This window comes from Jaculus jaculus, chromosome 6, assembly GCF_020740685.1.
Source record: "Jaculus jaculus isolate mJacJac1 chromosome 6, mJacJac1.mat.Y.cur, whole genome shotgun sequence".
NCBI lineage: Eukaryota > Metazoa > Chordata > Mammalia > Rodentia > Dipodidae > Jaculus > Jaculus jaculus.
Window position 1 is genome coordinate 16,302,649 of NC_059107.1, and position 123,439 is coordinate 16,426,087.

Genomic DNA, 123,439 nt, shown 5'->3' on the forward strand with positions numbered 1-123,439 from the left:
TACTGAAAACCTAATCAAAAGCCTATGGCAGGGGAGGTCATGTGCCTTAGGGGTATAAAGCCTGCTCTTGTCTGGCTAAATACATATATTACTCTCACCAAAATGCCCTGAAAGCACTACACTTAATGTTTCTATTCATATATTAATGCTACTCTCACTTGTGGTTAGAGAAGCTTCTCTTTTCAGATGGCAGTGACCACTGGGATGACCCAAAAGGCACCATGGTGCTGAGAAGAAGTGACAGAGGAGTGCTCAACACTGAAACATCTCTATCACACCCGCCAAGGCTCAGGGTCCATTGCGGAAGAGGTGGCGAAAAGAATTTAAGTGCCAAAGGGAGGGCACCACTTCTTACAATGCAACTGCTCAGACAGAAATTAGCCTCGATATCCATGACCTTGCAGTGCCTAGCAATACCTTCACAAGACCCTCATAATAGGAGAAAAAGACGATGACATCAAAATAAAAGAGACACTGAAGGAGGGAGGGGATATAATGGAGAGCAGAGTTGTGAAGGGGAAATGGGGGGGAGAAAGATATCATGGTTTATTGTCTGTAAGTATAGAAGTCAAAAAACTATATATATATATATCTCCTTCATGTCATAATTTAGTAACATGGGGATATTGAAGCATAATTTTTTTTACATTTTTATTTATTTTCATATTTTATTTTATGATTTCTGATGTTTGGTACCATAGTTAAAAATAATTTCCTGGGCTGGAGAGATGGCTTAGCAGTTAAGCGCTTGCCCGTGAAGCCTAAGGACTCCGGTTCGAGGCTCCATTCCCCAGGACCCACGTTAGCCAGATGCACAAGGGGGCGCACGCGTCTGGAACTCGTTTGCAGTGGCTGGAAGCCCTGGCGCGCCCATTCTCTCTCTCTGCCTCTTTCTCTGTCTGTTGCTTTCAAATAAATAAATAAAAATAAACCAAAAAAAAAAAATTTCCTGAGTACTAAAATATGTACCTATACTTGGCTATTTTCATATGTTTACATCTACAATTTCCAACTTATCTTGTGTGTGTGTGTAGGCACATTCTTGCGCGCGCGCACACACACACACACACACACACACACACACACACACACGTACTGGAATTGAGGACAAGGCCCCATGCCTGCTAAGCAAGCACTCTTCCACTGAGCTCTTCCGACAGCTCTGGTCTTTGTGCTTTATGTAAAGTGGGAAGGAGGCCTTTGACATTATCTTTCCCAAATGTCCAAAATCAACAACATTTATGAAAAATGATGTCCCCTTTATCAGCACATTAAATCCCAAACAATGCTAGATCTCATTTAGATGGTCTACTCTATTCTGGTAATTAGGTAGACTAACATTCTGCCAGCACCGTTCTGTTCTATCTCCAGCCATATTGTCAAGCATTCTAATCACTAGGGCAAGTCCCTCCACCTAGCCAATCTTTTCTTTTTGTGGGCTATCCTTAAGCATTTGGGGCTTTCAGAAGTGCTCTGGAGTCAATTTGTTAAGTTTCTTCCAAAGCCCATTGATATTTTCTATAGAACTGAACTAAACGGACAAGTGGAATTGCAGGACATTGCCAGCGCTTTGTTATCTGTCTTCCCATCTGTTCAAGTTCTCTTTTATGTGCCTCAGTAAAGTTTGATCAGACAGGTACTTTATGCTTCTTATTAAAACCATTCCTGCGTATTCTACACGCGGTTGCCGGGAGGCTGGGAGAAGGTCAAATGAAGCCCTTGCCATGAAAGTGTGAAGACCTGTGTTTGGATCTACCAGCTAACACATGTCCCTTCCTTCATAAACTGTGTCTGGTTAGATGCTCATCCCAGCAACAAGGAGTCAACTACAGTGCTTATTACCTCTCTTTTCTTTTTTGCATGTTGGTGTGTATCTTCATGGGTATGTTTGTGGTACGCAGGTATGTGTGGATACATGTTCAGATGTATGTAGGCTCACATGTATGTGCTGCACATGTATGTGGGGGTTGGGGGGCGACCTCAGCTGTCATTCTCAGAACGCTGCTCACCTCCTGTACGACACAGTCTCTCATTGGTTTGCAGTTCAGGAGTTAGGGTAGACTGGCTGTCCGGCAAACTTCAGCTACTTCGGCATGGTGATTCTCTACAGTCCCAGCACTTGGGGGATGAATCACCGTGTCCTTGGCACAAGCTGGCTAGCTAGAGTAGCCAAAATTGGCAAGCTCTGGGTTTAGTGAATGATCTTATGTCAATAGATAAGGTGGAGGGCTGGAGAGATGGCTTAGTGGTTAAGGTGTTTACCTGCAAAGCCAAAGGACCTATGTTCAATTCCCCAAGACCCATGTAAGCCAGATGTACAAGGTAGTGCATGTGTCTGGAGTTCGTCTGCAATGGCTGGAGGCTCTGGTGCACACATTCTCCCTCTCTCTCTATTTGCCTCTTTCTCTTGCTCCCTCTCAAATGAATAAATTGATTAAATTGAAATATCTATTAAAAATAGCCAGGCATGGTGGCACACACCTTTAATCCCAGCACTCGGGAGGCAAAGGTAGGAGGATTGCAGTGAGTTCGAGGCCACCCTGAGACTATATAGTGAATTCCAGGTCAGCCTAGGCTAGAGTGAGACCCTACCTCGAAAAACCAAAATAAATAAATAAATAAATAAATAAATAAAGTGGTGGAGAGTGATCAAGGAAGACACTCTACATCAACCTCTGGCCTCCATATTCACACACACACACACACACACACACACACATACCACCTACAAATGCAAAAAGAAATAGGAAGAGGCGTGAATATATTCAAACACAATTCCCTGTTATGCCCACTCTCAGGGCCTGCATTCATGCATGACAGTCCCTGTTGCCATATCTCATGCTCCTCCCTCTGAGTCCACAGAACTGTTGAGGGTTCGGTCTGTTTTGCTCATGTTTGTGTCCGCCGCAATCTAACTCAGCTCCTGGCACAAAGCCACGGCTCCATCAGTGTGCCTGAAGTCCGAGAAGGAGCTTGTGGAATGGGGCCTCCCTCCGTGTTCCCATCCGTAAACGAGACCTGAGCACCTGCCTTATGAACGGTCTGTGTGCAGGGGAGACTTCCTGGTCTCCTCGCCCACGGGAGGTGAGGATGTGGGGGATCTCCTTCCTCCCGTGCCTCCAGCTTCTGTCTGCTTCCATTCTGATGAGTCACTCTGGACCAGACACCGTCGCTCTTGGACAGAGCAGGTCAGGTAGCTGCTGGGAGCTGCAGGCCCATAAATCTTTGCTGTGTCCCCCATGGTTACCTAGGGAACACCAGGTCACAGCCAGGCGGGGCGGTGGGGAGGGGGGACTCTGCAGACAGGGCTCTGACCAGTGTCTTGACCCGCCCTCGGGACAGCCCAGCAGGAGTTTCCCCCTCCACTGTCCTGTACCCTTAGAAGCAAAAGAGAGGCCTCAATGCTCAAGGAGGCCAATGCAATCAGCAAAACAGAAGTCTCCAGGAATCAAGGCAGCTGGGATCTGGTTCTGCGGGTCACTCTATCGCCTTGACACAGACGATCTCTCCTCCCCACCCCTACCCTGCCCTGGGTGTGAAAATTAAATGGAACCTTTGTCAAACTGCTTGGCATTAGTCCTGACATAGAGTAAGCATTTAATAGATGTCGCTCTGAGCTTAATTATTTCAGTTACTTGTAATCACAGTCCTCGGGAATAACTACATATTAACCTTTTTGCAATTGTTTAAAATAAGAGTGATTCCATTTTACAGATGAGGAGCCTGGGCTCACCAAGGTTAAATGACTTGTTCATCTACAGATAGGATGTGCTGGTCAGAGCCAGCTAATGGTTTATAGGATGGCGAGCAGTCTGGAAACTCCTCTGGGAATGGGTGGGAAGGATGGCCCATAAGTCCTAGCTGCCTTCAGCTCTGCTCGCCCAAATGGGCGTGTCACTGTGGTCACATGAAGACTGGAACATCTCCAGACTTTGTTCAAAATACATCTTCTTATCTCCAAATCCCAAGCCAAAAGGGTCCTGGGCACTTGTGGGTTCTCACACGGCCATGTGTCCAATGCTGGGGGAGCCAGGAGGGTCTGAGTGGGCAAAGACTCTGAGGACAGCTTTAGTTTCAAAAAGAGGCTGAACCAAAACCCTACTAAAATGCTGTGTGTGTGTGTGTGTGCGTGTGTGTGTGTAAAACCTAGAAAATAGGAGCTATGGAACTGGCTCAATGGATAAAAACACTTGCTGTGCAAGCCTGCAGGCCCCTAGAACTCACATAAAACAGACACAGGCAGTCTACAAGCTGTAATTCCAAAGCAAGTATAACAATGGAGAGCCGGCTCGGGTGAATTCCAAAGCTTGTGGGCCGGCTAGTCCGGCATTCGCAGCGTCAGACATGAGAGAAGTTGTCTCACACAACAAGGAAGACCAGCTAACCATCTCCAGCCAGAAAAATCTCTCCCTCTCCTTACAGGGAAGAATTAGCCTTTTGGAGCCCACAATGCATCTGGTCCAATACAAAGTGAGTGGTGCACACACTCTAATCTGAATTCATAGCTCTTCTTGCCATCATTTGTTTGACTTGAAACAAGTCACAGAAGTTTCTAGAAGTGCTCAGTTAAGGATCCATGAGCCATCAGAACCCTTCTGTCATCAGTGATTCTTAAACTCCTTAGAGTCAAGGGTTGGACCAGCTCATTGGTACACACAACCTAAGGAACAGGGTCGTGGGCTGGGGAGATAGCTAAGCATAAGGACGTCTCAGTCCCGACACAAAAATGCAGAGCCTTTTGGGATGGGCCTGGGGAGACAGACACAGGCAGATCCCTGGTGCCTGCTGGCCAGCAAATCTAGCCTAATTGGTGGGATCCAGGCCAATGAGAGACCCTGTCTCACACAAAGTGGTTGTTCTCTGGCCTTTACATACGGACACACACTCATGTGCATGAACATACTCACATACATACATTTCAAAGGGATGAACATGGGCTGGAGAGATGACTTAGTGGATAAGGTACTTGTCTTCAAAGTTAAGGACCCAGATTCAATTCCCCAAGACCCACATAAACCAGATGCCCAAGGTGGTACATGCATCTGGAGTTCATTTGCAGTGGCTAGAGGCCCTGGTACACCCATTCTCTCCAACTCTCTCTCTCTCTCTCTCTCTCTCTCTCTCTCTCTCTCTCTCTCTCTCATAAATAAATTAGATATTTTTTTTAAAAAATGATGAACTTAGTACAAATTAAAAAGGGAGGAAGATAAGCAATAGATGAAACTGTTGTCCGTCTTTTGCAAGTATCCATTCCTATCAAGTGCCCTGACCCTCAGCAAGCACAGAGAAAATAGGACATTGGGTTAAAATACTAGGAATAAACTTGAAGAGGCCACAATTCAAGGATTGTTGGAGGCTGCATGGGACAATTGGGGTCATTGGGATATTGCAGATGAATGGAAGGGAAGGTTGCAGAAAAGAGAATGGACTCCCAACACAAAGCGCACTACAAAAATAGAAAGCTTATAAAGATAGTCAAGGACCTGGAAAGAGGGCTTAGTGTTTAAGGAGCTTGCCTGCAAAGCCTAATGACTCAGGTTCGATTCCCCAGGACCCGTGTTAAGCAGGATGCACAAAGTGGCACATGCATCTGGAGTTCGTTTGTAGTAGTTGGAGACCCTGGAACACCCATTCTCTCTGTCTGTCTCTCTACTCTCTCTCTCTCTCTCTCTCCCTCTCTCTTTGCTTTCAAATAAATAAATGAATAAAAAATATTTAAAGATAGTCAAGCAAAAGCGTGGTTGCGCATGCCTTTAATCCCCGCACTTGGGAGACTGAGGTAGGAGGATCACTGTGAGTTCAAGGCCACCCTGAGACTACATAATGAATTCCAGGTCAGCCTGAGCTAGAACAAGACCCTACCTCAGGAAAAAAAAAAAAAAAAGAAACAAACAAACAAACAAAATATAGTCAAGAAAAGCAAAAAACAAATCTCGTCCTGCCCAGTTTTGCCTGTCTTAAGCCCTGGCTTCAGGAATGGGATGGGAAGGTGAAATGAAAAAGGCTGGACCAGAAATAAGAATAACAACTTAAAAATATCTACACAGTTGGCTATGGTGACTCACACCTGTAATTCCAGGCTTCGGGAAACTGAGACAGGAGGATTGATGTGAGTTTGAGGCCAATCTGGATTACACAATGAGTTCAAGACCAGCCTGAACTACAGCCACAAGGTGAGACCCTGTTTCAATGGAATTCCAAAAAAATGGACTGGGCATGTAGCTAGGTTGGGTACCTGCATGAATGGTTTCAATCCCCAGCTCTGCAGGAACTGGGTGTGGTGTGAGAACCTATAATCCCAGCGCTTAGTGAGTACAAACAACCCAACAATCAGGAGGACCAGAAGCTCAAAGTCACCCTCAGGTACACAGTGAGTTCAAGACCAGGCTGGGATACATGAGACCCTGTCTCAAAAAATATGTAATTAAATCCAAAAAGTAAAAATTAGATGAAAATATCTACAATGGGAATACCATTAGAAGACAACAATTTTCACATACATTTTGCTTTAGGCTCTCAGTTAAGGCTGATATCAGCCTGCTCTTAATCATTATTCACTCATGTATTGAACTAGTAATACTTGTAGAGCAGTTATTATCCATCAAGCACTCCACTAGCCCTTGGAGGAGCACATATATACACTCCCTTCTCATACAGAGCCTGAGATGAGAGGAGGGGGAAAGACAGATATCAAGTGAATGCATGGTGAAGTGTGTAAACACATAACAAGGTCAGCACCATGATGGAAAAGGATGTGGTTTTCTGAGAGCAGAGAACAAAGTAACCTTACCTAGCCTGGGCTGGGGCGGGAAAGATAGTCATCAAAATATCATACGTATTCTCTCATAGATTTACTCCAGATATAGATGGTAGCTAGGGAGACAGAAGGACAGAAGGATGGATGGATGGATGAATAGAAAGATGATAGATAGATAGATAGATAGATAGATACATACATACATACATACATACATACATACATACATACATACATACATATATGATAGATATGATAGATAGATGATAGATAAATAATAGATAGATATAGACATGCATATATAATAGATATGATAGATGACAGATAGATACATACATACATATATGACAGATAGATAGATAGATAGATAGATAGATAGATAGATAATAGATAAATAAGTAGGTAGATAGATGATAGATTGATAGGTAATAGATAGATGATAGGTAGATAGATAATAGACAGATGGATGATGGATAGATAGATAGATGATAGATAGAACATAAAAGCAGGCTAGGGACTACCGAGAGGAGGGGCAAAGCACAATGATATACATATATGAAAATGACATAATAAAAACTGAGTTTTGTATTCTAACTAAAAAGTTAGTTGAGATTAAAAAAAATTAAGTAGACTGGATGGGCTGGAGAGATGGCTTCTCTTTTAAGGCACTTGCTTGCAAAATCAAAGAACCAAGGTCCAAGTCCCCAGGACCCACATAAGCCAGATGCACAAGGTGGCACATGTGTCTGAAGATTGATTGCAGCAGCTGGAGGCCCTGATGAGCCCATTCTCTCTGCCTCTTCCTCTCTCTCTCCCTCTCTCTATCTCTCTCTCTCTCATATAAATAAACTTAAAAATATTTTAAATGGTAGACTGAAGAGATTCAGTGTTGATAAAAATTTGGGGGCTGGAGAGATGGCTTAGTGGTTAAGTGCTTGCCTGTGAAGCCTAAGGACCCCGGTTTGAGGCTCGATTCCCCAGGACCCAAGTTAGCCAGATGCACAAGGAGGCACAGGCATCTGGAGTTCGTTTGCAGTGGCTGGAAGCCCTGACGTGCCCATTCTCCCCCTCTCTCTCTCTCTCTCTCTCTCTCTCTCTCTCTCTCTCTCTCTCTCTCTCCAAGACCTCTGCCAAGTCATTTGTTTTTTTTCTGGGCTTTCATTTGAGCATTTGTAAAATGGGCATGTTGTTTCTCAATACACGGTCTGCTCATGATCCACTCATGATACCTGTGCAAAATACAAATAAATCCCTTGACCTCACCTCAGCCAGTGAATCAGAACTCGCTGCAGGAGGAAGGTTAATCAAAACTTAACTTATAAACAAGCATATGGAAACCTGCTTCTTCACTAGCTAACAAGATATATGTTAAAAAAAAAAAAAAAAAACAACACAGAGTGAGTTTGGGTAGAAGTGCCCTGTAGGGGAAGACAATGCTGTGCTCAGAAGCCATAGATAGACATGAGAAAAATTTCAGTGCCAGGGATAGGATGCCTTCCAGCAAGTTGTTGGCCAGGGAGACCTCTGATGCCCCAAAACCTTTACAGGCCAAGGCTCTTGATTTCCTACCAGAACTAGATAGTAATACCCTATTGATGAAGACCCCATATGTTTGGGCTGCAAATCACTGAGAAATCAAACTGGGCTGAGCTGGAGACCTCCTCCCTGTGGACTAGCTGTCAGAGTGCTAGAAAGAGCCATGCAGCCTATGGAGGGAGAGAAGTCACCAGTGGCCTGAACCAACAGCACACCCTGCAAGCTTGACAGCTGGCCAGCAAGGCCAAAGGTGGCAACTGGTCCAATGGTGGCATTTGTGTTATGGAAGAAACCAACTCCTCTGTGATTGGATTTGAGTCAGGATCCACAGGAGAGAATTCCTGCCTGATACTGAAAACCTAGTCAAAAGCCACCTATGGCTGGGAAGGTCATAAGCCCTAGAGTAGAAACCACTACTGTTGTCTGACTAAATGGATATATTGAGCCCACCAAACTGCCCTCTAAATACTTATGCTTATGCCCATATACATTAATGCTACTCTCACTTTTGGTTAAAGAAGCTTCTCTTTTCAGATGGTGGTAGCTACTGGGGTGACTCAAAACTTACCATAGTGCCGAGAAGAAGTGACAGTGGAGAGTTCAGCACCGAGTAAGATCATCTTTATCTCACCCTACAAGGCTCAGGGACCATTGTAGAAAAGGTGGCAGAAAGAATGTAAGAGCCAAAGGAAGGGGACAACTGCTTATAATCCTGTCTTTCACACACAAAGTGGCCTTGACATTCATGACCTCACAGTAGTTAACACTACCCACACAAAACCTAACAGAAGGGAAAAAAACAAATGACATCAAAATAGAAGAAAGACTAATTGGAAAGAAGAAGGAAAGAGGTCAGTGGAGAGGGGATTTAGGAGGGGAAAGTGGGGGTCATGGAAGGGTATTATGATCATGGTATATATTATCTATCATGGTATATATTATCTATACTTACAAAGTTTTTAATAAAAAGTTCAAAAAGAGCCAGGCATGGAGGTGCATGCCTTTAATCCCAGCATTTGGGAGGCAGAGGTAGGAGGATTGCTATGAGTTTGAGGCCACCCTGAGACTACATAGTGAAATCCAGGTCAGCCTGGGCTAGAGAGAAACCCTACCTCAGAAAATAAAAATTTAAAAAAAAAAAAAAAAAAAACTCACTCCAAGTAACTGATGGCCTGTGACCTTTGGGTACTTCTGGCTGCACAGGCAAACATCTACATGTTCATTGGCTTTATCTGTATTTCTTCCTCTGTAAATGCCTAGATTCCCCGGAAGAGCAGCACCCAGAACTGAACAGAGGAGTGATCTAGCATCTTCAAGTGACAACAGGGTAAATCTTTCAACCTGGTGATGACCCAACAGCTTTGATTAAGTTGCCCCACCTAGACTAGAAAGCCCCCTTCACCCCTGGAATGTAACTGAAAATGCCAGTTCATTTGCCATTCCTCCCTGGTTGGTTTTGGGGTGGGGGGTTGTTTTGTTTTGTCCCCATTTCATGAGGATACACATGGACCCTACTTCCTTTCCTGCCCTTCTGAGTGGAGGGTTATGCTCTGTGAATCTCTCTGGCCTAATAGACCAGAAAAATTCCTATTGACAAAATTGAACCAGTGGCCAAGCATTACCGGCCCAGGGCCTGCCGCCCAGCCTGTGTGATGGAGCTGGGCTTCTCTTCCTCTCTGCACAGCACGCAGGCTGGGCCAACTGCCCACCACACTCTGTTTGGTAAGATCGCCAACAGCCACACTCACACTGGCTTTGCCTTCAAACCAAGAGTTATTTCTGCGTGTAGAATTATTTCCAGCAAGCCCTGGGCTCTCTGAATATGATCAGGTCAGAAGTAAAGGCAGATGAATTGTTTTTGTCTACAGGTAGAATTCTGGTGTTGAAATGAGAGATGCCTCTAAAGCACATAGCACACATTGGATACAATAAATTTTCAACAAACATCAACCGGATTCTTGTTTTGCCGGCCTTTGTCTGTTCTGGGCAATTTATAGCAGGGAAAAAAAAAAAAAACTTGTATCAATTGTCAATAAAGGGGAGGAAGGACTGCTGAGTAACCAACTGGGGAATGTGTGCTTAAGTATTTCCGGACTAAGAAATCTGTTGTGTATTTCTTTTTTATTTTTGGTTTCTCGAGGTAGGGTCTCACTCTGGCCCAGGCTGACCTGGAATTCACTATGGAGTGTCAGGGTGGCCTCGAACTCACGGCGATCCTCCTACCTCTGCCTCCTGAGCGCTGGGATTAAAGGCATGTGCCACCACGCCCGGCTTGCTGTGTATTTTTAAGATCATACCAAAAAAAAAAAAAATACCAACACCTAATGTTTGTTGAAAGCTTTCTAGGTTCCAGACACAGTTCCATTTAATCCTCTCAACAATCTGATGTGGTAAATACTATTAAAACCCCCATTTTACAGACAAACAGGAGCTTAAATAGAAGAAGCAACTCGCCCAAGGTCACAAAGCTAACTGCTAACAGGAGCTGGAATGCAGTCTGTCTCCGGCTTAACCAGCTACTTCCTTAGGGCTAAATACCATCACTCATGCTGTCATCAGTCTCTCTCTCTCTCTCTCTCTCTCTCTCTCTTTCTCTCTCTATCTATCTCCCTCCTCTCCGACAACACCTGGCTAACATCATGGAGCCATCAAACTTCATAACCTTAAGACCACGTCTACCATCCTTCTTCCTGGAGCAGTTGAGACACACGCCTGATATAAGCTCACTTTAAATTCCAAAGGTTAAGAGATTATTTTTTCCGCATAGATACATAATAGTCATCCGTGTCTGTGGGCACACTGAGGTAAGTGAATGAATCGGACAGTATGTAGTGGTCAAACCGTGATGACTGGCATTTCTACTCCCTGCATTAGTCATCTCTCCTCTTCGAGTTTTAGAACCTATCATAAATTGTGTCAGCTGCAGAAACCACTGTGCTGTGGGGACACAAGTCTCAGCTCCTGAGACCCACCTCCCTCCATGCCCCGCCCCTGCCCGTCCTAGTCTTTCCTGGTCACTACGCCGCAGTCTTCCTCTGTGAGATCAGCTTGTTCGGCTTCCATAAATGAATGAGATTGTTGGTTTTTGTCTTGCCTGGCTTATTTTGCTTAACATGAAGCCCTTCAGTTCCATCTGGTTTATCTAACTGATAAGAATTTAATCTTTTTTGTTTGATTGATTGATTTGCTGGTTGGTATTGTTTTGTTGAGACAGAGTCTCATTTACTCCAGGCTGGCCTTGAACTTGCAGCGTAGCCAAGGCTGGTCTTGAAGCCCTCATCTTCCTGCCTCTCCCTCCTGAGTAGAGGAATCACAGACATACACCACGATGCCCAGCTCAGAATTTTGGGTTTTTTAAATTTATTTATTTATCCGTTTTGAGAGAGAGAGGCAGGGAGAGAGAGAGAATGGGTGTGCCAGGACATCAAGCCACTGCAATGAACTCCAGACACACGCACCCCCTTGCGCATCTGGCTTATGTGGGTTCTGGAGAATCGAACCTGGGTACTTTGGCTTCACAAGCAAGCACCTTAACCACTAAGCCATCCCTCCAGCCCCAGAATTTCAATTTTTTAAGTATTTTTATTAATTTATTTATTTTCAAGGAGAAAGAGAGAGAGGAAAGGAGAGGCAGAAAATGAATGAGAATGGGCACACCAGGGCCTCTAGTCACTGCAAACAAAGTCCAGATGAATGTGCCACTTGGTGGATCTGGCTTTACATGGATGAGTACTGGGGAATCAAACCCAGGTCCTCCAACTTTGCAGACAAGCGCCTTAACCACTGAGCCATCTCTCCAGCCCAAGATTTCAATTTTCATAGCTGAGACTATTCTATTGTGTGCATACAGCATATTTTCATTATAGGAGGAGATAGCTAGTTAGCTCTCTAGACCAGTCTCCAGAAAGAGCAACATTTGTACTGTACAGCATCTCAGGCCCTGTGCATCTGTGTTTCTGCCTTCGGAGACTTCCAAGAAGAGACGGTTTTGTGAATTTAATTTATTTACTTGAGAGAGAGAGAAATAGGCAGAGAGAGAGAATGAATGACTGAATATGGGCATGCTAGGGTCTCCTGCCACTGCAAACAAATACCAGACAATGCATCATTGTACATGGGCTTTATGTGGGTACTGGGGAATCAAACCAAGTCATCAGGCTTTGCAAGCAAGCGTCTTTTTAATCACTAAGCCATCTCTTCCTCACAGGATGACTTTTTTGTTGTTGTTTATGTTTGTTTATTTGTCTTGTTTTGTCTTGTGTTCCTGGCAGTGAAGCCAGGTTCTAAGCAAATCTGGGTACCCCTGAGAGCCGAAAAGTGTAAGCTTTTCCATCAAATGACCTCTGCTCTAATCCTCTCATGTCTGTGTCATGCTGGGTAAGTTACCGACTCCCTCTTTTCCCTGGTTCCCTCATTTGGGAAATGGAGCCAACAAAACCCACCACAGCGGTGCTGCTGCAGGCCTGGGAGACGCTGCGCGTGGCCGAGCTTGGCACAGTGCCCCAGGACACCAAGCAAGTCAGCGGTCATGCAAGGGAAGCAGGCCTGCCACGAAGCGTGAAGTACTCCAAAGGCCAGGGGGATAGATGGGACCTCCCAGGAGCTTGCAGCTCACATCATGTCATTACTACCTGCCATGATCCCAGGTTGTTCCTGTCTAGGAGTTCCCAGAAATTTTTCCATTCACCAGTGCAGTCCCGTAGGAGGCAGAGAAACAAGGATACCTCCTTCTCCTCCCCTCAGCTTTTCAAAGGCTCCCAAGGCAAACTTCCAAGTCATTTAATTTGGTGTCCAGTAAACAGCTGAGACGCTCTGGGCACTTCCTGTCACAGCATTCCCCACACTCCATTGATAGGGACAGAGGAAACTGGCTCTCTCTTTCCCTTCTGCCTCTTTGCCATGGCCCCGATGCCCACTGTAATGCCCCACCCCATTCCCAAGCATACCAATACTCATCCCTGGGTCCCACACAGCCGCTTCTGCCTGAAACTGGAGATGAGAAGATAGAACACTCTCTATGACTTCACTTCCTTGCCTCGCTCCCCTGGGATCCGGTCTGTCCCCTCCAAATCTGGGCCCTAACACTTTGTCCAGGCATAGATTTTTAGGTGCCCCCAAGGAAAAGATTCCCACCACTTCCTTTAGAACTCTTTGAATTTGGTGGCCACCACAAGTGAAAATCCCCCAAAGGGTTTGTATGGTTTGGTTCAGAAAGTACAAAAGAGAAAGGAAAGGAAGGATGAGGAAAATTGACCCCTGCGCCATGCGTTCGTTTCTGTCTGTATTTAACTCACATCTCGGTCAGACACGGTTCTCCACGCACCCTCAGTAGTCCGTCCCCGCTCCTCATCTCAGACCACAAACTCTGAGAGGACGAGGAAGGCCAGCATTGACTCATTTTAATCTGTTCCCGTAAGGCTCTATGATGAATGGTAAAACACTGGACGCATGAAAGAGAGAGAGAATATGAGAGGTAAAGCAGACAAAAATACGAAGCAATAGGCTAGAAATCAACTGGTCAAGGGACCCTGCCAGGAACTTGGCTCTGGTGAAGAATTTAGGAAAAGTATACGGTAAAACAACATGTACGCAGGTGGACAGATAAATGGTTTGAATGTCAGACGACCCACGCAGTTTCAAGTCTTTATAACAAGGCTTCCTACTTAGTCCTCAGCGGGTGGAGCATTTGGGGGGGTGGGCCTTGCTGGAGGAGATGTCACTAGGAGTGGGTCTTGGGGTTCTGTAGTCCATCGCGGCTTGCCAGTGCTAGCCCGCTCTCCCGCTTCTCTCTTCCTCCCTGCCTAACTGTGGAGATGTGATGTCTGGCTGCCGGCCACTGCCACGCTTCCCCACCATGATGGAACATCGTCCCCCTTGAAAGAGGAAGCTGCGATAAACCTGTCCTGTCCTTCTGTAAGCCGCTTCAGGTCAGGTGTTTCGGGTCAGCCGCAAGAAAGTGACCTGCATAGATGGATGAATGGATGGATAGACGGACAGACAGATGATAGATAAATGACAGACTGGAAAGATAGGAAATGACAGAAGATAATGATATTAGTGGTAGGTTTTCACTGGGGTTTCAGCCTGAGCATGACAGACTATAGTTTATTTGATTTTCACAACCACCTAACACACACATTATCTCAAGAAATAGAAAATGTTATCCCCAGGACACAGATGAGAGATAGAGACTGAAATGGCTTATGGCTTATCCAAGGTCACCTAACAGGACAACTAAAGCAGGGATTCAAACTCAGACCCCGAGGCATGATGCAGAATATGGCAGCAATGTGCCCATGGAGTCAGATCTCTTGGTTACTGACACTGCCTTGGGACAACGCCCTCCCCTTCCTGACCCTTTCTGTGTCTATGCAAAAAATAAGAAAGCCGGACTAGATGAAGGCCAGGACACTTTTTCTACCTACTCAGAGAGTAAATACTTTAAGTTGTGCAGAACAGATCACCCCTGTGGCAACTACTCAACTGCCATGGTCTTCACAAACAAATGACCTGGCTGTGTTACAATAAAACTTTATTTACAAAAAAACAAATAAAAATGGACAGGGCTGTGCACTAGTAAACTTGATTTACAAAAACAGGCACAAGGCTGGATTTGATCCACGATCTGTAGTTTGCAGGCTCTACACTAGGTGGATGGTCTTCAGGGAGGCTGGTTTTGACATTGCAGAAGTTCACAATCCTGACTTGGGGCAGTGGAACTCAGAGGGGCCAGGGCATTGAAGGGGCAGCTGTGAGAAGCATGTCGTCATAATTTTTAATGATTGTGACCCATGTGGTTAGAATGACTCTTGGCAGTGCTCTGTGTTAGGGTAGCCAGGAGGGCATGAGGGAGAAGGTGTCTTGTTCTCCACATCCAGAGACAGTAGGCCTTTCAGAGTCTATGCACCAGCACCCCTACGCCCTCGCACCCAGGGCTCCCAGACTCCCCCCAAACATGTCGTGTGACTTCCCATGGATGACTTGGCAACGAATCTTCAGCAGCCTGCTGCAGAGGGCCGCCTTGGAACTCGCCCCGCTCACTTGGGAATGCTGTGACCGGATGTTCTGGTTTGGGGGAATCCAAGCTCACCAACAAGTGACGAGCTATCATCGCCACAGATAAAAAGCAATCTTGCACAGAAGGAGCCGAAGACTCCTTGCTCCTGGGGACCTCTGGCATGCTGATTTTGGAGGTAGTAGAAACTCCTCTGGGGTAGCCAGTGTCCCCACCCCTGAAGAAAGGACACGTCCTGCCCCTCCTACCTACAGGGACCCTAGTGCCTCATGGAGCCTATGCCTTGCACCACCCATTCCTTGTTGTTCTGCCTTCATTTATAGGGTGCTGCGTTCCAGTTGTGCCACCTGCAAATCCTGTGACCTCAGTAAGCCACTGAACCTCTCCACACCTCGGTGTCCTCGTCCATAAAAGGGCCACAATAATGGCATCCACCTAGCAGAACTGTTAGATTACGATGAGATAATGGAGGCTGGAGAGATTGCTCAGTGGTTAAGGTGCTTGCCCACAAAGCCTAATGACCAGGGTTTGATTCCCCAGGACCCACACATAAAGCCAGTTGCGCAAAGCGGTGCACGCATCTGAAGTTCATTTGCAGTGGCTGGAGGCCCTGGCATGCCCATTCTCTCTGTATCTCTTCTCTCTACTTCTCTCTCTCTCTCTCTCTTTGCAAATAAAGTTTTTGGTTTTTTGGTTTGGTTTGGTTTTTTGAGGTAGGGTTTCACTAGCTCCAGCTGACCTCAAACTCACAGCGATCCTCCTACCTCTGCCTCCCCAGCGCTGGGATTCAAGGTGTGCGCCACCACGCCCAGTTTAAAGTTATTTTTTTTAAGTAAGTGTTTGTTTTTTTAATGAGATCATGAACTCAAAGCACTTTGGCCCAAGGCCAAGCACTCAGTAAGTACCTCCTCGCTCCTGTTCCACCGGTGTGACCGTTGGCTGGCACTTGGCACCTCACACATGTTACTGCATCCAGTCCTAACCGCAGAGCCAGTGATAATCCTCACCCCACGGGTCAGGAACCTTAGAGCCCAGAGCAGTTATGTGACCAACCCAAGGACACGCAGATCACAAATTATGGAAACAGGACATAGACCCAGGTGGATTGGATGCCAGAGTTCCGGCTTGTAATCACTTTGCTCCCCCAATCCAAGGTCACACTCGCTGTTTTTAAAGGATGGAGCGGGATTATAATGTATCCAAGTCAGCTCTCAACTCCTTGGCAGGCTGAGAACTGCGGGGTGAGGAGGCTGCGCCGAGGAGCGCCAGGGCAGAACCTCCTCCCAGCCACAGCTCCGCTTCCCCTCCCCTCCCTTCCCCCCCCCCCCACCTCTGCTCACTCAGGACCCTGGTCACATTCTGTTTGCTTCTGTAATTTCCTTCTGGCTAACAAGGAGCCTTCTGCTGTACTTTCCTTTTTCTTCTTTCTTTCTTTCTTTTTTAATCTCAGTCTGGTGCAAAGAAAGGGATGCAAGCATCAGAGCCAGACAATAATGCCTTGAATACCTATGACACTTATTCAAACCCTCTCTGAACCTCAGTCTCTTCTGTGTAAAATGGGGCTAGCCCTCACCCACACTGCTGTGAGGACTGAAATAAGTGTACATCGATGTCCCCTGCACAGTGCCTGGCACACAGTAAGCTTTTTCTGAAAAGTGTTCTGTCATCCGTGTTTAGCCAGTGGTGGGTGCGAGGCTGTCGTTTGCCTAGTGAATTCATCGTTGATCCACCCGTGGTGCCCAGCGTGGCATCCTGCACAAGACAGACGCTCGTGTGGTTATCTGGTCAGCTGGCCGAAAGCTGAAGAGCGTTAGGTAGGGAAAACAGTGTGATCCTGACTGAGAGCTCTCCTCCCAGAGATCCTTGAAACTGCCAGCCTCAGTTCCCCCTCTGGTCAGATCCAGTGACAAATTCTCCTAGAGGGCTCACAGCAATGGGAGTTTGCAACATCAGAGGTTCCTGATGGAATAAGATGGACGAGGAAATGAGCCCTCTTCCACGAGCCTCCAGTGACTCAGAGCTCCGGGCTTGGCTTTGCCCCAGGGAGTACCGAGAAAATGAAATATCATCTGGACCCTCGTGACACCTAAACAAACGGTCAAATGCATGGGTCAGAAAATCAGCCACAAGGGTGAAAAGGCATTTCCAGTGAGGGGAGGGGGAGAAAGCAAGAAAATGCCCAGCAGCAAGGCTTCTAGCGGCTCCTACCTCAAGTCTGCTATCAGAGCCAATACTTGCCCGCTGTGCGGAGGGACGTTTCTCATAAACGACAGCGTGCGTGAAGTCTGTAAGGATGCCCGACGTCTCTGTCTGGCTCAGCAACCTCTCCTGCATTCTGACATCTGAATAAAGATGCAAGTTCTCACCTGAGCAACAGGCTATTCTCTTTTGTAATAAAGATAAATCAATGCTGAATCTCAGATTTGCTGCTGCTTCTTCTTTTTTTTTTTTTTCTTTTTTCTTCCTGGCTTTTTGCCACCATTGCCTGAGTTTTCACGTGGCAGCTGCTTGGCTCTGGCTACATAGCCTCTGCAGACCCCGTGGTATACTGCTTGATGCTCAGTAGCTAATGACATGCATGCCCGGGGAAGGGGGAAAATGTGGACTTGGAACTTGTCTTCGCTCTCTCCGCCCCCTCCCCGCCCCCTTCCCCCACCACCTCATGCAAATCACTGGCTGCCTTTAGCTCACCAGTATTCCTCCACCCACATCCCCCAGGAGTTAACAGTTCAGGACTCTGCCATTCTAGCTCTGAAGAAACACCATGTGATGGTTTGAATGTGAATGTATGTGCCCCATGGCCTCAGGTGTTTATTTTTATTTTTATTTATTTGGGAGCAACAGAGAGAAAAAGAGTCAGAGAGAGAGAAAATGGGCACACCAGGGCCTCCAGCCACTGCAAACGAACTCCAGATGCATTTGCCACTTTGTGCATCTGACTTACGTGGATCCTGGGGAATTGAGCCTCGAACCAGTGTCCTTAGGCTTCACAAGCAAGCGCTTAGCTGCTGAGCCATATGTCCAGCCTGCCTCAAGTATTTTTGATTAAGGGTAAGCTTCCTGTTTAAGTCTCCAGCAGCCTGGCTGGAGGAAGTGTCACTGGGGTTAGATACTGGAGTCCAGCCCTAAGGTGTGTTTGGGGGCGGATCTGATTCCAGCCCCACAGGTGTGGAGGGCAGTTTGAGCTCTGGCAGGTCTGCATCTTGCTGGTGTTGGTGCATGTTTGCTGCAGCTGTTTCTCCTTGGATCTGTGGATGCCAGAAGCCACTGATTGCATTTCCCCTGGATTTGTCAGCTGAAATAAACCCCTTCCTCCCATAAACTACATCTGGTTGGATGCTTATCCCAGCAATGTGATGCTAACTACAACACATGAAAATGATGGACGACACCCCACCACTGCCCCCACAGTGGAGGCTGAGGAAGTTGCCTTAGGGACCAGCCTCTGCAGCAAGACCATTAGGACTTCTCAAAAGACCAACTCTGTCTCCAAGTCATGAGTGGCTGTGTGGATGGCTCTCTGTGTCAGGAGAAGCCCCATTCTTTGGGCCAGGGAAAGAAGGTTTAATGGCTACCAATGGCCCTGACCAGCTGTGGCAGCTGGCTGGACCATGCCCTTTGCTGCTACGCCACCATGATGGCACAATGGGTGAGTTAGGGGCCTGAGAGCTCTTGAAGACCCATGCCACCATAAGCTTGGGCATGCCTTGTCTTAAAATCTCTAGGAAGGGATCAGCTGGAGTGGGAGGGGGCCAAAAGAGGGTAATGGGGGTGAATATGATCAAAATATGGTTTATGTGTATGAAAATGTAGAAAAAAATTTAAAAGTTAATCTCTAATCACAATTTAGGTTTAAACACAGTAACTGATTAGTTGAAAAAGGAAAAAGAAAGTTTGTTCAGAGCTGTCTCTGCTCCAGACTTTTTTTAAAAAATTATTTATTTATTTATTTATTTGAGAGCGACAGACACAGAGAGAAAGATAGATAGAGGGAGAGAGAGAGAATGGGCGCGCCAGGGCTTTCAGCCTCTGCAAACGAACTCCAGACGCGTGCGCCCCCTTGTGCATCTGGCTAACGTGGGACCTGGGGAACCGAGCCTCGAACTGGGGTCCTTAGGCTTCACAGGCAAGCGCTTAACCGCTAAGCCATCTCTCCAGCCCTGCTCCAGACTTTTTTGTTTGCTTGTTTGTTTTGTTTTGCGAGGTAGGGTCTCACTCTAGCCCAGGCTAGAAGTGACTATGTAATCTCAGGGTGGCCTCGAACTCATGGTGATTCTCCTACCACTACTTACCGAGTGCTGGGATTGAAGGCGTGCGCCACCATGCCCAGTTTACAGAGGTGTTGTCTTTCAGCTCATCTTGTGAGGGCTGTTGATAGCTACCCACAAGACAGAAAAACAATGAGCAAAAATGACATATTTCTGTTAAGGCCCCTTCCAGGAAAGCCTTTCTTAGATTTGCTTGCTGTCTATTCTACCTTTAAAAATTGTTTCTAATGAATAGAAAAATAAATGTTAAAACCCTTGTCCTCATCTAATATCATTGCTGATACCCTTTTTATTTTAATATTTCTACATATGGAAATGAGTTCTATGTCCTTATGTTTTCAGTTCTCAACATGTATAGAATCTTGTACTTAACATCTCTGCAAAAGGAAGAATGTTAACTCATGTAACCATAAAAATCTGGAGAGAGAGAGAGAGAGAGAGAGAGAGTGAGAGAGAGAGAGATAGACACATGATTTTTATAACCTCAGAGAAATTCCTTGAAATTATGTATTTTGTGCCACTGAGGAGCCTGTGTGTTTAGTGGGAGGAGACTGAGGTGTCAACAGGCTTGGTGGTACATGTCTGTGCCCACAGCATATGGAAGGGTGAGCATCGTGAGTGTGAGAGCTGCCTTGACTACAGGGTGAGTTCTAGGCCAACCTGGGCTACAAGGGAGACCTCTTCTCAAACAAACAAAACTTGGGGTTTGTTTTTGGAGGGATGTTCTTGGTTGTTTTTTGTTTTTTGTTTGTTTTTTTTTTTTTTTTTTTTGAGGTAGGGTCTCACTCTAGTCCAGGATGACTTGGAATTCACTGTGTAGTCTTAGGGTGGCCTTGAACTCATGGTGATCCTCCTACCTCCTGAGTGCTGGGATTAAAGGTATGCACCACCAGGCCTGACAAATAAAACGTTTAATGTGAGATGATAACCTGGCCTCCTCTCTTAAAAGTAAAAGTAGAAAAGAATTAAGAAGCCGCCTTTAGTTTGAGGAACTTACATGCAACTCAGCTTGAGTGACTCCTGCTTTCCTGACCCCTGTGGAAATGTAGTGATTCTCAAGGGCAGGGGTGAGACGCTGGGACACTTGGGGACTAGAAGAAAGGGGTCAGCCTTCACGTTTCAGTCCAGCTGCCACTGCCATTGCTTCGCCACATGTCACTAGCCTATGACTCACTCTCTAGACTACTGTTTTCTCTTGTGTCCATGGAGAGTGGTTATGCCTCTCTCAGAGAACTGTTATGAAGAATGAAAGAAAATAAGTGAGCCAGCCATGGTGCCTCATGTCTATAACCCCAGCCCTTTGGAGGCTGAGCTGGAGCTTGCAGAGTTTGAAGCCAGCCTGAAGAGCACAGACCTCGTTTCAATATATATATATGACAGACAGAAAGGAAAGGAAGAGGGAAGAAGGAGGGATGGAGGGAGGAAGGGATAAAGAAAGGAAGGGAGGGAGGGAGGAAGGAAGAGAGGGGAGGGAAGGGAAGGGAAGCAAAGGGAAGGGAAAGGAAGGGAAGAGGGGAAAGGAAAGGGAAGAGAGAAGCCGTCAGCAGGAGCTTAACAAATGTGAGTTCCTTCCCACAACTGGCAGCTCTGGCCCCAGAATTAACCACTTTGAAAACAGATTCTTGTGTAACATACACTCGGCGCCCTATTTTGCCCTGGAAGAATGGTGTGACCTCGTACATAGTGCTCAGGCTTGAAATAGACCTCACAGTGGGGTTCAACTTGTCGCTCCTCTCCTTGATGACTGTGGTCATGGGCAAGGGTGTTCAGCCTCCCTGTGACTTGGTTTTCCACCCATGAAATAGAAACAAGCATGAGACTAGTTGCTCTCTCAAAGGGTCATGAGAAGGTGTGAAAAAAATGAGTACACTGTCTAGGGCCTAAGTATTAAGTGACTGTTATCATCAGGAGGAGAGGCAAGAGGATTAAGAGTTCAAGGCTAGCCTAGACTACATTGCAAGACCCTGTAAATGAGCTGGCATGAAGCTTTTTTCTTAAATTTAAAAAAAAAAAAATCTGGCCGGGCGTGGTGGCGCACGCCTTTAATCCCAGCACTCGGGAGGCAGAGGTAGGAGGATCGCCGAGAGTTCGAGGCCACCCTGAGACTACATAGTGAATTCCAGGTCAGCCTGAGCCAAAGTGAGACCCTAACTCGAAAAACAAAAAAAAAAAAAAAAAAAAAATCTGTCTTGTACTTAAGAACCTACCACTCACCTACCTCTGGGAGCAGGCTCTATAACTGTGTGTTTATACACAAATATAAGATAGAAAGAAGGGTAGAGAGATGGCTCAGCAGTTAAAGGCATTTGTTGCAAAGTCTGACTGCCTGGGCCAGATTCCACACAAAGCCATGTGGCACATGTGTCTGGAGTTCCTTTGCAAGAGGCTCTGGCGCACTCATATTTGCATTCGTTCTCTCTCTCCATCTCTCTCGCCCTTCTGTCTCTCTCTCTCTCTCTCTCTCCTTTGCAAATAATAAACAAAAGTTTTTTTTAAAAAAAGATAAAACCCAGCAATAAGGGAGATGCCCTAAGTCTCTCCAAATGTTTAACAGTCCATTTCCCCTCACTCTCCCTACCAAATAACTGCCCCCTCCCTCCTTCCCTTCCCTTCCTGACTCAATCAGCACTTCAGAGACATCCCCAGCTCCATCTCAATTTCCAAATGCCCCCACACTCCCACTGTATTTCCCTCTGTTGGCTTAATTTTCTTCCCTAGCATCTGTCGTCAGATGATAGGACTCGATTTTGGCTTATTTCTTGGTTCTGGCCTCTCTGAAACTGGCATGGTACAGCACCTAGGAAGGAACAGGAGTTGATCACTAAAACTGCGCCGAACGAACGGGTGCAGGAATGAATGAAGGACAGAACGAACAAAAAACGAACAAATGAACTGCAGCCAGAGAGGACAGAGAGGTTGCCAAGGAGAAGTAAAAGTCCAGGGGCTGGTCTCAGATGTGACTACAGTTTTCCCTACCCCCCTACCTGACTCTGGGGGATTCTCCTTTTCCTAGGGGGCTGTAGGGGCACACAAGTTGCTCCTCGTCCCATTAAATCCGGGGCCTGATTCCAGGACCCCCCCCCCCCACCCAACACACACACACCCTTCAAGGCAAGCCTCCCTCCTCCACTTTAGAAACTGAAGCGTGAACAGGAGGGACACCGATCCCAGCAGGCCACCTTGGCGATGGATGGGCCGGCATGCCCACGCCCTGGTCCGCCCCCCCCCCCCGCCCCACGCGTGCCCTCCCCGCCCTGGCACAGGTCTGGCCCTGGCAAGGCTGAGCCCGCGGGCGGGCGGCGTCGGGGCTGCGCGCGCCTTGGCTGGACCCGCATTGCCCCCTAGTGCCGCGCGGAGTCAGGGCGCCGGGCTCCCCCGCCTGATGTCACCGGCGAGCAGTCAGCCCAGAGGCGGCTCATTGAAAGCAGACCCTCCTCGGCGCTGGCTGGCCGATCGCGGCCGGCGCTGCGCTCTGCAGACCCGCCGCCGCGGGGCCGGGCACGGCCGGGCGGACGCCCCCCGGGGTCCCCAGATCCCGCGCCCGCGCCCTCCTGCGAGCCCGGGCCCCGGCGCGCCTGCCGTGCACCATTAAACTTGGAGCTGCCGCCTCGTCCCCTGTCTTCTCCTCCACCTCCTCTTCCTCCTCCTCCTCCTCCTCCTCCTCCTCCTCCTCCTCCTCCTCCGGCAGGCGAGCGAGCGGCTCGGTGCAGCCGGGAGACGTGCAGCTGGAGCTGGGCTGCCCGCCCTCCGACCCCCCGGGGGGCTGGTGGAGATGACTTCTGGCCGGGAGAAGACGACCGCCGAGGAGGCAAAGTTTCGGGGCAGCTGAACGGCCTCTGGCCACACACAGCCCTTCCGAGCCCGGTCACCTCCCTCGGCTATGGAGGGCGGACTCTAAAATGAATTCCGATCTGGACATCGGCCACAACACATCAGCACCTGCCCACTGGGGAGACTTGAAAGATGCCAACTTCACTGGCCCCAACCAGACCTCGAGCAACTCCACACTGCCCCAGCTGGACGTCACCAGGGCCATCTCTGTGGGCCTGGTGCTGGGCGCCTTCATCCTCTTTGCCATCGTGGGCAACATCCTCGTCATCTTGTCTGTGGCCTGCAACCGGCACCTGCGGACGCCCACCAACTACTTCATCGTCAACCTGGCCATAGCGGATCTGCTGTTGAGCTTCACCGTCCTGCCCTTCTCCGCCACCCTGGAGGTGCTGGGCTACTGGGTGCTGGGGCGCATCTTCTGTGACATCTGGGCAGCCGTGGACGTCTTGTGCTGCACGGCCTCCATCCTGAGCCTCTGCGCCATCTCCATAGATCGCTACATCGGGGTACGCTACTCTCTGCAGTACCCCACGCTGGTCACCCGGAGGAAGGCCATCTTGGCCCTACTCAGTGTCTGGGTCTTGTCCACCGTCATCTCCATCGGTCCGCTCCTGGGATGGAAGGAGCCAGCGCCCAACGATGACAAGGAATGTGGGGTCACTGAGGAACCCTTCTATGCCCTCTTCTCCTCCCTGGGCTCCTTCTACATCCCTCTGGCCGTCATCCTGGTCATGTACTGCCGTGTCTACATCGTGGCCAAGAGGACAACCAAGAACCTGGAGGCAGGAGTCATGAAGGAGATGTCCAACTCCAAGGAGCTGACCCTGAGAATCCACTCCAAGAACTTTCACGAGGACGCCCTCAGCAGCACCAAGGCCAAGGGCCACAACCCTCGGAGTTCCATAGCGGTCAAACTTTTTAAATTCTCCAGGGAAAAGAAAGCCGCCAAGACCCTGGGCATCGTGGTCGGCATGTTCATCCTGTGTTGGCTTCCCTTCTTCATTGCTCTCCCACTCGGTAAGTTGGGGGACGGGCACAGGGGGAACTATACATCTTTGCCTATCGTGGGCTTCCTGAGAAGCTCACTGCGAAGTTGGTCTGCATGTTTGGTTCTGGATGCAGTCTGCGTTGTGTTTGGAGACCGGCTAATATCATTTGTGCTGAGAGCATTTTGCAGGTCGGGGAACTGGTTAAGAACCAACTGAGGTGTTTGTGAGATGAGCTAAGGTACTAGGTGCTTGAAATAGAAATAAATAAATGGGAGGAGAATCTGGGATGTGGAATGACTCACTCGCCAGCCTCGACTGAATAATTAAAAAGGACACCTGGCTTGGACATCGCGCCCGCGTTATTTCTGTAGTGATGATGTGCCGTCGCAGGCAGCGTCATGCATGCTGCACAGCCAGTAGTGTGTAGTTACTGCAGACGCGCACCGGGGAAGCCGAGAGGCTGCCCATACTCGGAAGGCAGCGTTCATTCAGCATTTCCAGGGCACTTGCAGGGGAACCACGCTTCTCAGGGCTTTGCAGGGACCGCAGTCTCCTCCTCCCTCGCTGCTGGCTGGCTATCCCCCAGCGCACTGCCTTCATTACCAGTTAATAAGGGCATTTTACAGCCACAGAGCCCCGAAGGGCCTTTGAGTTATCTAAAGCTTGAGGTTTCAAAGAGAAGATGACAGAGAGAGTCACGCATTCTCAGTTTGTGTTCCCCCCAACACCCCCCACAATGCTCTCAACTCTGATGACTTATGGAATGCTCAGAATTTAATTAGAGCTGACCCTCACCTTTAGCTGCAAGATACCACCCCATCCAGGCAAGATGGAATTCACTGCCTCCCTCCCCAGCCTCGCAAATATGCCTCTTATTTGGTTGAGGGCTCCCAGTGACTGAATTGTTTCAAAAGGCTACCTGATTTCTTCTAAGAGGGAAGCCCAGGTCTGGGTAGGAAGTGCACCTAGAGGAAGGTGCTGTGGCATCTGTGACGTGCTGTTCACGTGGCTGGGAAGTCCTTGTCCCTTCTCTAGGGCACTGGTCTGCTTTGTGTCTTCTCCACTCCCTGGGGAGAACTGCAGAAGATGAATGGAGGAGGTGATCAGGACACAGTCGGGGCACCACGGTGCTGGAAGAGGTGGCAGCTACCGCATGCCACAGACCTCGTGCCTGTGGTCATGCCACCAGGGTCTCAGGGATCACAACTAAAACTCAGAAATCACACTGCTTCCAAGAGGAATGGGTGAATGGAAAGGAAGCAAACTGGTATCAAGATGTACATTTAAAAAAAGAAAAAGAAAATAGGAACGAAACGAGACTGTTGAACTCACTCCCCGTGTGCTTCCTCCAGAGGCAGGCTTGCAGGCGTTGCCTGTCAGAGGTATTTCTCACTGGTGTTGAGTAGACACGGCTTGAAGTCCTAGCGTAAGCATGACCCCATCCCACTGCAGAGCATCTCACGTCTCTCTCCCAAGGTGTCGGGGGTTCCCGTGCAGGCTTGTTTGGCTAATGATGGGTGCTGGTTCGCACCACCTGGGCCATTGCAGAGATCATAATGGCTCCATGGAAGTGTGACTTGGGCTCCTTTACTAGCCACATGACCTTGGGCTAACTATTGCTCCTGTATGGGCCTCAGTTTCTTCACCTACAAAATAGGACCGATTAGGATTTGCCCTTAGGACTTTGCACTAATACACAAGACTTAATGCAGAATCTGCTATACGGCAATGCTCATTGAAAGTCAGCTGTCAGTGCTCCAAACTCATCCCCAACCTCCCCCTTGGCTGTGACAGAGTGCTTCCTGTAGTATACACTTGGCAATGCTACATCTGTCGCCAAACACTCTGAAGAGAGATGGGTCTTTCTCTTTCTTTCTTCCTGGCTCTTCCTCCAGCCTATGGGGGCTGTGACCAGAACATTCTTAAGAAGAAAAGGGCCCCAGCAGGGTAGAGAAAAGACCAGAGGTGCAGCCTTGGCTCTAGGGCTCGGGGAAATAGCCCATTGAAAATGAAAAGACTATTGCTCAGGTGGTCCGGAGCTCCAAAGGTCTCCTTTGGACCTGACCATCAGCTAGCTCTGTGACCCTATATTTGTTGCTTCCGGTTTCCTGGGCTTCAGGTGTCATGTTGGGGGAACAAAAGGATAGGACGAGATCAAGAGGTTCTGGTTCACACTGGCCAACTGGCAGAGGACCTGAGGTGCTAACTTAAACGGATCCCAGGAATCTCTATGTTTACTCAGTCCCCAGGGGATCCTGAAGAGATGGCCCACATGCCCGGCTTTGGGAGTCACTGGCCAGGGCATCCCTCAGCCCCGCTTTAAAACCCGACATCCTTAAATGCTGCAAAGCTTAGACCTTCCTCAGCCACCCATGGCGTGGGACCATGTAGCTTCTCTCAGGCCCATCAGGCTGCAGCCGTTAGTGTCTTCTCACACTGTAAGCACTGCTCCTCTCCTTCCTGCTCATGTCTGCTGAGAAACCCTGCCACCCCACCTTGCAGGCGCTCACCTTCCATATAGTAAGAAGCGAGAGGTCCTCACCTCCAATGTTCTTTTTAAACATATATTTGAGAGAAGAAAGAAGGAGAGAGAGAGAGAGAGAGAGAGGAACAGACACAGAGAGAATGCCATACCAGGGCCTCCAGCCACTGCAAATGAACTCCAGACACATGTGCCATTTTGCGCATCTAGCTTATGTGGGTACTGGGGAATTGAACTTGCATCCTTAGGCTTCACAGGCAAGCGTCTTAACTGCTAATCCATCCCTCCAGCCCACCTCTGATGTTCTTGAAACTTTCTTCTCATCCCCTGACCGTGAAGACTCTCTGATTACCCTTACCATAAGTTCTAGAGGCCCTCAGATGTATGTCCCTGAGCTAGACCTGGCCACATCCTTTTTCCTTGGAAACTTAACAGGTGAGATGAGCAATGTAGACTCCTGACCCTGCAGTTGGGATGGACTCCAACAGATCACCAAGAATGCTTTCTTGTTTGTTCATTATTTTTTTATTTATTTGAGAGCGACAGACAGAGATAGAAAGGCACAGAGAGAGAGAGAGAGAGTGGTGAGAGAATGGGTGCATCAGGGCCTCTAGCCACTGCAAAATGAACTCCAGATGCATGCACCCCCTTGTGCATCTGGCTAATGCAGGTCCTGAGGAATCAAGCCTTGAACCAGTGTCCTTAGGCTTCACAGGCAAGAGCTTAACCATTAAGCCATTTCTCCAGCCTAAGAATGCTTTCTTAATAATTAAGGAGTCGGTCGTGGTGGCACACGCCTTTAATCCCAGCACGCAGGAGGTAGAGGTAGGAGGATCACTGTTGAGTTCAAGGCCACCCTGAGTCTCCATAATGAATTCCAGGTCAGCCTGGGCTAGAGTGAGACCCTACTTCACAAAAACAAAACAAAACAAAATGGGGGCTGGAGAGATGGCTCAGTGGTTAAGACCTTGCCTGCAAAGACTAACAACCCAAGTTCAATTCTCCAGTACCCATGTAAAGCCAGATGCACAATATGGTGCATGCATCTCGAGCTCATTTTCATTGGCTAGAGGTCCTGGTATTCCCATTCTCCCCACCTCTCCCTCTCTCTCTCTCTCTCTCTCTCTCTCTCTGTCACTCTCTGTCTTCTCTTTCTCTCTGCATGCAAATAAATAATTAAAATATTTTTAAATAATAATAGTAATAATTGGGCTAGAGAGATGGCTTAGAGGTTAAGGTAACTGCCTGCAAAGTCTAAGGACCCATGTTCTATTCTTCAGATCCCACATAAGCCAGACGCACAAGGTGATGCAAGTGTAAAAGGGCACACATGCACACAAAGTGGCACATGCCTCTGGAGTTCAATTACCGTGGCTGGAGGCCCTGGTGTACCAATTCTCTCTCTCTCTCATTAAAAAAAAAGGCCAGTGTGTTGGGCTTGCCTCAAAAATGACAATAATGAACAAGAAAATCCCTAGAAAATGGAGGTGCAGCTTCCTTCATCCTCTGAGTTAAAATAGCATCCAATAGCTGGGGATGTGTTTCAACAGGAATAACACTTGCTACACAGGTCTGAAGACACAAAGTTTAGCTCCCCAGAACCCACATAAAGGCTTGTGCATAGCATCGGTAATCCCAGAGCACCTACAATGAGATGAGAGGCAGACACAGGAGAATCATCCAGAAGCCTGCAGGCCAGCTAGCCTGTATACAAGACAGATCCTGGCACAGGCTGGAAGCAAGGCAAGGATGGATGCTTGAGGTTGTCCCTGGCCTCCACACGCATGCTGTGGTACGCGTGCCTACGTTCACCCCGCGAATGCACACAGTGACACCCAAGTAGAAGCGGCGTGCTGGGCAACACTAGCTCCGTGGGGATCCGAGGACGGTTCCAGATCCTAAGTTTTCCACAAATCGCTCTTCACTCAGAAGGGACAAAAGCAGACCCAGGCAGGACTGTGTTTGGCAGGAAGGGACTTGCAGGTGGGAGGAACTTCTAGTTGAAGCTAGACTTGCAGGTGCCTGGATGGCATGACATTTCCATAGCTGTGTTTATTCTCTCCATAGGAGAGAAGGGTTGGGATTCTTTCTGGGAGGAGGGAAAATAGCCATGGCCCCCTAAAAGATCCTGCTGGGGAGTGGGGGGGGTCACTTGTTTTCCTTCCTCCCTTGTTTTTATTGCAGGAGCAAGGATTGGTTACCTGTGGAGCAGTCTCCTGCTGGGCCCTCCCCACCTGTGCCCTGCTCCCCCTGCTCCGCACCTCGCACCCCCAGCACCCCCGCCTGTGACCTCAGACCAAGTTGGATCAGGGACTGGTGCTCCCTTGCTCAGGAGCGGGAATGGGCTCCGGCAAACAAGGACCTCTTTCTTTGGCCCCTGGCATTGGGCCAGATGAAGACAGGGAATGGTTAGAATTGAACATAGCAGGATCTCTACCCTATGCCGCTCACAGGATGTCCAAGAGAACCTCCAGCTGCCTGACAGGAGCGTTAAGGCCCAGTCCCTCCAGCTAAGGGGCAGCCTGGGCAGGGCTGCAGGAGTGGCCCCGATGGTGGAGGGGTTGCATTTCAGGATTGGGGTGAAGGGTTCATTGAAGGAGGTTGTAGGAAGCCAGCTAGCAGCTGGACTAAGTGAGTTGTTTAGAAAACACTGGAACCTTGCCTTGCTTCAAATCTTTCTTCCTTCTTTTAAAATGCTGAAAGGCACCAGGAAGCCATTATTGAACTAGCCGCTCTCCCCTCCAAACAAATGAAGGTCGATTTCAAAGAAGAGTCCTGCTCTCTGTAGCACTGAAGCAAACAGAAATCCCTCCCTGTGGATGTTGACTCCCATTCAAAGGGGAGGGGCCGCCCCCATACACAAGCTCGTGGGAGAGTGAGGGTCTCAGGATTGGCTCAGGACAGAGCCACCCTCATAACCATGCTCTAGCTAGGTTGCAAGGATGTGAGTTGCCCACAGGGAAAGCAGTTGTTTTAAGTAGATGGTGAGGAAGAAGTGTGTTTACAAACAGGAAAGCCTTCCTGGAAGAGGGAAGTCTTACCGAGGTAAAAATATGTATTTGGCCACTTACTCATTTAATACTTAACAAAGGTTTCCTAACACACCTACTACGTGTTAAATTCTGCGCTACGCACTGCAGTGTTGAACTAAAACTAACCACAGCCCCTGTGTACATAACCAATATATAATTATCAGCTCCATACCATGTGCCAGACAGCCTGCTGGGCCTCCTACAGATGTTGGTCCCCACAGAGCTGACCGAGCTCCTACTTTATAAGTGAATATACAAAAGCTCAGCAAGACTGGAGCCTTTCCCAAAGTCACAGGTCACGCCACAAGTAAGGACTGAATCCAGATCTCAAAGAACAGGCCACACCTATTCCACTGCATGCCAGAGATGGCTGCCTTGTTCTGTTCTCTGACAGCAACCTGCTGCCACAGCCAGTGTTCTCCAGGAAAGTCCAGGCCACCCTGCCAGCCTAGTTAGGGTGCTCCCATCGCAAAGCGCTGAAGAAAAGACCAAACTGAAGCTCGGTCAGAGCAGACCACCCACATTCAAGCTGAGGGCTAAACTCTCTCCAAGACCCCTGGGTTGTGTCTGCTAAGGGACTCTAGGGAGTGGATGCGCCCTGTCAACCCGTCAGCCCGCCAGAGGGAAAAAGTAGTAGAGACCTTGCCTTTCTTCTAGGGGCATGGTCCCCATCTTTAATCACGCAGCCATTCACTGAGTCAGTGTGGATTTGCTGAATGGATGCTGCGTCTAAGCGCTTTACTGGAGAAACAACAGTGAGCAAAATAGTTGAATTTTTCAGGCATGGTGGCGCACGCCTTTAATCCCAGCACTTGGGCGGCAGAGGTAGGAGGATCACCGTGAGTTCGAGGCCACCCTGAGGTTACATAGTGAATTCCAGGTCAGCCTAGGCTAGCCTACCTCAAAAAAAAAAAAAGGTCTTTAAACCAGGCTTGGGTGCTTCACACCTTTAAGTCTAGCACTAGGGAGGCTGAGGTAGGAGAATCACTATAAATTCAAGGTCAGTCTGTGCTATAGAGTTATTTCCTACCTCAAAAGCAAAAAATAAATAAATTGAATTCCCTGGAACTTACCTCTAGTAGGGAACACAGGCATTTTGAAAAACATGCAAACATGAATGTAAAATGTGATTAGTGACTTAAAGAGATGAGATGCTTTTAGGATTTTTATATTGGGATTGCTATAACACAATGTCCTGAGAAAGTACCAATTAGGCAGAATGCTGAACAGTTGAGAGGAGCTAATTCAGTGGTGGTGGTGGTAGAAGAAATCCATGCAGGGAAAAGTTATGCTGAAACGTCCTGAGCCAGGACCTGAGGATGGGGCTCAGCTGGTTGAATGCTTGCTGGGTTTGGTCCCCCACATAACATAAACCGGGCCTAGTGATGCCTGATGCCTGCAATCCCGGCACTCGGGAGGTGCAAGGATGCAGGAGAACCAGAAGTTCAAGGTCATCCAGGGCTACCTACAGAACGTGAGATAAGGCTACATGAGACTCTGTCAGAGGGAGAGATCAAGACAGAGAGAGGAATGAGGAGGAGAGAAAGGAAAAGAGACAGGGAAGAGAGGAGAGTAGAAGAAAGGGAAGGGAGAAGAGGGAAGGGAAAGGGAGGAGAGGAGAGGAGAGGAGAGGAGAGGGGAGGAGAAGAGAGGAGAGGAGAGGAGAGGAGAGGAGAGGAGAGGAGAGGAGGGGAGGGGAGGGGAGGGGAGGGGAGGGGAGGGGAGGGGAGGGGAGGGGAGGGGAGGGGAGGGGAGAGGAGAGGAGAGGAGAGGAGAGGAGAGGAGAGGAGAGGAGAGGAGAGGAGAGGAGAGGAGAGGAGAGGAGAGGAGAGGAGAGGAGAGGAGAGGAGAGGAGAGGAGAGGAGAGGAGTGTCCTGAGGCAGGAGATGAGGGAATTTGCTGAGCTAGGGGATAGAAGGGATTAAGTGGAAACCAAGGCTTCAGACGTGTGCAGAGGACAGGCAGGGGCCGTTCGGCCTACCATGTAGAGCAGACTGGAGACAGGACAGCTAGGAAGCCTCAAAAGTGTAGTGAGGGCTGGAGAGATGGCTTAGTGGTTAAGGCACTTGCGAAGCCTAAGCACCCATGTTCCATCTCTCTGCAGATCCCCCGTCAAGCCAGACTTGCAAAGGCAACACAAGCACAGGGTCACGCATGCCCACTAGGTGGCGCATGTCTGGAGTTTGATTTCAGTGTCTGAGGCCCTGGTGCAATTCTCTCTCTCTCTCTCTCTCTCTCTCTCTCGAAGAAATAAATAAATAAAAATTTGAAAAAAGTTGTAGTGAGAAGTGACAGTGACTTACACCCCACAGGTTATGAGAAGAGGACAGAATCAAGGACTTGGGATAGTTTGGTGATGGTGTAAAGGAAGCTTAAGTGGCAGGAAAATAAAAGTGTGTCCAGAATAATCTCCCCAAACCCTGGGGCTTGGGGAGAGCCATCTGAGCATGGGTTGTTGAGTGGGAAAGACAGGGCAGGGGCTGGTCAAGCCCCCGGTCTTCTGTAGACCATCCTCTAGGGCCCCTAAGGCACCATGGGAAGGATGATGCTGTTACGACTTGAAAAGAAAAAGCTTCCAGCCCAAGGCCAGGAGCCATGGGGAGCAAAAGCAGCCACTCGTGAGATGCACCTGACAAGAGCTATTTTAAAAGCATGGACTCTTGACTCCCACCATAATGGCCTGTACATGGTAGACTCCTGCCACTCAGAAACCAGCCCCAGTATCCCTCTTTTTTTTTTTTTTTTAATATTTTGTTTGTTAGTTTGTTTGCTTGTTTTATTTGAGAGTGACAGACAGAGAGTGAGAAAGAAAGAGGCAGATAGAGAGAGTGAATGGGCGCGCCAGGGCCTCCAGCCACTGCAAACGAACTCCAGACGCGTGCGCCCCCTTGTGCATCTGGCTAACGTGGGTCCTGGGGAATCGAGCTTCGAACCGGGGTCCTTAGGCTTCATAGGCAAGCACCTAACCGCCAAGCCATCTCTCCAGCCCAGTATCCCTCTTTGTACTGACAGAGCTGCTTTAAGGTTTGCCGGAGATCTGCTTCTTTAAGTTTCTACTGACTCACGATGAATTGAGGAGGAAAACATTGTGTTCTTTGAAAGAACCAAACGTAGCGCTCTAAATGACTGCCCTTTCATTGTGAAACCGTGTCCTCTGTCGGACACGGAAATAGCATTTTTGATGGAATGGTGATAATGAATGATAATAGTTGTACGTGTGTTGTAATGTCCTACTTGACAGCATTGGGGGGGGGGGGAACAACAGTAACTGTCTTAGTTACTTTTCTCCTTGCTGTAACAAATGCCTGACAAAAGCTACTTAAGGGAAGGATTATTTCAGTTTACAGTCCAAGGAGAAGCCGTTCATCGCAGCGGCAGGAGCAGGGAAACAGCCGGTAACGTGGCATCCCCGGTCAGGAAGGGGAACGATAAATACGGAAATGCAGCGTTCTCCTTTTTATTCACTTCAAGACTCTAGCCCATAGATTGGAGCTACCCGCAACTAGGGTGGGTTGCTGGGTCAAACCCACCTCAGTGAACCGGATGTAAAAAAAAAAAAAATACTTTAGGGACATGCCTGGAGTCTTGTTACCATGGCGATTCTCAATCCTATCAAGTTGACAACTGGAATAACCTCCATGGGTCCCCTCTAAAAATGGTTTTGCAATTTTGGGGGGAGGGGTTCTTTCAAGGTAGGGTTCCTGTCTAGCCCAGGCTGATCTGGAATTCACTCTGTAGACTCAGGGTGGCCTTGAACTCATGGCAATCCTCCTACCCCTGCCTCCTGAGTGCCAGGATTAAAGACGTGTGCCACCATGCCCAGCTGTTTTGAAATTTTGACTGGAAGCCTCAGATTTCTTGGACTCATGGAAGGAACCATGGTAGATACAATAAAGATTTATAAGGAAAAGTAGGAAGGGAGGAAGGGCCGAAGAAAGACAAAAAAAAAAAGGGAGAAAGAAGCAGAAGGGCTGAAGAAATGAGTCAGCCGTCACCTTACTGAAAGGCCAAGTGGGGGGACCGAGGCACAGAGAGAGGGAGAGAGGGGAGGAGCAAGGGAGGGGGAGAGCAGAAGACCTTGGGCGTGAGTTGGGAGCTAGAAGCTTGAGTGGTCTCCCTGTTCTTTATTAAGATGGCCAGTGAGGAACAATGTGGTCAAGCAGACAGGACAGGGGCGTCTGGTGGGGGCATTCAATCCTGCGAGGTCACAGCAGGCCACAGAAACGGCAGAAGGTCATGTGCAGTTACAGCACGGTCACCAAGGAGCCTATGGAGACGGGGGAAGCCGGAGACGACTTTCCCTGAGCATGTGTGTGGCTGTGAGAATAATGGATGGCCTCCCGACTGCACCTAGAAATTGCTCTCTCCCACCTCCATAGGATGCGCACAACTTCTCAGGACACAGGCAAAACCGCCAGCTTCTCACACAAACTGCCAGTCCAGTCCAAGCAAAGCTCTTTCTCACCCCCATAAGCCAGGTCTCACAGTCCATGGTTCTTACTGCATTCAGGGCTTTCAACTCTGACCAGAAGAGTCCATCAAGCTGTACTTACAGCACTGCAAGGCATCTCTTAGGCCAAGGTTTCAAATTCTTCCTCATTCCTCTTGAAAATCAGCTCCAACAGGCCAAAGCCACACAGTCAGGTGTCCAGCAGCAACCCCACTCCCGGTACCACTTTACTGTTGCAGTCAGGTTCACATTGCTGGTGGAAATCACCCAACCAAGAGCAACTTGTGGGGAAAAGAGGTTTATTTTAGGTTACATAATTGAGGGGGAAGCTCCATGATAGTAGGGAAAACGATAGCATGAGCAGAGGGTGGACATCACCTCCTGGCCAAGATAAGGTGGACCACAGCCACAGGAGAGTGTGCCAAACAATGGCAAGGGGCACTGGCTATAACACCCATAAGCCCACCCCCAACAATACACCCTCTCCAGGAGGCATTAATTCCCAAATCCTTATCAGCTGGGGAGACTAGCATTCAGAACACCTAAGTTTATGGGGGACACCTGAATCAAACCACCACACACCTACACACACACACACTCCCTAAGAATATCCGAATGGGACCCACTTATTAGGTCTCCCCCAGAGGCCAAGTCACTGCACCACATGGTGCTCAGGGGTAAGGGCTTGCCCATAGCCCCAGCCATGCTCCTCTCACGGGTTTGGGAAGTAAGCACTGACATTGTCACCATTGTACAGATAAGGAAGTGAAGCTCAGAGAGACAGGGGGCTTTGCCTCAGGTTAGCAGAATCTAGATTTGAACCCAGACCATCAGATGGGCTCATCACTAAAGAGATACTGAGCAGAGGCTCTGGGAACCTTTTGAGAAATGCAGTAAAGAGCTGGGGAAGCCAAAGATTATCCTTAGAGCAAGGCAAGGAAGGGCAAGTGGCAAGAGAACCCACCAAGAGTATAAAGAACCAAAGCCAGGCATCCCAGTGCTTGGGAGGCAGGGGTAGGATGGCCGTGAATTTGAGGCCACCCTGAGACTACATAGTGAATTCCAGGTCAGCCTGAGCTAGAGTGAGACCCTACCCCCCCCAAAAAAAAGAGTAGGTGAGCACATGTCTGGAGACTGATTTTAGTGACTGGAGGCCCTGGCATGCCAATTCTCTCTCTCCCTTCCTCATAAACAAAAGGATCTAAAAAGAATTGGGTCTTTCCTGGCAAAGTGAGCCAAACTCTTGCTCGCATTGTTGACCCATTATAAGAGTTCTTTTTCAACTTCACAACTTATCATGGTTAATGACTCACACATATTATCAGGTTTTTTAAGCCAAATTTTGGCAAACATATTTAAGCAGAGTTTTTCATGGTGTCATTTTCTGGATGCCTTGGGTTTCAGATTGAGTTTACCTTCACAGGACACTTTCCCATCACAGATCAGCTCTGTTCCTTCCCCTGATGTCCCTGGCCAGGCGAGTTGGCATTGTGGAGGACGGCGTCCCGAAGCTGTGCTTTCCTCTCAATGGCCTAGCTCTGCAGAAAGAAAAGACTGGGAACTACCTATACAGATTCCCCAGAACTCAAAGGAAATGCGGCGTCCCCAAGTGCTGGTGGCCCTGTCCCACCACCTGTGAACGACGAGAGGACAGGCAGGCAGCTGCCACCCTCAGCAAAATGGAATGGTGGGAAGAGACCGCGGTCCATGCTGACTGCAGCTAACAGACCCTCGACTTCTGAAGACCACGCCATGCTCTCGGGCCCCTGAGGTCCTACCTGCGCTTTGGACGGTCCCTTAAGAGAGATGCCCCAAAGCCAAGTAGCCATCCTTGGCCCTCACCCAGCCACCACAGGAATGGCTCTCGCCCTCCCTCTCTCTCTCACTCTCTCTCGCTAAAAAATTCTTGATTACTTCTCATTCTCTTCTTCAAACTTCACCCTCTTCTAGCATATATCAAATGTGACAGCCCTTACTCTAACACAGGTGCTCACACAGGCGAATGAATGAATGAATTAATGAATGAGTAGAGCTGAGTATTCAGGGGAAGAAATAGAGTGTGCTCTAAATAGTGTATTTGCCATTTCTCCAAATTCCTTCCTCTCTCCTTACCCTGTGCATTGGCTCATATTATCACCTCTCTCTCTCCCTCTCTCTCTCCCTCTTTCTCTCTCTCTCTCTCTCTCTCTCTCTCTCTCTCTCTCTCTCTCTCTCTCCAACCCCTGTAAAGATACCAGTCCGGCCTATCTTTGAGCACCCAGTTCTGTGGACACATTTCTCATGAAGTCTCCCTCGTTCCTGGCCCTCTCTGGCTGGAGAACTCCCTCCCTTTATATCTGCCTTACGTGCTCACCACTCTGGGGAGACGGCCTGGCACAGGACTGATAGGCATACATGTAGCAGTGTATGGGGCTGCGAATCCCTATGGAGGACACAGGATCCAGGATCTTCCTCTTTTGTCCTCTAAGCCCAGACATGTGTACATAGTAGACTCTCAGCACAGACAGCAAGGGCAGCTCTGATACATGCGAGGTCTGACAGACTTCATCCACCATGTGACCCTCCCAACAGCCCCCAGAACAGATTCAGGGTCTGCCCATTTGATAATTGAGGCAATGGTCTTAGGAGGTTAGAGGTTGTCCCACTCCCTGAAACTCTCACAGACATGTAAGAAAAAGACAATCATGAACTCTACTGAGGTAAAGAAAAAGACAAAAACAAAAAGATGCCAGTCTGAGCCTGGCCATAGGACAATGAATAAAGATGGCATAGAAGACCTTGGACATGAGCTAGGGGCTGGAAACTTGGATGGTGCCTTCATTCTTTATTTAAAAACTGCCATAGGGGCTGGAGAGCTTGCTTAGTGGTTAAGGTGCTTGCCTGTAAAGCCTAAGGATCCAGGTTCAATTCCCCAGTACCCACATAAGACAGATGCTCAAGATGCCACATGTGTCTGGAGATTTTTTGCAGTGGCTGGAAGCCCTGGTGCACCCATTCTCTCTCTCTTTCTCTCTCTCTCTCTCTCTCTCTCTCTCTCTCTCTCTCTCTCTCTCTCTCTCTCTGTCTCTCTCTCTTCCTCTCTCTCCCTCTCTCATAAATAAATGAAAATATTCTTTAAAAGCTGTTCTAGTTCCATCCATCTCTAGAGAAGGTCTTCCCATTGCCGACTGGCCCCCAGTTTCCCTCTCCTAAGTGGCCTTGTCACCTAGTTACCTCTGGAGTGATGACAGCGTGGGTCATAGCCAGAGGGAAGAATCCATTCTGGTGGCTCTGTAGAAAGTCCATACTAAGGACTTTGGAAGCACCAGGCATGAAGAAAGAAATAACGGTATTGTGAATGAAAGCGTGAAGCTGTGTTTGCTGTCACATGCCTGTCAGCCCCACATCTGAGGCCTGAGGCAAGAGGGAAGCCAGTTCAAGGGCAGCCGGGCGATGTAGCAAAACCCTGTCTCCAGAAACCAAGGGCAGAGAGAGGGCAAGAAAGAGAGGCTCTTACACGTCAAGCTCTGAAGTGGGAGCTTAAAGGGCGCCTGGGCCCCAATAGTACAGTCCTCACCGAAGCCTGGGCACTCGCGCAGAAGCTGAGAAGGGGCGTGGTGGTACCTGCCCGTAACCCCAATGCCACGCACATGAACATGCCTACACGCAAAACACATCACACACATAAAGTTGCTTTCATAGGAAAAATACGAAAGTTGCCTGATTGTGTGTGTATGTGTGTATATGTGTGTGTGTGTATGTGTGGGTATATGTGTTTGTGTGTGTGTGTATGTGTTTGTGTGTGTGTGTGTTTTCACATGCACGTACACTGGGGGCGGAGCCAGGGCTTCAGGCATGCTCAGCAAGCACCAACACAAACTATACTCTAGCATTTGATTTCTTTAGTTTGTTTGTTTGTTCATTTGGTTGTGTTTTTGTTGTCTGTTTGGTTTCACTTTTCTTTTTTTAATTTTTATTTATTAATTTGAAAGAGAGAGAGAGAAAGAGGCAGAACCAGGAGGAAGAGAATGGGTGTGCCAGAGCCTCCAGCCACTGTAAATGAACTCTAGACGCATGTGCCCCTTTGGACATCTGGCTTACGTGGGTCCTGGGGAATCAAACCCGGGTCCTTTGGCTTTGCAGCCAAATGCCTTAACCACTAAGCCATCTCTCCAGGACATTTTTGTTTGTTTGTTGTTTTGTTTTGTTATTTCGAGGTAGGGTTTCACTCTAGTGCAGACTGACCTGGAATTCACTAATCTTAGGATGGCCTCAAACTCACATTGATCCTGCCTCCCAAGGGCTGAGATTAAAGGTATTGCCCACCACAGCTTAATTTCTTTAAAATCAGATTATTTCCCAGCTCTGCTCATGCTCTGAAGACACATGGGCTGCGTATAGACTAGCGAAGGGCTCCTCTTTAACAGGGTGTCCAGCTCACCCCACAGTCCACATTTGAGCCTGGTATAAAAGCATGATCCAGCCAGGCATGAACTCCAGACACATGCGCCATCTTGTGCATCTGGCTTGTGTGGGTACTGGGGAATCAAACCTAGGTCCTTGAGCTTCATAGGCAAGCACCTTAACTGCTAAGCCGTCTCTCCAGCCCTGGTGGGAAATTTTAAGTAAAATATTCTTCACTTAGTTCACTTGGCCCGCTTCCACGAGTGAGTGGCTGAGCTGCGATTGGAATGTATGTCTGGCCGGTCCTAAGTGCTTAGTGAGTAAGTGAACACAGGGAAGGAGAAAACTGATGAGGGCAGTGCACGAAGGATGGACGCTGAGCGACGGGAGGCAGAGGAGGCCTAAAGAAAGGCAGGACGGAATGAGACAGCGCTCCGAGAGGGGAAGGAAGGCGAGCTGTGTGGCGAGGACTTGTAAAGCTGGGGTGGGGGGCGCGGGCACTCCTACCCCGTATGTCATCGCCTGCTGTGAGTCAGCCCAGGATGCCAGAGGAACTGCCCCGCCTGGCAGCCTCGTCCTCCCCTTAGGAGTCTGTCAACACGCTGGGCCATACCCAGCAGCAGCACCTCTGAGCCACCTTTGAACACTCGAGTGTCCCTCTGCGGGGTGTGCACTCACTGTCAAGGTCACAGATCAGGCCAGAAGCAGAATGTTCTAGTGTAGCACACAGAAGGAGACCCCTTCTCACAGAGCCCCGCTGAAGGTTTTCAGAGGTATCTACCCAGAGTGTCTTGCCCTCTCTCCCTCTCCCTCTCTCCCTCCCTCCCTCCCTCCCTCCCTCCCTCCCTCCCTCCCTCCCTCCCTCTCTCTCTCTCTCTCTCTCTCTCTCTCCCCCCCCCCCCCCCCAGCAGCACTGATTTGGGGGCTTGGCTCAGATTGCTCTTTGAAATTCCTCTGTAAGAGAGGGTTTGCTGCCAGGCTAGCGTGCATGGCATAGAGACAAACTGGGCTCACTGTCTTGCACATGCACGAATTGGCCCAGTGATTCACAGTGCCAACCCTAGGGCCAGGCAGAACAGAAAGGTAGACCGGCAAGGAAGTGGAGGATCCTTAAGAAATGGCATCTCTTCATATAGTCAGGCTATCCGTGGTCCCCTGGCATCGAGGGAGAAAAGAAAAGGTGGGTCCCTGACCAAGTTTCCAAATATTTGTGATGTATTGTACACAGCCCTTTAGAACTGAACTTAACATGGGTGTTCATGGACTTTTGTTTCATTTTAGTTACCTGCCAGCAGAGAGGGATAGAGAGAAAAGAGACAGCCGGGCATGGTGGCTCACGACTTTAATCCTAGCACTTGGGAGGCAGAGGTAGGAGGATCGCTGTGAGTTCATGAGTTCGAGGCCACCCTGAGACTACATAGAGAGAATAGAGACAGACAGAGAGGATGGGTGTGCCAAGGCCTCCAACCACTGCAAACAAACTCCAGATGCATGCACCACTTTGTGCATCTGGCTTGATATGGGTACTGGAGAAGTCAAACCCCGGTCATTAGGCTTTGCTGGCAAACATCTTAACTGAGCCATCTCTCCAGCACTAGTGGACTTTTTATTATTGTTCCATTAACTTTGGCAATCTAATAAGGCCCCTTCTCATAGAAAAAAAGACATACCATAAAAGACATAGGATTTCAAAGTGAACCAGTTATGTTGAAATACAGTTGTTATTATTATGTTGAAAAACAAATTTATTATAGAGTTTAAAAAAATGTCCTTTTAGCATATTAAATAAATAAGATCGAGCAGCAATTCAAATAAATAACCACTATAATTCTGAAGTAGTGACAAGTGGAAATATTTCACGATATCTGCAGCAAATGTAATATGAGAGCATAAATCTGATTTCTATTGGTGACAAGCCCCGCTGAGTCTGTTGTGGCTCCTTGCCTGCATTCCTGCTAAGGACATGCACGCTTTCAGCCAAAGGTTAGTTCTGTTGTGTTTTGCTTTGTTTTTGTTTTGTTTAAGTCCTCTTTCCTATCCAAGTTCATAGACACACCCCCAACCCCCAGCCCAGAAGAAGAACCTGGCCTTAGGACATCACAAGGTTGTACTTCAAAGTGTGAGGTTTTCTAGACTCATGTTAACAAACAACCCAATTTTAGGGCCAGATGGGAAGCTTGGACTATGCCATCATACTTTCTGTTTTGCATGATTAGTTACAATTGTTGTAATCAACTAATGTATTTGAAGATGATACATAGACTATTATTTTAAAAACAAAAAGAGGGCTGGAGAGATAGCATAGTGGTTAAGGAGCTTGCCTGAAAAGCCTAAGGACCCAGGTTTGATTCCCCAGAATCCACATAAAGCCAAATGCACATGGTTGCACATGGTTGCGATGTGTCTGGAATCCAATGGCAGTGGTTAGAGTCCCTGGCACATCCTTTCTCCCTCTGTGTCTCTCTCTCTCTCCCTCTGTGTCTCCTTGCAAATAAATAAATAAACAAAAATACTGAAAAGAAAGAAAAACAGCCAGACATGTTGGCACATGCCTTAAATCCCAGCATTCTAGAGGCAGAGGTAGGGGGATCGCACTGAGTTCAAGGCCAGCCTGGGACTACAGAGTGAATTCCAAGTCAGCCTGGGCTAGAATGAGACCCTGTCTGGAGAAAGGAAGGAAGGAAGGAGGGAGGGAGGGAGGAAGGGAGGAAGGGAGAAAAGGAGGAAAGGAGGAAGGGAGGAAGGGAGAAATGGGATTCTTCTGCCCTCTCCAGACTCCAGGCTCTCACTACACTCAGTTATTTTTCCTTGGAAGGAAACAGTTATTAGATTATTGGTGCACGCACCCAGAAAAAAATCTATTTCTAAGTGTATATATGTCTATGTGTATATGTGAACAAATTTAAGTGTTTGTTGAGAAACATGTGTTTTTACTCTACTTCTTTTTACAAAGTGTCAGTTTACAAACATTTTAATGACTGTTACTTTTTTTTTTTTTTTTTTGGTGGTTTTTCAAGGTAGGGTCTCACTCTAGCTCAGGCTGACCTGGAATTCACTATGGAGTCTCAGGGTGGCCTCAAACTCATGGTGATCCTCCTATCTCTGCCTCCCGAGTACTGGGATTTAGGCGTGTGCCACCATGCCCAGCTCAACTTTTACATTTTTTTCACACACCAGCATATTTTAGACTGATAGAAACTATGTTGGATTCTATGCTACAGTTTCCGCTCCTTTTTCATAGCTGTGTAGTAATTCATTTTATGGAACAGCATACATTATTTTTCAATTTCCCAAATTATTGAAATTTAAGGGTTTTTTTGTTTTTGTTTGTGCTGTAAATTTTTATTTATTTTATTAGAGAAAGAGAGAATGGGCATGGCAGGGCCGCTAGCCACTGCAAACGCAGTTCAAATGCATGCCCCATCTCATGCATCTGGCTTTACATGGGTTCTGGGGGAATCGAACCCGGGTTCTTAGGCTTTACAGGCAAGCACCTTCACAGCTGAGCCATCTCTCCCATCCCAAAATTTAAGATTTTATCTTTTGTTATTACAAAAATCTTTTTTTTTTCAAATTGAAGCAAGCTTTATTTATTTATTTAACAGAGAAAGAGGAAGAGAGAGAGAAAGAGAATGAATGGGCATGTCAGGGCCTCCAGCCACTGCAAACTAACTCCAGACGCATGTGCCCCTTATGCATCTGATTAATGTTGGTCCTGAGGAATCGAACCTGGGTTCTTTGGCTTTGCAGGCAATCGCCTTAACTGCTAAGCCATTCCTCCAGCCTGCTATGACAAAAATCTCAATGAATGTTATTTAATAATGTCTATGTCCATATATTCAAACTACACTCATAGAAATAAAATTACTGGGGCTGGAGACATGAGTCAGCAGTTAAGGGTGCTTGTTTGCAAAGCCTCCTGGACCAGATGCAATTCCCCAAGACTATGTAAAGCCAGATGCAAAAATGGCACATGCATGTGGAGTTCCTTTGCAGCAGCAAGAGACCCTGATACACCCCACACACACACACACACACATATGCAAATAAATAAAAAAAATTTAAAAGGAATGAAATTACTGAGGTAAGAAATATTTTGGTGTTTTAGCTTTTTACCCACTTATGCTCAATTTTATGAAGCAATTTAAAATGTGTGAAAATGTAAGCTGCTGTCAAAAACAAATAAAGCCTGAGAAGAATCAACGCTTAAAGCGCATGCAGCACAGGCCTGGTGACCAGAGTTCAGACCCCTAGAGCCACATAAAGGCAAACGCAAGCAGCGCACATCTGTAATCCCAACACACCCACGGCAGAGGCGGCGGAGGCAGGAGAATCCTGAAGCTTGTAAACCAGCTAATCTGACACTGGCAGCGAGAGACCCTATCTCAAATATGGTGGAAGGGCTGGAGAGATGGCGTAGTGGTGAAGGTGCTTGCCTGCAAAGCCAAAGGACACACGTAAGCCAGGTGCACAAGGTGGCGCATGTGTCTAGAGTTCATTTGCAGCAGCTGGAGCCCTGGTGCACCCATTCTCCCTCTCTCTCTCTCTCTGTCTCTCTCTCTTTCTCTCTCTCCCTCTTTCCCTTTTAGTCAAATAAGGTAGAAGTTGAGAATAGACACCTGGTGCACCCATTCTCCCTCTCTCTCTCTCACTCTCTCTGTCTCTCTCTCTTTCTCTCTCTCCCTCTTTCCCTTTCAGTCAAATAAGGTAGAAGTTGAGAACAGACACACCAAGGCTGACCAACTAACATCCACACATGCACCATAGCACACATGTCTACACACACACACACACACACACACACACACATAGGTGAGGTCTATATCTACTATCCTATCCTTGAGGAAGGATTTTCATGATGTCTGTATATGAAAGGCAAGCAACTGAGTAATATGCAATCCAACTTTTTTTTAAAAAATATTTTTTATTTATTTGTTTTCAAGCAGAAGGATACAAACACAAGAGAGAGAGAGAGAAAGGGTGCACCAGGGCCTCTAGTCATGGCAAATAAACTCCAGATACATTTTGTGTTATCTGACTTTACTTGGGTACTGAGGAATTGAACCCGGGTCATTAGGCTTTGCAGACAAGTGCCTTAATATCTCCAAGCCCAACCCCACTTTCAAAAGGTACTGGGGCTACTTTATTCCTCCTATAATACAAGTCTTGTGTAGGTAGCAGTACCCACGGTGAGGTCATGAATGCCAGCCACTTTGTGTCTGGAAGACTGAATTGTAAAGCACTCCTCCCCTTCTTTTGGCTCTCACCTTCTCTCTGCCACCCTTACGCAAGGGACCTGAACCTTGGAGGGTGTGATAGAGATGTCACACTTGGTTCTGAACACTCCACGGTCACTTCTCAGCGCTGCGGTGAGTTTTGATCAGCGGTCACTGCCATCTGAAAAGAGAAATTTCTCTAACTAAAAGTGATAGTAGCATTTATATATGGGTATAAATATATGTAATTAGAGGGCAGTTTTGCAGTTGAAAAATATCCCTTTAGCTAAACAGCCATAAGTATTTACCCTCTAGAGTTTATGACCTCCGTAGTCATAGACTTTTGATTATGGTTTTCAGTACCAGACGTGAATTCCCTCTGTAGAGCAGCCTCAAATACAATCAGAGAGCCCTTGGTTTCCTCCATAACAAACATACAACCATTTCACCAATTGGAACATTTGGCCTGGCTGGCCAGCCATAAAGCTTGTAGAGTCCACTGCTGGTCAAACATGGACTTCTTGCCACATGAATAAGTTAGTCTTGTCTTCTTGTTCTTTCAAGTTTTCTATCTTTACAGTGCTTTCAGTAAAGTTCATCATACATGATATCATAATGTGCTTAACAAAGTCAGCTCTGTGAGCAGTCAGCTTGAATAATTAAGCAAGACTCAAACAAGGGAGCAGAGCATTCACGTGGTACAGGTATGACCTAATTCATCCCACTCACATCTCTGGCTTTGGTCATCCAATCCCTCCCCCTCCCCCTGCCCCTGCCATTGGAGGCAACCAGTGTTGCAGTTTTTTGTGTATCCTTTCAGATATATCCTATGCATATTCAAACGTATTCATATGTCGATGGAGTGGAAATAGCATAGTATAAATGCTACTCTACAATTGCTTTTTTATTATACAGTGTATCTGTAATGCCTCTGCACTTCAGCACAAGTAGAATGAACTCATTCTTTTTTTTTTTTTTAATTTTTTATTTATTTATTTGAGAGCGACAGACACAGAGAGAAAGACAGATAGAGGGAGAGAGAGAGACAATGGGCGCACCAGGGCTTCCAGCCTCTGCAAATGAACTCCAGATGCGTGTGCCCCCTTGTGTATCTGGCTAACGTGGGACCTGGGGAACCGAGCCTTGAACCAGGGTCCTTAGGCTTCATAGGCAAGTGCTTAACCGCTAAGCCATCTCTCCAGCCCTGAACTCATTCTTATTAATAGCTGCATTTTTAAATTTTTGTTTTTTATCTGAGAGCAACAGACAGAGAGAGAAAGAGGCAGAGAGAGAGAGAATGGGCACGCCAAGGCCTCCAGCCACTGCAAACAAACTCCAGATGTATGCACCACCTTGTGCATCTGGCTAACGTGGGTCCTGGGGAATTGAGCCTCAAACCAGGGTCCTTAGGCTTCACAGGCAAGTACTTAACCGCTACGCCATCTCTCCAGCCCTATAGCTGCATTTTTAAAAATAGATCCCTATGGTAGGACATTTAAGTTACTTTAAGGTTTTTGTTCCTACAAAATCACTTTCTAACACATGTCACCATTTTCTGCATTAATTAGTCAGATAAAGTCCTGGAAGTGGGGCTGGGGAGATGGCTCAGTGATTAAAGATGCCCGCTTGCAAGTCTTCCAGCCTGAGTTCCATCCTCCTTAGCACCCACATAAAGCTGGACACAAAGTGGCATGTGTTTCTATACTCCTCACACGTCTACAGAAAGGAGGCAGAGCCAGGAGAATCCAGAAGCTCTCTGGCAGAATGACAAAAATGATCCTGTCTCACAAGAAGGTGGGGGAGAGAGCAGTTGTCCTGTGACCTCCACACATGCACATGATACACATATGCCCATACACACATATCCACACACACACAATCAAATCATTTTTTAAAATTAAAAAAATCCTGGATGTGAAAATGGAGTAATCTTTGTGTTTTTGACAAGGTCTTGTGTAGCCCACGCTGATCTCAGACTCCCTCTGTAACTAACTATGACCTTGAACCACTGACCTGCCTGCCTTCACCTCCCAAGTGCTTATGGGTATGCACCACCATGCTTGGCTGGAAATGGGCTTTTCTAAATAAATGCCTTAATTATTTTTACAAATATTGCCAAGTCCTCCTGAATGGAAGTGTTTACTATTTCATAATTGACATTTGAGGGTGACTACATACATATTCACCTAGAGTATTATCTATCAGAAGTTTTCATCTTTGAGGGTGCCTACATATTCACCAGAAGAGTGTCATCTATCAGAAGTTTTGATCTTTGTCATTATTTTTATTTTCATTTTGACAATTTCATACATGGATGTAACGTGTTTAATTACATTCACCCACATCGCCCTCCTCTATCTCCCTCCCATTCCCACTAGAACCCTTCCCGCTTCTTCATCGTTGTGCGTGTGAGAGAGAGGGGGTTGGGAAATGAGAGAGATACCTACTAAGTTTAATTAGGGCTTTTTGCATAAGCATGGGTAGGAGATTTTTTACTAGAATATGGGCAACTGTGCTGGGTCTACACCACTGAAGAACACGGCCGCTCCCCGCAGTTACCATTAACAGCCAATAGCTCCGCTGGGAAGGATGGAGGGTCTTGTCACGCCGCCCCCATCCATCACGGAATGTTGGCGGCCTCAGCCTTCTGCAGGAAGTCACAGCTGCGGGAAGTCCATGAGTGCAGTGGCCACGTCATATCAAGAACACAGGGTTCCACAATACTCCTCCCCACCCCCCAGCTCTTACATTCTTTCCACCCCCACCCCACAATGTTCTCTGAGCCTTGGGGGCGGGGATACACATGTCCCATTTAGGGTTGAGCACACAGCAGTCTTCACTTGTTCACTTGTTCTCAGCACTTGAGCCAGATGTACATGTCTGCGTTAACCTCTGCCCACCGCAAAGAGAGACTTCTCTGGTAGAGGCTGAGAGCAGCTCTAAGCTGTGGATATAAATGCAAATACTTAAAAGGTGATGTGGGACTGGAGAGATGGTTTAGTGGTTAAAGTGCTTGTCTGCAAAGCCAAAGGACTCAGGATCAGGATCAATTTCCCCAGTACCCATGTAAGCTAGATGCACAAAGTGGCACATGTGTCTGGAGTTTGTTTGCAGTGGCCAGAGGCCCCTGACATGGTTTCTCTTCCTCTCCCTCTCCCTCTCCCCCCCCCTATAAATAAATGAAACACTTTTTTTTTTTTTTTTTTTTTTGGTTTTTCGAGGTAGAGTCTCACTCTAGCTCAGGCTGACCTGGAATTCACTATGTAGTCTCAGGGTAGCCTCGAACTCATGATGATCCACCTACCTCTGCCTCTGGAGTGCTGGGAATAAAGGCATGCACCACCATGCCCTGCTAATGAAACAGTTTTAAAAGGCAGTGTGACAACATGTCCATTTAGCACAACAGTGGTGATCTTCGCTGTTTTGCTAGGTGGAGTTTGTGTGACGGAGGTAAAGCAGCTCTTCAGATCAAAGGTAACCGGTCCCCTCTTAGACACACTTGCTTTCCACTTTTCCCCATGACACATACCCTGAACCTCAAATTCTTCTTACTTATAATCTTGCATACCTCCCGCCCTGTAGGATAGAATGATGTCTAACTTTGAATGGTTAGATGAAAAGAACCACCTCGCATGGGCTGTCTTGTCCCCTCTTGAAGGGGCAGCCATCCACACCCCCCAGGGTTCCTCAGTATCTCTGAATGAGTCGCTCACTGCTGGATGTCCAAGAAGCTTCAGGCATCTGGGTGAGAAGTCAGCTTCCTCTCCCCGGCATGAAGATGGCTTGAAGGCCACAGACCTTCCCAGCTAAATTCAGCCGGCTCCCCAGAGCTCCGGGGCCTGCCAGCCGCCCCCTCGGCATGCAGCACGCGGGCCTCTGGGATCCGAGGAGGCAGAAGCCTCCGGAATGTGCGGGTTCTACCAAGGGTCTGAGAACAGAAAGCCGCCGCCCATGGTGTGTAAACAGATGTGATCTCTCCCCTACAGCCAGGCCCCACCACGGTCCGCCTCGGGGGTTCTGGCCTTCCCACCTGACGTCCCAGTTTAAAACCATAACAAAGTAGAAGAAAATGCTGCTCACGGGCATTCCCAGCATCGTGGCACCAAGGGGCGAAGTCAGTAAGGAAGGAGTCCTCCAGGCATCCCAGCTGGCCCCACCCCACTGTGGAGGTCCAAGCGGATGGGGACAATGTGGACGGTCTATTTTTAAATAAGAGCACAACATGTGTTCCACATTTTAGCAAAATTCACATTATCCCCGGAAGCTCCCAGCCTGACACATTAGAAATTCACCTGAGCCCCACTGAGCCCCGCTGACAGGTTCTTGCCGGCAAAGGAGGCTTTTCTGAGAAAAATTGAGGGCCCCTGGTTGTGCAGGAATGTGATTCAATCTTGACCTTGAACTGCTGATCTGGAAGGAGAGGTCAGGCTATTTTCAGACTGTACTAACGGCAGAGGTGTTGAGACCAGCAGCTGAGAACAGGCAGGAGTGAGGCGAACTTTGACCCCTTCCACGTGGTCCAGGGCGTCAAGCGGCTCACTTGTAAACACACACAGCCGCCAAGGGAACGGTTGAGTACCCATTCACATTCTTGTTATCACCATGAATTCTATACACCCCAATAGTGCTGTCGCCGGCACTCAGGAGTGGAGGCAGGAGGGTCAGAGATCCAGTCATCTTTGGCTACATAGGGAGTTTGAAGTTAGCCTAGGCTACAAGAGACCCTGTCTCAAAAAAGCAGGCTGCTTGCAAAACCTGCAGGACCAAGCTTGCCTCCCCAGTGTCCACATAAAGCCAGATGCACCAAATGCCCCATATGTCTGGAGTTTGTTTGCAGCAGCAAGAGGTCCTAGCATGCCCATAGTATCTCTCTCTCTCTCATTACAAAAAAAAAAAATCGAAAAAAATGGAAAAATATTTTATTTATTTATCTATTTGAAAGAGAGAGAAAGAGGCAGTAAGAAAGAGAGAGATGGGTGTGCCAGGGCCTCCACTGTAAAGAAACTCCAGGTGAATGCACCTCTTTGTGCATCTGGTTTTACGTGGGTACTGGGGAATCGAAGCGGGATTCTTAGGCTTCACAGGCAAGCACCTTAACCACTGGGCCATCTCCCCGTCCCCCCAAAAATGTTTTTTGTAAGAAATATTCTTTACAAAATAAGAAATATATGGGCTGTAGAGATGGCTTAGTGGTTAAGGCACTTGCTTGCAAAATAAAAAATAGAGGGGGAGGGAGGGAGGGAAGGAAGGAAGGAAGGAGCAAGAAAAAGAAAAAGAGAAAAAAAGGAATGGATTCCTTGTCAATAAATGGTTGGGAAGCTGGGTGTCACATCTTCATGCTTGGAATGAATCACAATCCTTCAACATTTCTGGTTATGTTTCTCTCTTTTTGAAATTATTTGGACAAATATTTATGAGATATTTTAGTCACTCCAAAATGTACAAAAAAATAAAGACATGTCATGAATCTTCCACATAGGTTTAATCGTAGTTGGGGTGTTGCTGAGTTAACCACATAGCTTTCTTTCTTAAGAAAACTTGCGGGCTGGAGAGATGGCTTAGCGGTTAAGCACTTGCCTGTGAAGCCTAAGGACTCCGGTTCGAGGCTCGGTTCCCCAGGTCCCACGTTAGCCAGATGCACAAGGGGGCGCACGCGTCTGGAGTTCGTTTGCAGAGGCTGGAAGCCCTGGCACGCCCATTCTCTCTCTCTCCCTCTATCTGTCTTTCTCTCTGTGTCTGTTGCTCTCAAATAAATAAATAAATTTTAAAAAATTAAAAAAAAAAGAAAAGAAAACTTGCTGGGGGGTACTGCCTAAAGCACCCCCAGGTATACAATAAGGGGCTGAGCGCAGGGCCTCACGAACACTAGGCAAGCCTTTGGCCACTGAGTTACAGCCTCAGCCGGGAAAGCCTTTTGCTTTTGTAAAAAGGAAAGCTTGGAAAGATTGAAAAAAATACATTTGCTATCTGAATTTTTACAAATAAAGATGGGAAAGAAAGAGAGAGGGAGGGAGGGAGGGAAGGAGAGGGAGAGAAGGAAGGAAGGAAGGAAGGAAGGAAGGAAGGAAGGAAGGAAGGAAGGAAGGAAGGGAGATAATATACGTGTATCCAAGAGGCCTATCCCCCATCCCATTCAACCACTGTTTTCCCCTCCTTGTTCTCTCAAATGGGACAATATTGTCCTTTCTAGAGTGTCATGAGGATGAAATAACATTATTCAAGTAAAGCAGGGGTTTCCAACCCTGGAAGATTTTGCCATTAAGAGACATTGGTCAGGAACCTTTTGTGTGTATGTTGTGCATGTGTGTATACATGTGTTCACATGTTCATGCATGTTTCTAGTATATTCACACATGTCTGTGTGTGCACACATTCATGTGTGCACACGTGTTCATGCATGTGTACATGTGTTCATGTGTGTGTGGGCCGCGTGTGCAAGGTGTGTGTACATTTGTGTGCGTGTAGAAGCCAGATGTAGACGTTGGGTGTCTTCTCTCCACCTTGTTTTTGAGGCAGAGTCTCTCACTGACCTGGGGCTCCTTCAGCCAACCTCGCTGCTCAGCAAGTCCCTGGGGTCCTCCTGTGTCCACCTTCCCAGCTCTGGGATGACAGGCACCGGCCACTACACCCAGCTTTTATGTGGGTGCTCATGACTTGAACTAAGGTCCTCAGCAAGCACTTGACCCATTGAGCCATGTCCCCAGATTCTGCCTGTCACGTGGAGGACGTTGTGAACACCTACGGAGAGAGGCCTGGGATGCTCAGGAGGCAGAGGCAGGAGGATGGCCATGAGTTCAAGGCCAGCCTGAGACGACATAGTGAATTCCAGGTCAGCCTGGGCTAGAGTGAGACTCTACCTCAGGGAAAAAAAAAAAAAATCTATAATGGTTCTTGGTGGTTAAGGCACTTGCCTACAAAGCCAAAGGACCCAGTTCCCACGTACAGCCAGATGCACAAGGTGGCACATGCAGCTAGAGTTCATTAGAAGTGGCTAGAGGCCTTGGCATGCCCATTCTCTTTCTGTCTCTATCTTCCTCTGTCTTTCTCAAATAAATAAATATTATAAAATTCTATAGCATGCAGGACAACACCACCCCTGCAAAAAATTACCCTACCCAAAATGTCACTATGTCTAATGTGGAAGAAATTTAATATGGAGCATGCTAGCCACAAACCTTTGTTCAAAATATATAAACACGGGCTGAGGAAGCAGCTCCCTTAGCAGAACCATTGACTGGCTGGCACACGGCCCTGGCTTTGTGTCCCAGCACCATTTCCGCCAAGCTTGGTGGTCCACAGTCAGGAAGTGGAGCAGGCAGGAGGATCAGAAGTTCAAGGTCATCTCTCTCTACCAGTGGGCCCACCTGGGATACAAGATCCTATCTAAAAACAAACAAGCAGAAAGAGCCTGGAGAAGTAGCTCAGTTGCAAGCCAAAGCATGAGGGCCTGAGCTGGATACCCAGCAGCAGGGCCTGGTGGTGCAGGCCCGCGATGCTAGCCCTGGGGAGGCAGCGACAGGCAGCACTCTGAGCTCACCAGCCCACTTGGTGAATCCCAGACCGATGAGAGATTCTATCTCAGAAAAAGTGGGTGGGGAAACAGAGAGATGGCTTAGTAGTTAAGACCTTTGCCTACAAAGCCTAAGGATCCAGGTTTGATTCCCCAGTACCCGCTTAAGCCAGGTGCACAAGATGGCACATGTGTCTGGAGTTTGAAGTGGCTGGAGGCCCTGATGTGCCCATTCTCTCACGCTCTCAAATATATGAATAAAATATTTTTTAAAGGTGGAAAAAATATACTTAAAATTGATTTTCAAAAATAAATAAAAATTTTTAAAAAGGTGGGTGGTCCTTGAGGAACAATATCTGAGGTTGTCCTCTGGCCTACACACACACACACATACACACACACACACACACACACACACACACACAGCATCAATTGTTCTAAGCTGCTCTACCTGTAAGACACTGGGTTGGGTATTTCACAGGCCTTACCTCACTGGTACCTGAATGACCTTTCTGGGTTAAAAACAATGATGGAAGCCATCATTCTTCCTCTGCGTACGCGGTCCCTTCCTTTGTTAAATCAATATAAGCTTACTGAAATGTAAACATTTAGGCTCAGAGATTAATTTGGAGCCTCAGACCCTCGCTGCCCTTTGCTGGCCAAGAAAAGCAGATGACCTCAGCACTTTCCGCCACAGAATTGGTTCATTTAACCGCAAATATTCCTTCAACCCAAAGAAGCCCGGGGCCTGCACAGTGACACTAAATAAATAAGGCTCCTTAATGAGGTGGGCAGCTGTGGCTTCTGGTCACCAAGTCGGCTTCCCGGGGCTCGCGGAGCAGCTAGCTAGTGGGACAGGTGAGGAAACAGCCCTCTGCTCGTTGCATCCACCTGCTCAGGGGAATCAAGTGTGTTTTACCCGTGGCTAGCCCAGGAATCCCTGCTGGCCAGATACTTCTGCTCCCAAGTCACCACCTCGGCCAGTCTCCAGACGGCAGTCGTCACCCGGGAACTTGCTTGCTCCTGGTGACAGTTCCCGGGTCCCACCTCAGAACAACTGATTCAGAACCTGGCTGCGGCTGAGGCTGTTCAAATTCGTGGATCCCTAACTGGATAAGGTCAGATCCCACTCTCCCTGTGAGTGGCTCTTCTGTTCCCAGCTGTCCATCATGGGTCAGAGGAGGTGAGGCCACTGCCCATGACACATGGTCTTCATCTTTCACAAGACTCTGAAGGAGATACTCCTATGTGCTTTAGGACATAAGCAAACCAGCTCAGAGCTAGAACAGCTCTCTCAGGGCTACCTACAGAAAGGGGCTGGAGGCAGGGGGTGACTCCAGGCCCGTGTGACACTGCATCGGATCCTGTTAGCACTAACATCACACCATGACAGCGCCCTGCTTAGTAATGGTGCCAAGGGACCACACACAAATCAGCATTGTTTTGGGTCAAACTTCCAGCCCTGCCAAAATTTAATTTAATGCTCCTGGGTCACCAGGTTCCTTATTCTACCAGGTTATCAACCCCAAGCATCCTGTTACTGCCCCCAGAGGTCAAAGATGCCTCACGGTAACATTCTCCTGGCCTTTCCTACTCCTGTGTCACTGCAAAGGTGACAATCTCTCTGTGCTCCTGGTTTTTCATCTGTGAATTATATGTAATTATATATATGTATGTAATTATAATAACACATGCATATAAATCTTGTTATGAGAATTCCGAGGGATGACAAATGTGGACACATCTAGCCCTGTCCCTGATGCACACTGGATACTAATTAACTGTTGGTTTCTTTCCATTCCCCTCTACAATCAACAACCATCAAAACGACTCCATGTAGGATTGAGCCCCTGGAAGTCTTGTTTGTGGACCAATTAGTTCACATGATGAGTTTATCTTCACGGACGTGTTCATTCATAACAGCGCTCTCCTGTGCTTGCCTCCAAAATCACATTCGCATTACAACCAAGGGTCATGGGTCCCCACAACTATGCAGTCATGGTGCGATTAAGGGTGTAAGCGTCAGGGAATGTGTTGGGGGGGCGTCAATGTGGAGAGGCTGCCCCGCCCAGAGAGCCTTTCCAGTCCCTCCCATCGCTGAATACCACGTCACCAGAGTCTGTGGCAGGGATTCCCGAGGAATGGGAAGAGAGACAAGAAAGAGAATATGCCTTTAAGACCGCAACTAGCTTTGAAGAGAAAAAAAAAAATGGACCACAGGCATCTAAATCTCTAGATAGGTGTGAAAGATGCAAGATAAAGGAGAAATCAAAGACTAATGGGTCGTTTGCCAACATTTAATACAACTGCTTGGGATCTGCGTGGTTGAATGTAATAAGGCTTCATTAAAAAGTAGTTAGAACAACTAATAAGACCCTAATTAAATTAGCTTTCACTGGGCAAGCTGCTTTCGGGGCCCTAATTAGGTTACTTGCTGCTATTGGCCAAGTCTGAAAACAAAAGATGGTTCTGTTGTGTCTGCAGTGATTGCAAGGAAGCCGAGCCTCGGGGCTCTGCAAACATTTTAAGAAAGCCAGGGACGGGCTGGGAGTGAAGCTCGCTTTGCAGTGTTGGCCTAGCACACTGGAAGGCCCAGGTTCAATTTCTAGCACCATATAAACCGAGTGTGATACAACTCATGTATAATCCCAGCACCCCGAAGGGGAGACAGGAGAATCAGGAGTTCTAGGGCATACTTAGCTACATAGTGAGTTCAAGGCAAGCCTGGAATACGTGAGACCCTTTCTTAAAAAAAAAAAAAAAAAGGAAATGGCTGGGCATGGTGGTGCACGCCTTTAAGCCCAGCACTCAGGAGGCAGAGGTAGGAGGATTGTCATGAGTTCGAGGCCACCCTGAGGTTCCATAGTGAATTCCAGGTCAGCCTGGGCCACAGTGAGACCCTACCTCGAAAAACCAAAAATAAATTTAAAAAAATAAATAAAAAGGAAATGGGCTAGAGATATAGCTCAGCAGGATTAAATTCTAGCAACCATATAAAAAGCAAAACAGATAGGAGAATCACTGGAACTCCTTTGTCAGTACAACTGGGGGGAGAAAAATAAAAAAAACAGGAAACTCCAGGTTTGGTGAGACTGTCTCAGAGAAATAAGGCAGAAGAGAAGGACCCACCAGGGGAAGTGCTCACTGGGAGCAGAAGACAGGAAGAACTGAAGAGATAGACCACCCCTCATACATCAGCCAGGGCCCAGGTGAAACCACAGAGGAACTGGTGAGATGAGCAAGGGTGCTGCTTCCATGGCCAGCCTGACAACCTGTGCCAGGGTGATGGAGACAGTGAGGACACTCAACACGTACCAAAGCAGAAATGCAGAAGCTGCTGAGAGCTCAGCACTGAAGTGGACTTAAAGCACACCCACCACGGCTCAGGGAATTTTGTGGAAGAGGGGGCAGAAAGAGTGTAAGATCCACAGGGTGGAGGGAACGTCCAGAGGCATTGTCCCTCACTAACCACAGCTGACTGCCGCTCTCACAGCTCAACCCACAGCCCCGTGGTGAATATCAGCAATCCCCCTGAGGAGGGCCTTCAGTGGAGTGGGGGCAGGGAGGAGGGAAATGATGGGACCAACACATGATGTGTCCATACAGAGTTTCTACCCATCTGGCCTCCACATACGCATGCTCACGGGACACACACATCTGCACACCTATGTAAATATATCATACACGCACACAGGGAGAAAGGACACAAACAGACCCTGCATTTAGGGTTACCTAGTCCTCATCTAGTTCTTAGCTACCTCAAAGCCATGGTGCTCAGGCAAGTCCCACTCTGAGATGCTGTTAAAGTCAGGTTCACATTGCTGGCAGAAAACACCTGACCAAGAGCAGCTTGTGAGAGAAACGGGTTTATTTTGGCTCACAGACTCAAGGGCAAGCTCCACGATGGCAGGGGAAAACAATGGCACGAGCAGAGAGTGGACATCACCTCCTGGCCAACATCAGATGGACAATAGCAGCAGGAGAGTGTGCCAAACGCTGGCAAGGGGAAACTGGCTATAGCACCCATAAGCCCGCCTCCAATAATACACCGCCATCAGGAGGCGTGAATTCCCAAATCTCCATCAGCTGGGAACCTCGCATTCAGAACACCTAAGTTTGTGGGGGGACATCTGAATCAAACCATCACAAACACCCAACAATTTTAAAGAAGGGCAGTTGAGGATGGAAGTGTAAGAGTTTCATTTGAAAACTTAGGAAACTGAGGCCATGTGAGAAGCGATTAGTCCAAGGACCCGTAGCAAGGCACTCTCTTCACTTCTGCCCGTTCATCTTCTCCCACCATGATCTGCAATAAACAGAACTTGGGGGTGTTCATGCTAGTGTTCATTTGAAAAGTGAGAAGTCAGATCTTGGAAACAGTGGAGAGTGTATGTGAATGTGGTGTGTATAGTGTGGGAGATGTGAGTGTGGGAGAGCGTGTGTATGCGTGTGAGTGTGCAGTATCTGCAGTGTGAGCGTGTGGCATATTAAAGGCAATCCAGCCAAGACGAGGAGGAGGAGCTTTAAACCCATCCTGTCCTTGCTGCACAGTGTCCTTCCCAGGCTAGCATGATGGTCAGGCTGGTTCCCTGCTTAACTCCCCACATGGGACTGCTGAAGTCTCTTGTCACTTGAGACTAATTTGTCCAATTGCTCAAGACTTTGTACTCAGGACTGGGAAGACGGCTCAGTGAGTGGAACGCTTGCCACACCAGCGTGAAGACCTGAGTTCAGATCGCAGCACCCATGTAACCATTAGGTTTAGCAGCACAAACCTGTAGTCGCAGTGCTAGGGAACTGGAGCCAGGAGGATCTCCAGGACTTGCTGGAAGCTAGTCTAGCTGAATCAGTGTTTGTGATTTACTGAGAAACCTTGTCTCAAAACATAAAAGTCGGGCCGGGTGTGGCGGCACACACCTTTAATCCCAGTACTCAGGAGGCAGAGGTAGAAGGATCACCATGAGTTTGAGGCCACCCTGAGACTACATAGTGAATTCTAGGTCATCCTGGGCTACAGCAACACCCTACCTTGGAAAATAAAAAAATAAAGTGGAGGGCTGAAGAGATGGCTTAGTGGTTAAGGCACCTGCCTGTGAAGTCTAAGGACCTAGGTTCAACTCCCCAGGACCCAAGTAAGCCAAATGCACAAGGTGGCACGTGTATCTGGAGCTTATTTGCAGTGGCTGAAACCCTGGAGCACCCATTCTCTCTCTCATAACTAAATAAGGAAGGCACCTGACAGCAACCTCTGACCTTCACATGTATACACACGCACGCATGCACGTATGCACACGCCCTATGTACATGCACCCACACGCATATAGAACCCTCTACATATACTCTTGCATATGACGTACAGACACAAAGAGACACTCAAGCAGACATAACCCCAGCTCTGGTCTTTACTGTCTTCACAACACTGACCACATGACAACCTCTCCCAGCTTCCATTCGCTTGTCCTGGCACATACTTCTCTCACTGGGAGAATAGGAGAATTAAATGACAGGACAGCAGGAAACCAACATGTGGCCACACTGCCGCCTTTCCAGATACACAGGAGCCATCAGCCTCCCCTAAACACGCTTGCTCATTCAGGCCCCTGGATTTCAGTACAGTGTGGCTCTGGTTTAAGGCTTAGCAGTCTTTGGGTTTCTTCTACATGGTGTCTGTTTGTGTGGGGGGCTATGGTGTGTTTTCTTTTTAATAAGCTTGTTTGGAGTGGCAAAGTACACACAAGAAGGATGATCAGCCCCCTGGCACCTTTATGGTGACCTTTTGGGGAACTCTGAGTTTCCACAGATGGGAAAGAATAAACATTGTTATATAAAACAGGAGCTACTGGCACCTGGTGCCAAATTTAAATAAATAATTTTTTCAAATCTCAGGGCTGGAGAAATAGCTCGCTTGATACAGTGCTTGCCTAGCATACATGAAGCCCTGGGTTCACTCCTGAGCATTTGCACCACATGAACTTGACATGACGTAACTTCCGTAACCCCAGCACTCAGGAGGTAAGGCCTGCAGGTTCAGAAGTTGTTCAAGATCATCCATGGCTACTTCAAGGTCGTCCATGGCTACTTCAAGTTTGAAGCTAAGCTACATGAAACCCTGCTTCCCCGACACACAAACGTCCAATTGCCCCATGACTGTGGTCACAGTGCACGTGTTATCACCACACATCGTTAGTGACTTGCATATTGGGCAGCCCAAGTTCAGAGAGCTTTCATCATCACACAGAGAATGCTGAGCACATGGGTCTTTCTCCACACATGACTAATGAGCTGTAGAAAATAGATATATACACTGCTGACTCTTGACATGTTATTTCTTGTTTAGAAAAATAGCTGGGCGTGGTGGTGCACACCTTTAATCCCAGCTCTCAGGAGGCAGAGGTAGGAGGATCGTCGTGAGTTCGAGGCCACCCTGAGACTCCAGAGTGAATTCCAAGTCAGTCTAGGTGAGAGTGAGACCCTACCTCAACAAAAACAAAAATAAATAAATAAAATAAAATAAACTCATGGCATTGTAAAATGGGGCAGCTACTTTGGGACAGTTCAGGAGTTCTTCCAGAAAGTTAAGCATAAAGTAGCCATATCACCCATCCTGTAACATACACAAGGAAATCAGAAACACCTGCTTTCACAAAAACTCAAACACAGGACTGAAGAGATGGCTCAGTGATGAAGGTGCTTGCCTGCAAAGCCTAATGACCTGAGTTTGATTCTCCACTACTCAAGAAAAGCCAGCTGCACAAGGTGACGCATGCACCTGGAGTTCATTTACAGTGTCTAGAGGCCCTGGGGACCTTATTCTGTCTTTCTGTCTTCTCACTATCTCTCTGCTTGCAAATAAATAAATAACTACTTTTAGCTGGGGCGTGGTGATGCACGCCTTTAATCCCAGCACTCAGGAGGTAAAAGTGGGAGGTTCACCAACAGTTTGAGGCCACCCTGAGACTACATAGTGAATTCCAGGTCAGCTTGAGCTAGAGTGAAACCTTACCTCAAAAACCAAAAATAAATAATTAAGTAAATAAATACTTTAAAAAAAATACCTCAAACATAAAGCTTGTATCAGAATTACTCATAATGCTCTCAAAATGGAAATGACCCAATCATCCATCATCCATCATTTATATAAAAAATAAAAAAGTATGCATGGAATTTCATTTGGCAAAAAAAAAAAAAAAAAAAAAACTAACTAAAGTTCAGTTGCCCCTCAGTATCCATAGGGGATTGGTTTGAGGGTTCTCCTTCTAACACACACAGCACCCAATACACACACACCCCACCACCAACAACAACAACAAAAACAACTGCAAATACCAAATCTGAGAGTGCCTGAGTTTCCAATATAAATAGCACAATATTTGCATTTAAACTAAGCACATCTTCCTGTATACTTTAAATCCTCTCCATATTATTTATTTATGAGAGGAAAAGGGTTTAATTCAGCACACAGTTCCAAAGGGTAGCATCCATTGTGGTAGGAAAAGCCAGGGTAGGAAGCCAGCATCACATCTTCACATCAGCAGGGAAGAAGTAGAGAAAGCTCGATTATTTATAATTAGTGCAATGCAAACATTATGTAAATGGATGTGCTGTTCAGAGAATAATAACAAAGAGGAAAGTGTGTACATGTTCAGTGTAAACAAATTATTTTTACTTCTTTTTTGCTTGTTGGGTTTTTTTAGAGACAGGGTCTTGCAATAGCCCAGGCTAACCTGGAATTCACTATGTAGTCTCAGGCTGGCCTCGAACTCACAGTGATTCTGCTACCTCTGCCTCCCCAGTGCTGGGATTAAATGAGTAATAATTAATGGATGTGATGACTTTCTTCAGGGTGATAAGAATATTCCAGGGCTGGAGAGATGGCTCAGCTATTAAGGCACTTACCTGCCAAGCCTAACAGCACTGGTTCAATTCCCCAGTACCCACATAAAGCCAGATGCACAAAGTGGTGCAATCATCTGGAGTTCATCTGTAGCAGCTAGAGGCCCTGGAGTGCCCATTCTCTTTGTCTGTCTCTCTTCTATCTTTCTCTGCTTGCAAGTAAATTACACATATTTTAATACTTTTATTTTTATCTATTTATTTATTTATTTGACAGAGAAAGAGGGAGGGGGAGAGAGAGAGAATGAGTGGGAGCGCCAGGGCCTCCAGCCTCTGCAAACAAACTCCAGATGCAAGCGCCCCCTTGTGCATCTGGCTAACTGTGGGTCCTGGGAAATTGAACCTGGGTTATTTGGCTTTGCAGGCAAACATCTTAACCGTTAAGCCATCCCTCCAGCCCTACATATATATTTTTAAGTAGTTGTTCTGGGGCTGGAGAGTTGGCTCAGCAATTAAAGGCACTTACTTACAAACCCTGATAGCCCAGGTTTAATTCTCCAGTACCCATGAAAAGCCAGATGCACAAAGTAGTACATGCATCTGCATTTTTTTTCACCCTGGCAGGAGGCCCTGGCATACCCATGCCCACTTACTCAATCTCTCTCTCTCCCCCCATCTCTTTGTCCAAACAACTTTAATCCTAGCACTCTGAAGGCTGTGGTAGGAGGATCGCTGTAACTTTGAGGCCAGCCTGAGACTAAATAGTGAATTCCAGGTCAGCCTGGGCTAGAACAAGATCTTACCTTAAAAAAAAAAAAAAAAAAAAAGAATGTTCAAGGACTAGAGACATGGCTTAGCAGTTAAGGGACTTGCTAGCAAAGTCAAAGGATCCAGGCTCGATTTTCCAGTACCCACGTAAAGTCAGACGCATTAGGTGGTGTATGTTTCTAGAGTTCCTTGGCTAGGGGTCTTGGCATTCCCATTCTTTCTCATATATACCTCTTTCTCTCTTAAATAAAGAAAGAATGTTTGGGAAGGAATTAGAGAGTGGTGATAGTATAAACTCTGTGAATACACTAAAAACCACTGAGTTGTACACTTTTAACAGGTGAGTTTTATGGTATGTGACTTTTATAGCTCAGTAAATCTGTGTTTTTTAGTTTTTACAAAACATCCAGGCATGGTGGTGCAAGCCTCTAATCCCAGCACGCAGGAGGCAGAGGTAGGAGGATCGCCATGAGTTCAAGGCCACCCTGAGACTACATAGTGAATTCCAGGTCAGCCTGGGCTAGAGTGAGACCCTACCTCAAAAAACCAAAAGAAAAAAAAATATTCTAATTGGGAGAAAACTTAAATGCTCATCAACAGGCAAGGGAAGATGTAACAGAAGAGAGAGAACAGACAGAGTCAGATAGAGAGAAAATGGGCACGCCAGGGCCTCCAGTCACTGCAAATAAACTCCAAATGCATATGCTACCTTATGCATCTGGCTTAAGTGTGTACTGGGAATCAAACCTAGGTCCTTAGGCTTTATAGGCAAGCACCTTAACCACTAAGCCGTCTCTCCAGCCCCAACATTATTTTTTATCAGAAATTGGGAGAGAGGAATGAATAGGTTGCATTTTATTTGGTATTTTTATCAGTTTTTTCCATCTTTCCTTACATAATATGGAAAGGAATATTTTTTAAGAACTTATTTTCAAAGGAACATCATGGAACAGTTTTTATCTCGTTATAAAAATGCTTTGATAACTTTTCTTCCAATCAGTCAGGATATTGTTACCAGGGTGTTGTAGTCAGTTTCACATTGCTGGCAGAAATCATCCAACCAAGAGCAGCTTGTGGGGAAAAAGATGTTTATTTTGGCTTATAGGCTCAAGAGGGAAAACTCCACAATGGCAGGGGAAACAACAGCATGAACAAAGGGTGGACATCACCCCCTGGCCAACATAAGGTGGACCATAGCAATAGGAGAGTGTGCCAAACACTGGCATGGGGAAACTGGCTATAAAGCCCATAAGCCTGCCCCCAACAATACACTCCCTCCAGGAGGTGCTAGTTCCCAAATCCCCATCAGCTAGGAACCTAGCATTCAGAACACCTAAGTTTATGAAGGACCCTGAATCAAACCACCACATACCACCCCTGGCCCCCATAAACTGATAACCATACATGATGTAAAATGCAATGCATTCATCCAACTTTAAAAGTCCCCATAGTTTTTATCAGTCCCAATGATGTTCATACATCCCCATAGTCCAAGATCTTTTAACTGAGCCATAATACCAAAAAATCCCTAAAAACACCATAATGGCACAGAATAAACACTCACACTGAAAAAGATGGCATTGAGCATAGCAAAAAAATATTTAACCAATACAAGTTTTAAACAGGGCAAACATCAAACTCTGTAGCTCCAAGTCCAACAACTCTAGCCAGTGACAAGTCTCCAATTCCAATAACTCTAACCAGCAACAAGTCTCTGGAGTTCCAATTCTGCCCCTCCAGCTAGGCTACTCACAGTCCTAGAAAACTTCATCCAGGCCGGCAGCTTTCCTTAGCAGCCAACTCGTGGTCCCGGCATCTCCACTGGGTCTCCACTGCAGTCCACGGTCCATCCTCCCAGCTCTATCAGGTCTCCATGCAGGCATCCAGCAAACCTACTTCACACTGCCCATGGCCATTTCCAAAACACAAGACCGTGTGGTAAACTCAATGACCCTCTTTCCTGCATTTCTTATACTCCACAATACCAGGTAGGGTGCCAATTTGTTAATCCAGGGAGGAATAAAGCAGACTTTGAAGAACAGGACACTCCTTGAGCACTCAGGCCCCTTCAAAAGAGTCTACATTCTTCTTGTTGCCCCAATGCAGATCAGCTGGCCCAATCTCAATGGTTGTAATCTCTCAATTGCAGCTGAACAGGCAGAAGTTTCAGCCTAAACATTTCTTTCTGTGTCATATCCCTCTGCTCACATCAGTCTGTTTCTATGCACTGCAACCCTGCACAAATTCTTAGAACATGGGCATAACAGCCAGCCTCTCACACAAACTGCCTCTAGTCCAGTCTAAGCAAAGCTCTTTCTCACCCTCACAAGCCAAACCTCACAGTTCATAGTTCTTACTGCATTCAGGTCTTTCAACTCTGACCAAAATAGTCCATCAAGCTGTATTTACAGCACTGCAAGGTATCTCTTAGGCCAAAGTTTCAAAAGTCCAAAGCCACAAAGTCAGGTGTCTAGCAGCAACCCCACTCCTGGTACCACTTTACTGTTGCAGTCAGGTTCACATTGCTGGTAGAAATCACCCAACCAAGAGCAGCTTGTGGCAAAAAAAAAAAAAAGAGGTTTATTTTGGCTTACAGGCTTAAAGGGAAATCTCCACGGTGGCAGGGAAAACAACAAAGTGAGCAGAGGGTGGACAATATCCCCTGGCCAACATCAGGTGGACAACAGGAACAGGAGATTTTGACAAAAATTGGTCTGGGGAAACTGGCTATACTACCCATAAACCCACTCCCAGCAATACACTGCCTCCAAGAGGTGTTAATTCCCAAATCCCCATCAACTGGAAACCCAACATTCAGAACACCTAAGTTTATGGTGGACACTTTAATCAAACCACCCCATAGTATAATAAGTAACCATAGCAACTGCCCCTAGTTCATTTTCTCTTTCCTCCTCCCCTCCCCACTCTCTGATTCTTATTCTTTTTTTTAAGGTAGGGTCTTGCTCTAGCCCAGGCTGACCTGGAATTCACTGTGTAGCCTCAGGCTCATCTCAAACTCACGGTGATCCTTCTACCTCTGCCTCCTGAGTGCTGGCATCAAAGATGTGCCCCACCACGCCCAGCTGAGTTTGGTTTTTGAACAGAACCTTTCTAATGATAACAGTTGACTCAGGATGGCCCTGTTGGTTACAGTGAAGAGCTTTGACCCAGCTGGGGTTCTCTCCTGGGCTGAGGTTATGCCCCTGCATTTTCAGTATCACTTGACCACAATGCAGCATCCTGCAGCTGCTCACTCTTCCAGACAAGATTCCACCTGCTCTGTGTTTTGAACAATCATCCTGAGATCACAAGATCTCTTTTCATTATGACATATTACACAGTTCCATAACCTGTCCACCATCTAGCCAAATAAACATCAGAATAACATGGAGAAGCCTGTTCTCTCCACAGGCCATGATAACATGCTGTCAAAGTGCCCTTAATAACAGATGATTGCTCACTCGTGTTAAATGAACCAGAGGCATGTCTGGTTGGAGTAAGTCTGACAAAGGCTCACAGTGAGCAGCGCCCTGGGCGCATGCCTCCGCCGGCACCGTGTGCTCTACCGTGCTAAGGAGCTGCTCTACATTACCTCCTTTAGGCTTTGTAACACCCCTAGAGGTGGTGGGACAGTTCTGTCATCAGCCTCATTTTACAGATGTGGAGGCTGAAGTTCAGAGAGTGAGAGATGTGTGAACATCACCCAGCCAGAGCTCTCAGAAACCATTTAGGCTGCCAGGCATTCTCCAAGGGGCAGAAATGAACAAGACAGGCAAAGCCACCCCCTTGATGGGAAAAAAGTCTTGGACAAACAGATAGTAGGTGTGAGAAAGGAAACTAAATGAGCTGGTGAGGTCGAGGAGCAGGGTGCTGAAGATGAAGGGAACCTGCATGAAGCCCAGGAGGAAAGGGCTCTCGCTTCAAGGACTGACGTGCCAGTGACTGCAAGAAGCCAGCCCTGCCAGGATCTTGAGGGACAGCCTTCCAGGCAGCCAGGAGAGTAGATGCAAAGGCCCTAAGGGGCTGGGATTTGACTTTCACGTGGCTGTCATGGGAAATGGCAGGGAGCAGAATGGAGAGAGGGAAAAGGTGAAGTCAATCACACCATTATAGAAACCCAGAGGCTGCAGAGAACTCGACACGAAAAACAAACTGCTAACACACCCCAAGGCTCAGGGATTGCTGTGGAAGGAAGAGGAGGTAGGAAGATTGTCAGAGCCACAGGGCAGACAGAAATATACTGAGACACAGCCCTCCAGTCACCTAAGACTGACAGAGCCCCTAATCACCCCACAGTGAACACTAAGGGCCCTACTGGGGAGGGCCCTCAGGGAAGTGGGGACTGAGGGAGGGGGGAATACAAGACTATAACCTATATAAAAAATATACATATGTGTATATAAATGGATAAAATAAATTTACAAAGTGATAGATAATGTCAGACAGGAAAGTACCATGGACATCTTGGAAGGCTTACATGTCACAATAGAGAGGGTTGAGTTTTCTCTAAGTGCAGTAGAAAAATCACTGGAGGACTTGAAAAGGGGCATAATGTGATCTGGTTGCCACTATTAAATCCTCGGGGAACCTGGCATGGTGCCCAGCTGTAATTCTTGGGAAGAGGAGGCAGAGGGACTAGAGCTTGATCCTACGGTCTGAGCTATGTGAAATGCTGCATTAGTTCATTTTTAATAATTTTATTTATTTACAAGCTGAGAGAGACATAGAGAGAAGAGAGAGATAAACAGAGAGGATGGACACACCAGGACCTCTAGCTGCTGTAAACAAATTACAGATGCGTTAGTTATTAGTTTTTATTAGTTATTAGTTAGTAGTACTGTAATCAAGTACCTGAAAAGAAGCAACTTCAGGAAGGAATGGCTTCTTTTGGCTCACAGTCTAAGGATACAATAGTCCACCTGGTGGAGAAGGCAGCAGGCATGAAGCAACTATCCCATTGCGTTTGCAGTCAGGAAGCAGACTATGGACAGGAAGTGGGTCCTGGCTAGCAAGCCTCAAGGCCCACCAGTAACCCACTTCCTACAATGAGGCTGTGTCACCTGGAGAGGTTCCACAACTCCCCAAACAGCAGCACCAGCTGGAGATTGAGGGTTCAGACACATGGGCCTATGGAGGGCACTTCACAAACTACAACAGAGCTTGTCTCAAAAGAACAAACTGGGGCTGGAGAGATGGCTTGGTGATGAAGCAGTCTGCCTGCAGAGCCTAAGGACCCAGGTTCGATTCCCCAGTACCCATGTAAAGCCTGATGAGCTAAGTGTCACATGCATCTGGAATTTGTTTGCAGTGGCTGGAGGCCCTGATGTACCCATTCTCTCTCTCCCTCCCTCCCTCCCTCTCTCTCTCTCTGTCTCTCTCTCTCTTTCTCCCTCTCTCTCCTTGCAAATAAATAAAATATTTTAAGAACAAACTGACCTCATTGGATAAGAGGAGAGTGGGTGATAGAGGCTCTAGAAAAGATGTGGAGGAGCCCATGTGAAGCCATGGTGGTGGTCCAGAGCAGAAACAATCACACTTTGGGATGGCCCTGTGTTCTTGCATAGAAAAATCTAGACCGTGTAGGAAAAACTTGATCCAGGATTTATGGAGAATTCCCTACCTTTCTTAGTAAATTAGTCAAACACCTTAAAGCCTTGCCCGTCTTGTACTGAATATGGGCAAAGTGTGTGCTACTATTTCTCCTTGAGTAAACTTTTCGTTGAAGTGAGGCATACTGGTCACAGGGTATGGCATGGTCCTGTCAGTTCTCACCAAGCAAGCACATCTCTGTAAGCAGAGCCCAATATAGGACAGAAAAAGGTCTCGTTACTCCACAGCCCCTTCTAGGTCCTCTGCTTGAGCCTCTGGCATTGCAAGCATGTGTCTTGCCAGAAGGACATTCTGTAGATGTGTTGTTTTGGTCTTGGGTACTGTCACAGTCAGCTCCACTCTGCTGAGGTGAACCTCCAAACCAGACGCAGTGCATGGGTGGGATGAGATTCATTTCAGGCTTACAGATCCAAGGGAGGCTCCACAATTGCAGAAGAAGCTGGCCCCCTGTCACAGATCCATGCAGAGACAAAAACCACCAGCAGTACCACCAAAAGCAAGAGCAAACCCCAGCAGCCAAACAGCGGGGAACCCAGGCAGATCCACCCCCAAACGCACCTTTCCCAGGATCCATCCCCAGTGACACCTCCTCCAGCCAGACTGCTGGAAATCCAAGTTACAAGCTGTGATGATACAACTCCTGAATCTATTTGGGGACATAAATTCAAACTAACACAGGCACCCTATGGTGGTGTGAATGTGAAGTGTCCCCCACAGCCTCACACGTTTGTGAAGTTGCACACTCAGTCCCCAGCTGCTGGGGCCTTTAAGGGACAGAGCCTTGCTGGAGGAGGTGTGCCCCGGGGGCGGACCTTGAAGCTTATTAGCCCCGCTCAGTGGGTGATCCGAGCTAGCTCACTCTTGCTGCTCCTTCCCAGATGCTGTGACAAGATGTGATGCCCAGCCTCTGCTTTGCCATGCCGTGATGAAACTTCCCCTCAAGACTGTAAGCTGAAATGAACCCTTTCCTTCCATAAACTGTTTTGGGCCAGGTGTTTTGCCCTAGCAACAAGAAAGTAACTGCAACATAACCAAACTCCTTTTCCAAAAGTGAAAGCTGTATCCCGTCTGCCACCAGGAACTTTCTTAGACCACCAGCCAAGACGATGGGAATTTATATTCTGAATTTATATGCATTATAAAAACATTAGGATTTTCACGTTAAAAATTCAGTGTAATCTTGAGTATGCATTTCTCAAATTTAGCATAAATTCTCACTCCTGGACTTGTTTTTGCCCTCTCTTAAAATTCAGAACTTTAAGGTTTTTTTGGGGGGGGTTCACTCTAGTCCAGGCTGATCTGGAATTTACTATGTAGTCTCAGGGTGGCCTCAAACTCAAGGTGATCCTCTTACCTCTTCCTCCCAAGAGCTGGGATTAAAGGCATGCACCACCATGCCCACCTCTTATTTTATTTTTTTAAGTATTTTATTTTCATTTATTTATTATGAAAGAGGGAGGGAGAGGAAGCAGGGCAGACAATGGGCATGGCAGGGCCTCTAGCCACTGCAAATGAATTCGAGACACATACACCACCATGTGCGTCTGGCTTACATGGGTTCTGAGAAATCAAACATGAGTCCTTAGGCTTCAAGACAAGCACCTTCAGCATTAAGTCATATCTCCAGCCCAAAATTCAGAACTTTAAAAAAAAATTCAGAACTCAGACGATGGGTGGCCCAAAGAGAGTACAGAAAGTTCATAAAAAGGATAATGAGTTCAAGGTCAACCTGGGATAGCTAGCTCAAAAATAAACAAAAGGTGGGTGCTGGAGAGATTGCTCAATGGTTAAGGTGCTTGCCTGTGAGGCCTAAGAACCCAGGTTTGATTCTCCCATCTGGAGTTCATTAGCAGTGGCTAGAGGCCCTGGCATGCCCATTCTCTCCCTCTCTCTCTCTCTCTAATAAATAAATTAATAAAAATAAAATCTTCAAAAAAATGGTAAAAGGTATATGTTTACAAAGACAGTCAGCCCCAGTCAACTGTCTAGCTACCTACATAAAGCCTGACAGAATTTGTTTGCAGCTGGAAGAAACTTTAGTGTACCCATTCATGGGTACACACATATGTACATAAAAATTGTTTAAAAAGCTGGGCGTGGTGGCACACGCCTTTAATCCAAGCACTCAGGAGGCAGAAGTAGGAGGACCTCCATGAGTTTGAGGCCACCCAGAGACTACAGAGTGAATACCAGGTCAGCCTGGGCTACAGTGAGACCCTACCTCAAAAAACCAAAAAATAAAAATATGTAAAAAATAAAAATAAAAATAAAAAATCAGAACTTGCATAAATATGACACTGAGTCTGGAGAGCCTACAAGTCGCTTTTTGTAAAACAATTTGGAAAGCAAATGGGCAGGCAGAGGGTTTGAGATCCTTGGTGCTGTAATGTAAAGACATGATGACAGGGATCGTTTCATAGGATAAAGTATGAATGGAGAACAAATATTCACAGAGCTCCTGGGCTGGAGGGATGGCTTAGTGGTTAAGCGCTTGCCTGTGAAGCCTGAGGACCCTGGTTCAAGGCTCAATTCCCCAGGACCCACGTTAGCCTGATGCACAAGGGGGCTCACATGTGTGGAGTTCGTTTGCAGTGGCTGGAAGCCCTGGCACGCGCCCTCTCTCGCTCTCTCTCTCTCTCTCTGTCTGCCTCTTTCTCTCTCAGTCTGTTACTCTCAAATAAATTTAAAAAAAAAATAAAAAAAAAATATTCACAGAAGGCTGGAGAGATGGCTTAGCAGTTAAGCGCTTGCCTGTGAAGCCTAAGGACCCCGGGTCAAGGCTTGACTCCCCAGGACCCACGTTAGCCAGATGCACAAGGGGGCACATGCATCTGGAGTTCGTTTGCAGTGGCTGGAGGCCCCAGCGCGCCCATTCTCTCTCCCTTTCTCTATCTGCCTCTTTCTCTCTGTCTGTGGCTCTCAAATAAATAAATAAAAATAACAAAAAAATCTCATTAAAAAACAAGTATTCACGGAGCTCTTATTGTATCCCCATTGCTGAACTATAAGGTAGTTAGTTCAGTGTGTCATCTTATTTAACCCTGTGAGGATGACAGTTTTCTCCAACAAATAAGAAAACCCAAAGCTAAAAGTTATCACCCCAAGTTCTCCAGGGCTCAAGAGGCAGAGCTGAACTCCAACCAGTCCTGTGTGTCCCCCGGATCCCGGGGGGGGGGGGGGTCACTCAACCACGCCTGTCTTCCTCAGAACTGCAGGGAACAGGTGCCAAACGTGGGTTTGAAAGCTTGGCTGCTGTGGCAGGCTCTGTTTCTTCCAACGGCTGCCCCTCTCCTGCTTGTCAAACACACTGGCTTTCGAATGAATGGTAGAGCTATCCATAAATGAAACTGAGGGCCTCGCTATGGCTTTGCCCCGTTTTAGAAAGCAATGAGCGATTCCTTCAGCCTGATGGAGTTTCATGCTTATCGTAAATCTAGGAAAGAAATGAATGAGCACAATTTAAACAGCCCCAGGCAGGAGTCTGATCACGTGAGAGCCGGGAGCTACGTGGCATCGCCCGATTATCTATCATTGAGAAAGGAGCCAGCCATTAGTGAAGCAGTCTGGACTGGCCACCGCACCATCACAGGAGAGGCAGTGGTGTTTTGTGGCTTTCAGGAAGATCGTCCAAGCCCAGGGCTCTATGGCTTTGCTTCCAGAAGAGGGTTGATTTGATCAATTACACCTCCGCGGCCTAATTAGCAAGTACGGCCAGGCTCACACACGGGTTTCACGGAGATTAAACTCGGGATCCTGCCTGCAGGCCAGTTTTCATACCTGAATGTCGCCATGCCTTTCATCCTCAACCCATACCAAGTTCCCCAGAGGTAATCACAACAGACCTTTAGCCAGGCCTGGAGGTGGGTTTTCAAAGTCTGGGTGGCTGGGCCTCGAGTGCCCGCATGCCCATTATGCACATGGTTTTGTGAGAGCCTTTCCCACACAGTGCCACATGCCACCTGCTCAAAGCATTTCCATCCCTCTCACTTGTAATCCCAGCACTCTGGAGGCTGAGGCAGGAGAATGGGGGACTTGAAACCAGCCTGAATAACTTAGCAAGATGCTGCCTCAAGACAAAAAAAAAAAAAAAAAAAAAAAAGAAAGAAAAGAAAAAACAAATAAATAAAACTCACTTGTGCTTTCCAGCATCTCAATGAGGAAATAAGGAGCAATTTCCTGTTTTCTTTTATTTGTTTCATTGGTTTGTGGATTGGATTTGATTTTTATAAGTCCAAACTGACTTCTGACTCAGTATGGAGTCATAGATGACCCTTAGCTCATGGTTCTCCTGCTCCTATTTCCTGAGTGCTGGGATTAAGGGCAAACACCACCCTGCTGGGTGATGCTATGGTTTAATCTCTGATTGTCAACTTGACAGGATTTAGAATCACCATGGAAACAAATCTCTTGGCATGCCGGGGATTTTCTAGGTTAGAGTAATTGGGGTGGATGGGCAGGAGCATTCCATGGCCGGGGCTCTTGAACCATCGACAAAGACCAAAGCCGGCTGAGCAGCTGCATTTACCTCTCAGCGCCCCCCAACCCCTGCCCCCCAGCCCCGGACAGAATGTGAGCAGCTGCCTCAAGCTCCTGCCGCCACGCCCGCTGCACCGTGGTGAGCTGTCACCTGGCGCTATCAGCCGAAATGAGCCCCCCCTCCTTTAAACTGATTTTTGTCGGGTATTTCGTCCCAGCAGTGAGAATTTGACTAATACACCTGAGTACCGCTTGTCATTCAAAATTATAGCATATTTCTTTTTTGAGGGGTTTCGAGGTAGGGTTTCACGCTAGCTCAGGCTGACCTGGAATTCTCTATGTAGTCTCAGGCTGGCCTTGAACTCACAGTCATCCTCCTACCTCCGCCTCCCAAGTGCGGGGATTAAAGGCGTGCGCCACCATGCCTGGCTTAAAATCGTAGCATATTTCTTAACAGAAATTAACCTTTGCTTTTCTTGTTTTTATCAGAAAGCAACTTGATGAGATTAGCTTTATCTCACTGCTTGAAGCTATACATGCTTGTAGAAAAGTAGAAGGTAGAGTGGGAAATAAAACAAGAAGAAAACCATAAAGTCACCCCTCAAACATAGCTGCTGAAGTATGTAAAACATGTGTGCAACCATTTGTCTGTGGAATGCTACCATGCTCATTATTTTGTAATCTATCTCACTGTGTTTTGTTGGTGAATACCTTTTTTAAATATTTTATTTTTATTTGCTTATTAGAGAGATGGGGAGAGGGAAAGGGAGAGAAAAACAGATGCATCAGGGCCTCTATCCACAGAAAATGAAGTCTAGATGCATGCCTCACCATGTGCATCTGGCTTGCATGGGTTCTGGGGAATAGAACCTGGGTCCTCAGGCTTCACAGGCAAGTGCCTTACCCACTAAGTCATCTCTCCAGCCCTGATGGTGAATACTTTTGTAATCATATTCCCTTCTTTATTCTTAACTGATTGAGAGAAGTGTTTATTATTATTATTATTATTATTATTATTATTATTATTATTAAGTCAATCACTGAGGTTGGATATTTGGTGTTGATTCTAATTATTAGTCATGATAAATAATACAGCAATACAACCTTTGTACACAAATAGCAGCTAACATTTACTGAGGTTTCACCGTGCCTCAGATACCGTACTTCTTCATATGTATCATTTCATTTAGCAATCCAACAAACCCTAGAGATAATTAATATTATCCCTGCCTTACAGACAGGGAAACTGAAGCTTAAAGAGAGTTAGTAGCTTGCCCTCGATGGCATGAATAATACTAGAACTTAGCACAAGCCCATCTGATTCCAGAGCTAGCTACTTCGATAAATTCTCAGGATTGTAATTCCAGGAAAACTAAATATATAATGCTTTATACCCTTTGATTCATATCACCCAATTTCCTTTCAGAAGTCATGAACCAGCTTATACCCCACCACCAGGGTGTGATGTCCTCCTCAAGCTGCCCCCTCACAAACACGGGGTGCCATGAAATTTGAATTGCTCGTTAGAGAAAGGAAGCCCCCGGTCTTCTTGCAGCTCTCGGAGAGTGTGGACAGCCGGGGTCCTGACTGAAAGAGTGATTTTCTTTAAATCAATGGCTCTTATCCTTTTTTTAGTGCAGGGCTCTCTGGAAAGTCTGATGGAAGCTCTGAGACAGTTACAAAGAAATTGCACGGATGCACATCAAGTGACCCTTTATTTCTCAGCGGTGCGCAGACACTATTTTTTAAAGGCTTGATGCATCAACAGCATTGAAAGTAAAATGAAAAGCAAGGCTAATAAACCCAGTCTTCAAATGCTGGTTTTACCAGATTGTTCTTTTTATACCAGTCCTGCAGGGTAAAGGACGCAGATCAGAAGAGCCTGGAATGAAGTCCCCAGAACTATAAAGGGAGCATTTGCCACATGGAGGCAAGTGGCCAGGTCGAGACTCTCTCCTGAGGTCATCTGTCCTCCCCGCCGCCTGCATGAGCTCAGGGCGGACGGACAGGCCAGCTCCGGCCTGTCTGCACTCATGCATTTCAGCAACCTAGGAAGAACAAGGCTGGGTTGCTCTTACCCAACATGCTTTTCCACTGGAATTTTGCATTGTTTCCCCCTGTATCCTATATTCCAATGGTTTGCAAAACCTCTTCTCAAGTCAGCCAAGAACCCCAACCAGCCCCTCCATGCCCTCCTGGGACAAGCAGTGGGTTAGGGGATAAGGGAAGGGGATGTTGCCTGCCCTGACTGCTGCTATACCAGACAGTTGTTTCATATATGTATGTAGGTTTGTGTGTGTGTGTGTGTGTGCGTGTATATATATATATATATATATATATATATATATATAATGTTTAAGCCAGGCATGGTGATGCATGTCTTTAATCCCAGCACTCAGGAGACAGAGGTAGGAGGAACACCATGAGTTTGAGGCCACCCTGAGACTACATAGTGAATTCCAGGTCAGCCTGAGTTAGAGTGAAACCCTACCTGAAAAAAAAAAAAAAAAAAAAAAAAATTTTTTTTTTTTTTTTTTTTACTTATTGACTTATTTGAGTCAGAGAGATGGAGAGAGAGAGAAAAAGAGGCAGAGGATGGGTACACCAGGGCCTCTAGCCACTACAAATGAACTCCAGACCCACATGCCACCTTGTGCATCTGGCATACTGAGGAATCAAAATTGGGTCCGTAGGCTTTACAAGGAAGCACCTTCACCTCTCAGCCAACTCTCCAGCCCCAAGACAGATTTTTCTGTGTGCTGTTCTTGACCTGAGCATGTACCTTTTGCATGAGTGAGGTCATTGTTCATAAGATGCCATCAAGGATCAGTGACATTTTTGGAGGGGAGGGGGACATCTGGTTCCAGTCTGCAAGGAAGGAGGCAGACTGTGAAAGTTCCTGTCTCACTGTTGGTGCAGAAAACACAGCCAGGAATAGCTGGTGGTAGGAACGGGTTTGTTTCCAGCTTATAGTTCCGAGGCAAAGTTTCATCCCGCAGGAGCAGACAGCTGGGCCTCACATCTCCACAGTGGCAGAGAGGAAGCAGCGAGTGGGCTAGTCCAGCAAGAAGGGCTGCGCTATAACACCCCGAGCAAGGGCCCCTCCAGGGACACGCCACCCCCAGCAAAGCTCCATCTCCCAAAGAATCCACAAACTGGGAATTAAGTACGAGGCTTAATCACAATCACATGAGGCCCTGGAGGGCACTCCACATTCAAACCAGCACACGGACAGAGGAATTACTGAGCTTGAGAGAGGAGTCCTCTTCGGCCACCCACGGGAGAACTGAACACCATCTGCATGGGCAGGCCAAACCACCCAGAGATGCCCAAAGTGTGAGGCAGCTCTTTGGACTGGAATCTCAGTAGCCTGGCCTGGCCACCTAACTGCGGACACCTTTGGGATCGCATTGCCTACAGACCTCTTCAAACTGGTCAGAAATATGGGAAGGTGGGCTGGAGTGATTGCTCAGCCATTAAGGCACTTGCCTGCAAAGCCTAATGACCCAGATTCAATTCCCCAGTACCCATGTAAAGCCAGATGTACTAAGTGGCACATGCATGCATCTGGAGTTTTTTGCAGTGGCTGGAGGTCTTGACATGGCTATTCTCTCTCTCTCTCTCTCTCTCTCTCTCTCTCTCTCTCTCTCTCTCTCTCCTTGCAAATAAATAAACTATTTAAAAAGAAAAAGAAGTGTAGGGCTGGAGTGATGGCTTAGTGGTTAAGACATTTGCCTGCAAAGTCAAAGGACCCAGGTTCAATTCCCCAGGATCCACATTAGCCAGATGCTCAAGGGGCGCACACATCTGGAGTTCATTTTCAGTGGCTGGAGGCCCTGGTGCATCCATTCTCTCTTTCTCTCTCTCTCTCTCTCTCCCTCCTTCTCTGTCAAATAAATAAATAACTAATATTAGAATGAATTTTTAAAAAGGAAATATGATAAGGTGATGGGAACAAGGGTTACAATGCCCTTTAACATTTGCTTTAATTCTGTCTTTTCTTTTTTTAAAGATTTATTTATTATTTATTAGAGACAGAGAGAGGGAGAAAAAGAGATAAAGAGAGAGGGAGGAAGAGAGTAAAAATGGGTGTGCCAGAGCCTCTAGCCACTGCAAACGAATGCCAGACACATGTACCACCTTGCGCATCTAGCTTATGTGGGACCTGGAACATCGAACCTGGGTCCTTAGGCTTCACAGGCAAGGGCCTTAACCACTAAGCCATCTCTCCAGCCCCAATGCTGTCTTTTCATCTCTGCTTGCTTTCTCCATTGTTGAGATCTACCTTTCGTTCTCATGCGTAGCACTGCCCTTCTACGTAGCACAGAAGGGCCTGTGAATGAAATGTCCCTTCTCCTTCCACCATTTTGGGTGCCTGGGCCTTTATGGTCCACATGTGGGAAAAGAAGACTTTTCAGTTCCAAGTAATTTCTCCTCATTAGCCTGAGAAGATGCATCATGTGAAAAGTAGCACATTTGAGAGGTGTGTGATGTGTGTGTAAATGTGTGTGTGTGTGGTGTGTGAGTGTGGACACACGTGTGACACAGCACACGTGTGGAGGTCAGAGGACAACTTTGGCGTCAGTCCTCACTCTCTACCTTGCGTGACGCCAGGGCTCACAGTTGCATTTGCCAGGCTCGCTGGCTCCTGAGCTTCCTGGTAATTCTCCTCGCTCTGCCTCCCTTCTCACCCTAGGTGCACTGGGATTGTGGGCACTTACTTGTACTACAGTGCCCAGCTTTATGTGGGTGCTGGGGATCTGAATTCAGGAACTCAGGCTTACACCGCAAGAGCTTTATCCACTGAGCCATCTCTCCAACCTCCTAAAAACTATTATATAACGTTCATATCCAAACATCTCTCTCCCTATTCCTGCTGGCCTATGAACACGCTTCTGCTTTTTTGTTCTGTTTTGTTTTGTTTTGTTTGGTTTTTTTTTAATCAACATAGGGTTTTATCTCAGGAGGCAGAGGTGGGAGGATTGCTATGAGTTTTAGGCTATCCTGAGAATACAGAGTGAATTCCAGGTTAGCCTGGGCTAGAGTGAGACCCTACCATAAAAAAAAAACAGGGCTGGAGAGATGGCTTAGTGGTTAAAGCATTTGCCTGCAAAGCCAAAGGATCCCGGTTCAACTCTCCAAGACCCATGTAAACTAGATGTGTAAGGGGGTGAATGTATCTGGAGTTCGTTTGCAGTGGCTGGTGACCTGGTATGCCCATTCTCTCTCTCTCTCTCTCTCTCTCTCTCTCTCTCTGCCTCTTTCTCAAATAAATAAGGGAATTGGGTGATGAAAGAAAGGAAGGAGGGAAGGAAGGAAGGAAGGAAGGGAGGGAGGGAGGGAGGGAGGAAGGAAGGGAGGGAGGAAGGAAGGGAGGGAGGGAGGAAGGAAGACCACAAAACAGGGTTTTATGTAGCTCAGGCAATCCTCAAACCCTTGATCCTCCTGCCTCTGCAGCTGAACTGCTGAGTAGCCAGTGTACCAATATACCTGATCTCCTCTACTTTCTTTTTCGTTTTGTTTCATTTTGTTTATTTGTTGAGACTGGGTCTCACTGGGTACCCCCGCTGACCTGGAACTCACTGTGTAGACCAAGCTGTCCTTGAAGTCAGAGCAGAGCCTCCTGCCGCTGTCTCCTGAGCGCCGGGACTAAAGGCATGTGTCACCACACCCAGTCTGCTCTGCTTCCTTCAGTTTCTTTCTGATACCTGATCTCTTGGTGCCTGTCTCATGAGATTAAAGCAGCAGATGATGGGAGCGCAAGGACTCATGGGTTGTAATGAGGTAGCGCTGTGACTCAGAGCAAATTACTTCTCTACTAAGCCTCAACCTCAACATCTATGAGATGGACCAAGCCTGCTGGCCCAGGAGGCTGAGGCAATAGGGTCACAAGTTTAAGAACTTTGTGGGCTACAAAGTGAATTCAAGGCCAGCCTGGATAATGTAGTGGAACCATCTCAAAATAAAAGAGAGAAACAAAGATGTGGATGTAGCTTAGCACTAGGGCACTTACGTGACATGTGTGAAGCCCTAAATTCAATCTTTGGTACTGCAAAGAAATGCAGATCTGTGAAAGGGGGACAACTTAAGTACCTTCTAGAACTGGTCAGATGACTGAGCAACTAAAGGCACTGCTTTCAAACCCTGACTGCCAAGGTTCGATTCCCCAGTACCCACATTAAGCCAGAGGCACAAAGTGATGTATGCATCTGGAATTCATTTGCAGTGACAGGAGACCCTGGCATACCCATGGCCGCCTCTTCTTTTCTCTCTGCCTCTTTCTCTGTATCTCATGCTCCACGGGGTGCATGAATCTCTAGCCTAAGGGCATGAACTCGGGGTTGGCTGGAGACCAGCAGTTCCAGGCCAAGCCTAGAACCGAGTCTTACTCTGCCGCCTCAGGCAGCTTGCTTAACGGCCCTGAGCTCTGCAGCGTTGTTTTGCTCATCCATTACCTGCACATAATCGTTGTACTCACCACCTGTGCTTGAGGTGACTGAGTATAACAGTCAGTGAAGTCTTCGCACTTCAGAATCAATGCTAATCTCTTGATTACATAGATGCTCAACCCAGTTGCAGGCAACATCAGAAGATGTTCAATAGAGGCTTGCTGCAAAATGGAGCAGGAGCCTGGGGACTTCCTGCTAAGCCTGATAATCCAAACCCTACATCCAAAAACCAAATTGAGAATAGAGTATCTACTTAGGCCATTCTGAAAAATGTGCATAAATTGTGTTGTCTGGAAAACTCGACTTTCTTTGAGGAAAGGAAGTGTTGGGGGGAAAATGTCTTGTTTAGGAAATGTTCTCCTCTTCCTTGGCCTTTGCTAAGGCCAGGTGTAGATGAGGAACCCACCCACCACTCCATCGCTATGCCCAAATCTCCTGCTAGCCACCCTCAGTAAGGCTGGTGCTGAGGTAAAGAGAACAGAAATGCTATTCAAAAAGAACTTGTACAGCATTTAAAAATGAAATAGGAGCCTGGCATGGTGGCATGTGCACTTAATCTCAGCAGAGGAAGCAGAGGTAGGAGGATTGTGATGAGCTCAAGGCCACCCTGAGACTCCATAGTGTATTCCAGGTCAGCCTGGGCTAGAGTGAAACCCTACCTCAAAAAACCAAAAAAAAAAAAACCTAAAACTAAAATAGAATAAAAACAAAATAAGAATTCTGATCTCAAGATAACTGGGAGAGAGTTGAAGAAGGGGAGCGATGGGCAGGAGGTTGGAGAAAACCCAGAATTGAGCATTTCTCTAGCATGCTCGGTGTCTTTGTGAACGCGGGCGGGCTGCACCAAGAAAGGACCATAGGCTGGTAGATTCGGGTTCTTCCTTGTTCAAACCCACTAACTCTTTTCTCTAGATTGCAGAGTGCTGTGTCCTCACATGGATAAAAGAGGGTGAGAGAGCTCTTTGGAATCTCCCCCTTTTGCGATGCTGGGGGTGAAAACGAGGGACTTGCACATTCTAAACCAGCACCCTCCAGTCCTCCAGCGAACCACGTATAAGGGACTTCTTTTATTCCTGAGGGCTCCATTCTCTAGACCTCATCACTTCACAGAGACCCCATCTCTGAGCTCCATCACACTGTGACTTAAGACTTTAATCTACCCTGTTCAGGAGGGTGCAAACATGGCATGTGGTGTGGGTAGTTCTTCCCTTGTGGAGCCATTGCCACATGTGATACACAACAAAGATCACTGAGTGATAGGAGCCAAGAGCAGGAGAGGCGAGGCTGGAGCCATCCATCCCCCATCCGACATTCCAAAATGACCTTTAACTTGATGAGTTATGGAAAAGAGACGTAGGAGACGATCTTACCCAGCTTCTGTTATTTTATTTTAATATTTTCTTTTTCTTTATTTATTTGAGAGAGAGAAATAAGGCAGGGAGGGGGTGGACAATGAGCACCAGGACTTCCAGCCACTACAAGAAAACTCCAGATTCATGTGCCCCCTTGTTCATTTGGCTTACATGGGTCCTGGGGAATCAAACCTGGGTCCTTTGGCTTAGCAGGCAAGCACCTTAAACACTAAGCCATTTCTCCAGCATCTATTTTTGTTTTTTTTTTTGGTTTTTTTTACATGTGTTACAGTCTTGTAGCCCCTCTCCCCCAGTCTCCATTTCCCTGAGGGCCCTCCTCAATAGAGTCCTTAGTGTTCACTGTGGAATAATTAGGGGCTCTGTCAGTCAGGGGGTGCGGAGGGGGGACAGTGCCTCAGGATAGTTCTACTCAGTCTGTGGCTCTTAAAATCTTCCCACCTCCTCTTCCTCAACAATCCCTGAGCCTTGGCTGGTGTCTTAGCAGTTAGTGTTGACTTCTCTGTAGCCTCTGTATTTCTGCGTTTCAGTTTACCACAGTGTTTGTTGCTGTTTCCCTGGAAGTGGTTGTCAGGCTAGCATTGAGAGCAATACTTGTGTCACTGCTTCCTCTACCGTTTCTTTTTTTTTTTTCTTTTCAATTTTTTTTTATTAACAACTTCCATGATTGCAAACAATATCCCATGGTAATGCACCCCCTCCTCCCACTTTCCATTGAAACTCCATTCTCCATCATATCCCCTCCCCCTCTCAATCAGTCTCTCTTTTATTTTGATGTCATCATCTTTTCCTCCTATTATGATGGTCTTGTGTAGGTAGTGTCAGGCACTGTGAGGTCATAGATATCCAGGCCATTTTGTGTCTGGGGGGAGCATGTTGTAAGGAGTCCTACCCTTCCTTTGGCTCTTACATTCTTTCCACCACCTCTTCCGCAATAGACCCTGAGCCTTGGAAGGTGTGATAGAGATATTGCAGTGCTGAGCACTCCTGTCACTTCTTCTCAGCACCATGATGCCTTCTGGGTCATCCCAAGGTCACTAACCATCTGAAAACAGAAGGCTCTCTACCAAAAGTGAGAGTAGCATTAATATAAGGGTATGAACATTAAGAGAACTGCTTACTGGGCAGTTTGATACGAATAGTATATGCATTTAGCCAGGCAGCGGCAGACATTACACCCATAGGGCTCATGACCACCCTTGTTTTAAGTTTTCAGTATCAGGGATGTGTTCCCTCCCATGGAGCAGGCCTCCATTCCAATTAGAGGGCAGTTGGTTTCCACCATGACAGACATGCCACTATTGCACCCATTGGCTCATTTGGCCTGGCTAGCAAAATTGAAGACTTGCAGTGTCCACTGTTGAGTATCTTCACTGGTGATTTCTCTCTCTCCCATTGAACTACATGTAGAATGGCTTCTTCCAGCTTTCTGTCAGCTGGTCTGCACCGAGGAGGTTATCAGCTCAGTTCCAGCAGGATTTCTCAGTGGCCTGGCAGCCCAAGTATGTGGGGTCTTCAGCAGTAGGGTCTTACCACCTATTCCTGGTGGGAAACCAAAGGCCTCGCAATGGCCTATAATGTTTTAGGGGCATCCGGGAACTCCCTGGCCAGCAACTCCCTAGAAGGTATCCCATCCCTGGCACTGAAAATTTTCTAGCAACAATCTGTGGCTCCTGAATATTCCATTGTCCAAAATAGTAGGTTTCTATATGATTTATTTATATCCTCTTAGATTTTGATTAGCCCTCCCTCTACCCTTCCTTCACTCAATCCTTTTCACCCCCAATAATCTATTCTTCTACTTACATATATACAATACCATCCTATTAAGTACCCCCCTCCCTTCCTTTCTCTTCCCTTTATATCTCTTTTCTATCTTACTGGCCTTTGCTACTGAGTTTTCTTCCTACTCACACAAAAGTCCAGTCATCTGCCTGTACAGTTTCTTGGTAGAGTGGGAGAGGTGGAATGTCTCATGGAGGACAGTTGGCTATTTTTTTCTTGATGTATTGATGGATCTTGGATCTCCCCAGTATTCTCTGCCATCTGTAAAATAAAACAGATTTTCCAACCCAGGGTGAGAGCAGCTTTGATTAAGGGGGGCATGCATATAATTTTGAAAGACATTTTGGTAAGGATACTCACTCAACTTGTCCAGAAACAATGGGGGCTTCTCTCTGAGGGTTGTGAGTTTTCCTGCCTATGGGGCCATGGCTTGGTTCCCAGTACCAGATATGAGCTCTCTCTCACCCAGTGGGCCTCATGTCCAATCAGAAGGCAGCTGATTCCCTACAAAGGCCATGTGCCACTATTGCACAGGTGTGTGCTTCTTGTCCAGCTGGTGGGTTGCATAGCTTGCAGGGTCTCCTGCTTACTCATGCTGTTTGTGACCATTGTCATCCGTGAGCTCCCATGACACATTCCAGCAACATGAGGGTTTGCCAGGAAAGGACTGGCTTTCCTCCCAGTTCCCACATGGTCTCTCTCACCCATTTTCCAAACAGAAGGCAGCCCCCAGCTAACATCTCAATGGCACGTATGTAAACAACACAGGGACATTATATAACACGTCCAGACCTCTCAGTGAAATTCTCAGAAAGCCCTCTCGTGTGACCCGGCAAGTCTGGCCAGCTCTGCATCCTGTGGGGTATCTGCTGGCTCAGCAAAGAATTGTTTCCCAGACACTTCCACCTGGAACTCTCCGCATCTGTGAGATGTCTTTGAGCTGTGATAAATAGCAGGAATTTCGGGGACTTTTTAATTAAAATTTATTTTTAACTGACACATTAAAAACATTCTTTAAATGTACATAGTGGGCTGGGGAGATGGTGCGGTGATTAAAAGCCCTTGTTTGCAAAGCTTGCCAGCCAGAGTTCAACTTCCTGGCACCCATGTAAAGCTGTATGCAAAGTAGTGTGTCCATTTACCATCCCAATGTATCTACAAACATGGGGGTCAGGGGCAGGAGGAGCCAAAGCCTGAAGGCCAGCTACGCCACCTGGCAGCTCATCTGCAGGGGCAGGAGACCCTGTTTCAAAAAAGGTGAAACACAGACACCCTGAAGTTGTTTTCTGACCTCCACGTGTACACCCCTACACACACACACACACACACACACACACACACACACAGTTCTAACGTTCGTAGTAATGAGCTGCCTGTAATGTTCTCATACACGCATACTCTATGTAGCCTTTAAATAGAGGTAAACATGTTTATCTCCTCAAACATCGATTCTTTGTTTGTTTGTGACAGGATCTCACTTATGTAGCCCTGGCTATCTGGCCTGGAACCCACAGAAATCCACCTGTCTGTGCCTCCCAACTACTAAGAACATAGATATGAACCACCACACCTGTTTTTTGTTTTGTTTGTTTTTGAGGTAAGGCCTTGCTTTAGCCCAAGCTGACCGGGAATTCACCAGTCTCAGGCTGGCCTCAAACTCACTCCTACCTCTGCCTCCTGAGTGTTGGAATTAAAGGCATGTGCCACCATACCCAGCTTCTTCCGGCTTTGCAGCTTTTTTTTTTTTTTTTTTTTTTTTTTTTCGAGGTAGGGTCTCACTCTGGCTCAGGCTGACCTGGAATTCACTATGTAGTCTCAGGGTGGCCTCAAACTCATGGTGATCCTCCTACCTCTGCCTCCCAAGCACTGGGATTAAAGGTGTGTACCTCCACGCCTGGCTTCTGCCAGCTTTTTGAAAGGCATTCTTCTTGTCTGCAGCCACTCTGCTAAGGAATAGCACCCTGGAATGTGCTTCCCCTTTCTGGTTGTAACTTGGTCCCCAGGGTCATTTTAGAGCACACCCACGGACCTCGGCTAAGCAGGACGAAGCCCCATTTTGGTAGAATCCGGAGAGAACATTGTGGTCAGCGGGGTAGAATAGTCATTTCATTACACAGTATTCCCAATGCCAAGCATCGCGCTCAGCTCTCGGGGCACAGAAGGGCGGGGGCCCTGATGAGAAGATGGGAGATGGACTGGCGTCCCTCAGTCTGTGGTGCTGCAGGTAACAATGACCCTGAGATGTGGCCCGTTGGGGAGGACCGTGTCCCAGACAGCCACCCAGGGACAGGTGGCCAACTTAAAACATGGAGGCCTAGTTTGATTGTAGCAAAGGTTTGATTCCCACCAGCCAAAGGACAGAACAAACGGATGAGTCAGAAAAGAGGAGAAACTCAAATGAGCCAACAGCTGCTGCGAGAGGGGATGAAAAGCGCCGCGCAGAGACTAATGGCCTAAGTGGCCCAATCTCGCCTTTTTTCCCATCTGGCTCCCCAAAGCCAGTAATGGCCCTTGTTCCCCTCCTGGGGCCTTTCATCTGGGTCACCGGGGCTCTCAGCCCACCGACAGGTTGGCCTACCGCCTTGGAAGGGAGGAACAAGTCGTCTGTCTGTTCTGGGTGCAAAGGAACTCTGCCAGGTTGTCTTTCTTTGTATCTGCCACCCTCTCTTCCATGCCACCTCAAGATGGTGAGCGCAAGACAGCGAACGCGGGCCAGGGCGCCTGGAAGCTCATCAGCACCCTGCCTTGCTGGTGCCCGAGGAGCCAAGTCCTAAAGGCCTGCCAGGCGCCTGTCCTGGGATGGCTCTTCTGCCCCTGTGTGTTCACCCTTTTGCCCTCAATACCTCTTGCTCGCTGGTTCTCACTCTCTCTTAAATACACACTGCCAAGCAATATTGATGGTAACAAAAAAAATTAATATAAGATTAAAAATGTCTACACAACCCATCTTCCAGAGGAAAACGCTATTAACAATTCACTGATTAGCTGAGATGTTTTGGGTGTTTTTAGTTTTTTTTTTACCATCCTCTCCCTCATCCCTGTCCCTCTACCCCTCCGAAGGGACCCTCCTCGTTGGGTATGCCAGTTATCCACCCTTGGGGGATTGTGTGTCTTGCATTACGGGGCAGCCATCAGTTATGGGGAAGAGGCGATGTCTCTGTGCATAATGTCCCAACGTGTGGCTCTAACAATCTTTCCAACGCCTCTTCTGTGAATTTCCCTGAGCCATGTTGGGTTCATTTTAGGTCTATATCAGTGATGGGCTGTTGGGAGCCTCTGGATCTCTGGTTTGGTAGGAGTTGAGTGTCCTCTTTTTTAATATTTTTATTTATTTTTTTGTACATTTGTATTTGCCAAGGGTCTCCTGCTACTGCAATCCAGGGCCAGCAAGCTTTGCAAACAAGCACCTTTAACCACTGAGCCATCTCCCAAGCCTAACAGTTCTTCTTCTTTTTCTTTTGTTTTTATTTTTTTTATTATTAGTTTTCTATTCTTCAAGTACAGGCAGTTTGGTACCATTATTAGGCTGATCCGTGACCTACCCCTTCCCCATTGGCCCCTCCTTGTTGAGGCATATGGGTCGTGCATTGTGGAGTTAGCCCACAGTTTTGGTACTATAAATGTCTCTTTTTCTTTTTCTAATAAAAATCAGATTGTACTAGTCATGATGTTCTGAAATTTACTTCTTTTTCTTTTTAATCCTATTATGTAAGTCGTTCCACTGTAGACTAAACTTACCATTTTAATGGACATATGATTTTTCAAAGTGTGGACGCTGCCTGGTTTATTTTACAATCCCCTATTGTTGGAAACGGCTGCAGCTCCTCCTGCTTCTTCTCACTGGTCCCTTTTGAGAACGCTTCTGGCAGAAAAGCTTCTGGGCATCACATGTAAACCAAAAGCCATGTTCATTTTGATTTTATTAATATCACTTTCTACCCTAAATTTACACACTTTACTTGGAGCTTATAAAAATGCCTGCAGGGCTGGAGAGATGGCTAAGTGGTTAAGGTGCTTGCCTGCAAAGCCTAAGGACCCAGGTTCAATTCTCCAGGTCCCACATTAGCCAAATGCACATTGTGGCACATGCATCTGGAGTTTGTTGGCAGTAGCTGGAGGCCATGGCATGCCCATTCTCTCTCCCTCTGTCCCTCTGTATCTAATAAATAAATAAGTAAGATGATTTTTTAAAGATTTTTTTAAATGCCTGCAATCCCACACATGTGCCAAATTGAGCATGAACACTTCATAATTTTTTCCTTTTTTTTCTTTTTTGTCTCTGTGTGTGTGCGTGTGTAGTAGTAGCAGTAGTAACAGTATACGGGGAGTGTGTGTGTGTGTGTGTGTGTGTGCACACTCATGTTGCATGCATGTGCATGTGTGGATATGCACACCCTGTGTACACATGTGGAGGTCAGAGAATATCAGGTATTCTCCTTTGTTGCTCTCCTGCCTCATTTTCTTAAGACAGTCTCTCACTGAACCTGGAACTGCCAATATTTTCCAGCCAGTCAGGAAACCTCAGCAATTCTCCTGTCTCCACTGGCCCCATGCTGGGGTCACAGGCGTGTGCAGCTATACCCCGCTGTCTAGCGGGAGCTGGACGGCAAACTCGGGTCCTCATGTTTGCACTCATTCCCACCAAGCCATCTCCCTAACCCTGGTCATAAGCACTAAAACATTCTCTTAAATATTTTCTTTAGTTGTGAGTAGAGAGAGGATAAATGAATGAACGAATATGGGCGTGCCAGGGACTCTTGTCACTGCAAATGGACTCCAGATGCATGGGGCACTTTGCGAATCTGGTTTTATGTGTGGCGTGGGGAATCGAACCTGGGCCAACAGGCTTTGCAAGCAAGTGCCGTTAACCACTGAGCCTTCTTGCTAGTTTCAGGTCTAAAGCATTTTGCTGCTCTGATTTTTCATTGCTCATTTGTAGAGGATTTTTTTTTTCATCATTCATTTGCTGAACATTGCATCTCTCTTGTTATTTGCTTATTCGTCTACTTTTCTTAGTTTTTCTATTGATTTCTTTTGTTGATTTGAAACAGAACTTTGTATACTATAAATATCATGCGTCATTCCTTATACTGTCATTTGAGTTACAAATATTCCTCTAGAACTGGACACGCCATTGAAAGGTAGTGCTGTTGTCCAGCATTCTCAAGGGCCCCAGTTTAATACTTAGCACCCTAAAACAAAAACACAGCAAGTATTTCTTTCAATTCATTTATACCTTTGTTTTTAAAGTCTGCTGCCACATAGAAATGGCTCAACAGAGGGGATTATGATCATAGTATATTGTGCATGTGTAAGGGGTTGTCAATTAAAAGAAAAAAACTGAACAAAACAAAAACCTTTGTGCCTTGGGGCTGGGCATGGTGATGTGCACCTTTAATCCCAGCCCTCAGGAGGCAGAAGTAGGAGGCTTGCCATGACTTGTATCTCATTAGCATGCAAATTTGACTTCATCTTTAATAAATGATAAAATTATATGTATAAAAAAAGAAATGGATCAACAATAACCCTCAGTCTTCTTTCTTGTAGATCCTGAACTTCTACATCATCTTAAAATGTCCTTGTTTCAAAACTATAAAAATATTTATCCATATTCTCTTCTAATATTTTTTTTCTTCCTGGACCTTGCACATGTTAAGGAAAGTGCTTGACTATTGGGCTGTATCCTCATCCCTCTTCTTGCCTTTTTGTTTTGTCTTGTTCTGTTTTGTTTTGTCTTGTCTTGTCTTGTTGTGTCTTGTCTTGTCTTGCTTTCTGAGACAGGTTCTCAGTAAATTGCCCAGGCTAGACTTGAACTCTGTAACCTAAGGAAGCCTCACACTTGGGGTCCTCCTTCTCTTCAGTTTCCTCAGTAGCTGTGACTGCAGACTTGTGCCAGCAGGCTCATCTCTCTTCTGGTATCTTAGCGGGTTCTTTTGTAATATTTAAAATCTTGGATTGGTGTAAGTTTATTTTGATGTAAGAAGTGAAGCAAGGATTCAGCCTCGTTTCTTTCTAAATGGCTGTCCTACTGCCCAAACATCTTTGACAGAATAATTTATTTTTCCCATAAGCATTGAAGTGGCACATAAAAGTCTCATGGATATTTGGGGGCTTTTTTCTAAACTATATAATTTTATTGGTCTTTCTCCCCTTCCTGCACTTCCTGAACTATTTTTTTTATGGAAAGTGTTAATATTTACAGGATGAGCTTACTCATTTCCCCATACCACACCATGATTCTTCAATTTTTCCAATGTTCCTGGACATTATGCTATTCCATGTTCCTTTGTATATTTGATGCTGTGTCCAAAAACATCTACTTCATCCCCCCAAAAAAAAGTCTTGTTGAGATTTTAATGAGATTGCTTTGAACTTTCAGAGGAAGCTGGGGAGGACTGAACTTATCTTGGGTAGAGACTTCTAAATTTTTTTAATTTTTTTGTTGTTTATTTTTATTTGTTTATTTGAGAGCAACCAACGGAGAGAGAAGGGGGGGGGGGAGAATAGGCATGCCAGGTCCTCCAGCCACTGCGAACATACTCCAGATGCATGTGCCCCTTTGTGCATCTGGCTAACGTGGGTCCTGGGGAATCGAGCCTCAAACCAGGGTTCTTAGGCTTCACAGGCAAGCGCTTAACCACTAAGCCATCTCTCCAGCCCAACTTCTAGATTTTAATGAGATTGCTTTGAGCTTTCAGAGGAAGCTGGGGAGGACTGAACTTATCTTGGATACAGAATTCTAGATTTTAATGGGATTGCTTTGAGCTTTCAGAGGACTCTGGGGAAGACTGAACTTATCTTGGATACAGACTTCTAGATTTTAATGGGATTGCTGTGAGCTTTCAGAGGACTCTGGGGAGGACTGAACTTATCTTGGATACAGACTTCTACACCAAAGCAAGCTGTGGCTCGCCATTCATATGTGTCTCCTTTTTGTGTTCCTTTATAAAGTTTTATGACTGCCTTCACATAAGTCTCACAGATGTTCAGTTTGTGAAAGTGTTCTACAAGGAACCTGCTACTTCCCATGAGATCGAAGCAGGGAGATTTCTTTGGGCATGGAAGATGGCTCTCACATGCCTCAGGAACCATTCTGTCCCACCTACTCCCACTCTGGGCTGGAGCCAGCAGGTGCTTTCCATCCTGGAGTTGAAATGTATCCATCAATTCATATATCTAACATGGGATTAGCATGGCAGAAGTATACTGCTGTATAAAATACAGACCCCGGGCTGGAGAGATGGCTTAGCGGTTAGAGTGCTTGCCTGCAAAGCCAAAGGACCCAGATTCAATTCCTCAGGACCCACATAAGCCAGAAGCACAAGATGACACACGTGTCTGGAGTTTGTTTGTAGAGGCTGGAGGCCCTGGAGCACCCATTCTCATTCTCTCTCTCTCTCTCCTTTCTCTATCAAATAAGTAAATAATAAAATATTTAAAACACAGATCCCCATCTTTAAAGTGCTCTCATGATGCCTAATGAGATAAGAACATCCTTTGACAATGGAGTCCTGTATTAACTCATATGCTATCAACTTGATGAGAAATGAAAAAGAAAAGAGAGAGAGAGAGAGACCTATACTTCCGGAGGCCAAGGATCTCTGTAAACTTGAGGCCAGCTTAAAACTACATAGTGAATTCCAGGTCAGCCTGGGCTAGAACAAGACCCTACCTGGAAAAAAAGAGAGAGGAAGAGAGGGCTGGAGAGACGGGTCAGCAGTTAAGGCACTTGCCTGCAAAGCCTAAAGACCTGGGTTCAATTCCCCAATACCCAAGTCAAGCCAGATGCACAAAGTGGCACATGTGTCTGGAGTTTGTTTGCAGTGGCTAGAGGCCCTGGTGTGTTCTCTCTCTCTCTCTCTCTTTCTCTCTCTCTCTCTCTCTCTCTCTCTCTTTTTCTCTGCCTGTTTCTCTCAGAAAGAAAGAGAGAGAGAGAGACCTAGAGCAGCCAGAGAAGGTGTGAGGGCGGATGTAGTAGCTGAGCTGGAGGTTGGTGCACTGACATCATTTGCATAAGGAAAACCGAGAAAGGAAGTCATGGTGGCACATGCCTGGAAACCCAGCACTCAGGAGACTAAGGCAGGAAGATTACCATGTGCATTTGAGGCCAACCTGGGCTACACAGTGAGATCCAGGCCAGCCTGTGGCTATAGCATGTAATCCTGTTTGAGAGAGAGACAGAGAGAGGAGGAAGGACAGTTCACCAACCAACACCATTTGTTCAGCACCTTCCATGAACCTGATGCTAACCCAGGCATATGAAGAAGAGATTCGGTCCTGACCCATATTTTCACACACCCACTGTAAGTCACACCCAGTAGTGGGTGCCAGAGAGGCCAAAACAAGTAAGATTTACCTTAGCCTTCATGAGATACGCCCATAAACAAGGGAGAGAGACTCTCAACTAAAGCTCAATAGCTGCCATGGTAGAACTCGGTGGAGACAGCAGCAGATATTCCTAATCTGGGAGCGCTGCCCTTCTTGGAAGCCCAACAATGGACTCAGTGGGCCTGGGGTCCCTGAAATTATATGACAAAGGTACCTGCATAACCAGTATGCCAGCTTTAAAAAAAAAAAAATACAGGGCTGGACAGATGGCTTTGCAGTTAAAGTGCTTGCCTGCAAAGCCAAAGGACCCACGTTCAATTCCCCAGAACCCACATAAGGCAGATGCACAAGCAGGTGGCACATGCATCTGGAGTTAGCAGCAGTTAGAGGCCCTGGCATGCCCATTCTCTCTCTCTCTTTCTCTCTGCCTCTCTCTCCCTCTTTTTCTCTCTCTAATAAATAAATAAAATTTAAACGAAATTTTTAAAAAAACATGTGGTAGAGCATTGCAGAATTTTTAATATATATATAAAATTTCATTTTTAACTTTTTGTTGAAAACATACATACATATAGACAATATATAAAGATCATAAACTCCTCTCCACTGAATCCCTTCTTCTTTCCAAGTAGTCTCTCTTCTCTGTTGACGTCATCATTATTTTCCCCTCCTATACTGCAGGTCTTCTATAGGTGGCATCAACTACTGTGTGGTAATAAATACCATGGACACTTGGTATCTGGAAGACAGTATTCTCCCCTCCCTTTGGCTCTTACATTCTTTGCACCACCTCTTCCACAAGGGCCCTTGAGCCTTAGGGAGCGTGACAGAAATGCCTCACTCTATGCTAAACATACCACCATCACTTTCTCTCAGCACTTCGATGAGTTTGGGGTCACGCAGGTGGCCCCTGCCATCTGAAAAGAGAAGCTTCTCTAACCAAATATGAGAGAATATGAATATGTGGACATAAACATAAGTATTCAGAGGGTAGTTCGTGGGCATAATATATCCATTTAACCAAACAACAGCAGTAGTTCCCCTGCTAGGTACACTCACGTGTTAAGGGCTAGATAAAATGAATGTCAAGACACCATTTGAGAGGGAGCTCGCGCCTTTAATCCCAGCAGTCAGGAGGCAGAGGTAGGAGGATCACTGTGAGTTCGAGGCCACCCTGAAGCTACATAGTAAATTCCACGTCACTCTGGGCTAGAGCAAGACCCTACCTTGAAAAAAAAAAAAAAGTGAGCAATATTACCTTTCCCAGAAATGTCTTAAGAGCCCAACAACAGTTGCTGTATATTGTGCAAGCTGCCTAGCTTGGAGGCCAGATACACTTGAGTTTGAGTCCAAATTCCACCTTTAGGTGAGGTCTACACATGCAGAGCCTTGATTTCCACATGTGTAAATTCACCACTCCCTCCTGCCTATTGTGAGGATGAAACAAACAAAGCTGATTGCAGGGGCCCAGGTCTTAACGGGAGTTGGGGGGAGGGGCTTCTCCGTGTGTTTCTTCCTCTGCTTTCATGTTCTAGAGGAAAGTGGTTGTGAAAAGGAGAGAAGGGAGCCAGAGCTGGCCGTGGAAAGGAGGGAGGAGAGAGGAAAGAAGATCTTCCCAGCCCAGCCCAGCCCAGTTCAGCCCGGCAGACAGGGTGAACCAAGGAAAGGGCCAGAAAAGTCAGTGTGCTGCAAAGAATTAGCTCACTACAGCCAAGTTCAGTGGGTCTTACATTCCAGCCCAAGCAGTTTGAACTTTATCCTAGTAACTCTAGGAGCCACTGGAGAACTGGGGACAAGGGAGGCAATCTCGTGGTGCCGTGGCCCCCAGCCCAGCCTCTGTGTATCCCCGAGTACCAAGACATGTAAGAAAGCAAATGTTTTAAATATTTTATTGACTTATTTATTTATGTAGGGGGTAGGCAGAGAGAGAGAATGAATGTGCCAGAGCCTCTAGCCACTGCAAATGAACTCCAGATGCATATCCCACCTTGTGCATCTGGCTTTATGTGGATACCAGGGAAATGAACCTGGGTCCTTTGGCTTTGCAGGCAAACGCCTTTACCACTAAGCCATCTCTCCAGTCCAAGGAAACTGTTTTGACTTTCCTTCTTTCTTTCTTTCTTTCTTTATTTATTTATTTTTTTTTCTTCTTTTTTTCTTTTTGTGGTTTTTTGAGGTAGGGTCTCACTCTAGCTCAGACTGACCTGGAATCCACTGTATAGTCTCAGAGTGGCCTTGAACCCACAGTGATCCTCTTACATCTGCCTCCCAAGTGCTAGGATTAAAGACATGCGCCACCATGCCTGGCTCAAGAAAACAATTTTTAGAAATAAAAGTTTTAAGGCTGGGGATGTAGCTCGATTGGAAGAACACTTTGCCTAGCATGCAGGAAGCTCTGAATTCAACCCCTAGCATGGAATAAAAATTGGGGTGTGGTGACCCATACCTAAAATCCCAGCATCCGCAGCATAGAGGCAAGTGCCTTTATTTACTGAGCCACCTCTCCAGCCTCCTCCACCCCACGCCCACCCCGGCCACAGGCTTTTAGTTACATTTTCAGTACCAGGCACGAATCATCGTCCTTGAAGTTGGCCTCCACAGAAACCTCACTTTGGATATCTAGGAGCTAACACATTTCCATGTTGTGGTTGTGATTACTCATTATTGTTGTCGTTTTCTGTATATTGTGTGGTACGCGCGCATGCGTGTGTGTGTGTGTGTGTGTGTGTGTGTGTGTGTGTATGCGTGCACGCACCTCTGTGGATAGAAGCAACTGCACACATGCACAAGAGCAGGTAGAAGCCAGAGGTCGGCATCTTCCCCCATCACTTCTCCACCTTATTTATTTATTTATTATTTTTTAGAGTGAGAGACAGAGAGGAAGAGAATTGGCACGCCAGGGCCTGAGCCACTGAAATTGAACTCCAAACGCTTGCGCCACCTAGTGGGCATGTGAGACCTTGCGCTTGTCTCACCTTGGTGCGTCTGGCTTACATGGTATCTGGAGAGTCAAACATGGGTCCTCACGCTTTGCAGGCAAGCGCCTTAACCCTTAAGCCATCTCTCCAGCTCCTCCAGTTTTCTTGAGACAGCATCTCTCTCTATACCCAGAGCTCACTGATTCTGCTGGACTAGCCAACCAGCTGGCGTTCTGTCTCCACCTCCCAAGCACTGGGATTAGAGATGCTCGCTGAAACACTTGACATTTTACTCTGGTGTCGGGGATGATGTTTGCGTCTCAAAGCAAAACGCTGTGAGCACGTTACTGACTGAGCCCTCTCCCCAGCCCCTCCAGCTTATTTTTAATCACCGTTATTATTCAGGTGACTCATGTTGACTGAGTACCTATCCTGTGTCAGATATCATGCAAGGCCCTAGACAGAGAAAGCCATCAGACATGAGCTCTCATTTCTACAAGTTCACAGTCTAATCAGAAAGAATGAGGTTTACGTCTAAGAACTGAAAGCCAAGGAGTAAAATGATGATTGCCATGTTTGAGGTGCAGAAAAGGCACTTCAAATATTTAGCAGGAAAGGAAATTGTTTCCAGTTAAGGGGAAAATTGCCTACTGTTTGAGAAAATGAATAGAAGCTTTTTTATTACTGAATAATAAATAACTTGGGCTGCAGACTTGGATTTTAATCCTAGCCCCCCTCCCCTTATTGAGCACGTGACCTTGGTGGCCTCTCAAACCTCAGTTTCCCCATCTTCACATGGAATGTCCTTGGAAAGACTGGGTCAGAGAATGTTTGTAAATACCATGTCTTATGGCTAGTTTAGGAACCAGTTAGTGTAAACTGTCATCCTGGTGACTATCATTGTTTTCAACATTGAATTTATAACATAACATGGGTCTGTTGGCCCCAAAGATACTGTATTTGTTGGACAAGTTTTTGGTCTCATTTCAGGGTGAAATGGCAAGTGGAAATGGAAAAACCTTGAAGGGAATTTCCAAATCCAGGGAAGCTTCCTTTTACAAAGCCATTGCTGAAAGCATTAGCAAGCATTTTAAATGTTTCTGGTTTTTACTGGGCCAAACTGTTTCAGCCAGGGTGACATGGCTTGGCTGAAGGTGTAGGCGCATGCCGCTAATAAGAGCCGTGTTGAAAAAAAAAGTTCCACTCCATTTACAAGCTGATCAAAATAGTTTCACCTCCCATTGGTTCCCCTGAGATCGTGGGCTTGCCTAACGTTTACTGTGAAATAAGTCAAATCAAATTCGTAATCCCTGAGCCCCTGAATGTCAGAGCCTAGAGGGATGTTAGAAACCACCCAGGCCAATATTAGCATTCCCTACAGCAGATGAAGGACGTCCCCAGTCCTCATGCCTCATTATAGTCTGCAAGCCTGTTCGCTGGGTCGTCCCTTGCACCCGTGGTTCATGAAGACCTGTAGATGTGTGTGAAGAGGAACGTCTCAAACTGAAGAGATCGCCAAGTGTGGTGGCGCACGCCTTTAACCCAGCACTCGGGAGCAGAGGTAGGGGGATTGCCATGACTTCAAGACCACAGTGAGAGTACACAGTGAATTTCAGATCAGCCTGGGCTAGAGCAAGACCCGACCTTGGAAACAAGAAAGAAAGAAAAGATCTCCCACTTATCACCACAGTAAGGGGATAAGGTCACGGGGTACAGGCACACGGGAGACTAATAGAGAAGGCCTGTGCGCTTAACACTAAAGTGTGTGTATGTATGAGAGAGAGAGAGAGAGAGAGAGAGAAAGAGAGAGAATATGTGCTGCAGGCCTCTAGCCACTGCAAATGAACTCTAGATGCATGTGGCACCATGAGCATCTGGCTTACATGGCTTGTGGGGAATCAAACCTGAGTCCTCAGACTTCACAGGCAAATGCCTTAACCGCTAAGCCATCTCTCCAGACCAACAAAAAGGTTTTATTTCAAGGCATTCTGTCCCTTACCCGAGGAGTGGGGGTGGAAGGGTTCTGGTAGAGTCTTGGGTCCATCTTCCACTCCATGGCTTCTCTTGTAACACAGGGCCAATCCCACCTTGCTTATGGCGTTGTTTTGTGGATTAAGTAAGACATAAGAAAGTTAGCTGACACAGAGCAAAGACATAAACCCCATAGCTTTAAGCCTATTTGTTTTTTGAGCTTTTAAGTAATAATAGTCACTAGATTGATCAGTTTGTATTCACAGGGGGAAAAAATTTGGAAAGCACCAAAAAGCATTGAGAAGGAGAAGCCACCCATACTTCCCCCACTGGAGGATAAGCAGTGTTGATGCTGAGCTTTTGTCCTTCCAGTCCTCGATGCCAAGCAACATTCACATATATTATATATTAGCCGGACGTGGTGGCGCACACCTTTAATCCCAGCACTCGGGAGGCAGAGGTAGGTGGATCGCCATGAGTGCGAGGCCACCCTGAGACTACATAGTGAATTCCAGGTCAGCCTGGGCTAGGGTGAGACCCTACCTCAAAAAAAAAAAAAAAAAAAGGTAGCTTCCAAACTCATGCATGGTGGCTATGGTGCATGGAGGGGCACTGTCCAGAGTTGTAGAATGGACCTTATAGCATGACCTCCTTGGACCAAAAAATGCATATCCCCATGTAGGTTCTGCTCAGCATCAGCCTTTTAGCCTTCCATGTCACAATCCCCCTAAATCACTCTTAGGCCCTCAAGAGCTTACGAAAGCGTCTGTTCCCCACTTTATCACCTTCCTCAAGCAGCCCTCCCTCCTGCTCCTTCCACCCAAGAGAATAATAGGAATGCTTCAGGCTTTCACTTTCTTGGCCCTTCCAGAAGGATTATCTCATTCAATCTGTTTAATAAGCCTAAGAAAGAGGCCACAGAGTGAATCGGTGTGGAGCCGGGCGGCCACCTGCATGGGGCTGTGCAAGATGGCTTCAAACAACAGTTAGAGGCAACAGAAGAAACTGAGTCCCATAGTGCCACTAAATACATATTTATTTGGCACCTACTATGGGGCCAGGGGCTGGGCACCCCAGGAAGAAAAGGGTCCCCCGTACAAATCTCTTTCAAACCATTAGATTCCTTAAAGAAGAAATGTCTGTCACTTGCGAGTGAAAATGAGAACTCCTTTCAACCCCCGTTGGTCTTTACTTCTGAGAAAGGGAGAGCGTGCCTGTCAGTCTAGAACAAGCAAGAGGACACTAACAGTGCTGTTTCTACCTTATTTTCTTCTTTTTTAAAAAAGCTTTTTTTAAATTTTATTTTAATTGCAAACAGGAGAGACATGGGTGCTGGGGAATCAAACTCAGGTCACTAGGGTCTGTAGACAAGAGCCTGAACTGCTGAGCCATCTCTCCAGTCCCTGTTTTTGTTTATTGGGGTTTTTTGTTGTTGTTGTTTTGTTTTTGTTCTTAAGGAGGGCCTGGCTGTAGCCCAGGCTGACCTGGAATTCACTATGTAGTCTCAGGGTGGCCTCGAACTCACTGCGATCCACCTACTTCTGCCTCCCAAGTGCTGGGATTAAAGGCGTGCGCCACCACGCCCAGCTCCATCTTATTTTCTCCATCATGACTTTTCATTTATAGCAAATGATACGGGTTTTCAACTAATAATAGAACATTTCTTTCGAAAAGAGTGTAGTTCCAAAACCAAAAGTGGGTCTTTTAAAGAAAAGCGTGAAGCTTGACCCAGGTAATGGAGCACCACCGGAGGCTCAGCAAGCCGAAACAGCAGGTGGGTGAGTCTTGACCCTTGGAGTTGCTGGTCCCTTTAAGACCATAATGACAGGCATGAACCCTCCCCTGAGAAAAGTTCAAGAATGTCACATGCCGCCGGGCGTGGTGGCTCACGCCTTTAATCCCAGCACTCGGGAGGCAGAGGTAGGAGGATTGCCATGAGTTCAAGGCCACCCTGAGATGACAGAGTTAATTCCAGGTCAGCCGGGACCAGAGTGAGACCCTACCTCGAAAAACCAAAAAAAAAAAAAAAAAAACAAAGAATGTCACATGCCATTTCAGCAGGTTCAGGTGCCGCTTGGATCCAGCCTCGGGCCTGGCGTGTATGGGACAGAGCCTTAGCGTCTCCATGCCTGTGGAGCAGAGCAGAGCCGGCCTGCCCCTCCCTCCTCGCTGGTGGCAGCCACACTGTGGGCTTGCAGTGTGCAGACTCTGGCCAGGCTTAAGCTCACCTCATGCACACAGACAGGAGATAAGCCCACCCCGTTTCCCAGGCATCTGAGCCCTGCAAATTTAACCAGCCCCTCCTCCATCCCACTCCCTGCACACCTGGAACAAGAACTTGAACTGGGATCTGCCTGGTTATTTCCTCTTTATCAGCCGAGTGACCCAGAGCCAGTCGCTCACCTTCACTGAGCGCTTACGGTTAGGAAACATGCCGGAGCCAGAAATCCAAGATGCTGGGCAAGTTGCCTCAGGCTCATTCAATGAGAATGTGGCCAGGCATGGCGGAGCACGCCTTTAAATTAATCCCAGCACTCGGGAGGCAGAGGTAGGAGGATCTCCGTGAGTTCGAGGCCACCCTGAGACTACACAGTGAATTCCAGGTCAGGCTGGGCTAGACTGAGACCCTACCTCAAAAGAGAGACTGTCAAAGCCTGGTGTCCAGCACAGGTGGCCACCTTCCAGGAGCCTGCATTTCCTGTTGTACTTACAACATCCCCTAGGGTCAGGTATCTTTATTCCAGCCTGTCTTAGAGATCCGTTTGGGGACTCCAGAGGAAAAGGTCCCTGTCGCCCATCCTCTTTCATGCCAGAGAGGCTTAGCACCTTCTCTAATTAACTATGGCTTTTTGGCTCCCTCTGGAGCAGGCTGGCCCAGCAAACAGGTCCTTAATCCTCTAGCTAGTTCCCTAGTTACTGGGCGGAGCAGCGAGGGGACAAAGGACCCGGCCAAAAGATTCCTGGGATCGGTGGCAGCGCCTGGGATGCAGTCCCTGACCCACACTGCCCTCCTGTGGTGAATCTAGGGAAGCCGACCCGCCCCATCAGGGCCGAGAGTGACTTTACAGAGCTACCCCCGCCTTCCCCCAACCTTAAAATTTCAAGGCTGGAAGAGATCAGATCTCACCACTACATTAAAGAAGGGAAGCTGAGGGCCTAGGATGGGAAAAGTACTTGACCCAAACCGATACGTAAAGTTATAAAACATGAGTCCCAAGCAGAGACTTCCATAAATAAAATGCCGACCCCATCAATGCTGTACCAGAGCAACTTCACTCAAGGCTAGAGGCTAAGGCACTTGCCTGAAAGCCTAAGGATTAGGGTTCAATTCCCCAGTACCCACGGAAAGCCAGATGTACAAGGTGGCGCATGCATCTAGACTTTGTTTGGAGTGGCTAGAGGCCCTGGAGTGCCCACTCTGTCTTCCCCTCTCTCTTCTCAAATAAGTACATAAATAAATAAAATGGCATGCAAACGGCACGAGAAGGAAAGATCTCTGTTGAGATTCATGAGGCTCAACAGGACCCCAGAGTCACGCAGTGTGGGGAAGATGCCACACTATGCAGCGGGTACGGAGTTCCAGAAAGAATTTTGGCTGGCTGTCATTGCTTAAAGTGCAGCTGCCTGGGTGATTCCTCATATGGGAAACTGTTCTCCAGAAACAGCCCAGCGTACAGCCAGTGAGATGCCCGAGGCGTTGACTGCTGCCGTTTGTAACAGCTGAAAATCGGAAATCAATCACCTACTTGACTGGCATTAAAGAAAGTGTTTCATAAAATGCCATATATGCAGATCAGAGCACAGCGAGGCAGTGGAGGGGGCAGGGTAGGTCCCTATGCCCTGATATGTGGAAATGCCCATCAACATCCTAAGCCAAGAAAGCCATTTAGGGGAGGTGCATGCAGCAACCCCATTTAAGCAAAACTCTTGAGTGAGAACAAAGCAATCAACTCAGCTCCCTTGTGCTTGAACAGAACAAGAATTTCCATTCCTTTATAGATATGTTTGTAACATATAATTTTTTAACTCAGCGTGTATCATTTTGTAATAAAAATACATAAATCTGGAGGGGAAAATAAAACAAATGAAATTAATGGTTCCTGTCCAGAAGGAATTTACAATCTAGGTGGTGAACAAGAATTCAGGCAGCCCTGGGATCCGACTTGACGATATTAACAAGCAAACAATGAAATGACAAAATGAGCTCTTCTCGCATGTGTCCAATGGGAAGCAGAACACAGAAATCAAACTGGGCCCAGAGTGGCGCACGCCTTTAATCCCAGCACTTGGGAGGCAAAGGTAGGAGGATCTCCGTGAGTTCGAGGCCATCCTGAGATTACATAGTGAATTCCAGGTCAGCCTGGGCTAGAGCAAGACCCAGCCTTGAAAAATAATGAACATCTTTAAACTTTGTTTTACTGCTGGGAATTGAACCCAAGGGCCTTGTGCATATAAGGCAAGCCCTCTACCACTGAGCTATTATATCCCCAGCATTTAAATGTATAAAAATTTTAAATAACCATCATCATCATCATATGCTGCTGTCCTGATCCAAAACTATGAGATCAGGGCTGGAGAGGTGGCTCAGTGATTAAGGCACTTGCCCCACAAATCCTAAGGAGCCAGGTTCAATTCTCCAGTACCCACATAGAGCCAAATGCACTAGGTGGCACATGTATCTGGAGTTTTTTTGCAGTGGCTAGAAGGCCCTGGAGCACCAATTCTCTCTCTCTCTCTCTCTCTCTCTCTCTCTTTCTCTCTCTCTCTCTCTCTCTCTCTCTCTCTCTGTCTCTCTCTCTCTCTCTCTGTCTCTCTCTCTCTCATTTCTCACTCAGTCAAGACCAGTCTTCTAGGTTCTTCAGACTTGATGGAAACAAATCCATCTCCTCAGCTGGAAAGAGCTCCCTCCCGTCACAGGATACACTGTGTTCACACACCATACTTACATTTCAGTTAGGACCTTCTACGCACCACCTTAACCTGAAGGAGGGTTTCCAGTAGTGGGACACAACCTAATGGTGTGCTCTTTGCCACAGTCAGACCATGAAGTGACACCTCATCTGTTTCAGCAGTGAAATCTAGAATGTAACCCCCTCCCATGTCTCCTGGGTTGAGAAAAGAAATCAGTGCCTACAGCCAGCTCTTACATCCGGGTATGGATCATCCCCTTTCAGGTGTGAACTCATAGCTGTCTTAGTCCCGCACCAGGAACCCAGGCATCCCCCAACAGCCACCGTCACTGGATCGCGCAACCGAGAAGTGTTCGATCTTCATTCAACAAATGGGTTTCAAGCTGATCCCCGGCAGGCCAGGCCCTTGAGAAGTGCACACTCTGACAGAGGACATAAGTCTGCAACACAAAAATCCATGTGCAACACACTGGGTGACAAGGTTAGGACAGGATTTGAGGCACAAAATGTCCTGCAAAGCATGACCTCTTTTGTTTTCAATATGTAAGTATGTATCTGCACAGAAAAACCTGCAAGTGTACTATGAAAACATGGTTTTGTGTGTGTGAACTGGATACAGTGGTCCATGCCTATAATCCTGACACTCAGGAGGCAGAGGCAGGAGGATTGTAAGTTTGAGTCCAGCCAGGACTAATAGAAAAACTCTGTCTCAAAAGAAAATTCTTTTTTTTTTTAATTTTTTTGTTTATTTATTTGAGAGCGACAAACAGAGAAAGAGGGGGAGAGAGAGAGAGAGCGAGAATGGGCGCGCCGGGGCTTCCAGCCACTGCAAATGAACTCCAGACGTGTGCACCCCCTTGTGCATCTAGCTAACATGGGTCCTGGGGAATCGAGCCTCGAACTGGGGTCCTTAGGCTTCACAGACAAGGGCTTAACCGCTAAGCTATCTCTCCAGCCTTCAAAAGAAAATTCTTATTTTGATGTGCCTTTCTGCACTACAGCATTACTATGTTGCTTTTTTTTTTTATTTTTTTTAACAGTCCTTTTCTTAGGCATTTTCTCATTTTTCCAAACAGGGTATTATTGGCAGCATCTTTTTTTAAAATCATCATTTTACTTAAAAACATATTTTGTATTCAAATAGAAATTTAGTTTAAATGCCTGTTACATTAGAGACGTGCTGTGTAACCTGTGGCTAACCACTTACTCTCTGTAAGTCTCGGTGGCCTTAGATTTAAAATGGAAATTGTTTTTAATTTGATTTTGTCATAAAATGTTTTTAGACCTCAAATTCAGAGGGATAAGATAATCATGTTTCTGAATCATCTCATCCTCATCCATCTATGCCAGGCCCTCTCTCATTATATTGATTTATTTCAGCCTCATTTCCATGTCCTTCTGCCTCCACCTCTCGGCAAACATTCTGTATTTAATATGATTTTTTTTTTAATCTGAAAGTGTTTTTGGTGGTCATATAGTGGTTAGGACCTTGCATTGTGAAAGTATTCTTGCAAAACACCTATGGTTGTTTGGCAAATGACTTAAATGGTACTGTTCCTAAATCTCATTCTGTTTCCTACTTTTTCCATGAGAAACAAGGTACTTAAGACCATTCTGGGGCTAGAGAGATGGCTCAGTGGTTAAGGTGCTTGCCTGCAAAGCCTAACAACACAGGTTCTATTCTCCAGGATCCACATAAAACCAGATGCACAAAGTAGTGCATGCATCTGGAATTCAGTTGCAGCAGCTGGAGGCCCTGGTGTGCCCATTTTCTCCCTCTCTCTCTCTCTCTCTATCTCTCTCTCTATCTCTCTCTCTATCTCTCTCTCTATCTCTATCTCTATCTCTCTCTACTTTCAAATAAATAAAAATATTTTCCCAGGTGTGGTGGCACACGCCTTTAATCCCAGCACTCGGGAGGCAGGTAGGAGGATCACTGTGAGTTTGAGGCCACCCTGAGACTACATAGTGAATTTCAGGTCAGCCTGGGCTACAGCAAGACCTTGAAAAAACTATATATATATATATACATATATATATATATATATATATATATATATATATATACACATATATATATATAAAATATAGTTATGTAATATATAATAGTTATAGTTATATGATATATAATAGTTGTATGATATATAATAGTTATATTATATATATATATATTAAGATCATTCTGTATTGCTGTTTGGACACATGATCCTGAGTCTACATGCACTCTGTTCTACTTTCCCCTGGAGGGACACTCAGTTGTTTTTGTTTTGTTTTGTTTTCCCCACTCCCTGCCACCACAAACAACGCTGCACGAGTATCCTCATGTGTGTTCCCTTAATGGGCCTACATGAAGAGTCTTTGAGGCTGCAGGCCTGGAGTAGAATGTCTGGGCCACAAGGCATGTGACTACTTCATTGGACCCAATGGTGCCAGAGTCCTTTCCAGAATGTCTGCACAACCTGTGCCCCATCAGCCATGCCCAGGGTTCCTTGTGCCCTGCAGCACTGCCTGCCCAGCTTCCTGTTTGCCAGCCTTATCTCTCTGTAATTTTCATTTTAATTTATTTAGTGGTCTAATATGGTGGGCATGTTGTCTATATTGGTGTAAATTAAGTGTTCGATGTCTTTGCCTGTGCTTACATTGTTGTTATCTGATTGTTTGGTCATTTTAAATCTTCATTATTTATTTGAGAGAGAGTTCAGCTGCACCTAGGCCTCCTTCCATGGAAAATGAACTTCAGACGCATGCACCACTTTGTACAGCTGCCTTTATATGGGTACTGAGGAGTCAAACCAAGGCTTTAACCAGCAAGCACCTTTAACCACTGAGCCATCATCTCTCCAGCCCTGTTGTTATTTTGTCTTATGTTTTATGTCCTTTGTGTCATTTAGAATTGTAGGATGCTTTTCCTTTTTGGGAGGAGTAGTTTTGTTTTGTTTTTGCAACAGAATCTCATTCTATAGCCTAGACTAAGCCTCACTCTGTAGTCCAAGCTGGCCTTGAACTCCAGCTCTGCAGTACTGGAATTTCATCACACACATCGTTTTAAGTATTTGTGTGGGGGGGGGGTGTGTTTGCAGTGCTGGTCATTGAACCCAGGGTCTTGTGCCCAACGGTTCTACCAACTAAACTATACCTCTGGCCCCTTTACCTTGCTCCTTTGAGAACTTTTCACATTCTAAGTAGCAACCCCTTGTTCTGGGTATTATAAATCATTTCTCCCATTCCTAGGTGTTGCAGTCCGGTTCACATTACTAGTAGAAATCACCCAACCAAGAGCAGCCTCTGGGAAAAAGAGATTTATTTTGGCTTACAGGGGAAGCTCCACGATGGTAGGGGAAAAGGATGGCATGAGCAGAGGGTGGACATCACCCCCTGGCCAATATAAGGTGGACCACAGCAACAGGAGGGTGTGCCAAACACTGGCATGGGGAAACTGGCTATAAAGCCCATAAGCCCGCCCCCAACAATACACTCCCTCCAGGAGGCATTAATTCCCCAATCTGCATCAGCTGGGAACCTAGCATTCAGAACATCTAAGTTTATGGGGGACACCTGAATCAAACCACCACTCTAGGCTTTATTCTTTTGAAGCGCTAAGTCATTTTTCTTCATTTTAAGATTTTTTAAGTCATTTTGGCTGGGCGTGGAGCACATGCCTTTAATCCTAGCACTCAGGAGGCAGGGGCAGGAGGACAGCCATGAGTTGAGGCCAGCCTAAGACTACATAGTGAATTCTGAGTCAGCTTGGGCTAGAGTGAGACCCTACCTTGAAAAAAAAAAAGGGGGGGTCATTTAGGTTGTCTTCTTTAATGTAAAGACCTACCTTTCACTTTCTAGCCTCTAACACCTCTCCTATCTGCCTGGACACAAATCAGTCTTCTATGAAGGGGAAAATAACGCAGTTAAAGCACCTACAGATGACAGCCTGAACCAAAAGAAGTGTGGGCGAGACCTGCATAATAGGGGAGGAAATGATGATATCAAAATAGAAGAAAGACTAGTTGAAAAGAAGGATGAGGGTAGGATCTATACTGTCTATATGTGTGCAGGTTATCAATAAGAAGTTGTCAATAAAGGAAATGTGGAAATACAAAGTGATTGAGCAGAAGTGAATGCTGTCCCAGGAAATCTACATAGACTAGGAAATTTACAGAAATGCTACGAAATTTACCTAGCGTGAGAAATCTACCCAGATCAGGAAATTACCCAGACCAGGAAATCTACCTGCATCAGTAAACCTACCCAGACCAGGAAATCTACCCAGACCAGGAAATCTACCTAGATCAGGAAATCTACCTAGATCAGTAAACCTACCCAGACCAGGAAATCTACCCAGATCAGGAAATCTACCTGGATCATCAAAAAATCTACCCAGACCAGGAAATCTACCCAGACTAGGAAATCTGCACTGATTGGAGCCGCTGTTGGGCTAGATCCGGTACAGAGGGGAAGTTCCTGGGGGCAGGGGAGAGGCCAGCCTTGCAGGGCCAGAGAGGCAGCGCCAGGTCTTGCAGAGTGCTGGCTCGCTCACACTCAACTCTTCTCTCCGCCCTCCCCCCTGCAGGCTCGCTGTTCTCCGCCCTGAAGGCCCCGGAGGCCGTGTTCAAGGTGGTGTTCTGGCTGGGCTACTTCAACAGCTGCCTCAACCCCATCATCTACCCGTGCTCCAGCAAGGAGTTCAAGCGCGCCTTCGTGCGCATCCTGGGCTGCCAGTGCCGGGGCGCTCGCCGCCGCCGCCGCCGCCGCCGTCGCCTGGGCGGCTGTGCGCACGCCGGCTACCGGCCGTGGACGCGCGGCGGCTCGCTGGAGCGCTCGCACTCGCGCAAGGACTCGCTGGACGACAGCGGCAGCTGCCTGAGCGGCAGCCAGCGGACCCTGCCGTCGGCCTCGCCCAGCCCGGGCTACCTGGGCCGGGGAGCTCCGCCGTCCGTCGAGCTCTACGCCTTCCAGGAGTGGAAGTCTCCCGGGGGAGCTCTGCTCAGCCTGCCGGTCCCCGAGCCTCCGGGTCGCCGGGGACGCCACGACTCGGGGCCCCTGTTCACCTTCAAGCTCCTGGCCGATGCCGAGAGCCCGGGCACCGATGGGGACGCCAGCATCGAGGGCTGCGAGGACGTGGCCAACGGGCAGCCGGGCTTCAAGAGCAACATGCCCCTGGCACCCGGGCAGTTTTAGGGGGTGTCCCCATCGCCCCCTCCCTCGTGCACAGCACCCCCTCCTGGGGGAGGTGACCATCGTGGGGAGGGGGGTGGAGGCAGGGAGGGAGGGAGCGTCAGCTCCGGGGAGACCCAGGCCGCAAGGGGACATGGGGGGGGCGGGGGCGGGGAGAGGGGCAGCTGCTTTTCTGGCAGGGGCATGGGTGCCAGGTACAGCGCACAGAGCTGGGCCAAGCATGCTGAGAGCCTGGGGACCCGACGCCGGCCGGGATTTACCTCTCTCTCTCTCTCTCTCTCTCTTTCTCTCTCTCTGTACATATATAATGATGCCCTCTCTACTTGTATTTAACTGTGGGTACACGTGCGTGTGTCTGTGCGGTGTACGTGTGGTCTGCATGGGTGCGTGTGCGTGGGGGGGGCCGCCTGCAAGGGGGGCAGAGCGAGTGTGTGTCGGGTGGGGGGGTCTTTGTGTGTCTCGTGACTTCATACCTCTCTAGCCCCTCCTTGTTCTTCACTCAACGATGGCACTTTGATGGGGTTGGAAAGCAAGTGGGACATTAAAGATTATTTCTCCTGTGCGGTTCCGAGTGGTTTGTGAACTGGGTGACAGGCACGGTCTTATCGGAGTTTCAGAAAATTTTTCTCAAATAACAAGAGCAGGGCTGGAAAGATGAACTGCTCAGGAATTAACGGGAGATTGCTTGCAAAGCCCTGTCAGCTGGGATTCAATTCCCCAATACTCACATAAAGACATTCACAGAGTTGATGCATGCGTCTGGAGTGCATTTGCAGCAGCCAAAGGCCCTGGCCCATTCTCTTTCTCTCTCTCTCTCTCTCTCTTTCTCTCTCTCTCATCTCCTTCCCTCCCAGTCTCTCTCTCATAAACAAAAATATTTTTAAACAAATGACAGGAGCCCCTCTAATAACATTAGGGCATCAGCTCTTCATTCTGAAGGGATTGGAACAGAAAGAAGGTAAAAGGAAGAGAATCAACAGTGCCTGCAGCTCACAGGGGCCCGGTGTCGCTCATGGCTGGAGCTGAGGCCTAACTCTTGTGTCTAGCTGCCCCCAGGGCGCTGCTTAGCTCTGTACACTGCCCTGGCTTCCTTACCACAAATCGCTTCCTCATGCAATCCTCACAACTGAAGAAAAGAAAGAGTGCCCAGATCTCCTGGCAAAAAGTGCAAGAAAAAAAAAGAAGACCTAGAGACAGAGGTTAGATGAGATGAACTGGATTTTAGGAGTTATTTCAGCCATCCCTTCATTTTTATAAATGGGAGATTGAAGTAAATAATGTAACAGGGGCCTGAGGACATAGGTCAGTTGTAAAGTGTTTGCCCTGCGATCCCCAGTACCTACGTGGAAAATGCAGTCATAGTTGCCCCCACCTGTAATCCCAACACCGTGGAGGTGGAGACAGGATGATCCCTGGATCTCACTGGCCAGCTAGTCTCCTCTAATTCATGAGCTCCAATCCAATGACGGACTTTGTGTTCCTGAGAATGACACCCAGCATTGTCTTCTATCCTCCACACATGTTGCACATGTACATACACACACATTAACATAAACACATGCACATTTTAAAAAAGAATTTGGTGAGCCAGGTGTGGTGGCGCACACCTTCAATCCCAGCACCTGGGAGGCAGAGGTAGGAGGATCGCCATGAGTTCGAGGCCATCCTGAGACTACACAGTGAATTCCAGGTCAGCCTGAGCTAGAGTGAGACCCTACCTTGAAAAACCTAAAAAAAAAAAAAAAAAGAAAGAAAGAAAGAAAGAAAGAAAGAAAGAAAGAGAACTCGGTGGTGGAAAGACGGAAGTTATGACTAGAACCCAGATCTTCTACCTCCATCTCCAGAGGGGCCTGTGACATCTGCTAAAAGACAGCAAGCCTAGAGCTAAAAGAGATGGCTCAGCCATTAAAAGCGCTTCCTTGCAAAGCTTGTCACTTCCGTTCAATTCCCCTGTACCCATGTAAAGCCAGATGCATAAACTGATAGTATTGACAGTGTGTCTGGGGTTCATTTGCAGTGGCAAGAGGCCCTGGCATGTCCATACATTCATTCATTCAATTCCCCCGCCCTCTCTCTCATAAATAAATAAATAAAATGTTGTTGAAAAAATAATGGCACATGCTTTTTTATTATTTTTTATCAGAGAGAGAATTGTGCATCACAGCCTGCAGCCACTGCAATAGAACTCCAGATGCCTGCAGCATGCTGTGCGCCCATGCAACCTTGCATGCTTGCATCACATTGTGCGTCTGGCTTGCATGGAACATGGAGAGTAGAACATGAGTCCCTAGGCATCACGAGCATCTTAACCACACACACATGCAGACATATTACCACCTCCCATTCCTTCCAACTAGTTCAACAGGTGGAAGACCGGGCACCTGTATCCTTAGGAAATGACAGAGTTAGTTCACATGCTGAGAATCATTTATTTTTCTTTCCTTCCTTCCTTCCATCTGCCAACCTCCCTCCATCCCTCCCTTTCTTTTCTTAATGCTTTTTTTAATTTTTTCATTTTTATTTATTTATTTTTGAGAGAGAGAGAGAGAGAGAACGGGCATGCCAGGGACTCCAGCTGCTGGAAACGAACTCCAGATGCATGAGCCATTTTGTGCATCTGACTTTGCATGGATACTGGGGAATCCAAAACCAGGTCATTGGGTTTATCAGGCAAGTACCTTAACCACTCAGCCATCTTTCCACCACCACCCCTCCCCTTTCTTGTTGGGAGGTGACACAAGACCCCTGAGGCCTGCTGGCCAGTCTAGCCAGTGAGTCCCAGGAATGAGAAATCCTGCCTTCAAAAAGGTAGGCAGTGCTTGAGAAATAACACCCAAGGTTGTCCTCTACCCCCACAAAGAGAGAGAGAGAGAGAGACCATGGAAGAGATTTGAAGCCTTAAGGGTTTAGGTTCAAGCCTTGGTTCTGCATGGCTTGGGCACATCATTGTGCTTGTAGACTCTGCCCCCCACACCCTCATGGCCCTGATCTTCTTGAGCCACCAGAAGCACTTAGAACTCACTGAGGTTGTTATATTGGAAACACTGACATGCAAATGACTGAGCAGATACCAGGAGCAATTTGGGCCTTGGATATCTGAAACCACAGGCACCAAGGGCATTTCCTGAACTGCTCGGATCCCATCAGCTCATCTGTTACTGATGTTTTGAGGTCACTCAGACAGTGCTGGGGAGCAACAACCAAGCAGTGGCTAATATCCCCCAGAGAGTGCTGGACTCCAGATCTTCCCCCCCCCGCCAAGCCCAGGGAGGGCAGAGCTCCTCAGGAACCCCTGGGGTCAGACAGGCCCCCTCTGCTCCAAACACCCTCCTGGTAGCCAGGCAGATAGACTCTGCTCTCTCACTCTCTCCAACCACCCACAGACTGTTGGCACAGCTTGTCACCACTGACGCATGCGCCTGCATGAATGTGCCAACCCAAGTAAAGAGGCACGTGGCTTGGCAAGCTGGGGTAACAGATTCTCCCTCCAGACCTCTGAGTGAGCAGCGGTTCCCACCCTGAGTCTAACCTCAGTTTCCTTAACTCTGAACAATAATAAACAGTACCACTTCATAGGGACCCGGGAGGGTCAAAGGAAATCTCAGTGGTAGAACAGCACCATACTGGGCAATTGGTAAGCGCCCTACTAATGCTGGCCGCTAGCAGAGGTATTAATTAGCCAAGTGTTAACTTGGACATATGAAATTTGGAGAATCTGAACACAGAGACAAAGTTTTACTTTGTTTATTCCATTCCAAAGCCTCATATCTCATGGTTCACTGATTATGTGAGAGAGAATAGGTGTGCCAGAGCCTCTAGCCACTACAAATGAACTCCACATGCATGCACCACTCTGTGCATCTGGCATTGCATGGGTACTGGGGGAACCAAACCTGGGTCCTTAGGCTCTGTAGGCAAGTGTGCCTTTACCACTGAGCCACCTCTCCAGCCCACGCTTTGTTTTCTGGGGACATGACTTCACCATGTATCCCAGCTGGACTTGAACTCACTATGTCATAGGCTGACCTCGAACTTACAGCAATCCTCCAGCCACAGCCACCCAAGTGCTGATATTACAGGCATGTATCACTATGCCCAGGAATAGGGGAACTTTATCTCACCGAGTTCAGTCATTTTCATTTTTTCCTGGGTCAGTAGGTCTATAAGTGCCTGATGAATAGCCTTGCATGGTGGCTCACTCCTTTAATCCCAGGAGACTGAGGCAGGACAATCACTATGAGTTCTAGGCCACCCTGGGCTAAAGAATAAATTTCAGCCGGGCGTGATGGTGCACGCCTTTAATCCCAGCACTCAGAAGGCAGAGGTAGGAGGATCACCACGAGTTCAAGGCCTCCCTGAAACTACATAGTGAATTCCAGGTCAGCCTGAGCTAGAGTAAAACCCTACCTCAAAAAAACAAAATAAAAAATAAAAATAAAAAAGAATGAGTTTCAGTTCAGTCTGAAATAGAGTGAGATATTGCTTCAAAAAAAAAAGAAAGGAAAGAAAAGATGGCTGGAGAGATGGCTTAGTGGTTAAAGGGCTTGTCTGCACAGCCTAAGGACCCATATTTGACTCCAGTACCCAGATAAGCCAGATGCACAAGGTGGCACATGCATCTTGAGTTCATTTGCAGTGGCTAGAGACCCTAACATGCCCATTCTCTTCCACTCCTCTCTCTCTCTCTCTAATAAATAAATAAACATAAAGTTAAAAAGAATCGTATGATCTTCTGGAGAGTGGCTCAGTGGATAAAGCACTTGTCTGTCTAGTGTAAGTCCTGAGTTCTGAGTTCAGCTTCACAAAACTGACATAAAACCTAGGTGCTGTGGTGGGCATCTGTGTTCTTGTAACAAGAATGGAGGCAGGGACAGGAGAATGTTCTAGAAACCCATGGGCTAGCCTATACACATGCACCTGTTCTCTTCCCCCACCCCCCGTCTCTCTCCCTCTCCCGCTCTCCCCCTCTCTCTCTCTCTCTCTCTCTCTCTCTCACACACACACACACACACACACACACACACACACACACACACAACCCAGGCTGGAGAGATGGCTCAGCAGTTAAGGCACTTGCCTGCCAAGTCAAACGCTTCGAGTTCAGTACCCATGTGAAACCAAACTCACAAAGTGGTGGACGTGTCTGGAGTCCGTTCGCAGCTATAAGAGGCCCCAGCACACCCATTCTCTTGCCCTCCAACTCTCTTCTTTCCAAAAAAGAAAAAGAAAGAAAGAAAAGAAAACAAATCAGGCATGGTGGTACACACCTTTCATCCCAGCACTCAGGAGGCAGAGGTAGCAGGATCATGGTGAGTTTGAGACCACCCTGAGATGACATAGTGAATTCCAGGTCAGCCTGGGCTAAAGGCCTACCTCAAAACAACAACAACAAAAAAAAGTACAATCTTCCTCACACCATTGCCATGAGAGATACATAAGCCAAGGCAGGAAATTGAAAAGTGCTGGACATACAAGAAATGCTCTGCCAGGGGCTGGAAGATGGCTCAGCGATTAAAGGCTCCTATCTGCAAAGCCCATCTGCCAGGGTTCAAGTCCCCAGCCACCCACATAGAACCAGAGGAACACTCATTTGCAGTAGTAAGAGACCCCAGCACACACACACACACACACACACACACACACACAAACACACACACACAAATAAGTAAATAAATAAATATAAATTCTCAGCTAATGGTCATTGTATTGCTAACAGGTCAGTATGATCTACTGAAGCAAAAGAGGGAAACACAGAGGCCTGTTGAAATTGGTGAGCTCTAGGTTCAGTGGGAGACCCTGTCTGGGAGAATAAGGTGACCAACACAAAGGAAGACGCTGGATGCGATGTCAGCATCTGGCCTCCACAGGCATGCACACATACATATGCCTGCACTCACACACATGTACACACGCACACACACATGCAGACATATTACCACCTCCCATTCCTTCCAACTAGTTCAACACGTGGAAGGCCCCGGAACCTGTATCCTTAGGAAATGACAGAGTTGGTTCACATGTTGAGAATCATTTATTTTTCTTTCCCTCCTTCCTTCCATCTGCCAACCTCCCTCCATCCCTCCCTTTCTTTTCTTAATGCTTTTTTTAAATTTTTTCATTTTTATTTATTTATTTTCGAGAGAGAGAGAACGGGCATGCCAGGGACTCCAGCTGCTGGAAACGAACTCCAGATGCATGAGCCATTTTGTGCATCTGACTTTGCATGGATACTGGGGAATCCAAAACCAGGTCATTGGGTTTATCAGGCAAGTACCTTAACCACTCAACCATCTTTCCACCACCATCACCCCCCCCCCTTCTTCTCTGAGACAAGGCGTCAACCTATGCAAGGCTGAACTATGTAGCTCAGGCTGGCTTCTAACTTCTGGCAATTGTCCTGCCGAAAGCTGGCATTATAGGTATGCACCACCACACTCACCACCAGGCATTGGCTCTTCAGCATACATGTTATGGGGAAAAGAGCTAGGCTGCGCCCTCATCTATGCGTCTTCCAACACCTACTGCCATGTGGCATCCACCTTACCCAGCACTGAATTGGCAGGACGGCTCCTTCTCTCCCCAGTTAATTGATGTGCACCCCCACGCCGCCAGCGAGGACGGGACGTGTCGTGCAGACGAAGCGTGTAATGAGAGACGTCGGTGCCTGTTTGCAAAACAACAGACTGGGAAACTGGATGGAGGGTCTCTTGCGCATGCTAGGCAAGAGCTCTACCGCCGAGCTGTCATCCCAGCTTTCATGCCTTTCAAATCACAAAGGTTTCATCTTCCTCCTTTGCAAGCTCCTAAGTGTTTGCAGTGGGGTTGCTGGGTTTCCAGCTATTGCCAGCAGCGCTCCTTCCTGGGCCACTCCAAGCCTCCTGGAACCGAGCATCCTTCCACTGTGCGCGGGTCCTTGGAATGGGGCCAGCGTGGCGTTGAGGCGGCCGGGGTCGCCACCTGGTGGCCAGAGCGACTAAGACGCGCAGGTAAAGACCTTTGCAGTTCAGCCTGCGGTACTCGGCACAGCCCCTGCCTCTCACCAACAACCCACCACCACCACCGCCACCACCAGTTTAGTTTTTTTTTGTTTGGGGGCGGAGGTTATTATTATTTATTTTAGAGAGAAAGAGACAGACAAAAAGAGAACGGGCATGCCAGGGCCCCCAGCCACTGCAAACAAACTCCAGACACATGCACCCCCTTGTGCATCTGGTTTACATGGGTCCTGGGGAGTCAAACTGGAGTCCTTAGGCTTTGCAGGCAAACGCCTTAACCGCTAAGCCATTTTCCCAGCCCCAACTTAGTTCTTTGAAATATATTTTATTTATTTACTTGAGAGAAAAAGAGAGAGAGAATGGGCACACCAGGGCCTCCAGCCACTGCAAACGACCATCAGATGCATGTGCCCCTTTGCGCATCTGGCTTATGTGGGTCCTGGATAATCGAATGGGATCCTTTGGCTTTGCAGGCAAACGCCTTAACCACTAAGCCATCTCTCCAGGCCTCAATTTAGTTTTTTAGCGACAGCGTTGTATTATGCAATTCTAAGTTAGGATGTCTAACCTGGGACTATGTGTTGGCTTCAAGAAATCTGGAATCCCTCCAAAATTTGTGCAGAATGGAGTATATTTCTGGAGAAGAGATAGTTTTCATGAATAACTAACACATACTTAACACGTTTCTTAAGAGCATGGAGATAGCATTGTCTGTAGTGGGGAGAATGGAAGGGGTGCAGCTGTCCATCAAGAGAAATACGATTGAAGCCAGGGGTGATGGTTCATGCCTATAATCCTGGCACTGGGGAGGCTGAGGCTGGAGAATTGTCACAAGTACCAAGCCGTCCTGAGCGACAGAGTTAGACCTTGTCTCAGGGGAAATAAAAACAAAAAGCAGGGGCGAGAAAGCCAGCTCAGTTGATAAAGTGCTTGTCTCTCGCGTGCGACGACTGGAACTTGACGCCCAGGACACACGTGACAGCGCCAAGCTTGGTGACGTGCACCTTCAACCCCAACACTGGAAATGCAGAGGTGGGGGGACCTAGGGGCTCACTGGCCAGCTGTTAGTCTAGCCTACTTGGTGAACTCCAGGTCAGTGAGAGACCCCGTCTCAAAAGAAACGGTGAGGGGTGACAAGATGGCTCAGCCCGTAAGGTACTTGCTTGCCTGCAAAACCTAACAACCCTGGTTCAATTCCCCAGTACCCACATGAAGCCAGCTGCACAAAGTGGAGCACTCATTTGCAGCACCTAGAGACTCTGATGCACCTATTCATCCTCCATCCATCCATCCATCTATCTATCTATCTATCTATCTATCTATCTATCTATCTCTGCTTGCGAATAAATAAAAAAAATTAAAATTTTTTGAGCCAGGCATGGTGGCGCACGCCTTTAATCCCAGTACTCGGGCAGCAGAGGTGGGAGGATCACCATGAGTTCGAGGCCACCCTGAGACTACATAGTGAATTCCAGGTCATCCTGGGCTGGAGTGAAACCTTACCTCAAAAACCAAATATATATATTTTAAAAATGGTGGACGGAATTCCTGAAGTATGAAACCCTAATGTTCCTTTTGGCCTCCATATGCATGTGTGAGCAAGTGCATGCATGCACACACTCACACACTCAGAGAGAGAAATGCACAAATTAGGCTGAAGAGATTGCTTAGTGGTTATGACAATTGCCTGCAAAGCCTAAGGACCCAGGTTTGATTCCCTAGTACTCCTGTAAGACAGATGCGCATGGTGACACATGCATCTGGAGTTCATTTGCAGTGCCTAGAGGCTATGGAGTGCCCATTCTCTTTCTCTCTCTCTCTTTAATAACTAAATAAAAATAAAATATTAAGAAAAAGAAATGTGCATATCTATACTCTAAAATATTATGCAATCATTTAAAAGAATAAGGGATTCAGGACTGGTATTGCATTCATATAATCCCAGCACTAGGGAGGCTGAGACAAAATGATCTCAAGTTTGAGCCTGGCTGGACTACATAGTGAATTTTAGGCCAGCCTGGCTACATAGCAAGACCCTATTTCAAAATAAACAAGTAAGAAAGTGAGGTTACTCCCTAAATACTGCAGTAGGAAAGCTCTAAAATATGGTAGACACAACTGAAAAGACAAATTACCTCATCATCGAATTTCATTCCATTTATACACATTTTCAAACTGCAATGTTTGTGTTGTATATATGATTTCCAGAAGAAAATATAATTAGTGTGAACGTGCAGGAAAGGAAGCAAGGGGCAGAGAAGGATTTCTCTAGTGAGGTCGCGCGGACTGCCTGGCTTGGCTTTTGCTTTTGCACAGATAATATGTATGGTCTGTTATCAGGTATACGGCTCCTGTGTTGTTCAGGAACGTGAGCCTCTTGCTCTGCCACACCCCCCACTCTGAGGGCCTGAAACCTCTGAGACTGAGTAAAAATAAATCCCTCCTCCCACAAGCTGGGTTCTTACCATGTAAAAAAGTCTGACTAACACAGACTTTTATTGACAATTTCCATAGATATAAATAATATGTCATGATCATAATTCCTTCCCACCACCCTCTCTTTCCATCTCCCAAATCCCCCTCCACTGAATCCCTCCTTCTTTCCAACTAGTATCTCTTTTGAGTATCTATTTTGATGTCATAATTTCCCTCCTATTATTTTGTGTAGGGAGTGTCCGCTGCTGTGAGGTCGTGAATATCTAGACCACTCTCTCTGGAAGACAGCATGGTGAGCCCTCCTCCCCTTCCTTTGGCTCTTACGTTCATTCCACCACCTCTTCCACAATGGTCCCTGAGTCTTGGAGGGTGTGACAGGGATGTCACTCTAGTGGTGACCACCATCTGAAAACAGAAACTTCTCTAACCAAAAGAGAGAGTAGCATTAATATATGGGCATAAATATAAGTGTTTAGATAGCAATTTTGTTGGCATAATATATGCATTTAGCCAGACAACAGCAGTAGTTTCCCCTCTAGGGCTATGACTTCCCCAGCCACAGTCTTTTGATTATGTTTTCAGTATGAAACATGAATTCCCTCCTTTGGACCAGGCTTCCAGTACAATCAGAGAACAGTTGGTTTCCCCATAACAGACCTAGAAGAGCCTGATTAACATAGCCTCATTGGTTCTCTCAGTTCTGTAAGCAGGAAGTGGATGAATAGATAGATTTTTGTTGCCATCCTAAGAAATTAGGAACAAACAGGTAGGCGATATGATCAAATTGACTTTGGAAAGACCAGTCTGGTTGCTAGGTGGGGAGTAGGCTAGAACCCAACTTCTCAAACTGTGAGCCAGGACCCCATACAAGGTCACATAACTGAAATATGGGGTTATAAGAAATTTGGAAACAGTTCAAAGTTTCTGAATGGGCAATGACCAAAAATTAATTCAAAGTCAAACATGAAATGAACCCAAGGGATCCCTAGCAGCACTCTCCCGTGGTTCACCAGGAGCTTCACTGCAGCCTTGGTTTTGAACATGCACCAGAAGCACTCAGCGCCGTGAGCGCCATCACATCACCCCACCAACAAACACGAACCGAGACACCGCAGCGCTGGCCAGAACCTGTTGTGTGTGATGAACTGCACTGTCTACACTGCACGTATGGAATTTATACTCCTGTATCAGCACAATGATTTGATTACAGTAAAACAACTTTCCATATTTTCCTGCCACCATTTCTTAACACATAAGTCTCAAGTTAAAATGTTTTGGGGGCCCAAGAGATGGCTTAGAACTTAAGGCATTTGCCTGCAAAGCCAAAGGATCCTGGTTCAATTCTCTAGGACCCATGCAAACCAGATGCGCAAGGGGGCACATGCATCTGGAGTTCGTTTGCAGTGGCTGGAAGCCCTGGCACTCGCTCGCTCTCTCTTCCTCTCTCTGTCTCTCTCTTTCCCTCTTTTTCTCAAATAAGTAAAATATATTTTTTAAAGTGTCTTGGCATTTATACATGTTCAGGTACAGAAATAAAATTAACTGGACCAGAAGTTCAGAGTAGCAGAAAGATAATTTTGTATTAATGGTACATTGTTGGTTTAAATTTCAGAAACAGAGCTGGGCATGCTGGTACACGCCTTTGATTCCAGCACTTGGGAGGCAGAGGCAGGAGGATCGCCATGAGTTAGAGGCCACCCTGTGATTACATAGTGAATTCCTGGTCAGCCTGAGCTACAGTGATACCCTATCTCGAAAAACAAAACAGAAACAAAAGCAGTCTCCCCACCCTGACTGGACAAACAACGGAAGAAACCAGTACTTGAGCTTGGGCAGTCTTAAAACTGAAGCCTTATTCATTTGGAATTTATGGTAAAGTCTCATTGTATGTCCTTGTGGATTACAAATGTTGTCTAAAATTTCAGGATATATAGATATATATAGATATAGATATATATGTGTGTGTATATGTGTATATATATATATATGTGTGTGTGTGTGTGTATATATATATATATATATATATACATATACATATACATATACATATACATATACATATACATATATATATATAATTTATTTGCAAATAAATGATATTAAATATTTGAAAAAAAGTGTCTTGGGCTGGAGAGATTGCCCAGTGGTTAAGTCATTTGCCTGCAAAGCCTAATGATTCAGATTCGATTCCCAGTTCCCTCATAAAACCAGATGCACAAAGTGGTGCGTGCATCTAGTTTGTTTGCAGGCTAGAGGTCCTGCCCCACCCATACTCTATCTCTCTGCTTGCAAATAAATAAATAAATAAATCCAATATATTTTTCTGTTTTTAGATTGCACTGTTCGAATGTTTGGTTTTAACATTGCTGTCTGTGTGACTGACTCAAGCTTCACCAAAAAAAAAAAATCATTAAATGCACTTTGGCTTGGATTAGAACAGAATTTCCAAGTCTCTGAAATGGCCCTAAGCATTCTTTTGCCATTTTTCAAAGTGGCATTCTCAGCATAGACAATTATAAAATTAAAATGTTGATCAACTCTAAAAAACACTGAAGATGCTCCATCATGCAGTATCAAATATTGAGCTAATATTTAAGTCTTTATGATGAAATAAGTCAGTACATCCATCTCATTAGTATGCAAATTTGCTTTCATCTTGTTTTTATTTTGGAAACAGACCCTCATGTAGTTCATGGTGGCCTCAAGCTCATTATGTAGTGGAGGATGACCTTGAACCTCTGATTACAGACATGTGCCACCCTGTTAATGCTAGAGCAAAGTTACTTTGCCTTCCTCATTAACACAATTAAAATGTAAATGATAATGAATATTGAGAATGACAGAGAAAAACCAGAAACTTTGTCACTGACAGTGGCAGTGAGACATTGTGCAGGCATTATGGGAAAATTTGGTGGTTCTTGTATAAGTTAAACCTAGCATAACCATTTGACCCTCTGTCTCTCTCCTCTGTCTCTCTCTTTCCTGAAATAAATAAATAAATAATGTTTTGGCTCTTCAAGGTAGGGTCTCACTCTGGTCCAGGCTGACCTGGAATTCACTATGTAGTCTCAGGGTCTCCTCGAATTCATGGTGATCCTCCTACCTCTGCCTCCCAAGTGCTGGGATTAAAGCCATGCACCACCATGCCCAGCTCAATGAAGTATTTTTTAAAAGATGAAATTAGTCTTCACATCCTCTTGGAACCCTAGTTCCCTTGTCTGTAAAGAGGAAGTCCATCTTCTTGTGCCTTTTGTACCCTAACTTCTATAAAAACCAAAACCACTAAGGAGGTATGCTTTATCCCCTACCTCCCTAGAAGGCAATTTCAGTGGAATATCAAATCGCAGCAATACTATAAACCCAGGAAATGAGAAAGTTGCTGGACTAGTGCACACCTTTAATCCCAGCACTCAGGAGGCTGAGTTAGGAGGACTGCTGTGAGTTCAAGTCCAGCCTGGGACTGTAAAGTGAGTTCCAGGTCAGCCTGGAGTAGAGCAAAACCCTACCTCAAAAAAATCAAAATAAGATAAAATAAAACCAGGGCTGAAGAGATTGTTTAGAGGTTAAATGCATTTGCCTACAAAGCCCAAGGACCCAGTTTCAATTCCCCAGTACCCGTGTAAGCCAGATGCACAAGGTAGCACGTGCTTCTGGAGTTTGTTTGCAGTAGCTAGACGCTCTGGCACCCCCATTCTCTCTCTCTCTCCCGCTTCTGTCTCCCTCTCTCTTTCTCAAATAATTAATTAATTAATTAATTTTAAAAAAATAAAACAAACAACAAAACAAAAAGAACTAGAAGGGCAGGTGAGATGGGAGTTAAGGTGCTTGTCGGTGAAGCTGAAGGACCCAGGTTCTACTCTCCAGGTCCCATGTAAGCCAGACTCACAAGGTGACGCAAGCTCGCAGGGTGGCACACATGTCTGGAGTTCAATTGTAGGACTGGTGGCCCCAGCGTGTCAGTTCTGTCCCTCTCTCTCTCTCTCTCTCTCTCTCTCTCTCTCTCTCTCTCTCTCTCCACCTCACCCCCACCCTCTTGCTCTTGCCCGCGCTCTCGCTCTCGCTCTCTCTCTCTCTCATAAAAAGAAATGAGAGGGCTGGAAAAATGGCTTACTGGTTAAGGCATTTGCCTGTGAAGCTAAAGGACCCAGGTTCAATTCCCCAGGGCCCACAACATGCACCTGGAATTAGTTTGCAGTGGCTGGAGGCCTGGTGTGCTCCTTCTCTCTCTCTCCTTGCAAATAAATAAAATTAAAAAAAGAAAAAAGAAATGAGAGAGCGGCTGTCCGGCATCTGTCATTGCTGCCGCTTGCATCACCTTGCGAGCGCAGTCTCACTCTGGCAGACGCGGAAGGAGGCTCTCTCCAGCTCAGGAGACAGAACCGCCCGCGCTTAGCCAGTTACCGGAAAGGGGTATTTGAGTTCAAGGTGGGCAGCTAAGGACCAAAGTCTGGGCTTCCAAGGAAACGGTCCTGCAGCGCTCAGCACACTTCCAGAGCCAGTAGAGACTCAACTGAGCGCATACCGCTTATTCCCGCAAAGAAAGGGCCCCGGAGAGTAACCCACAGCGAGTTTTATACCCAGAGGCCAGGTTACACCTGGGCCAAGGCGCAGAGAGGCATCCTGTCTCTAGAAAGATCCGGACCTGAGCCCAGATGATTCCAACTGCTCTCTCCAAATTCCCAACCCCGTCTCCAGTAAGCACAGAACAAGTGAGGCATGAAGGAGATCTGGGCCAGTCCAAAGCCGCAGAGAGCACTCCCGCAGCTCAATAGCCTGTTAACCTAACACTGGCTCGTCTCTAGTGTTACATTTCTTTTTTTTTTCCTAAATATTTTTTTTAATTTTATTTTTATTTATCTGAAAGCGACAGAAAGACAGAGAACGAGGTAGACTAGAGAAAGAGAGAGACAGAGAGAGAGAATGGGCGCGCCAGGCCTCCAGCAACAGCAAACAAACTCCAGATGTATGCGCCACCTTGTGCATCTGTCTTACGTGGATCCTGGGGAATCGAACCAGGGTCCTTAAGCTTCACAGGCAAGTGCTTAACGCTAAACCATCTCTCCAGACCTCTTTTTTTCTTTTTATTCTTTTCTTTTTTAAGAAAATGGATATCAGCGGGCGTGGTGGGGCACACTATTTATCCCAGCAGAAGGGAGGCTGAGATATGAGGATAACTGTGAGCTCTACGTCAGCCTGAGACTAATGCCAGGTCAGTCTGGGATAGAGCAAGATGCTATCTCAAAAAACGAACAAAAGAAAGAAAGAGAGGAGGAAAGGGAGGGAAGAAGGGAGGGAGGGAAAAAAGAGAAGAGGAAAAGAAAAGAGAGGCGAGGAGAGGCAGAGAAGAAGAGATACCAGACATCAGACGGACACATTTAAGTGGGCAGATAACTTCAGGACTCAAATTTAATTACAGCTGCTGCTTTTACTTACTTCCAGGGAAAACCTCTCTCCCCCCACCTCCCCTCCTCCCTCCCTCCCTCCCTCAGCTGCAAGAGTATTCATCACTGAGGTGGGTGACCACATCGGCACCCAAATAACCAAATGTGCTGGAGCTGGAATTAGTCACTGAGGCAGCCCCCACTTCGGCCTTCTTGCCAGCACCAGGGAGCCCAGGCCTCTGTCTGTTGATGGCTCTGGCCACTTCCCCTCTTGCGAGTCTTGCAGATCACTCACCCTCCAGCCCTTGGGGTGGAGGCCTGTCAGGCTAGGGATGGCTGTGGCACAGGGTGGTGGACGTGACATCATCAAGGGGATACCAGATGTCCTCACTGGTGCGGCCAATAGAAATGTCTCCAGGCATGCTCTTCATTCACATCACCTTGAAACATGAGAGACCACATGGCTCTCGTGACATGAAGGCTGGGCATGCTCTTGTCTGCCAGCTCTGGGTATTTTGGCAAGTGAACATTCTTCCTGGTTACCATTGCTGCCTTCTTTAGAAATTACAGGCTGTGGACCAAGCTTTGGCTAAGACCCAGGTTATTCCAGCCTCATTTAACCCCAGCCCCAGTCACCATGTGACTGTAGCAGAGCGGTGGTGATGGAGACCTGTGGTTGGGAAATCAAAATCGAGGAGACAGGAGCTGGTTTCTGCTCCAAGACTTTTGCACTGACCTTGAGGGTGACTGGGGACTCCGATATGACTCCATAAAAGACTTCAGAGAGAGCCGGGCGTGGTGACGCACACCTTTAATCCCAGCACTCGGGAGGCAGAGGTAGGAGGATCGCCGTGAGTTCAAGGCCACCCTGAGACTACAGAGTTAATTCCAGGTCAGTCTGGACCAGAGTGAGACCCTACCTCGAAAAACCAAAAAAAAAAAAAAAAAAAAAAAAAGACTTCAGAGAGGAACAGTCAGGCAAAGAAGTGAATACCACAGCCTCCCAGATCCTACTTCATCCTCCCGAGGTGAAAGAATCTTCTAGAAACAGCCCTTTGTGAAATATGCTCCCATTGCTGATCCCAGTTGTCTCCAAAGATAATGCTAGAGGTTGTTAGTCCTATGAGAAGCAAGTGTTCAAGAGAAAGAGAGAGAGAGGAAAGGAGGGAAGGGGAAGGGAAGGAAGGGGAGGGGAAGGAAGGGGAGGGAAGGGGAAGGTAGATACTAATGCCATGAAAGCTATGAAATTGTAGTATAATTGGCTGGATTAACAATGAGAGCTACCTGAGGTAAGAGGTTTCAGGTGTGGACAGAGGAGCTATAAGAAATGCTGGCCATATGAGAAATCAAGCTAGAGTTGAGCTGGAAGCCTCCTTCCTCCCTGTTGACTGTCAGGATGCTAGAAAGACCCGCATAGTTTATTGGAGGAGAAAAGTCATCCATGGCATTAACCAACAGTGGACTCTTCAAGCTTTAAGGCTGGACAACCAGACTAGATGTACTACTGGGGTAATAGTGGCATGCCTGTTACGGTGAAAGAAACATGAGGCCCACTCCACAGGAGGGTATTCCTACTTAGTACTGAAAACCTACTTAAAAGCCTATGGCTGGGGAAGTCATAAGACCCAGAGAGTGAGTTACTACAGTTATTTGGCTAAATACCTACATTATGCCCAACAAGCTGCCCTCTAAAGACTCATGTTTATGCCCATATATTAATGCTACTTTCACTTTTGGTTAGAGAAGCTTCTCTTTTCAGATGGTGGCGACCACTGGGGTGACTCAAAACTCACCAAAGTGCTGAGAAGAAGTGACAGAGGAATGTTCAGCACTAAGGGCAATATCTCTAACACACCTTCCAAGGCTCAAGACCATTGTGGAAGAGGTGGCAGAAAGATTGTAAGAGCCAAAGGAAGGGGAGGAGTGCTAACAATACTGTCTTCCGGATACAAAGCACCCTTAACAGTCCCTGCTCACAGTGGCTGATGCTACCTATATAAGTCCTACATAATAGGAGGGAAAATGATGACTTCAAAAACAGAAGAGAGACTAGTTGGGAAGGAGAAGAAATTCAGTGGAGGGGGAAAGGGAGAGTGGTGGAAGGGGAGTATGATCATGGTACATTGTTTATAATTATAGAAGTTGTCAAAGTTTCCAATTGTTTTAAATAGAAAATTCCAGGAAAAAAAAGAAATGCTAGTCATATGCAGTGACACATGCCTGTAATGCCAGAACTTGAGAGAGGAGGATGAGGAGCCACCCTGGGCTACATAGCAGGTTCAAGGCCAGCCTGGACTACATGAGACCTTGCCTCAAACAAAAGAAAGAAAAAATGAATGCAAAGACATTACTGGCCTCACTTAGGGGGAAAGTTCACTGGCCTCAGTCCTGCGAATATTGCTTCTGAGGAGGGTACTGGGGCTGCAAGGCAGTCCTATGGGGCTTTGTTTGTTCGTTTTTATTTTGGGGTATGTGGGGGGGTGGGTGTGGATGTGTTTTAAATAAGAAGGAAATGAGAGATTGTTCAGTAGTTAAGGCACTTGCCCACAAAGCCTAAGGACCCAAATTTGATCCCCCAGTACCCACATAAAACCAGATGCACAAGGTGGTGCATGTGTCTGGAGTTTGTTTGCAGGAGCTAGAGGCCCTGATGTGCCCATTCCCATTCCCTCCCTCCCTCTGTCTGTCTGTCTGTCTCTCTCTCAGATAAATAAACATATAAAATATTTTTAAGCTGGGCGTGGTGGCGCACACCTTTAATCCTATCACTCCGGAGGCAGAGGTAGGAGGATTGCCGTGAGTTCGAGGCCACTGAGACTATATAGTGAATTCCAGCTCAGCCTGAGCTAGAGTGAAACCCTACCTTGAAAAATATATATATAATATATACATATATATATGTATATATATGTATATTTAAAGGAAATGGTAAATTTTTATCTTCCCTATAAACTTCCAGGGATGCATCCAGACCTCAGCCATGAGCCTCAGCTCTAGGCCCCCATCTAAGGAAGGCTGAGATATCCCAAAGCCATCTGTGCCATAGAATATGATGTCGAAGGAAGGAATGAACCAAGTAGAAAATAGCACCAATGGGCTGGAGAGATGGCTTAGCTGTTAAGCGCTTGCCTGTGAAGCCTAAGGACCCCGGTTCGAGGCTCGGTTCTCCAGGTCCCACGTTAGCCAGATGCACAAGGGGGCGCACGCGTCTGGAGTTCGTTTGCAGAGGCTGGAAGCCCTGGCGCGCCCATTCTCTCTCTCTCCCTCTATCTGTCTTTCTCTCTGTGTCTGTCGCTCTCAAATAAATAAAAATTAAAAAAAAAAATAGCACCAATGCCCAGTTCATTATCATACACTTGTAATCCCAGCACTTGGGAGGTGGAAGGAAGAGAAACAAGCATTCAAAGTCAACCTCATCTACATAATAAACTCAAGGACAGCTTGGGCTACATGAGATCCTATTTCAAAAAAAAATGCAGACAGTGGGGACGGCATCACCCTTCGACATGACACCAGGCCAAAGGTGCCGTTAGGAACCCTGCGCATTCTTTACCACTGGCTGTAGTTTAGTTTTAGGAAGTGTTCCTAAAAGACACATGCCACCCAGTCTAGATGTCACCAGGAAGGGAGGGAGTGCCATCTTCAGCAGGTGAGGCCTAATGGAACAAAGAGGCCAGGCGTGATGAGCATTGCCAGCACTCGGGAGGCAGAGGTAAGATCACTGTGAGTGCAAGGCCAGCCTGGAACCACAGAGTGAATTCCAGCTCAGCCTAGGCTAGACTGAGACCCTGCCTCAAGAAGAGGGGGCGGGGGCGGGGGAGAATATCCTTGAAAGAGTTTCCTTGAAGATGTTATTGGGACTCCAGCATTGTGTGTGTGTGTGTGTGTGTGTGTGTGTATGTCCCCTTTCTCTCTCTTCCATGAGATGAGCATCTTTTTCTAGCTTGCACTCCCAGCAGATTCCAAAGCAATGAGCAACAAACCATGGACCAAAGGCTCCAAAACTATGAGCTAAAATAAACCTTTCCTCTTTCAAAGTTGGTTATCTTCAGTCTTTTGTTACAAAAGCAGAAGGTCGGAAAAGTTGCCCTTTGACCCTTTCCAAGGCCCAAGACCTCATCCACAGCCAGCATGACGCACGGAGTTTTACTTGTGGTGGCAGGAGGCCCAGCAGAGTGGCCCGGAGATAGAGATCCGTGGTCGGAGGTTTGTCAAAGCTCTCGGCAGCTTTTCTACCACTGCTCTCCTGGCTGAGACAGTGTATGAGGGGCTGACACATGAAATTTGAGAAATAAAAGAGACGCTGCTCTCGTCCTCTACATGTATACAAAACTTCCAATTAGCCCCTGTCTGTGGTTGTCAACCACTAATTATGAGGTGGCGTCCCGCGTCAGCATTGTCATGACTGCTCCTCCCCGAGGAACGCGATGGGCATTCAGTCGAGATGCTGAGGCCTTGTGCAGAGCTGCAGAAGGAGCAAGGGACAGGGACTGAGGGACTGTGTGTGGCTTTCAACTTGTGATTCGATATGAAAGAGCACTGGGCTATTGTGCTGGTTTAAATGACGTGTCCCCTATAGACTTATGAGATTTATGAGGAATATTTGGGCGTGGGGTGGCGCACGCCTTTAATCCCAGCACTTGGGAGGCAGAGGTAGGAGGATCGCTGTGAGTTCAAGGCCACCATGAGAAAACACAATGAATTCCAGGTCAGCTTGAGCTACAGTGAGACCCTACCTCAGAAAACAAACAAACAAACAAAAAACCTTAAACAAACAAACAAAAAAAGAATCAAAGCTGTACCCATGTAATGCCAGGTGCACAAGGGGGCGCATGCGTTTGGATTTTGTTTGCAGTGTTAGGAGACCCTGAAGCTCCCATACTCACTCACTCTCTCTCCCTCTGCCTCGTTTTCTCTCTCTCATAAGTAAATTAATTAAATAAGTAAAAGCATTTGAAAAAAAAAAAAGAATCAAAGTTTAGAACTAGAGAGATTTTTTGTGACTAAAGGTGCTTGCTTACAGAGCCTAAAGGCCTGGGTTCAATTTCCAGGTATCCAAGTTGGGGTTCATTTGCAGTGGCATTAGGCCTTGGCATGTTTGTTTTCTCTCTCTCTCTCAATATCAATGAATATTAACAACAAAAAAAAGAATTAAAGTGTGCAGGCTAGGGAGATGACTCAGAGGTTAAAAGCACCTGCTTGTAAAGCCTGAAGAACCTAATTCAATCCCCAGCCACCTGTGTAGATAAGCATTCATTTACGATGGCAAGAGACACTGGAAGGCAGAAAGGAAGGCAGGGAGGGAGGGAGGGAGGGAGGGAGGGGCTGGAGTGATGACTGAGCAGTTAAGATGCTTCCGGCTTAAGCCTGAGGGCCTGGGGCAGGGCCTGAGATCACCCGAATTCAACTCCCTAAAATCCATGTTTTAAAAATAAATAAACACAGCACTCAAGAGGCAGAGGTAGGAGGATCGCCGTGAGTTCAAGGCCACCCTGAGACTACAGAATGAATTCCACGTCAGCCTGGGCCAGAGCGGGAGACCCTACCTTGAAAAACTAGAATAATTAA

General features: G+C 46.9%; 1 protein-coding gene across 1 annotated transcript; it reads left to right on the forward strand.

Annotated features, from left to right (window-relative positions):
* Nucleotides 1-23,164: 23,164 nt before the first annotated feature.
* Nucleotides 23,165-103,186, forward strand: Adra1b (adrenoceptor alpha 1B). Its single transcript, XM_045152847.1, has 2 exons — nt 23,165-24,424; nt 102,455-103,186. The coding sequence occupies exons 1-2, from the start codon at nt 23,476-23,478 to the stop codon at nt 103,060-103,062; spliced, it is 1,557 nt and encodes a 518-aa protein (XP_045008782.1). The 5' UTR covers nt 23,165-23,475; the 3' UTR covers nt 103,063-103,186.
* Nucleotides 103,187-123,439: the final 20,253 nt, after the last annotated feature.

Excerpts from the sequence above, each read along its gene's own strand:
- Adra1b (XM_045152847.1), top strand. The coding sequence starts at position 23,476 with ATGAATTCCGATCTGGACATCGGCCACAACACATCAGCACCTGCCCAC. Across the intron at positions 24,425-102,454 it reads CTTCATTGCTCTCCCACTCG|GCTCGCTGTTCTCCGCCCTG; the intron begins GTAAGTTGGGGG and ends TCCCCCCTGCAG.